General features: G+C 36.3%; 1 protein-coding gene and 1 pseudogene across 19 annotated transcripts; both read left to right on the top strand.

Annotated features, from left to right (window-relative positions):
- The first annotated feature begins 54,974 nt into the window (after positions 1 to 54,974).
- Positions 54,975 to 137,629, top strand: C2CD5 (C2 calcium dependent domain containing 5). 19 transcript variants are annotated; one of them, XM_036865199.1, is made up of 30 exons: positions 54,975 to 55,155; positions 55,280 to 55,398; positions 65,696 to 65,782; positions 67,498 to 67,669; positions 68,946 to 69,041; positions 71,319 to 71,474; positions 72,350 to 72,548; positions 77,557 to 77,708; positions 80,615 to 80,806; positions 82,446 to 82,531; positions 83,139 to 83,171; positions 88,715 to 88,823; positions 91,546 to 91,611; positions 100,693 to 100,807; positions 103,860 to 103,955; positions 106,742 to 106,933; positions 110,494 to 110,680; positions 113,767 to 113,931; positions 115,510 to 115,650; positions 117,565 to 117,628; positions 118,397 to 118,458; positions 118,669 to 118,767; positions 119,239 to 119,328; positions 120,124 to 120,211; positions 121,189 to 121,275; positions 130,211 to 130,261; positions 131,146 to 131,247; positions 132,580 to 132,770; positions 135,455 to 135,601; positions 136,300 to 137,611. In XM_036865199.1, the coding sequence occupies exons 2-30, from the start codon at positions 55,309 to 55,311 to the stop codon at positions 136,429 to 136,431; spliced, it is 3,447 nt and encodes a 1,148-aa protein (XP_036721094.1). In that variant the 5' UTR covers positions 54,975 to 55,155; positions 55,280 to 55,308; the 3' UTR covers positions 136,432 to 137,611. The 19 variants fall into 19 exon arrangements, with proteins under 19 accessions (XP_036721094.1, XP_036721098.1, XP_036721097.1 ...); XM_036865203.1 differs by lacking the exons at positions 77,557 to 77,708; positions 80,615 to 80,806 and adding an exon at positions 76,445 to 76,569; XM_036865202.1 differs by lacking the exon at positions 80,615 to 80,806 and having other exon boundaries at positions 136,300 to 137,610.
- LOC118901946 lies at positions 69,126 to 70,236 on the top strand (annotated as a pseudogene).
- Positions 137,630 to 144,179: the final 6,550 nt, after the last annotated feature.

Genomic DNA, 144,179 nt, shown 5'->3' with positions numbered 1-144,179 from the left:
GTGTGTGTAACTATCGCTGCTTCAAATGTGGTGCAGTTAGGGTTGCAATGGCTTCATCTGAACTTTGTTTTGTGACTCATTTCTCATAACAAGGAACTTTCAACTTGGCACATACTCAAATATGTGCACGGAAATAATTCTTCAAAGAAATAAACATGGTGACACAGTGATGAATTTAAAAAACATTCTATTAAAAAAGCTAATTTAATATTATTTTGTGCAGATTCTTATATATGGTTGTATATCTTTTAGATTCTAACTAAAAGTGACATTGGTATTAATATGGCTATTATCTCAGTTTTACAAGTCTGGCTAAAGGTATCTTCATTCTGTTGACTTGGGTAACGTGTCTAATGTAAATATAAAATTTTCTCAAATAAAGGAGAAATATTTTCGAAGTAGTACTAAGTGAAAACCAAGCTTAGCAACAATCTAGACATTTATTCCTGTCTTGTTCACCTTTTGTTTTTCTGTCAAAAAAAAAACAAAAAAAAACCCCTGAATTAATTATTTTACAATTTAAGAGTACTTAAACTGAGCTGCAATTAAAGGATTTTCCTTCTTTTTGGTACATAACTGTGTTTTCCGCACATAGATGGGTATCTTGAACAAGGAAAGTAATAGTTCCACTGAACTGAGTGCAAATCAGACTTTTATAGGATTGTTATTAATTTATAATGCCATTAAAATAAAGACAAAAGAATAATACTCTTTTAATGAGTATGTGGATAAACATAACCAGAACATCTAGGCTGATTATATCTGTGCTCCCTGGGAGCTAAAGTAATAACGGTAGTTACTAACATAGAACTAACATTTATTGACCATTACTCCATGCCAACCAGTGGTCTGTACACTTTGTGAATATCATTAACCTTCACAAACACTATGAAAGAGAACCATGATGAGACATGGGTTCTGAGGGGAACAGGTGTAGGACAAGAAAGGGAATAAAGTTTTGGACAGAGAGGTTAGTCATAAACTTAGCAGGAGAGCTCAGTTTTAGGTGGACTAGGTTTCAATTCTGTTTCTGTGCATCTGTCCTAGTGAAATGTTCAATAATAAAGAAGCAGTGAGGCTTCCCTGGTGGCATAGTGGTTAGGAATCTGCCTGCCAATGCAGGGGACACGGATTCGAGCCCTGGTCTGGGAAGATCCCACATGCCACGGAGCAACTAAGCCCGTGAGCCACAACTACTGAGCCTGCGCGTCTGGAGCCTGTGCTCCACAATGGGAGAGACCGCGGCAGTGAGAGGCCCGCGCACCGCGATGAAGAGCGGCCCCCGCTCACCGCAACTGGAGAAAGCCCTCGCACAGAAACGAAGACCCAACACAGCCAAAAATAAATAAATAAATAAATTTATTAAAAAAAAAAAAAGAAAGAAGCAGTGAGAACCAATATATTCATCATAGTGGTTTTTAAATAGTAGAAAAATAGAAATAATATCAATCCAACTGTAGAATAATGATGCATTAACCACAGTATATTCATTGGATAGAACCTTATGCTGTCATCAAAAAGATGTTTCAAATAATGTGTACCAGTATAGAAAAATGTTTGTTGATAAAGGGAAACACTCTCAAAGAAATATAGTTCAAGTAGCCAAATATTTTTTAAGGAATTCTAATAATTTACTTGCCTCTCCTCTAAAATTGTTAATAACTTCCCTTTGATACACCCCAGTAACACTTCCTATATCTCTTTTTCTCTCCTTTTCAATTTGCTGTAAACCCATATTACTCTGGAGCCTCTTATTTACAAGCCACACTCCAATACACTTCCCCTTTTCTCAACTGTTTTGCGTTTCTGTTCATGCCTCTTTGTCACCTTTTTGTTTTTGTTTTTGTTTTTGATTTTGGCTGCATTGGGTCTTGTTGCTGCTTGCGGGCTTTCTCTAGTTGCGGCGAGTGGGGGCTACACTTCGTTGCGGTGTGCAGCCTTCTCATTGCGGTGGCTTCTCTTGTTGCGGAGCACAGGCTCTAGGTGAGTGGGCTTCAGTAGTTGTGGCACGAGGGCTCAGTAGTTATGGCTTGCGGGCTCTAGAGCGCAGGCTCAGCAGTTGTGGTGCACGGGCTTAGTTGCTCTGCAGCATGTGGGATCTTCCTAGACCAGGGCTCAAACCCGTGTCCCCTGCATTGGCAGGCATATTCCCAACCACTGCACCACCAGGGAAGTCCTTGTCACTTATTTTAAAATTACCCTACATCAATTAGCTTTTCTCTTCTTCCCACCCCTTACTAATCTTGAACTGTGCATCTCAAAAGTCCATCAATCCAGCCTGGCAGAGTGACCTTTTCTCTGGAGGAAAAGAAGGGGGGCTAGGACAAAACAAAACAAAACAAAAACAAAGTCAGCATTTTCTTTTTTAGCAGAGGGAGTGTCATTTCCACATTAAGAATTTTTTTTATCCTGTTCAATTATGAACATGCTAACAGAATTTAAGATATCAAATATTGAAACTTGTTATCAAGTTCCAAATATTGAAACTTGGTATTCAAGTATGATTATCAAACTGTTTTTTTTTTGTTTAAATGTATCAACTGATAAATACTTGCACCAGAAATCCATCGTATAAGCCTTTATCAACATTGGGTATTTTACTTCTTTGTCTCTTTTTCATGTGAAACTAAGAAAAATTATTTTAAAATACTGATAAATACAGTTACAAGAATAGTAACATAAATGGAAGAACTAAAATATAAAGCACTAGAAAGTTCTCCCGGCCAGAAGGGCAAGGATTTTGTGGTACAAATGAAAACTTTTATTGAAACTATGTCCTAGGAGCCTGCCAATCCCTTGCCTAGTCACATAAGTATGATTTACATACATCCTAGGTACACTGAGGGGTCAGAGTGCTGAGAAGTAGCCAGTTGTTAATAGGGAATATGTCAAGAGGAAGTAAAACAGAAGTAGGGGCTTAAAAATACTTTAAATGGCTTCCTTGTTTTTGATTTTTTTAAAAATTTCCATTTCTAAACATAATTGATATCACTAGAGCCCTGCTGCTCTCTTTGATTAAATGAGAAAAGATTAATTGCTGCACTTGGCACCACACTAGATACTTCCTGTAATATCCTGTTTTCTGTTAACTACTTAATCAATAATTCAATTAAAACTCAGTAGAATTGTAAGTAGGTGGGATGAAGTCTCATGAGGTCTTGGATTTACTTTAAAATACTTCAGTCATAAAAAGAAAGAAAAGGAGGGTGGACAAAGCCAGGATGGCTAATACTGGTAAGTTTTAAAATCTCTGTGTTGCATATATTAGGGTTCATTATACTAGCTGCTCCACCTTTGTGAGTGTCTGTAATTTTTCATAATATTAAAATCAGTAGTTACATTGAAAGCAATTTCAAGCTCTTAGCGTTAAAGAATAAGATTTCACCTTCTATCGATGAAGATTTTTTTGATTTATGCAGAATAGCATTGAAAATTTCTTATATCTGAAAATGTTGTAACCATCCAAGGATGAGAAAACAACCACGTATACCATAAATATCAGATTTAAGATATTTTGACATTAACAGTAACACCAATGCATTTCTTATTACAAGTGAAAAATCAAACTGCTCCTTGATTCCAAGATTCTTCACTAGCTCTCTCCCACTTCCCACATCACCCCTCTTCTTGCTCTAGTACCTCTGGAAATTTAGCTCTCAATTATTTTTTACACCATACCTCTACTTTCTTAGGAAAATCACCTGTGTATAAAATAGTGTTGCTTGTATTTTAAAATTAAAGGAAATTAACTTAGAGCAGTTACAGTGGACAAAGCAAGAGGTATTTAAATCCATACCGCCTGTCCACAGCCACTGATTTCCTCATCCTAAACCCTGACTTAATTCCAACCTTGCTTCCTTATCTGAATAGTTCTGAATAGTTCTCAGTCTTGATTTCCCCCGCAAGTCCCATTTTTGCCTTGAAATCTCACCAAGCATCTCCTTTCACAGAGATGTGTTTCTGCCTCCAAATTACTATCACATTTACCACTTAGGTTCATACTGTTCTCTATTGTTACATTTAAGTACCTGAACTGAAATGGAACTTTTCTGAGAGCAGTGACTGCTTTCTAGGTCTCTCTGAACTCTCAAGGGGCTGAATGTGATGTTTTATACATAGGCTGAACATTAGACTAAAACTCTGCTTTGGTCAGAACACATGCGTTCTTCCCTTACCCCTCTTTGGTTCCTTTTAGCTTAGTAACCGGCACGGACAATCGAATGTGAATCTTAGGGCTGTTATTGGTTTACCTAGCAACCAGGAGGGTTCCCAAGGATACAAACTCTGAAGACATACCCTTTTGATATGGTAATGAATGAAACAAAGGAGGTAGTCCTAAAACAGAGTACAGTTCCAACAAATTGGAATCACATGTCAATATTAGAACTACTGTATAATGAACCGTGGCTTTCTGGTCACAGGAGGAGCCATTATTGCCCTCTCTATAATCAAACATTTTATTTCAGTCACATCAAGCAAACATCTCTAACATTTTAAAAATGAAATAATGAGGACATATAGAGGAGTACCAAGAACGATATTACAACCAACCATGTTCACATAAGCCAGATTTAGCAAACATTAGCACTTAGCCATTTTTCCTAAGAAATAAAAATTATTGAGTTGAAGCCCTCTTACCTGGTTTTCTTCCCTCTTTCCCCGGAAGAACAGCTCTCCTGAAGTTGAAATGTATATTCTTCTTATACATGTTTTTATATTTTTTAGCGTATGTACATATCCATTATATACTATGTAGTATTATTCTGCATGTTTACAAATGCACAAATGTTACACAAATATTATATAATACATTGTACCCTGCAAACTGCTTTTTCATTAAAAATTATGCACGGGTTTCCCCCGCTGTCTGAAAGTTTATAGAGCGTTCCTGTGAAACCTTTCCTAAGTCAAAATTCTGTAAAGCGAAGAAGCAGTTTCCTTAGGACACATCCTGCTAACGGGATACACAAAATAAGTCGAGATAAAGCACGATACTCACACAGTTCAAAGCTATGACGGCTTGATGCTGAGTGTAATTCCCAGGGAAGGAGCTTGGCGTGCCATTCTCACTGCTCTGGCGCACACTGCCTCTATAATCGTTGGCTGCAAAACAAATGCTGAAGGCGATTTTCACTTTTTGCCATTTTCCTAAAGGTAAAAGTCCTCTTTGGATTTCATTAGATTAGCGTAAACGCATGCTAACGTAGGTCTTTGGTGAAAGGGAAGTGGCATAAAGCAAACGTTTGGAAAGCGGGGCATACCTGTATTTGAGATTGATGCCTGCAGATCTATTTAATAGATTCGTTTTAATTGCTGCATAGGATTCCATAGAGTGAATAACATACAGTTTGCTTACTTATCGAAACGCATTTATATTATTTCCAATTTTTTGGAAATTATACCAAAAGAAGCCACAGTGAATAACTTTTACATGAGGACATGTGTGAGAATCCCTTTAGTGTATATATTTGAACATGAAAAAAATGTTAATATGATAAATTGTTACAGATTTTCTGGGGTTGAACCATGCTTATATTCATGGAATAAACCTTATTTGGGCATAACATTTTTTCGATTACTAGATTAGAAACACATTTTCTTTATGATCTTTGGCTCTAGTTCATATGTGAGGTTTGTCTAGATGTTATTTTCTTGTAGAACACTTAATTAATTTTGGTACCAAGGTTACACATTTTACACAGTTAAAATGATTTGGGGACTTCCCTGGTGGTGCAGTGGTTAAGAATCCGCCTGCCAATGCTGGGGACATGGGTTCGAGCCCTGGTCTAGGAAGATCCCACATGTTGCGCAGCAACTAAGCCCACGCACCACAACTACTGAGCCTGCGCTCTAGAGCCTGTTAGCCACAACTACTGAGCCCTCAAGCCACAACTACTGAAGCCCACTCACCTAGAGGCCATGCTCCGTAACAAGAGAAGCCACCGCAATGAGAAGCCCGTGCACCACAACAAAGAGTAGCCCCCACTTGCCGCAACTAGAGAAAGCCCTCTTGCAGCAACGAAGATGCAATGCAGCCAAAAATAAATAAATTAATTAATTAATTTAAAAAAATGATTTGGGCAACTTCCCTTCTATCACTATTTCTAAAACAGTTTGATTACAACAGAACTTATTTCACATTTTAAAATCACTGGAGTATCTTTGTTTTGTTGATATGTTTTGAATACTTTCTCAATAAATACTGGGAAGTTAGCTTTTCCAGAACATTATCCATTTAACAATATTTTTATATTTATTGATGAGGTGATTCACAATATTTTTCTTATAGTTTTAACAGTCTAAACTGTATCTATAGTTATATTCTCTTTTCATCCAAATATTATTTATTTATGGTTTCTATTTTTTACTTTTGCTAGAGGCATACTATTTTATTAATTTCTTCAAAGAATAAGGCCTTCTCCATTTACTTATTGTCTCTTTTTCTCATTATTTTCTACTCATTATTATTTCTATTTTCTTGTCATTGCTTATTATTCTTTTTGTAAGTATTCCATGTGTGCTTAAAAATATACATTTCCCTGATTATTGTGTGTAGGTCTATTAAAAAATGAATCAAACTCGTTCACATTGTATTACTCAAATGTTCTATAGCCTTTAGAATTACATTGTTTGATTCATCAGTTTCCAATAGCATTGACAGTTTTTCTTGAAATGTATTGCTAGGAATACATATAACCAATATCTTCATTATTATACTTATCATGTGTCCAATTCTTTCTTATGATGCAGCATTCATTTGTAACAGTATTAAATTTTTGCCTTAAGTTTTTGTCTGCTGTTAATATTTCTGTATCAACTGTCTTTTGCATAGTATTTCCTTGCTTAACTTTTCCTTGTTTAACTTTTCCATCATTTTATTTCAGCCTTTCATGTGTTTTGTTATCAGTATATCTTTTATAAGCAGCATATAACTTTATTTCTATGAATTTCTATTTTGAAATTATTTTGGACTTGCAAAAAGTTGAAAATCTAGTACAAAGAATTTTTATATACCCTTCACAAAACCCTCAGCTGTTTACATTTTGAAAAAATCACAATACAATTATCAAAATCAGAGCTTTAACCCTGACACAATACTACTAACTAAGCAGTAGAATTTATTTAAATTTTGCCAATTACCCACTGTCATTTTTAAGCCCAGGATCAATCTAGAACATTAACTTTCTGTAGTTCCGAAAATTTTTCAGTTTTTCTGGTATTTCATCACCTTGACACTTTTGAGGAGTACTGTACAGTTGTTTCATAGAATGTTCTCAATTTGCATCTCATTTTTCCTCATGATGACATTCAGGTTATGTATTTTTGACAAGAATACAACATAAGTGATGTTTTGTCCATCTCAGTGCATCCTATCAGGAAGTGCATAATATTGATATCTCACTAGTGATGTTGATTGTAACTAGGTTAAGATAATGTCTGCTAGCTTTCTCCACTGTAAAATTTCTATTTTTCCTTTTGTAATTAATATGTGTCTTACGGAAAGATACTCTAAGACTGTAAATATCCTGTTTCTCAACATACATTTGCCTACATCCATCGATGACACTTGTCTAAAACAATTATTACCACGGTGTTTGCCACATGGTTATTTTCTATTTGCACTATTCTTTCTACATTTGTTAATTAAAGTTCTCCTGTAAAGAAGAGCTTTCCCTCTCCACTTGTGGAATAAGAAGAAAGGTATTTGTTCTTTGTCCCCAGTTCCTGGCACAGCGCACCTAAAACCCCTGGAATTTCCTGAGTGATAAGGGTGTTGTGAGAGTCTTTTGTTCTAATACACTGAGTTATGGCAGGCCCATAGATGACAGCTGGTCCTCAGAAAGACCAAACTTTGATTAGAAGCTTGGAATGTTCAGCCCCACCCATCACTAACCTCAGGTGAGACAAGAGGGGCTAAAGACTGAGTTAGTCACCAGTGGCCAAAATCATGCCTACACAGTGAAACTTCCATTAAATCTCCCAAATGACAGGGCCCAGGGAGCTCCCAAGTTGGTGAATATATCCACGTGCCAGGAGGGTGGCGCATCCCAGCTCCACAGTCTCCTGAGTTCAGGACCCCTCTGGACCTTGTCTTATGTACTTCTTCATCTAGCTACTTATTTGTATCCTTTATAATAAACTATAATAGTAAGTATAGCAATTTCTTGAGTTCTGCAAGTTGTTCTAGCAAATTATTGAAACTGAAAGAAGGTTTGAAGGAACTGACTTTGTGGCCAAATTGGACAGAACTGTGGATGACCTGGGTATAACTTGGGACTGACATCTGCAGTGAGGGCAGTCTTGTGGGACTGAGCCCTTAAATCTGAGGAGTCTAGTATTAGTACTAGGTAGTTACTGTCCAAATTGAATTGTTGAATTGTAGCCACCTGGCTGATGTTGTAGAGTTGGACAAGTGATGATGGGAAAGACACCGTGTATGTGCCATCATTGTGGATTTGTATTTTATTTTAAAGGTTATAATTAGTAGTGTGCTGGAGCCAATTTATACTGGCTCAGAAGAGCCATTGGTTAACTTCTATGGAATTTGTCTGCTGGTTGTTAAATACAATTACACACACACATAGTACACAAATGGTAGCATTTTTACGTACTATTTTGACCTTGACTTTTCATTAATGATATATCTTGGAGATTGTTCTATGTTAACAGAACTTTTTATTTTTACAGATACATTGAATTCCTTTTTTACTTTTAAGATGATCTAAGTTTGCTTTCATTATGGTTGGTCTATGTGTAGATTATTTTATTTTATAATATTTTATTTTGGACTTTGGTATACTCCCTGATTTTCAAGATTTATGGCTTTCTTTAAGTCTGGAGTATCTTATTTATTATCTCTTCAAATACTAGTTCCCACCACGCCATCTCTTTTTTTGAAACTCCTCTTATTGCTTACTTATTATGCCATTTAATCACATAGATATCAAAATTGCAGAAATATCATTTCAGTTAGTAGCAAAACCTATGCCCTGTGTTTTTCTTAAGGTAAGCTTTTGTTAAAATTTAAAAAAAAGACACCCCAACATACAGTGGCTTTAAAATGTCATTATTTAGTGCTCTCATATGTAAAAACCCTGGGGTGATTGGGCCACGTTTTCTGGCCCGTTCTGCTCCACAAGTCATTAAATGAACCTGTTTCCCTCATCCTGCATCTCCACCATTGCCTAGGGTGAGAGCTCTTAATCATTTTTGTGCCGTGTACTCCTTTGGCACTCTATTCAAGAGTATGGACTTTCTCTCAGAATAATGCTTTTTGTTTTTGTTCGTTTGTTTTCTTTTGTTTTTTATTTCTTGGCCAGACGCAAGGCACACAGGATCTTAGTTCCTCAACCAGGGATCGAACCTGCACCCCCTGCAGTGGAGGCGTGGAGTCTTAACCACTGGACCTCCAGGGAAGTCCCAGAATAATGTTTTTTAGAGTGTAAAATGAAATACACTTGGATTAAAAGGAAACCAATTATACTGGATTACAGTTAACAAAATAGTATCCTAAATTGTGATACAATAAAACATACTTTTCTTCTTTTTTTTTTTTTTTTGGCTACGCAGCTTGCAGGATCTTAGTTTCCCAACCAGGGATTGAACACAGGTCCTCAGCAGTGAAAGCACAGAGCCCTAATCCCCGGACCACCAGGAAATTTCCAAAAACATATACTTGTTAATTCATTAACCCAACATAATCAATGGGTCTAATCACAACCATAACTCTGAAGTAGGACTGAGTTATGATATTTAAATGCTATTTAGAGAAATCTGAAAAAATGATAATGTGATATGAAAATATTCTTTTGGGTGGCAAATTCATAGGAATCAATATCACACTGTGGTGTGTGGTCTATACTCATAATTGAAAATATTAATTTTAGCTAATGGCTAGTTAAGACAAGGATGTAATATCTTCCCATTCATGTTCATGAACCTAAGATTAAGAACCCCTGCTCTAGGGTGTCTCTTTGGCTTGAAGCTGAGTCCTAGGCAGCTCAGTGTTGTCACTTACAGAAAGGGGAATAGTACGAATAAGTAAGTGCACACTCAGTGTTTTAAAGTTCTACTCTGGAAGTGGCATATATTACTTCTGCTCAAAAGGACTTAGTCAGTGGCCACAGTTAGCTACAACAGAAGGTAGGAAATGTCTTCAGCTGGGTAGCTGCAGGTCCAAATATAACTACGCTACACGAATTTTAGTAAGCAACTAGCAATCTCCTCCATGCTCTTGTAAGAAAAAATAGTTTCTACAAATTTTTACTTATAGAACAGATAAATGAGAAAGTGGGTTTAGCTGATCATTTCTTTGATGCATAAACTTCATAAGTATTTTTGTATATTTTAGTTAGATGAAGTATAGTTTCACATCGCAAACCTATAGCAAATAACCTAAGTTAGGGTAGAACCAGGGAATTAGCTCACCACAAAGTTGTGAATTAGGTAAGATTTATTTCAGTCATGAGAACATTCTCATTCTTATCCATTTTTTTCAAATACCCTCTCCACTTCTCTCCCATTTTATGAATCTCGTCTTTCAATCTTAATTTCTGATATTTTATTTTGAAAATTTTCAAACATACAGAAAAGTTGAAAACATAGTGCGAATGAATACCTGTATACCCTCCATTAGATTCAATAATTGTTAATTGTTAATATTTGCCTTATCCTTCTTTCTTTATTTAATATTATATATATATATATATTATATATATATTTTTTCTAAACAAATTGAATGTTAGTCACAGATGTCTGGGAGGAAGAAATTTTCCTCTGCCCTTCTAAGTTCTTCTGCCTGGTCCAAGAATTAAATTGCCATGGGACAGATTAACAGGAGAAAATCAAACTAAAATTTAATAGCATGCATAAATGGGAGAGACCCAGGAAAACTGAGTAACTCACAAAAATGGCTGAAATCCTCACCTGAAATCCCATTTTCAGCTAAAGATGAAAGAAGATGTTGGGGGTAGTGGTTTGGGACTTCAAAGAGGAGGAAGGCAACTGACATGGAGATGGAAAGGCAAATGCTCCAGGTTGCAGGTTGGGTGCAGGTGTACTCTATGTGTTTCTACAGCAGCTACCCAGGTCAAATCACCAAAGCACAAGAAGACAAGACAAACTATGAGCACACATAAAGCATGTGCTCACATAATTTCCTATCATATTATATTCTGTTGGCCAAAGCAAATCACATGGCCAAGCTCCAAATCAGTGGAGCAGGAAAATAGAGTCCACTCCAAGTTAGAAGAGGGGTAGAGTGAATATTTGTGAAACATTTATTTTATCTATTACACCAAGATTTCCAGGAATATAGACACAGAAGAGGGTAGAAAGGATAGGTTTCAAAGGGCAGGACACAGAGAAGCTTAGCTCTGGCCACGATTGGTGTCGGGGAGGGGGAAATTTACCCCCTACCCTTCTTGGGCTCTAGTGGCTGAGCCCAATTTAAGAGTAAAATTGACAAAAGTCAGATTAACAGGAGTAAAAGGAACAAATGTTAATTCACAGAGGTCTCATAGAAATGTGACCTAAGAAGTGGACAGAGGAGGCAGCTTTTATACTTTTTAGACAAAGAAACAGTAAAACTGTGAGGAATTGACAAGACAAAGAAACTTAGGCTTGGGGTGCTTAATTGGTGAAGAATCTAAATAGAGTTTAGTCTTGGGGTAATTAATTAAATAAGTAACAAGGTTTTCAATTATATCTCAATAGAACTGGAGTAATTTAAAAAAGGAAAAAAAGTAGTAACAAGGTCGGTTTATAGAGGCTTTTCAGCCTAAATTTCCTACCTCTGGCGATAAGGGTGTCCTCCTCCAGAGGCAGGGAATGCACCTTGCACATGAGACATTTATTTCTTGCTTGACAGAAAGGAGGGTCAGGGTTTCCCTCTTTCATTAGCAGTTTCTTAAGAAACTTTAATTGAAAATAATCAATATGCCATTGAGACATATTTTGGGACAGCCTACTCTGGGTCCCAACATTGGAGATGGAAAAGGAGAAACAGCTCCCCAGACACCAAATATCAAGAATTAATGTGGAGGACCTATGATGTTGCATATGATGATAATAGTGATGAAATGATGATGATGCTACAGGTATCACAGAAAAATCATAGACACTGATGCTGGGGAGAGAGAGGAAGAATCCAGAAATAAGAGGGAAAAAATAAAATTTTATTTTTGATTGAATATGATGAATTATAGCTATTTGTGTGAGCTGCTTAGCCTTTATGATTCACAATCCTTATGTACAATAACTATCACAAACATCATTGAATATGTTAAATTGTGTTATTTTAGTTATAGTAGAAAATTTATAGAATGAGTATTTATATTTTTTTAGCATGCAATCTGATTTTTTGCTCATAATTAGAGGTATGCATGATCTAAACTAGGATAGAAACTAAGAGAATAGAAATTGTAAAATATATTTTAAACTATTTAACATAAACTAAGATAGTCAATAATTGGTTTAGGCTTAAAGGAGATGGAAGAATGTAAGATACTTATGTACACAAGCCTATGTGACTTCTTGAATAGTACAGTCAACAAAAGCAAGTAAGTTGTGACGGTTTTGAGAGATAATCTCCAAAAATGACTGCCAGCAATTCCTGTCTATCCTGTACAACACATGCTGGCTGTTCCTCTCATTCAGACCGCCTTATGACTTGTTTTGACCAATGAAATATGGCAAAAGGTATATTGTACAGTTTTACCGGGCAGTTATGGGCCTTTCACCAAGGAGTGATCTTGAACTTTTCAGCCCTAGCTGAGCTCCCAGCTGGCTGTAGCTATAAGGGTAACCCTAGTCAACACCAGGTTGGCAGAGTTACCATTCAGCTGAACCCAGCGGAGTCACAGAATCATGAGAAATGATAGTTATTGTTTTAAGGCATTAAGTTTTGGGATAGTTTGGTACTCAGTAATAGATAACTCAAAGAGAAATTGGTACTGGGCCTGGAGTCCAGTCACAACAAAAACCTTAAAATACACAGCATTGGCTTTGGGATTGGGTGGTGGGCAGAGAAGGGAAGGATGCAAGGAGACTCTTGGGGGAGGCTGGAGAATCAGGGAAGAAGCTGTCAATAAAGGCTGGAGAAATTGCAAGAATAACACTTCGTGGAGACTGGAGAGGCAATGAGGAAATTACTATTGGGGACTAGGAAAGAGGAAGTCAAAGTACGTGGTGGCAGAACAATTAGCAAACCTGATAGCTGTAGTAACTTGGAAGAGAAAAAGTACTCAGTGAACCTATAAGTTTCTTTATGGAGTTTTCCAGGCAGAACGTTGAAAGTGCCAATTGGTTTCTACTGGCAACAACATATGATAAGGTATTACAAGAGAAAAGTGAGAGTTAAAAAAGGGGATTGTTCCGTTTTCAAGCAGAATTTAGAGGACATATAAAGGGCCCAGGATGGTCTTTCCACCAAGCAAAAAATTCTCAAAGCTAAGAAATATCCTCAGAGCAAAGTTAAAATTCAGAGTTCTGCCAGTAAAACACAGTCAAGAGCAAGTCAAGGGTGCAGCTGTAAGACCCTTTGTTAAGACCTCAGAATGATTAAGGAAGTGTCTTGTGGATCCTAAGAGTTACACAGAAGGGCTTCTAAGAATCATAAGGGCATCTGACCATGGCAGCCTAATATGCCCCAAATAGAAACACATGCCCCAAAATTCTAATGGTAGAAGGCAGGCTACGAGAATGACTTACGGAAAAGGAATGATAACATAGGTGAAGCAAAGATTCCACAGAGGCTAAACCAAGAATCAATTAGACAATGAATTTGGAAAACTCCCAGGGATCAGAACTGGGACCCATCCATGGGGTCTGAGGACTGGGTCACAAGCTGATTTCAGATTGCTATGGACCAGTGACTTACATGTATCTTTCATTTCCTTTTTTAGAACATGAGTTCCTCTTGCAGTTATCTTATCCTTTTCTCACCAATGTATACTGGTATGTTGGGGAGTAGAGAGTGGGGATGGGTAGACAGGTATTTTTAACTCACAGATCTCCAGGTAAAGAGGAAATGAACCCGAGGAATCTCATCCACATCTCTACCACAAAGAGATGACAAGATCTTGGACTTTATGCTAGCAGCATAATGGGATGAGATTTGGGGGAGAGGGAGAGATGAATGTATTTTGCATATGGATAAAAGGTAAATTGTGTTGCTGGAGGATAGACTGTGGTAGATTGTTTCTCAAGACAGCTATCTTAAGAAACAACTGAGCCCACAATTCCTCCCATCTCTGCATGTGCATGTTACTTCACCAATCCAAAGGTAGATTCTAATTTCCCTCCCCCAGAATTTGGGCTGGATTGTAATTTACATGGACCTATAGAATGTATTAGAAGTGAGGTTCTAAGTTATTAGAGAAATGCAGATCAAAAGCACAATGAGGTGTCACCTCACACCTGTCAGAATGGCCATCATAAAAAAGTCTACAAATAATAAATGCTGGAGAGGATGTGGAGAAAAGGGAACCCTCCTGCACTGTTGGTGGGTATGTAAATTGGTGCAGCCACTGTGGAAAACAGTATGGAGTTTCCTTTAAAAACTAAAAATAGGACTACCATATGATCTAGCAATTCCACTCCTGGGTATATATCCAGAAAAAACAAAAACACTAATTCAAAAAGATACATGTACAGCAGCGCTATTTAAAATAGCCAAGACATGGAAGCAACCCAAGTGTCCATCAACAGACGATTGGTTTAAGAAGATGTGGAATATATATACAATGAAATACTACTCATTCATAAAAAAGAATGAAATAATGCCATTTTCAGCAACATGGATGGACCTAAAGAACATACTAAGTGAAGTAAGTCAGCGAAAGACAAATATATGATATCACTTATATGTGGAATCTAAAAAATAATACAAATGAATCTATATACAAAACAGAAACAGACTCACAGACATAGAAAACAAACTTGTGGTTACCAAAGGGGAAAGAGAGGGAGAGGAAGGATAAATTGGGAGTATAGGATTAACAGATACAAACTACTATACATAAAATAGATAAGCAATACTCATTTACTTTGTAGCACAGGGAATTATACTCAATATCTTGTAATAAACTATAAAGGAAAATAATCTGAAATATATATATATATATATATATAATTGAATCACTTTACTGTATACCTGAAACTAACACAATATTGTAATTCAAATATACTTCAAAAAAAAAAAGAACTGAGATTCTAGAACATCCAAGCACAGGTGGCCTTAAGAGGTTTCTACTTTTAAATTATAGCACAGATATGGATTTTAGGCCTCAAATCTCTGCTCTTTGTCCTTTGTATGTTTTTTATTGTCATTATTATTGTGACAAGCCAAAGTTGAGCACTTGTTCTTGTGTTCAGTATTGTTTTTGGGCCTTTGAGACTACCGTCATGAATACATTGGTGTAGACTTAATCACTCAATGTCCCTTTTTAATGTAATCATTTAACTACCACACACATAGCTATTTCAGTAAACCCCTCTATCTGAGAAATATGGTTAAGTGGTTATGGTCTTAAGGTAAGAGTAATGAATATCTGCTACTGTTTTCTTCCCAGAATCTACCCTATTCAACTGGCAACAGTATCTGAAATTTTCTTAGGGGAAATGAATCCTTTATAAATCAGCAGTGTGGTTACTGTGGGACGTGACCCTGCCCAGGTTTGATGCATCACACTTTCCCTGGTTCTGAGGTTGGTGCATGAACCGGATCAGGCAAATTAGTCAACGTATTGGAACCCTTTAAAAAGAGAAGCTATTTGTCTCAGAGTTACTGCTGGTAGGATTTAAACTTAGAGCTGCTGAATGCCACTTTTATTACCACATGTGTGGAAAGTCTGCATGAAAGTGAATCCTGGAGGGAATAGAGCCAAACCGAGGGATGGAGGGAAGCAGAATCCTGATAGCATCATCTGAGTCTTGGAATCTAGCCATGCTTGGGCTTTTCAGTTATGTGTATCAGTCAGTAACAATCCTTTTTCTTGATACATTATTAGTTCTTGATTATTATTTTCATTGTTATATATTATATCATTATTAAGTCTTAATAAATAAAAATTGTTCTTCAGCCTATTTTTTTGGGTTTTTTTGAGTTTTTTAATTGAAGTATAGTTGATTTACAATGTTGTGTTAGTTTCAGGTGCACAGCAAAGTGAGAGAGATATATATATATAGGTTATTACAAAATGTTGAGTATAGTTCCCTGTGCTGCACTGTTAAGTCCTTGTTAGTTATCTAGTTTATGTATAGTAGTGTGTATATGTTCCAGCCTATTTGAATTGAGTTGTAATTAATGACTGAAGAAGTCTGACTACAACTTGTTTGCAGAGCAGAGGTAGAGTCACAGATGTGGAGGGCAAACTTGTGGTTGCTAGTGGGGAGGGGCGGGGAAGGGGCAGTGGGGGGAGATGGATTGGGAGATTGGGATTGACATATACATACTACTGTATGTAAGGGTAGATAACTAATAGGGACCTGCTGTGTAGCTCAGGGAGCCCTTCTCAATACTCTATAATGACCTGTATGGGAGGGGAATGTAGAGAAGAGTAGATATATGTGTATGTGTGACCAATTCACTTTGCTGTACAGTAGAAACTAACACAACATTGTGGATGAACTATACTCCAATAAAAATTAAAAAAAAAAAAGAAAAGAAAGGAAAAGAAGCCTAATACAATGGCATATAAAATCATCGATTCTAGAACTTGGAATTTCAGATCATTCTGATCTTACCCCAGCGTCTTTCCAAACTGAATATTGGCTAAGACTGGGCCATACTAATGAAAAACACTTTCTCCTTATCTAGAAGTGAGTTGTAACAACCAGTGCAATTATGCTGTTCCATCCACATTCATGCTTATCCCACAGTTCCTGCACAATATTTTTTTCATGGAGAATGTTGTAGTATAATAGAGGAAATAAACAGAGCATTCTCAAGTGACCGGTTTATTCATTTTAGGAGAGAGTATGTATAACGAAATGCAGTTTTGCTCAGAAAGAAAAAGGGTCCTCTCTGCTATTGTCAAACTTGTTTTTATAAACTCCTATCTTACATTTTATTTTGGTTTATCAGTCTTGAGTACTTTATTGTCAGGTCTTCATTGGTAAACCCCTTCCCTATGACAGTACAATGTGTACTCAATTTTGGAGCATGGAAAATACATGTACTTGTTTTGGACCTGTAGTTTGGATATATAATTGACAGCTTTGTGCTTTGGTGTTTCAAAAATTTTAAGGCTATAATGAGGAGTCACATTTACAATCATCAATATATTCTCTACAATGAATATGCTCCCTTAATTAAATCATGATGCTGGAAAAACACACACACAAACACACACATACATACAAAGAGGCTTCTACTTTTTTGGGATCCAGCAGCAATATAAATAAGCTTGGGCTAGACCACTGAATAGTGAGAGACCATGGACTTCAAAAGAAAAGCCCTGGCTTCCAGTGCTCCCTGCTAAGGCCCCAGACTTATAAGGGAAGTCGTCTTGGGTATTTCCATCCAGCTTAGCTCTTAGATGCATAAACGACCTCAGCTGGCACTATATGAAACAGAGATAAACCATTGCCACTGAGCCCTGCTTAAACTGCAGAATCATGAACAAATAAGTGATCGTTTTTAAAAGCCACTGAATTATTGGACTGATTTGTTATGCAACAATAAATAACTAAAACAGGGTGCCTAAGAACATTTTTGGGGATGGTGGAACACATTTAGGGAAACAATGGTTTAATAATTAGGGATTCAAAGATGTTGAATTTGAGATCAGAGTGGGATATATAAACAGAAATGTTCTGCTGTCAAATTTATAACACCTTAAAGAAGAATAAAACAGGATTATATATTTATAAAATAATTTAAGTATTGATTGGTTTAACAACTATTTACTGATATCTATTATGTTCCAGGCATTCTGCTAGGGGTTGAAAGACCATGTAAATGTTTCAAGATGTCTTAAGTTAACTTAGCCAGTTAGCAATTTTGAGAATATTTTTGTATGTATTTGTAGCTTCTAGCAAAGGTAGACAGGTCTACTTCTCTATTCTCTCTCCATTCCCAACAGCCTTGATATCAGTAGTATCTTACAAGAAAGATAAGCCATAGGCCAAATTCTGACAGATGTACTAAGATTTATTAGAATATCATTTTAATATATATAAAAATTATGGCCCTTCCATGATGAGAAAGCAGAATTCTATTTAAGAAAAGCATATTAAAGTGATGAAGGGAACCAAAATTACAGTATTAATATTTTCATGGTAGGTTTGAGAATAAGTTGTTTGTCATTGGTATATTTTAATGTTTTATGTTTTGCTGCTTTGAGGAGTATGGCATATTTAATATTTTACAGATTATCTTTATGATTCCAATATAAAAATTTCATTGATTTATGTTTGCAGTTTCAAGTTGAAAGGCATAAGACAAAGTTATTAGGCTTTATAAATAGCATTATAACTTTTAAAATAACTTAAGATTCAATATAAATACATATACATATTTAATTTTCTAGATTTAGGAGTTATTTAAATACTTGGGGAGTTTTGCCGATCGGACAATTGAACTATTTAACTAAAACTATAAATGTGACCAAATATTAATCAAAAGCCTCTTAAAAGTAATTGTTAAATTTTTTCAGGTTTATAAATTAATAATTTGGTAAGTGAAATTAAAAGCTTAAGAACAAATAAGCTTTTTAACTTATAACTTTAATAAATCAAACATTAATTTTAATAACCTCAAGTAATCTTTTGGAGTCATTGTCAAGGACACCAAAATATTCTCATTGACATAATGTAGATCGAGAGTTCATCAATGTTAGGTGCAGTTTTTGTTGAAAAGGAATAAATGCTACCATGTATGTGTTGTCTTTTGCTTTGTTTTTCTATTTGTTTAATGGCTAAAATTTACGTTTCTAAAATTTAGTTGGAATGTTTAAGTATTTCAAGTAATAAACTGCTAAGAAAGGGATTTTTATTTTCTTTTTTGAGTACTACACTGTGAGGAGCAGAATTGTTTAAAAATGGCCCAGAGAATTCACTGCAGTTTTCCCAGACAAAAAACAGCTATCTCCCAGGGGGTGGGGCTGCCTTTGACCTCAGCTATCCACCAGCTGGTGGCTTCTTCTACCTAGCAGGAGGGTTACAATTTTCCATGGGTCGAAAGATCTCCAGAAAGGGTTGGATCTAGGATTTGTGGGGCCTGAAGTTTACAGTCTCTTTTTGCTAACTTTCATTTTTATTTCCCCAGTAAATCTTACTCCTTAACCGTATCACGTGACACTGTGGAATTCACTTTGACCCTCTTCTTAAGTTCTGCTGTTTGTGTGCTGATTCAGTGCTATTACTTTACATCTCTTTCACATGCAGCAATGGAAGAAATTAATTTGAAATTTTATCCTGCTCAAATACAAAGGAAGTGTAAGATACAGCCCTGCAGTCACAATTACGTGCAAGTGGAATGTAAGAAAGCTTAGAAAGACACTTGAAATAATTAAATTAGAAAGTGTCATTCCTATGAGCAAATTACAACAGATGTGAAAAATGTTTTAGGAATAAAAGTGGATATTGCTGTAAATTATGTGTTTTTGCACTATACAACCTTTTTCATCTATGCGGTTAACGTGCCTTTTTTAGTAAATACAAGATCTTCAAGAGAAAACCTATCTTGAAAGAAAAAAAGCCTATCTTCAAGAAAAAAACATCTAAGTATATGGGCTTTGGTTTCTGCACATGCTCCTGAGTGATAAGTAGTTTTAGAAAGAAGACTCTAGAGATTGGGGTTTTGGTCCTGGCTCTGCTCTGCCTTTTTCCTGCCATGTGACTTCACTTGAGATCTCAGGTGAAGCAGAGATCATACAGCTTACTCTGCCAACCTGACAAAGTTGTTTTGCCGTTTAGCCAAGTGGACGTGAAAGGATCTTTAAAGTTCAGAAGAGAGGTGCTATTGTACTCATCACTTAGTCATTGCTCCATAATCATGAGCACACAGCCTGCCCCGTGCCTGGAATACACTGCTCTCCCCTCTTGCGTATTGGAAGGGCACTTCCCCTTTAAGTCCATGTTCAAGAGCTATCACCTCCTAGAGCTTTCATGTGGGTGTTCAACTTCATCTGAAGTCTTCTTTAGTCTGAAAGCATTCACTGATCATAGGATTATTTAGCTCATACTTTTTGTTATTTCCTTGAATTATTGTTTTTGTTTTTTTTTTAAATTTGGCCACGCTGTGTGGCTTGTGGGATATTAGTTCTCGTACCAGGGATTGAACCGGCACCCTCGGCAGTGAAAGTGCGGAGTCCTAACCACTGGACGGCCAGGGAATTTCCAACTGTATTTTTCTAATGGAGTGTAGTGTTACGTATTGAAGGTAGGAAGCATACAGTATTCAACTTCACAGGCTGAGCGGATGTCTACCTATTTTTTGCTAGGCAATGTGGATATTCTAAGGTGAACATTCTTCCTATTTCTAGGAGTATCATAATGCAGTAGTAGAGATGAGACATTTTGCTTATTAAATATTCATATTTATTACCACTGAACACTATAAAATCATTAACATCTAGATGGTATCTGAAGCCCTAGGAGTAAAGGAGCTTGATCTGAAAAGATTTTAGAGAGAAGAGAGCCTAGGGGAGAGCCTCAGAGATTCAATATCTAAGAGATCAGGAGAGGATACTGAGAGTCCAGGGAAGGCTGTGAGCCTAAAACTGCTCTTTCAAAAAGTCTATTTTTAAAAAACGAACACCGGAAAAAAAAAATTACTCAGTGTCATAAGTCATGAGGGAAATACAAATTAAAACCACAGTAAGACACCGCTCCCCATCCGCTAGAGTGGTTAAAATTTATTTTTTTATTTTGATCTGCGTTGGGTCTTCGTTGCTGCCCACGGGCTTTCTCTAGTTGCGGTGAGCGCGGGCTACTCTTCGTTGCGGTGTGTGGGCTTCTCATTGCAGTGGCTTCTCTTGTTGCGGAGCACGGGCTCTAGGCACGCAGGCTTCAGTAGTTGTGGCTCACAGGCTCTAGAGCGCACGCTCAGTAGTTGTGGCGCACGGATTTAGTTGCTCCGCAGCATGTGGGATTTTCCGGGACCAGGGATCAAGCCTGTGTCCCTTGCATTGGCAGGCGGATTCTTAACCACTGCGCCACCAGGGAAGTCCCTCTTGTGTGGTTTTAATTTGTATTTTCCTAGTGATTAATGATATTGAACTTCTTTTCATGGACTTATTTGACACCTCTAGGTCTTCTTGTGAAGTATGCATTTGCACACAATTATGAATATTAGTATACAAAACCAATTTTTGCTCCACAGATTTCTTAATTTGTTAGGATCATTGTTTTTACCGTGATGCTGTGATTCATCAGGATTTTGTATTTGAAAAACCTTTGCAAAAATTAAGTTTCAATGCTGATATCTTTAAATGGAATTTACAGTAACCTTCACAATCATGTTAGACGTCTAGATGTTTCACCTTAAACAGAATGACTTTCAAAAACTTAATTTTGATCGCATGAATTGTATTAAACAGTTATTGAAACGAACTGATTTTTTAATTTGAAGCATCTGATAACACTGACATAGAAACAGGCACCATTTAACTATTTGCAAAGCTCTTATTCTGCTAATGGAGTCAACACATTAACAGCTCTTGCTCCACTTGTCATAAGAGCACAAGAAAATGTTCAATAAAAGATGAGTGAAATTAATGGAAACAGTCATTTGACCTAATGCATCACAAAGTGATATGTTAATGGGTTTTCTACACCTGCACATGTTAAATTTTTGGTCTTTGGGCATAGTCTTTTTAAAATAAGTACTTACTTTTCAAGTATAAACCAATGCTTCTTCCATTGATTTGTGTCTTCTGGATTTTTAGCAGTCATTTAGTAGTTATTACTGTTGTCCCCCTGGTAGATATAAATAGTGGCAAATATATTGTGCAAGTAACACTTCTATCATCAATGTTCTTAAGAAATGGGAACACAGTACTTAATTTTTCATTAAACATGCATGTTATGGGTTGAATTGTGTTGTTTTCCTTAAAATTCATATATGTTGACATCCTAATTCCCTGTATGACTGTATTGGAGATAAGGCCTTTATGGAGCTATAAGATCATGAGACCAATGAGATCATAAGGGTGGGGCTCTGATCCAGTAGGATTAGTGTCCTTATAAGAAGAAATGCCAGAGAGCATGCTTACTTTCTCTTCAACATGTGAGGACACAATGAGAAGGTAGCTGTCACCAAAGAGCTCTCACCAGAACCCAGTTATGTTGGCACCCTGATCTTGGACTTCTAGTCTCCAGAATTGTGAAAAAAATAAATTTCTGTTAAGTTGCCCCATCTATAGTATTTTGTTAAGATTGCCCAAGCTAATACAGATAGGAGGACAGTAGAAGGTTTTGAGACAAGGAGTGACATAATCTGACCTTTTACAGGGACTATTCTGGCTGCTATGTTGAGAAAACCTAGACAACCATAGGTAGCTAAGGGAAGAAAAAGGAAGACCAGTTAGAAATGTGGTGGAATAATACAAATGAGATATGATATCATTGAACCACTTGGATAGTAGCTAGCAGATGGTGAGAAATGGTAAGAATCTGGTTTCTGAAGCTACAAAGTGTGCTGACAAATTAAATGTGATGTACAAAAGAAAGAGGGAATCAAGGATGGCTCAAAAATTTTTTGCCTGAGCAAGTGGGCAGATGATGAGAACAATTAATGAGATAGGGAAGAATGCAAGCAGTAATTTAGGGGAAGACTTACTAGTAAGATCAGGAATTCTATCTGAGAATGTTAAGTTTGAAATACCTATACACATCCAATCTGCAGGAGAATGATTCAGGCTGTAGACATAAATTTAAGAGTTGTGAGCATTTAAATAATTTTTAAAGTCATGATGTAACATAGAAGAACAAATCTGACTCCATATTGAATCTATTGCTTGAGTTCTAACCCTTGTGCTCTGTTACCTGTGCTTGTCATGCTGGCTCTGCACCTTTTGTAAAAGAATGTTGCCTATAGCCTGAAATATGCAGGATAGCCTATCCTTAAGGCTCTGACCTTGAAAGGTATAACAATTTTTCATATAGATATAAAAAGTTGCAGAACAGAGAATAATATTTGCCTTGTTGGAGGTTTGTAAGAACATTGTGACCAGACCTATGTGGACAACTGCAAAAACAAAGGATTCCAGCACCAAGAAGTTTGCAACAACCAACCACACTTCTTCCTGTTTTAGTATAAAAGAAGGCTGAATTCTAACTCGGGTAAGATGGTTCTTTGAGACATTAATCCGCCATCTTCTCGTTCTGCAGGGTTTCCGAATAAAGTCGCTATTCCTTGTCCCAACAACTAGTCTCTCAATTTATTGGCCTATCGTGTGGCAAGCAGTATGAGCTTAGACTTGGTAACTCTTCAACCAAAACAACATAATTCCAAAGGATTGAGTAAGAAGCAGAAATCAGAATCCAGCTGGCTCCTATTAAACTAGACAAACTAGACCAGGAATGGGAAAACTTTTTCTATAAAAGTCCAGATAGTTAATATTTTAGGATTTGCAGGCCATATGGTCTCTGTCACAAAAATGCAACTCTTCCTTTGTAGGGGAAAGCTGCCATAAACAGTATGAAAGTGAATGAGCATGGCTATGTTCCAATAAATTTGTATTTACAAAAATAGGCAGTGGGCTGAATTTGGCTCATAGGCCATAGTTTGTGGACTTCTGGACCTCTAAACTGGACAGTAAAGAGATTTTTAAAAGTGTAAAACAATGTCAGTTTTCTCACTAATTTGTTTTGAAGAATACAGTTTTGTTTCATTTTTTTTTTCATTAAAAACATGCCCTTGTACACTGTTGATGGGAATGTAAATTGGTGCAGTCACTACGGAAAACAGTATGATGTGATCCAGCAATACCACTTCTGGGTATTTACCTGAAGAAAATGAAAACATTAACTTGAAGGCCAATGTACCACCATGTTCATTGCCACATTATCTATAATAGCCAAGACAAGGAAACAACCTAAGTGTCCACTGACAGATAAATGAATAATGAAGATGTGATACACACACAGACACACACACACACACACACACACACACACACACACACACACACACACACACACACACTGGAATATTATTCAGCCATAAAAAAGAAGAAAATCTTTCCAATATGAACGGCCCTTGAGGGCATTATGTTAAGTGAAATAAGTCAGATAAAGAAAGACAAATGCTATATAATCTCACATATATATGGAATCTTAAAAAAAAAAAGAGCTCATAGATGCAGAGAATAGATTGATGGTTGCCAGAGGCAGGGGGTGGAGGTTGGTGAAATGAGTGAAGGGGGGAAAGGTACAAACCTCTAGTCGTAAAATACATGTCATGGGGATGTAACGTACAGCATGGTAACTATAGTTAATAATACAGTATTGCATATTTCAAAGTTGCTAAGGCAGTAGATTCTTAAAAGTTCTTATCACAAGAAAAGAATTCTTGTAACTATGTGAGGTTACATACCTAGTAACTAAACTTATTGTGGTGATCGTTTTGCAATATATACAAATATTAAATGATTATGTTGTACACCTGAAACTAATAAATGTCAATTATACCTCAATAAAAATTTTTAATAAAAATAATTTTTAAGTATTTATGTTAACATGTAATGGGTTTTTAATTATCATTTTTAAATGAATTAATAGATTTTCTAAGTCTCGGCTTTAATTTTTAATGGAGTAAATATTAATAGATATAAGCCACGTAACCAAAAGCTCTTTGAGGTTCTCAATAATTTCGAAGAGTATAAAGGGAGTCCACAGTGTTTGACTAAAGTACTGGTTTAGAAGTTGGGGCCTTGAGTAGGAACCAGAAAATGGGACCAAAGAGGACCAGCTCATGAGGAAAGGGGAAAACCAGAAATGTGAAGTCCTGGAAGCCAAGTGAAGAAATTGTTTCAAGGAGGAGGGTGAGGGTAATTGTGCCAACTGATTGTCAAAATTCTAATGATAAGGACCCAATAGACAAGGAATTGTGGAGTTTCAAGGGAAAGGAGGGCCAATTATTTGTGGTAGAACACTGAAGAAGAAGAAGAAGGTGATGGCATCCAGAGCACTGGTTGAAGAATTTGCCTTAAATGAGTGAAAAGTCCCCACTTCTACAGAAACAAGAGGTAGTAAATGAAGGATGAGGGCAACTACTGGCAAATTTGTAGATGCAGGAGCAGGAAACTGAGGGAGTGCCAATCGAAGGGCTTCTATTTTCACCGAGAGGTTAGAAGTGAGATATCTTTTAGGATGAGAGTGTGATGTGTTTGGAGGCTTAGAGAGTGGTAAAAGTGAAAGGTGAGAAGAGAGCTGACTAGAGAAATGAGAAGGCTAAGCAGGTAATGTTGAGTTTCCACGCGGGGTTAGAGATATGAATGCATCATCTAATTCACCAATTGATGTAATTGATGGATTTTCGCTAGCAAATATTTAACAGCTCTGGTGTTGGGACAGAGAAGACAGACAACAGAATGGCTGCACCAGTGATAGGTAAACTTTTTCTGTAAAGAGCCTGATAGTACATATTTTAGGAGTTTGGGTCATATGGTCTCCGTCACAGCTATTCAACTCTGTCTTTGTATTGTGAAATCTGTCATAGACAATATATAAATGAATAAGCATTTTTGTGTTCCAATAAAACTATTTATGGACACTAAAATTTGAATTTAATATAGGTTTCTTTAGTATTTATTTATTTAAACTGGTTAAAAAAAATTTTTTTTTTTTTGCCACACCATGTGGCATGTGGGATCTTAGTTCCCTGACCAGGGATCGAACCTGCACCCCCTGCAGTGGAAGCACGGAGTCTGAACCACTGGACCACCAGTGAAGTCCCTAAATTAGTTTTTATATATTGCAAACTATTATTCTTCTTTTGATTTTTTTCAACTGCTTTAAACTGTACAAGTAAATATTAGCTTGTGGGCCATACAAAAACAGGCAACAAGTGGATTTGGTCTGTAGGGACCAGAGTTTGTGAGCCTCTACACTAGACAATGTGACAGATTAGAAAAAAGTTGTACCCTTGAAGAAGAACTGCCCCAGAACTTTGAGTAGAGCCGGGGTTGGCTACCATTTGTAGGGTGCACTTGTACAGTACACAAATGCACCTATGTATGTGATGGTGCTCACAGAGTTAGAGTCTATCCAGTGACATGACAACAGGAAACAAAGCATGGGAATTGAGGATATCAGTACAACAATGGCTGAAGTGATGTGTCACTGCAGTGTAAGCTGGATAGGAATGGAAGTGAAGGTGGAAAGGGGCTGATAGACACCCAGGCAAGTGGGTCAAGGGCCCTTAAGTCTTGATGAACCCAAGGAACTGATGTAGTAGGAATGGTGAAAGAAGAGTTGGAAGGAAGATGAAAGTCCTAGAGTGGTGTGTTCGAGTTCAAGATTTTAGAGTGAAAGCTTTTCACCTAATAACAGGATGTATGTGGCTCATCCAGGGGTCAAAGTCTGTGATGAGAAAGAAGGAATGACCAAGTTGTCAATAAGTGAATGTACAAACAAAGGTTAGAGGTTGCTACAGCTGATGACGTGAGCCATAAAGGAATAGTGAGGGTGAAAGTGTAATGATCTGAAAATGGTTCAGAGCCAGAGAGAAATCCATCAGTTGCTCTATCGTATGCCTGATAGTCCCTGATCGTCTCCCTTCCAAAAATTAGCTCCCAACTTTTTGTTCCAACATCCCAAGGAATTAAGTCCTCCGAGATCCATTTCTTTCCTCCCCAAGAATTGGTCTGGCAGAAAAACAGCAGTGAAGAAACTTAGAGGCTAAAAGGTGAGGGAGTGGGAAAGCTGGGTAACATTTTTTGCTTCATTATATTCATATATTTCAATTCCTACTGGTGCTCCAGCTGAAAGTATCAGAGGCTTCTTAAACTAAGTATATGCCCAAACAGAATTTAATTTTCTCCTTGACACAGTCTCCCAGCTCCACCTACCTAAAATTTGCCTCCCCTTGAGTATACTCTATTAGTGAAAGGCATCACCAACCCTCCCCTGCCACAGCTCCTTCCTTGGTCCTCCTTAATCCCCAACTGTGTTGAGATCCATTGCTACTCTTCTGCTTCAGGCTCTCATCATCTCTTACCTGGATGATGACAACATCCTTTCAATGATCTCCCTAATGACTCTGCCTTTATTTAAAATTTTCATATATTGTTCATCATGGATTTTTTGCATTGTTTTTGATTTTTGAAAATATTGCATTAAAATATCATTGATCAAAAAATATATATATCATTGATCTTGTTGACTGAGTTTTGGGGGGCCTCCTTAAATGGTGCACACAAAGCAAGTGCTTCACTCACTTCACCCTTGTCCCAGCCCTACTTAGTATCTCTGTTCTTGTCTCCCACAATCTGTTTTCCATTTAGCGAGGGCAGCCAACTAAAATACATATGTAATCATGTCACATTTCTGCTTAAAGTTCTTCAAAGGATTCCTCTCAGGCTAATTCGACAAGACCTCAGTAAGCTCAGTCTTTTTCCAATTCCCGCTTACTATTTTAGCCTCTTTTCTAGATTTCCTCCTCCTCCTTTTCGCATCATCACGATGGCTAACATTATGTCTCAGTACAGAATGAACAAGTTGTTCTTAAAGCTTTCTATGTATTATCTCACTCTATATGATGAAGTAGGGTAAATACTATTATATTATATTATTTATTTATATATTATATTGTACCCAAAGACACTGAGCTATAAACTTCCACACCTCCCTTCCTCTAGGTTTTTTTAAGCCTTTTCCACATGTTTCCACTGCCTGGAAGGCTCTCCAATCTCCTTTTATGGTTACTTCCTGTGGTAGACTAAATAATGGCCTCCCAAAGACATCCACAGCTCAACCCCCAGAACCTGTTACTTGACATGGCAAAAGACACTCTGAGGGGCTTCCCTGGTGGTGCAGTGGTTAAGAATCTGCCTGCTGGGCTTCCCTGGTGGCGTAGTGGTTAAGAATCCGCCTGCCAATGCAGGGGACATGGGTTCGATCCCTGGTCCGGGAAGATCCCACATGCCGCGGAGCAACTAAGCCCGTGCGCCACAACTACTGAGCCTGCGCTCTAGAGCCTGCAAGCCACAACTACTGAGCCTGTGTGCCGCAACTACTGAAGCCCACGCGCCTAGAGCCCGTGCTCCTCAACAAGAGAAGCCACCGCAATGAGAAGCCCGCGCACCGCAATGAAGAGTAGCCCCCGCTCGCCGCAACTAGAGAAAGCCTGCATGCAGCAACGAAGACCCAATGCAGCCAAAAATAAATAAATAAATTTATAAAAAAAAAAAAAGGAATCTGCCTGCCAATACAGGGGACACGGGTTCAACCCCTGGTCCGGGAAGATCCCACATGCCGTGGAGCAACTAAGCCCGTGCGCCACAACTACTGAACCTGCGCTCTAGAGCCCGTGAGCCAAAACTAATGAGCCCACGTGCCACAACTACTGAAGCCCACGCGCCCAGAGCCCGTGCTCTGTGACAAGACAAGCCACTGCAATGAGAAGCCCATGCACCGCAACAAAGAGTAGCCCCTGCTCGCCACAACTAGAGAATGCCTGCACGCAGCAAGAGAGCCAATGCAGCCAAAAATAAATAAATAAAATAAATTAAAAAAGAAAAGAAAGGAAAAGAAAAGACACTCTGAGGATGTGACTATATTAAGAATTTTGAGGTGGGGAAATTATCCTGGATTATCTGGGTGGCTCCAATGGAATCACAAAAACCCTTACAAGAAGGAGGCAGGAGGATCAGAGTGGGAGAGAATGTGACATAGAAGTAGAGGTCAAAGTGATGCCGTTGCTAGAAGGGGGACGTGAGCCAAGCAATGCAGGTGGGCTACAGATATAGGAAAGGACAAGGAACCAATTCTCCCCTAGAGCATCCAGAAGGAATACAGCCCTGCTGACCCCTTGACTTTGGACCTCCAATGTCCAGAACTGCAAGATAATAAAATCATGGGTTTTGAAAACTGAGATGTAATTGACATAGAACATTGTATTAGTTTCAGGTGCACAATAAAGAAGATGTGGTATATTTATACAATGGACTATTATTCAGCCATTAAAAAGAAGGAAATAATGCCATTTGTAAAAACATGGATGCATCTAGAGATTATCATATTAAGTGAAGCAAGTCAGAAAGAGGAAGACATATCATATGATACTACTTGTATGTGGAATCTAAAAAAAGTGATACAAATGAAATTATATACAAAACACAAATAGACCCACAGACATAGAAAACAAACTTATGGTTACCAAAGGGGAAAGTGGGAGAGGGATAAATTAGGAATTTGGGATTAACATATACACACTACTATATGTAAAATAGATAACCAATAAGGACCTACTGCAGAGCACAGGGAATTCCACTCAATATTTTGTAATAACCTTTAAAGGAAAAGGATCTTAAAAAGAATAGACATATATGTATAACTGAACCACTTTGCTGTACACCAAAAACTAACACAACATTGTAAATCAACTATACTCCAGTAAAAAAAAAAAAAAAAAATATATATATATATATATATAATGATTCAATATTTCTATATAATGCAAAATGATCCACAATAAGTCTAGTTAACATCCATCACCACAGGTTACGATCTTTTTTCTTGTGATGAGAACTTTTAAGATTTATTTTCTTAACAATTTCCAAATATGCAATACAGTATCATTAACTATTGTTGCCATGCTGTACAAATGTGTATGGTTTTAAGGTACTAAGTTTGTGGCAACTTGTTACAGCAGCAATAGGAAACACTTCCACAGGGAAGCCTTTTTTGTTGCCCCCAAACTGAATTAGATGTTCCTCCTCAATGTTCTCTCCCCTCCCTGGCCCTGCCGTCCTCATAGTACTTGCCTTGCTGCATTGCATTTCTGGGCTAGGAGTATAGGGGAGCAAGGCTTGCTAACCACAAATGTCTCTTTGGCATGAAAACCATCAAGGCCCACAAGACTCAGGAAGAAACTTTGACCTTCCCCCAACTGCCTAAAAGAATTAGATAGAGAACCTGTTTCAGGAAGGGAGCTATCATCATAGATAACTATGGTATGAACTAGTTGTGTAGACAGAGAGGAACGTAGCAAAGTCTGTTTGTTAAAATTTCTCTCTGGGTCTCATTGTCTCTGCATGACCCAGCAAACATTTGTTTACCAAACATTTGCTTTTCCATCTCCGTGTCAATTGCCTTCCTCCACTTTGAGGTCCCAAACCACTCCGCACAACATCGTCTTTTGTCTTTAGCTAAAGATGACATTTCAGGTGAGGGTTTCAGCCATTTGGGTGGGTTACTCTGTTTTCCTGGGTTTCACCCTCATATACATGTTATTAAACTTTTGTTTGATTTTTCTCCTGTTAATCTGTCTCATGTCAACTTAATTCTTGGACCAGTGAGAAGAACCTAGAAGAGTAGATGAAAATTTTCTTCCTCCCCCACAGGGGACCATCTCTAACTCTAGACTGTAGATTCCTTCAAAAGAGATCATGCCACTCCTTTGTATCCCCAGAGCCTAACTTACAGATACAAAACTGCAGCTCAAGGGATTTGTTGAGTGAATGAATGAATGTGACTTCTCAATCAAAGAGGGCTGAGATTACGTGTCAACTGAAATAAAAACACGCACCACTGGATAAACAACAAGGTCCTACTGTATAGCACAGGGAACTATGTTCAATATCCTGTGATAAAACATAATGGAAAAGAATATGGAATATATGTATGTATATATGTATGTATATGTATATATGTATAACTGAATCACTTTGCTGTACAGCAGAAATTAACACAACATTGTAAATCAACTATACTTCAAGAAAATAAAATAAAATAAAACATAAAAATTGTGAGTTAAGCTTTATTTGGGGAACTTACTGAAGACAATAGCCTGGGAGACAGCCTCTCAGATAGCTAAACTGAAGCAAAGTATTCTTCACCCAAAGTGAAGAACCAGATAAGAGCTCAATGAGAGATGAACAAAAGCTCTATGTAGGCTCTTCCTCAGCTCAAGTCATCTGAGTTTCTAGATTTCACAGAGTGGGTAAATTATCTATTCATGCTTTGGAATTTGTGCATTGTTTAGAAGATTAGAAATCCAAAGATTTCCCAAAGTTTCCTTTATCTTATGCAGAGAACCAGGATTTTTAAGCAAAACCATTGTGACTTTTGTGACCACGTGATAGAGAACGATATAAAAAAAAGTGTAAAGCACCGAAAGAGCAAGGTACCTATTTTCTCCTAGATACTGTTTCTGTGGTTTCAGTTACCATCACCATGTGATGAGCCCATAAATGTATTCTTCTCTGTGGATAGGCTACACTCAAGGCGAGAAGAGAAGAGAGCTGAAATGAGCCTTTGATTCAGTTAATTATGATTGCTACTGTAAAAAGTATTTAAAAGAACTATTAAGTTTTAGCTTGTTACTTAATGAAACATCTAAACAAAAGCATCATATTCTAACATTGACATCAATCTCTAACTTATTTAATTTGACCCCAAGCAAAAATTTTCCAGGCAAGTTCCAGATGCTGTTCACCAGCTATTTTCTCCTCACATCTTCGTTATTAAATCCTCATGCCTCATTACTCCAAGCCTGTAATAATTGAGGTCATTGACGAAGGTGCCCTCACTCTGCTAATCCCCGCTTATTTTTTCCCAAGTTGCTAATCTTCAGGGAATATCTCAAACCATCATTTCTATTTCTGAGTCGAAAAACAAAAAGTGGAGAAAGATATGGATGACAAGGACTCTTGGAACATTAGACTTTAACGTGGGCCGTGTGACAATCTCTCCTTTACCTGGAAAGAGATAGATTTGATACACTGTCATTGGAAATTCAAGGTGCCCCAAAGCTAGGATTATTTTATTCTCAATACATAACTTTTAAAAACTAAAACAAGATCTAAGGAAAGAGTATGAAGGATGTTTTTGTCTTTGTATCTTTCTCTTTGTTATGAGAATTTTTGTGTACATGTGTTGAGGAGGGGGAAATTTCCCCCTCTACCGTTTTTGCATTCTTGTGGCTGGACTAATAATAAAATTGACATAAGACTGGTTAATAGGAGAAAAGGAAACAAAATTTAATTCATGCGTATGGCGGACCCATAGAAATGGGACCTAAGAAGTGACCAAAGGAGGTAGTTTTTATATTTTTTGGACAAAGAAACAATAAATTTGTGAGGAATTGACTGGACAAAGAAACTTAGGTTTGGGGTACCCAATTAGTTATCTAAACAGAATTTGGGCTGGGGGTAGTAAATTAAAGAAGTTGCCAGGTTTGTTTATACAGGCTTCTCAGCCCCAATTCCCTGTCTCTGGTGATAAGGGTGTCCTTCTGCCTCCAGATGAAAAAAGGGCACCTTTCACATAAGCCATTTATTTCCTGCTTTCAGGGAGACAGAGAGGAGGGTCAGAGTGGCCCTATTGCATTGGTTGTTTCTTTTTTTTTTTTTAATTAATTAATTTATTTATTTATTTTTGGCTGTGTTGGGTCTTCGTTTCTGTGTGAGGGCTTTCTCTAGTTGTGGCGAGCGGGGGCCACTCTTCATCGCGGTGCGCGGGCCTCTCACTATCGTGGCCTCTCTTGTTGCGGAGCACAGGCTCCAGACGCACAGGCTCAGTAGTTGTGGCTCATGGGCCCAGCCGCTCCACGGCATGTGGGATCCTCCCAGACCAGGGCTCGAACCTGTGTCCCCTGCATTGGCACGCGGATTCTCAACCACTGCACCACCAGGGAAGCCCCTGGCTGTTTCTTAAGTAACTTTAATTCAAAATAAGCAATATGCCATTGAGGTACATTTTGGGGCGGCCTACTCTGAACCCCAACACATGTAATGCTTCAGTTAAAAGAAGCCTACCTTTCAAGGCCCTAAATATAAAAAAATAAAATGTTTTAATTTGGTGTCACTTTAGGCATCAAGGTCACTTTACAAGGAAAGAGGTAACTAGATCATGACAATGGGTCCTGACCGTAGATGGACTTTTCAAACTTTGGAGACAATTAAGGCAAGAAATTTCAGCAGCAGGTAGCTTTTGCCCTACTGGAATTCTGCCTGAGACTACCATGTTAGAGCTAATCTAACCCGCCACAGGATGGCAGGCCATCTCAGGAGACCTGAGACCTGTCGCTGACAGCCAGTGCCAAACTGCCCGTCTTAAGGCCATATTCCCCCCCTGGCCAACCTATATGCAGCTACATGAGTGGGCCCAGCAAAACTGACAGAGGAGCCATCCAACCAACCCCCAGAACTGGCATAAGAAATTCTTGTTGTTAAGTCACCAAGTTTTGGGGTGGTCAAAACAGATTGGAACAGTTGAGGAAGACATCATGAAACTCAACTAAAAAAAACAACAGGCCCCAAATGGAGTCATTTATGCTAAGTCCACATCACCAAACCAAGACTTAATACCTAACCTAATTGCTATCTCAACCCCCTCAGAATGTGACCTTTAACCAGTCAACCCGGAATTGCCTGTCAGCACTAATCGAGGTAATTTGCCCAATAGGTACTTTCTTTCCCCTTAGGAAGGTGACCCTGCCTGAAACTGCAGTCTTTGTTAATAATTTTCTGATTCTGACCCCCTTTTTGCCTTTAATAACCTTTCCTTTTCTGTAACTCAAGGGAGCTCCTATCTATTTGCTAGGTGGGTGCTGGCTGATTCCGAACTGTTTAATAAAGCCAATTTGATCCTTAAATTGACTCCACTGAATTTTTGTTGTTTAACAACATGTACAAAACTAGACTCAATTTTCTTGACTTTCAGAGTCCACTTTTTCTAGTAATAGTGCCTTCATTTCTATTCCATTGTGTCTTGAAACAGAGGCATGATTTTTCCTTCATTTTCTTTATTTCCCTCTCTAATGTACAGTGTGTAAGTCTCATCAATTCTTCCTTAATAATTTCCTTCTCCATTTTCCCTTCTTTTAACACTGTTACCATGTTTATGTTAATTTAATAACTAAAGCACAGCAATGATTCTTTGTTTTTGATCTTTAGCAGTTCAGTTTATCCTGAATCCTCATGGAGCTGTCATTGTAGTAAAATATTGCTCTAATTATGCTTCTTTCCTCCAAAAAATCCTTAAATGGCTTCCTTTGCTAACACAACACCGTTCTTGCTCCTTCGCTTTATTGATTGAATCACCTCCCTCCCAATTCTGGTTGCCATGTGTAGCTCTGGGCATAACCTATCTTTCTTCCAAGTGATCACTTTTCTCCAAAACCCCCAATTCCGGCCCAATAACACTAGCTATTATTTCTACACTATTCCATAAGCATTCTTTCTTCAATACTTTTGCTCTTCCCTGACCATTCTCAGATTCTTTTTTAACTCCTTTAATATTTTGTCCAAACCATGCAATTAACACCCACTATATAGTCATTTATTATAGTTACATTTTTCATATGTAATAAATGTTCTATCCACACACTTAAACTGCAAACTTCTGGAGATCAAGGTGCATACCTCAGACCTTGTATAAGGATAAAGTGTTGTCAGGGTAAAGAGTGATCAGTAAAGAGTGACTGATACTGAAGGAAGCAGTCAGATTTGGGTAGGTGGGCAGAGAAAGGGCATTCGAGAGGAACAAGAGGAACAAGAGAAAATGCACTGCTTGTTCCAGAGACTGGAAATATGATATCAAATAAAGGGTCAATTTAATTCCTTAACAACAACAACAAAAGCAGGGCTCAGCTATTCTTCTTCCCCTTGCTTACTTTTCTCCAAGGCACAAGGGTGGTCATTTTTGCGTCAGGACTTTTGCACTTTTACACTTGTTGTGGAAAATATAATCACCAAAATAGAATTTTAAAATTACTTTGTTGTTTGCAAGAGCCGTGTTACAGGAAGGAAAGAGGGGGAGGGTTCACGAACTGTAGGCAAATTACGACCGTACCCCAGTTCCTTAGCATATAAAATTACAGGATCTATTTTATCCAACCCGCCCCCGCCCCCGCCATCCCCCAGAGTTGCCTTGTGGTTAGCAGGGGGGAAATGCCTCCTACACCCAGCAGGGTGGAGGAAGGGAGGGCCCTGTAGTCAAAAGTTCCTGAGAGCTCTTTAAAACGGACACTGTTTGCATACATTTGCGGGTTTTTTTAATTTTCAAAAAATTTAAAAATTTTTGGCCACGCTGTGCACCATGAGGGATCCTAGTTCCCCAACCAGGGATCCAACCCATGCCCCCTGCAGTGGAAGGGCAGGGTCCTAACTGCTGGACCTCCAGGGAAGTCCCTATCTGCATATATTCGAGAGGGTCACACAGTTGGTCCAGTAAAACACTCAGGAACCACCATTTACAGAAGCCCTTAACTTCTCTAACAACTGATACATAGTGCTGTAACCATTCAACAAACTCATTTATTCAACAAATATTCTCTGAGTACTAGAGAATATTTGAGATAAACACTGTTCTAGAGGAAACATGTCTCACAATAAACAATATACAAAAATCATATACGCAGAAGTTTTATGAAAGAGTAGGGAAATATACATACCATGAGAATACTGACCAAAAGAAAGCTGGTCTAGCAATATTAATATAAATGAAATACACTTTCATGCAAAAAAATATTACTAGCAGTTCACTTTGTAATGTTGAAATGATCATCAGGAAGGCATAACAATTTTATCTCTGTATCCTCTGAAAAACAGCCTCAATACGTATAAAGCAAAAAAGTTGACCGAACTGTAATGTAAAATAAATAAATCCACAATCTTAATAGATTATTGGGGAGAAGCTAATTTCTTTACCATCCCTTCTCTCCCTACATCTTGGCATTGCGTATTCCTCTCCTTTTTACCTGATATTATCTTCTTAGAGAGCTAGTTTCAAGTTATTCTATTTAAAATAATGCCTCCCTATTATTTTTTTCATTGAGTTATTATATAATTTAGGCAGTAAATATGGTCTATTTTTGCTTCTTTCCAATAGAATACATTTGATCACATTTTTTTTTAATACAGCAGGTTCTTAATAGTCATCCATTTTATACACATCAGTGTATACATGTCAATCCCAATCTCCCAATTCATCACTTCACCACCCCTAACCCCCTGCGGCTTTCCCCCCTTGGTGTCCATACATTTGTTCTCTACATCCGTGTCTCAATTTCTGCCCTGCAAACCGGTTCATCTGTACCATTTTTCTAGGTTCCACGTATATGCGTTAATATACGATATTTGTTTTTCTCTTTCTGACTTACCTCACTCTGTATGACAGTCTCTAGGTCCATCCACATCTCAACAAATGACCCAATTTCGTTCCTTTTTATGGCTGAGTGATATTCCATTGTATATAAGTACCACATCTTCTTTATCCATTCATCTGTCGACGGGCATTTAGGTTGCTTCCATGACCTGGCTGTTGTAAATAGTGCTGCAATGAACACTGGGGGGCATGTGTCTATTGGAATTGTGGTTTTCTCTGGGTATATGCCCAGTAGTGGGATTGCTGGGTCATATATATGGTAATTCTATTTTTAGTTTTTTAAGGAACCTCCATACTGTTCTCCATAGTGGCTGTATCAATTTACATTCCCACCAACAGTGCAGGAGGGCTCCCTTTTCTCCATACCCTCCCCAGCATTTGTTGTTTGTATATTTTCTGATGAAGCCCATTCTAGCTGGTGTGAGGTGATACCTCATTGTAGTTTTTTTTTTTTTAATTTATTTATTTTTATTTATGGCTGTGTTGGGTCTTCGTTTCTGTGCGAGGGCTTTCTCTAGTTGTGGCAAGCGGGGGCCACTCTTCATCGTGGTGCGCGGGCCTCTCACTATCGTGGCCTCTCTCGTTGTGGAGCACAGGCTCCAGACGCGCAGGCTCAGCAATTGTGGCTCACGGGCCCAGCTGCTCTGTGGCATGTGGGATCTTCCCAGACCAGGGCTCGAACCCGTGTCCCCTGCATTGGCAGGCAGATTCTCAACCACTGCGCCACCAGGGAAGCCCTCATTGTAGTTTTGATTTGCATTTCTCTAATAATTAGTGATGTTGAGCAGCTTTTCATGTGCTTCTTGGCCATCTGTATGTCTTCTTTGGAGAAATATCTATTTAGGTCTTCTGCCCATTTTTGGATTGGGTTGTTTGTTTTTTTAATATCGAGCTGCATGAGCTGTTTATACACTTTGGAGATTAATCCTTTGTCTGTTGATTCGTTTGCAAATATTTTCTCCCATTCTGAGGGTTGTCTTTTCGTCTTGTTTATGGTTTCCTTTGTTATGCAAAAACTTTGAAGTTTCATTAGGTCCCATTTGTTTATTTTTGTTTTTATTTCCATTACTCTAGGAGGTGCATCTAAAAAGATCTTGCTGTGATTTATGTCAAAGGGTGTTCTTCCTATGTTTTCCTCTAAGACTTTTATAGCGTCCTGTCTTACGTTTAGGTCTCTAATCCATTTTGAGTTTATTTTTGTGTATGGTGTTAGGGAATGTTCTAATTTCATTCTTTTACACGTAGCTGTCCAGTTTTCCCAGCACCACTTATTGAAGAGACTGCCTTTTCTCCATTGCATATCCTTGCCTCCTTTGTCATAGAAGAGTTGACCATAGGTGCACGGGTTTACCTCTGGGCTTTCTATCGTGTTCCATTGATCTATGTTTCTGTTTTTGTGCCACTACCATATTGTCTTGATTACTGTAGCTTTGTAGTATAGTTTGAAGTCAGGGAATCTGATTCCTCTGGCTCCGTTTTTTTCCCTCAAGACTGCTTTGGCTATTTGGGGTCTTTTGGGTCTCCATACAAATTTTAAGATTTTTTGTTCTAGTTCTGTAAAAAATGCCATTGGTAATTTGATAGGAATTGCATTGAATCTGTGGATTGCTTTGGGTAGTATAGTCATTTTCACAATGTTGATTCTTCCAATCCAAGAACATGGTATATCTCTCCAACTGTTTGTTTTGTCTTTGATTTCTTTCATCAGCATGTTATAGTTTTCTGAGTACAGGTCTTTTACCTCTTTAGGTAGGCTTATTCCTAGGTATTTTATTCTTTTTGTTGCAATGGTAAAGGCAGTGTTTCCTTAATCTCTCTTTCAGAGTTTTCATCATTAGTGTATAGGAATGCAAGTGATTTCTGTGCATTAATTTTGTATCCTGCAACTTTACCAAATTCATTGATTAGCTCTAGTAGTTTCCTGGTGGCATCTTTAGGATTCTCTATGTATAGTATCATGTCATCTGCAAACAGTGATAGTTTTACTTCTTCTTTTCCAATTTGTATTCCTTTTCTTTCTTTTTCTTCTCTAATTGCCGAGGCTAGGACTTCCAAAACTATGCTGAATAATAGCAGTGAGAGTGGACATCCTTGTCTCATTCCTGATCTTAGAGGAAATGCTTTCAGTTTTTCACCATTCAGAATGATGTTTGCTGTGGGTTTGTCATATATGGGCTTGATTATGTTGAGGTAGGTTCCCTCTATGCCCACTTTCTGGAGAGTTTTTACCATAAATGGGTGTTGAATTTTGTCAAAAGCTTTTTCTGCATCTAGTGAGATGATCATATGGTTTTTATTCTTCAGTTTGTTAATATGGTGTATCACATTGATTGATTTGTGTATATTGAAGAATCCTTGCATCCCTGGGATAAACCCCACTTGATCATGGTGTATGATCCTTTTAATGTGCTCTTGGATTCTGTTTGCTAGTATTTTGTTGAGGATTTTTGCATCTATGTTCATCAGTGATATTGGCCTGTAGTTTTCTTTCTTTGTGACATCTTTGTCTGGGTTTGGTATCAGGGTGATGGTGGCCTCATAGAATGAGTTTGGGAGTGTTCCATCCTCTGCAATTTTTTGGAAGAGTTTGAGAAGGATGGGTGTTAGCTCTTCTCTAAATGTTTGATAGAATTCACCTGTGAAGCCATCTGGTCCTGGACTTTTGTTTGTTGGAAGATTTTTAGTCACAGTTTCAATTTCATTACTTGTGATTGGTCTGCTCATATTTTCTATTTCTTCCTGGTTCAGTCTTGGAAGGATGTACCTTTGTAAGAATTTGTCCATTTCTTCCAGGTTGCCCATTTTATTGGCATAGAGTTGCTTGTAGTAGTCTCTTAGGATGCTTTGTATTTCTGCAGTGTCTGTTGTAACTTCTCCTTTTTCATTTCTAATTTTATTGATTTGAGTCCTCTCCCTGTTTTTCTTGATGAGTCTGGCTAATGGTTTATCAATTTTGTTTATCTTCTCAAGAACAAGCTTTTAGTTTTATTGATCTTGCTATTGTTTCTTTGTTTGTATTTCATTTATTTCTGCTCTGATCTTTATGATTTCTTTCCTTCTGCTAACTTTGGGTTTTGTTTGTTCTTCTTTCTCTAGTTCCTTTAGGTGTAAGGTTAGATTATATATTTGAGATTCTTCTTGTTTCTTGAGGTAGGCTTGTATAACTATAAACTTCCCTCTTAGAACTGCTTTTGCTGCATCCCACAGGTTTTGGATCATCGTGTTTTCATTGTCATTTGTCTCTAGGTATTTTTTGATTTCCTCTTTGATTTCTTCAGTGATCTCTTGATTATTTAGTAACGTAGTGTTTAGCCTCCATGTGTTTGTCTTTTTTACGTTTTTTTCCCTGTAATTCATTCCTAATCTCATAGCTTTGTGGTCAGAAAAGATGCTTGATATGATTTCAATTTTCTTAAATTTACTGAGGCTTGATTTGTGACCCAGGATGTGATCTATCCTGGAGAATGTTCCATGCGCACTTGAGAAGAAAGTGTAATCTGCTGTTTTTGGATAGAATGTCCTATAAATATCAATTAAATCTATCTGGTCTATTGTGTCATTTAAAGCTTCTGTTTCCTTGTTTATTTTCATTTTGGATGATCTGTCCATTGGTGTTAGTGAGGTGTTAAAGTCTCCTACTATTATTGTGTTACTGTCGATTTCCTCTTTTACAGCTGTTAGCAGTTGCCTTATGTATTGAGGTGCTCCTATGTTAGGTGCATATGTATTTATAATTGTTATATCTTCTCCTTGGATTGATCCCTTGATCATTATGTAGTGTCCTTCCTTTTCTCTTGTAACATTCTTTATTTTAAAGTCTATTTTATCTGATATGAGTATTGCTACTCCAGCTTTCTTTTGATTTCCATTTGCATGGAATATCGTTTTCCATCCCCTCACTTTCAGCCTGAATGTGTCCCTAGGTCTGAAGTGGGTCTCTTGTAGACAGCATATATATGGGTCTTGTTTTTGTATCCATTCAGCAAGCCTGTGTCTTTTGGTTGGAGCATTTAATCCATTCATGTTTAAGGTAATTATCAATGTGTATGTTCCTCTTACCATTTTCTTAATTGTTTTGGGTTTGTTTATGTAGGTCCTTTTCTTCTCTTGTGTTTCCCACTTAGAGAAGTTCCTTTAGCATTTGTTGTAGAGCTGGTTTGGTGGTGCTGAATTCTCTTAGCTTTTGCTTGTCTGTAAAGCTTTTGACTTCTCCATCGAATCTGAATGAGATCCTTGCCCGGTAGAGTAATCTTGATTGTAGGTTCTTCCCTTTCCTCACTTTAAGTATATCATGCCACTCCCTTCTGGCTTGTAGAGTTTCTGCTGAGAAATGAGCTGTTAACCTTATGGGAGTTCCTTGTATGTTATTTGTCGTTTTTCCCTTGCTGCTTTCAATAATTTTTCTTTGTCTTTAATTTTTGCTAATTTGATTACTATGTGTCTTGGTGTGTTTCTCTTGGGTTTATCCTGTATGAGATTCTCTGCACTTCCTGGACTTGGGTGGCTATTTCCTTTCCCATGTTAGGGAAGTTTTCGACTATAATCTCTTCAAATATTTTCTCTGGTCCTTTCTCTCTCTCTTTTCCTTCTGGGACCCCTATAATGCGAATGTTGTTGCATTTAATGTTGTCCCAGAAGTCTCTTAGGCTGTGTTCATTTCTTTTCATTCTTTTTTCTTTATTTTGTTCCGCAGCAGTGAATTCCGCCATTCTGTCTTCCAGGTTACTTATCCGTTCTTCTGCCTCAGTTATTCTGCTATGGATTCCTTCTAGTGTAGTTTTCATTTCAGTTATTGTATTGTTCATCTCTGTTTGTTTGTTCTTTAATTCTTCTAGGCCTTTGTTAAACATTTCTTGCATCTTCTCAATCTTTGCCTCCATTCTTTTTCCGAGGTCCTGGATCATCTTCACTATCATTATTCTGAATTCTTTTTCTGGAAGGTTGCCTATCTCCACTTCATTTAGTTGTTTTTCTGGGGTTTTATCTTGTTCCTTCATCTGGTACATAGCCCTCTGCCTTTTCATCTTTATCTTTCTGTGAATGTGGTTTTTGTTCCACAGGCTGCAGGACTGTAGTTCTTCTTGCCTCTGCTGTCTGTCCTCTCGTGGATGAGGCTATCTAAGAGGCATGTACAGGTTTCCTGATGGGAGGGACTGGTGGTGGGTAGAGCTGACTGTTGCTCTGGTGGGCAGAGCTCAGTACAACTTTAATCTGCTTGACGGCTGATGGGTGGGGCTGGGTTCCCTCCCTGTTGGTTGTTTGGCCTGAGTCAACCCAACACTGGAGCCTACCTGAGCTCTTTGGTGGGGCTGATGGCAGACTCTGGGAGGGCTCATGCCAAGGAGTACTTCCCAGAACTTCTGCTGCCAGTGTCCTTGTCCCCACGGTGAAACAGAGCCACCCCCCACCTCTGCAGGAGACCCTCCAACACTAGCAGGCAGGTCTGGTTCAATCTCCCCTGGATTCACTGCTCCTTCCCCTGGGTCCCAATGCGCACACTACTTTGTGTGTGCCCTCCAAGGGTGGAGTCTCTGTTTCTCCCAGTCCTGTCAAAGTCCTGCAATCAAATCCCACTAGGCTTCAAAGTCTGATTCTCTAGGAATTCCTCCTCCCGTTGCCGGACCCCCAGGTTGGGAAGCCTGACGTGGGGCTCAGAACTGTCACTCCAGTGGGTGGACTTCTGTGGTATAAGTGTTCTCCAGTTTGTGAGTGACCCACCCAGCAGTTATGGGATTTGATGTTGCTGTGATTGCGCCCCTCCTACTGTCTCATTGTGGCTTCTCCTTTGTCTTTGTATGTGGGGTATCTTTTTTGGTGAGTTCCAGTGTCTTCCTGTCGATGATTGTCCAGCAGCTAGCTTTGATTCTGGTGTTCTCACAAGAGGGAGTGAAAGCAGGGCCTTCCTCTCCACCCCTCCCTATTATTCTTTATTGTGTATATACTTGTCTGAGTTTACAGAATTCATTTACTTACTTATTAATTTCTCCTCTACTGAAGTGTATCCCATGAGGGCAAAGATATGTTTGTCATTCACCATGAAATCCCTGGTTCCCTGAATGGTTTCTGCCACATAAAAATATTTGCTGAATAAATGAATAAATAAACAACAGTTAACAATTGTTGGATACTTCTGTGTTCTAGCAACTTTAAATGTGTTATTTTAATTCTCCCGACAATCCTTAATTTTACAGAAATCCTTAATTCTCACAGAGTGAGTAATTTACTCAGTCTCACACAGTTAGTAAATGACAGAGTTACTATTTTTTTTTTAATTAAAAAAAAATATTTATTTATTTATTTATTGGTTGTGTTGGTCTTCGTTGCAGTGCACGGGCTTCTCACTGAGGTGGCTTGTCTTGTTGCAGAGCACGGGCTCTAGGTGCGTGAGCTCCAGTAATTGTGGCACGCGGGCTCAGTAGTTGTGGTTCGCGGGCTCTAGAGTGCAAGCTCAGTAGTTGTGGCACATAGGCTTAGTTGTTCCACAGCATGTGGGATCTTCCTGAACCAGGGCTCGAACCCGTGTCCCTTGCATTGGTAGGTAGATTCTTAACCACTGCGCCACCAGGGAAGTCCCAGAGTTAAGATTTGAATCCAGGGATATTGTCTTCTTGCAAGTCCTTGGCAGTCCATTGAACTTGGGAATCCACCAAAAGCTCTTCTTACAGAGGGGTACAACAGTTTATTCAGTCAATAAAAATGTGTTGAATTGCCTACTGTGCGTAATGTGCCAGATATGCAATGATGAGGCAGAAATGGACAGTGTTTGATTTCTCAGGGCTTATGAAGTATTAGGGCAAAGTCTTTAAACAACTACTTGCATAATTAATTATTTAGTTACAATTATTTCAGTATCAGAAGTGGTAACTTAAAGTACTATGACACTACACCACAGGAGACAGTAACCTAATCTGGGAATTCAGGGAAGGTTTCTCTGAGGAAGTGACATTTAGAGTGAAACTGATTCCTACTCATCTTTCAGATTTCAACCTAGATGTCATGAGCACCCCAGACACAGGATGATAATTCATGGTAGAAGAAACTTTAAAAGAAAACTTTTATTATTTTTATGTATTTCTTGTAAGGGCAAAAAAATTTCTCTTCTAGGTTCTTTGGCTGGTCTAATAATTAAGACAGAATAACAGGAGAAAAACACATTTAAATACATATGTACAGGAGCCCCTCAGAGACAATGAGACTCAAAGGAGGTCAGGAAATTGAGGCTTATATACCATCCTGAGCTGAGGAGAAGGGGGTAGGGGTCTGGGGCTTCAAAGGGGAGGAAGACAAGTCACAGGAAGAGAAGGGTGGATGTTTGGTAATCAGGTATTTGCCCCACCATGAAGGTAAATCTTTCAGATAGAAAAGTTATCTCTGGTAATAGCTCTCTCTCTGGGCCAGGCCCCCTATCTAAATTCTTTTAGACAGTTGAGAGAGAGAGAAAAATTTTTCTTGAATCTGTTGGGTCTTGAATGCCTTCAGCTCAGAATAATACACATATGCAAAGGGACATATTTTGGGGTGGTGTATTCTGCTTCCCTTCACTCCAAAATACCAAGAGTTAAAATAGCTATGACACTGTTATTATGCCTAAGAAACTTGATAATATTATCAAATTTCTGGTCAAAATTAAAATTTTCCTGATTGTTTCAGGATGTTCTTGCAGTTGATTTGTTAACATAAGGATCCAATTAAGATTCATACACTACATTTGGTAGAATTGCTTCTTAAATCCTTTAAAGTATATAACATTTTGTCACCTTTTTTTTTTTAAACAATATGTTTGTTGGAGAAATTGTTCTATAGACTTGCCCTTAATTTCAGATTTTCCTGATTGCAGCCCCATGATGTTGTTTAACATGTTTCTTTGTCCCCTGTATTTTCTGTAAAACTGGTAATTAGGTATAGAGATTTGATCAGATTCAGGTTCAATTTCTTTTGGCAGGAATACTTCATTGCTGTTGTACACATGGTATCAAATCAGGAGACATATAAGCCTAATTGTCTCTCCTCTTGTGATGTCAGGAGCCATTGATCACCATTGCATAAATCCAGGATTTCATTAGGGTTTGCAGTCTGGTAATATTTTTGTTGTTGTTTTTTAACTTTTTAAAATTGAAGTATAGTTGATGTAAAATACTGTATGTTACATGTGTACAATGTAGTGATTCACAATTTTTAAAGTTATACTCCATTTATAGTTATTATAAAATATTGGCTATATTCCCCATGTTTTGGAATATATCCCTGTAGATTACTTTATACCTAGTAGTGTGTACCTCTTAATCCCCTACCCTTATATTGTTCTTCCCCCCTTTCCTTTCCCCACTGGTAACCACCAGTTTGTTCTCTATATCTGTGAGTCTGCTTCTTTTTGGTTATATTCACTAGTTTGTTGTATTTTTTAGATTCCACATATAAGAGAGTATTTGTATTTGTATAATACAATATTTGTATTTCTCTGTTTGACTTATTTCACTTAGCACAATGCCCTCCAAGTCCATCCATGTTGCTGCAAATGGCAAAATTTCATTCTTTTTTATGGCTGCATAGTTTTCCATTGTGTATATATATGTATGTATGTATACATATACACACACACACACACACACACACACACCACATCTTTTTTTTTTTTTAATTTTATTTATTTATTTATTTATGGCTGTGTTGGGTCTTCGTTTCTGTGCGAGGGCTTTCTCTAGTTGTGGCAAGCGGTGACCACTCTTCATCGCAGTGCGCGGGCCTCTCACTATCGCGGCCTCTCTTGTTGCGGAGCACAGGCTCCAGACGCGCAGGCTCAGCAATTGTGGCTCACGGGCCCAGCCGCACCGCGGCATGTGGGATCTTCCTGGACCAGGGCTCGAACCCGTGTCCCCTGCATTGGCAGGCAGACTCTCAACCACTGCGCCAACAGGGAAGCCCACACCACATCTTCTTTATCCATGCATCTGTTGGACACTTAGATTGCTTCCATATCTTGGCAATTGTAAATATTGTTATGAACATTGGGGTGCATGTATCTTTTCAAATTAGAGTTTTTGTTTTTTTCTGGTATATACCCAAGAGTGGAATTGCTGGGTCATATTGACAGTTCAGTTTTTAGTTTTTTGAGAAACCTCCATACTGTTTTTCACAGTGGCTACACCAATTTATTGATACATTCCCACCAACAGTGTACAAGGCTTCCCTTTCTCCACTACCTCACCTACATTTGTTATTTGTGTTCTGTTTGTTGATACACATTCTGACAGGTGTGAGGTGATATCTCATTGTGTTTTTTTTTTAATTGAAATATAGTTGATTTACAATGTTGTATTAGTTTCTGGTGTTCAGCAAAGTGATTCATATATAGTTTATATATATATATAAACTATAATGGAAAAGAATATATACATATAAAGAATATAAAGAATATATATATAAAGAATATATATATATGTATGTTCTTTTCCATTATAGTTTATTACAAGACATTGAATATAGTTCCCTGTGCTATACAGTGCAGACTGGTAATATTTTAATATTACTATTCTGTCTTCAATTATGAACTGGAATACATCTATATAGAGAAACTTTCCCTTATAAACTATTCCCTCAGGTTATACTGAGGTGCAGTTCTTCTAGGAAAGGCAAGATAAATGCTTCATTCATTCTTTGTTTAGTTTCTGTCTTCAGAATAATGTGTTGGTTTCCTAGCATTCTCCAAAGGGAACAATGAGGCTTTTTATTCTATTGTTGTAAATATCACTATGACTTTTACAAATTTGAAATGTTCCAATAAAAGTATACATACATTGATGTGGTCCAAGAATAAATGTATGTATATTACATACATGTATACAACACCAATATTATTACCAACAATTTGATCACAGAAAACAGATTAAGATTTCTTTGCAGTTATTTTTGTCCTTAGGATACTTCTCAGTAGGGATATATAGATAAATTCTTATGTTGTAAAGACATTTGGAATAATTTTTTTCTATGCGATTAATCTGCCATCTTTCTACATAATTAGGTTTATTTATTTTATTTTGATTTCAATTATTGTTTAAATTTTACTTTGCTTTAAACTTACATATTTCCAAAGTCTATGCTACAAAACAAAGTACTTTTGTGAAAAGATTAGCTTCTTTCCTATCTCACACACCCTGTCTTCTCTATCCCCTCATGGCTAACTATTTTTATTAGTTTTCACTTATTCTTCGTTTAAAAATAATATATGTGAATACATTTCTCTATATTATTATTCCTCCCCTTCCTTAGATAAAAGACACCTGGTGTTTTATTTTTTTTCCTAAACATGTTTGTTTTCTAAACATGCTTGTTTTTCACGCTTAGCCGGTATATCCCGGCAATTACTCCACAGTAGTATACAGTTACTGTCTTTATTCATTTTACAGTTGTGTGCTATTTAAATATGCAAAATAACATAGTAGTTTATTCAGCCTGTCTTTTCATGATGGGCATATATGTTGTTCTTAGTCTTTTGCTGTTACAAAGAGTGCTATCATTTATAGCCTTGTGCATTCAACTTTCTGTGTTTTTGTTAGTGTTTCTTTGGGATAGGTTTCTGGAAGTGAGAGTTTTGAGTCAACACAAATCCATTTGTACTTGTCCTGAATATCACCACGTTCTCCTCCATGTGGGTTATGTAATTTTGCATTCCCACCAGCAATGTATGGTAATATCTGTTTCCCCAAAGCCTTGCCAACAGAGTATGTTGTCAAGCTTGTGGGTTTTTCTCCACCTGATATGCAAGAAATGGCAACTCATAATGGTATTAATTTGCATCTTTTTTTTATTATGAGTAGCTTTCTATATGGTCAAGGATCATGTGATTTTTTTTTCTGTGAACCATCTGTTTCTGTTTCTTAATCATTTTTCAAAAGCTCTTTTAGACGTTCTTTATACATCAGGGATAGTGCTCCTTCGTGATACAAGTTCCAACTATTATTATGTGAGGAACATGTACAATTTTTCCTTTTCCACACAGCTATTCAGTTATCCCAACATCAGTCATTAAGAAATGGAACATGGCATTGTTTTGCAGCTGAAAGGGTACCAATGTAGTTGGAATAGGTCAGTGGGAGAGTCATGAAAATAAAGCTAATAAAGTTGGCAAGGGGTAGATTATACAAAAATTTTCAGTACAGATTAGAAATTTTCATTTTTATCTTGGTAGCAGTAGATAGACACTGAGGAGTAGTATATGTCAGGGGGTGTTTGAGCAAGCTTCCCTTGGCTGGGGGTGGTGGCAGTGGGTCAATTTCTTTACCCAAGTTGGAGGCAAGACAAGCCACAGAGGTTAAGTAGTAGCAAAGGTCCCAAGGTATGTAGCTGAATTTATACTTGGAATATTTATTCAAATCTCAACATCCTTAGTATTAAAAGACATGTAGTTGACTTTTCTTGTTCCAATATGGTTCCCATAGGTATTGCTAAAATTTCAACTGGCCGCATCTGAATTGCAGTAGCTGTCTGCATGGATGGTGCCTGTAATGTGTGAAGCTACTCCTTCCTGTGGGAAGCAGCTCAACCTACAGCAGGTCTAGAAATCCCTTATGCAACTGTCTGGAACAGACTGCATAGGCATCGTATCACAGTGGGCTGTACAGGGACACCAGCCATAGATTCGGCTCACTTCTGTTCTTCCCGTCAATTGCAGTAATTACTAACTGCCCCACTTGTTAGCACCCCTCCTCTAAATAGTCCACAGTGAGTTCAGCTTGGAAGCTGAATCTTGCTCAAGACTCATTTAGTAAATATATATCTCTAGCTTTACTTTTCAAGGTACATTGGATACATTATTGGACAGCCCCTCTAACAAAACGAAAATATTGGAAGTTAACAAAGGGGTTGGGAAATTATGTATCAGTGTAATCCAGTCAATGTTACAGTCAGTGTCTTTGTGAAGATAATGGCCTATAGCAGCGGTCCCCAACCTTTTTGGCACCAGGGACCGGTTTCGTGGAAGACAGTTTTTCCACGGACAGAGGGTGGCGGGGTGGTATGGTTCAGGCGGTAATGCGAGCGATGGGGAGCGATGGGGAGCGATTGGGAGCGGCATATGAAGCTTCGCTCGCTGGCCTGCCGCTCACCTCCCGCTGTGCGGCCCGGTTCCTAACAGGCCTTGGACTGGTACTGGTCTGCAGCCCGGGGGTTGGGGACGCCTGGCCTATAGTATCCTAAAAACTCTCTTAGTGCCACCTAACTGGCAAAGGAAAAATCATGTAAATATAGTGTTGAGTTAAAACTTTTAAGGGTCAGGTTTATAACTTGCAATGAACTGAGGTGAATTGGGATCTACTTCAGTTTGTATATACTGAAATGAAAAAATTCATTTGAAAAACAATCCCCTTGAAATGGAGCAATCTAGCACTAGGTGATAGGTTAACACAGGTGGAGAATCATGGTTTGACTTTAAACAAACCCAACAAGGCAAAAATTGAATACAAAACCCACTTCTGACTGATGCCCTTCTCTTTAAGTTCTGAACATTTTTACTTTCTTATGAAGAAAAGCGTCTGACAAGAATTAAGGGGCGTCACCTGGTCTTTGGCAAAAAATTCCCCTAAAATAGAGTGATGCAAATATATTCACCATTTAAAAGCATCACTTTGGCTGCTTCACGGTGAATGGATTAGAGGAAAGCCAAGAGTGGAAGTGGGATACCAGTCATCCAGGTGATGAACAATGGGGGAAAGTAGATGGATTTGAGAGATGTTTAGGAGTTATAAACCATAGGACTTGGTGATTCACTGGATGTCAAGGGTAAGGAAGAGGAAGAGTCAAAGGTAATTGTCAACTGTGGCTAGACTTTTCCAGATAGACCTTAAATACACATAAATGGAAAATCTCTCAGCTTTGCAGTACAGACACTAATAAAGGGAGCTTGTCCTGGTGCCGGCACGATAAGAAAGTCAAGGCCTTTAGCCTGCTTATTACACTTGGGTGACATGGCTCACTGAGTGCATTGTTGGTTACTGACACAAAGCAATGTGTTCCACTTTAATAATCTAACAATCTGGAGAACATCTTACTCAATGTGGTGAGGATGCCCACCATCCACTGGGCTTGGCTTTATGAGATTCAAGGAAACCAATGGGAAGATGAGCCTACCTAGCTGCCTATTTGGCTCATTTTTATCCTTTATGCAGCTGATTTGCTGCTTTAGAAGTAAATCAGGGGCTTCCCTGGTGGCACAGTGGTTGAGAATCTGCCTGCTAATGCAGAGGACACGGGTTCGAGCCCTGGTCTGGTAAGACCCCACATGCCGCGGAGCAACTGGGCCCGTGAGCCACAACTACTGAGCCTGCGCGTCTGGAGCCTGTGCTCTGCAACAAGAGAGGCCGCGATAGTGAAGAGGCCCGCGCACCGCGATGAAGAGTGGCCCCCGCTTGCCACAACTAGAGAAAGCCCTCGCACAGAAACGAAGACCCAACACAGCCAAAAATAATTATAAAAATAAATAAATAAAAGATGACTATTAAAAAAAAGAAGTAAATCACTGCAAAAGTAACTGAACCGAGTTCAAGTTGTCATTTGTATCTACCCTCAATCTTAAACCAGTGAGTCTCTGGCTTGAGCACTTGACTAGGCATCTGGTTACGCTACCGTTTGAGATGGGGACCATAGTGGAGGAGAACTGGGCTTTTTATTTTGCTGCTGTTGTTGTAACTGCTGTTGCTGCAGCTGTGTGAGAAGTAAAGAAAATAAATTCCATTTTGGATATGTTGACTCTAAGGTCGCTTTGATATTCCAAATGGAAATAGGAACTAGGCAGTTGTATATATGGGTCCAGATCCCAGAAGAAAGTTGTGGGCTAAAGATAAAAATGTGAGAATCCTTAGCCAAACAGATAGAAATGGAAATTATGAACATGAATGAGATCACCTAGGGAGAGAGTATAGTCAGAAGCGGAGCAAGAACGGGACTCTGAGAGAAACACGTTATTTGTCAAGGACAGAGAGTAGGCTGGGAAGACAGATGTATATAGCAGAATAGGTAAGAGAAGCTTGGGAGACTGTTTCAAGGGGAACGTGACCAACTGTCAAATGCTATTGAGAGTCATGTAAAATGCAAACTGTCCACTGGATTTAGCGAGCAAAGTTTATTGATGGCCTTAAGTGAAAGCTGTTTTGGTATAGCGGTGGTAGCTAAAGCCAGATAGAAATAATTTTAGGAGTGCCTGGGAGGTGAAGAGAGGACACCAAATAGAGACACCCTTGAGAAGCTGAACTTTGAGGGGGTAGAGAGAGATTAACAGGTTTTAGGAAGCCAGGAAAGAAGAGAGAGCGAAGTAGTAATAGTATATGTGTTAAATGTTATCTAAACTTAATTCCACAAACATTTGTTGATCACATGAGGGGCACAGGGCAGGGAACTGAGAATTGCGAGATGAGAGAGTAGAAAGCAGTCCTTCCCCTCAAGGTGCTCAAAGTTGAATAGGGGAGAGACAACTAAATAATTATGTATAAGGACAGTGCAATAACACATGTGCTAGACACAGTGGTAGCATAGTATGTTTATTATGGAGAACAGGGAAGACATTTGAAGTCACGTTTAAACTGAGTTATGAATTCTTAAGTGTTTTCTCGGATGACTATGAGAAAGGTATTCCAGGCAGAGAGAAAAGCATCATTTACTGGAAAACTGCATACAGCCTTTAAAGAATATGGGTTCTTGGAATGGCATTGTCTAGATATAAATCCTGCCTCCAAAATTACCAGCTCTGTGACTTTGGGTAATGACCATACCTTTGCCAAGCCTCAACTTCCTCATCTATAAAATGAAAGCTGATAATTCCTATGTCAGATTTTTAGGGAGGCATAAAAGCTGAGATGCACCGAATTCAGCAGCTGGTACACAGTAAATGTTCAATATACATTAGCTCTTGTTATTACTGTAGGATCTAAAATGCAAGAAGTGTGGCAAGGTATGAAGCTAAAGAAGGTAATCAGGAACCAGATCATGATGGATTTGTCAGGAAATTCAGCATTGTGCCCAGCACTAATGAAAAGAAACTGGTGCAATTATTAGAAGACAAACTGAAGTCAGGCTTAATTCCACCAAAAAAAAAAAAAATCTTCAGGAAGCATCTTAATTATAATCTCCTGTTGATGAAGCCTAAGGCAACAGCTATGTAGGAGTACCTCTCAGGCTACTAATTAGGAGGCTGAACTGCTAACCTCTAACTGTGCAATTTGCAATTTTTTTTTTTTTTTTACATTACAACATCTTGTAACACAATGCGTTATTTTCCATTAAGATTGTTGCTAAACTTCAGTTTTCTAATTCTTCTCTTTATATTTTTTGGTATTTAAAAAGAAAAACTGGTAGTATGGCAACGCTTTGATTTCAGTAAAAAAAGCTCTTTCACCTCTACCACCAAAACAAAACAAAACACACTAGGATTAGCTGATCATGTACTATAGCTGACCTTGAGAGTATGGTAAGGGCATTTTTTAAGGGTAGAGTTAGACTCCATAAAAAAACTGCAGGTAGATCTAAGGAAATTTGCATTGCATGTGGTCTCTATCCTTTTGTCATAGTTTGGATGGATAAAGGTTTCTCTAGTCCAAAAAGTCAGTGGTTTCTCTTTTAGATTTTTATTTTGAGGTAGTTCAACTTCTCACTTATGTAAGCAATATTCCTTCTGTAGAAGAAATTTTTGCTTTAAAAAGATAATTCTGGGTCACCACTGCCTAGAGTACTTAATTTAACCTGTTGAGTAATTTCTTTTTTATTGAGGTAAGATCGGTATGTAACATTACATTAATTTCAGGTGTACGATATAATAATTTGATATATGTATACACCACAAAGTGATCAACACAGTAAGTCTAGTTACCACCCATACAATTGACCACTTTCACCCATTTTGCCCACCCCCAACTGTCTTCTTCTCTGGTAACCACCAATCTTTTCTCTGTATCTATGAGTTTAGTTTTGTTTTGTCTGTTCATTTGTTTTCTTCTTTAGATTCCACATATAAGTGAAATCATACGGTATTTGTCTTTCTCTGACTTATTTCACTTATCATGATACCCTCAAGTTCCATCCATGTTGTCACAAATGGCAAGATTTCCTTGTTTTTCTTTATGGCTAAGTAGTATTCCACTGTATATACATACACCACATCTTCTTTATCCATTCATCTATCAAGGGACACTTAGGTTGCTTCCATATCTTGGCTATTTTGTAAATAATGTTGCAATTCAAATGCATACATCTTTTCAAATTAGTGATTTTGTGTTCAGCAAATACCAACAAGTGGAAGAGCTGGACCATATAGTAGTTCTATTTTTAATTTTTTGAGGAACTTCCATAATGTTTTCCATAGTGGCTGCACCAATTTACACACCCACCAACAATGTACAAGTGTTCTCTTTTCTCCACATCCTTTCCAACATTTGTTAAACTTTCTTTTTGATAGTAGTCATCCTAATGGGTGTAAGTTGATATCTCATTGCAGTTTTGATTTGCATTTCCATGATAATTAGTGATGCTGAACATCTTTTCATGTGCCTGTTGGCCATCTGTATGGCTTCTCTAGAAAAATGTCTATTTAGATCCTCAGCCCATTTTAAAATCAGATTGTTTGATTTTTTGCTACTGAGTTGTTTTAATTCTTTATACATTTTGGGTATTAACTCCTTATCAGATATATGATTTGTATCCCCATTCAGTAAGTTGTCTTTTAATTTTGTTGATGGTTTCCTTTGCTATGCAGAAGCTTTTAAGTTTGATGTAGTCCCACTTATTTTTGCTTTGGTTACCTTTGCTTTTGGAGTCAGTCCAAAATTTCAATGCCAAGACCAATGTCAAGGATCTTACTGCCTATGTTTTCTTCTAGGAGTTTTATGGTTTCAGGTTTTACATTCAAGTCTTTAATCCATTTTGAGTTAATTTTTGCCTATGGTATAAGATAGTAGTCTAGTTTCATTCTTTTGCATGTAGCTATCCAGTTTCCCATTGTATATTCTTGGCTCCCTTGTTGTTATTTAATTGACCATATATTTGTGGGTCTATTTCTGGGTTCCCTATTCTGTTCCACTTATCTGTGTGCCTATTTTTCTGACAATATCATACTGTTTTGATACTATAGCTTTGCAGTATAGTTTGAAATCATGGACTGTGATACCTCCAGTTTTGTTCTTCTTTCTCAGGATTGCTTTGGCCATTTGTGATCTTCTGTGGTTTCATACAAATTTTAGTATTGTTTGTTCTAGTCCTCGAAAAATGGCATTGTAAGTTTTGATAGGGATTGCATTGAATCTGTAGAAAGCTTTGGGTAATATGGACATTTCAACAATATTAATTCTTCCAATCCATGAGCATGGAATATTTTTCAATATTTTGTGTCTTATTTCTTTCACCAATGTCTTATAGTTTTCAGTATACAAGTCTTTCACCTTGTATTAATTTATTCCTAGGTATTTTATTCTTTTTGATACAATTATAAATGGGATTGTTTTCTTAATTTCTCCTTCTGATAGTTGGTTATTAGTTTAAAGAAAGCAACAGGTTTCTATACATTGATTTTGTATCCTGCAACTATAGTGAATTCATTTATTAGTTCTAACTATTTTTCTGTGGAGTCTTTCTTTATACAGTATCATGTCATCTGTAAATAGCGACAGTTTTACTTCTTTCCTTCCAATTAGGATGCCTTTATTTTTGAGTATTTTTAAAGTTAAAAATATCATCCTGATATCTTCATTTGGGAATTTTCCACTCCTGATGAATCCAGTGGTATAATCTTTTTACTGGAATGGTTAATGCTGATTTTAGTATTTGATATGGCATGTATTGGTATTGCTACTTTTGATGCATGGTATGGAGTGATTTGTGTTACCTCCTGCGTGTGTGTGTTTCAACTTCCCTAATTTTTTTCTGATGGTCTGAGCTTATAAATTAGGCCTCATTTTAGCATGTTGATGTATATATACAATTGGGTCGATTCTTCAAGATGTTTAATCAAGCTTATCTGGTCCAATTAGTCGAACACAATTTCCTATGGTAGGAGTCCTGAACTACTGCCAGCATTGTAGATCTTATCTTTAGGTTTGCAGATGTTTAATAACCACATTGAGATGATCTAAGAGTGCCGGGCAATTTCTTTCAAGCAGTGGCTTTGGACTTCGAAATTTTTTGCTTTTTTTTCCCCCCCAAGATCTACCTTAACATCTGTCACCTAGTACACGTGTACATGACTGAACAGAGTGTTAACTGCAGAATAATTACGCGACTATCCGAGAGGTTCCTTAAATTTTTCACTCTGTTTCAGATATAAGAAAAACTGTTCCCTTTCCAGGTGGAAACCAGTTAAGCTGATTTCACGAACTACTAGTGGGTCGTTAAAGGCAGACTGAAATCGCTCCTCTAGCAGTCTCCGCTGCTGCTCCTTCTGTCCCAGCCTTTTGGAAATGCATTGCATAAGTTACCGAGCCGCAGCTGCACTTCGTTCCTAGAGGGTGGGCCGGTTTTCTTCCCGGGAAGCAGCAGGGCGCCGACCTACAGCCCCAGGCTCGGTGGATGATGCGGGGCTCGACCCGTTTCCCTGCCTACCAGCTTCCTCGAAGTCCGTCCCGCCTCCTTCATCTGCTCTCGGCGAATTTAGTGCCTCCCCTGAGAAGTGGGCCGAGCGCCGAGCGATCGATGCCTCCTCCCCGCCCTGGGAGCCGCCATTTTGGGGGGAGGAGAAACACTCGTAGGGGTGGCTGCGGCTCAATGGGATGTTGACTGGCTTCTTCTCTTGCCAGCGCTGTGGAGCCGGGTCAGAAGCCTCCACCGGGGCCGCTCCTCCGGCTGCCTCTCCGGAATGAGGCCTCAGTTCCCGCGCAGGACGGCTCCCTTTTTCTTCCGAGAGTAAGTGGCGGCCGGCGGCGCGGCGCGCCCCCGCGCGCCCTCCGCTGTCAGTTACCCCGCGCGGCCCCGTCCCTCCCCCGCCCCGCTGGGCGCTCGGCGCAGACTCGCTTGTTTATTTCTGCAGGAGCCCAAGGAGAGGCCGAAGCCGAGACGATGCCTGGGAAGCTGAAGGTGAAAATCGTGGCCGGGCGCCATTTGCCGGTGATGGACCGAGCTAGTGACCTGACTGATGCCTTCGTGGAGGTTGGTGCAAGGTCCTGCCCCTCCAAACACAGGGAGCGCCGAGCCCTGTGAAGGATCTTAGCCACCTCGCCCGCAGCCTCTCAGCCCATTCCCCTGTCGACCGCCCTGCTGGGTGCCGTGCTTGTCCAGCCCTCCCTGGAGGGCTGCCTGCCGAGACTGCAGCCCATGTGACGGGGGCAACTGCTCGCAGGCGTCCGCGGCGCGCTCTGCCGCGCGGGGAGGCTTTTACTGCTCTGCCTGCAGGGTGACCCTGATGTCAGGACTCCTCTAACAGGCCACCTGCCAGTCAGGGCATCCCGAGGTGTGACCACGCGGCCACTGAAACACACACACACAGACACACAGACACACACACACACACACACACCCGTCTTTGGTGGGGGGAGGGTAGCTAGCTTTTAATGCTACGGTGATGGAGATGATGTTTAAGAAGGTAGATACGGTCCGTTATGGGCACTGGGGGAGCTGCAAGGCGATCTCCTCTTTAACATATTATTTTCTGAATCATCAGTGTAAGTTCTAAGACCCAAGTGCAACACTTTTCTTCTCTCGTATAGACTGGTAGGTCGAGGAGCTGTTTCAGGGTAATTTAGTGCCTTGTGGTAGGAAGCCAATTAAGTGCCATGGATTTAAATTGCAAAATTGCTTTTTAAATCTAATGATTAGTTTAAAACTCATGCTAATTAGCACAGGCCCCGGAAAGTAATAATCCAGAGAAAGAAGCCAAGTAAGATTGTAATAAAAATTGTCACGGTGAGCCAGAGCATTAGAACGATAATCGTTTGGGCTATTAATGCTTAGAGTTGATAGATACATGATAATATACAGCCTGATTCCATATCAATATAAAATACTGTTGATGTTCCCTAAAGATTCTCTGACCTAATCAGACATTGCCATTGCAGTTCTCAAGCTCAACTTCATTTTTATGTGAGAAACAGTTACTGGGTGTGTTCTTGGGCCAGATGATAGGTCATGGGGATACACAGATTGCCAAAGCCTAGTCTTTGCTTTCTGGTATCGCAGAGACTGACCCACACAATTTAGGTTAATAAATAATAGCTAATACGTAGTGAGTCTCATTATTGCCAGGTCTGTGCTAAGTTTTTTTTCAATTCTTAGTCCTTATAACAGTCCTGCTATTGTATTATTTTCCCATATTGTAATTGAAGTACCTGAAAGACACAAGTTTTTTGTTTGTTTTTTTTTAAATTTTGTCATCAAGTTACCCAAGAGGTACAGTGGGTACACAGAAGACTTTTTTTGTTTTATTTAAAATTAATTAATTAATTAATTTATTTTTGGCTGTGTTGGGTCTTTGTTTTTGTGCGAGGGCTTTCTCCAGTTGCGGCAAGCGGGGGCCACTCTTCATCGCGGTGCGCGGGCCTCTCACTATCGCGGCCTCTCCCATTGCGGAGCACAGGCTCCAGACGCGCAGGCTCAGTAGTTGTGGCTCACGGGCCCAGTTGCTCCGCGGCATGTGGGATCCTCCCAGACCAGGGCTCAAACCCGTGTCCCCTGCATTGGCAGGCAGACTCTCAACCACTGCGCCACCAGGGAAGCCCCTGTTTGTTTGTTTTAATATCACATGGACTTTTGTTTCCAAGCAGTATATACATGTAATCAATCAAAACATATCTGAAAGGAACCATGAAACCTGAGAACTGCTATGGGGACTTGCTGGTACATAGGAACCTAGCAAATTCAGGAACCACGGGAAAATGTTTTGAGATAACATTTGCGTTGTCAACCTCTATTGACTGTTTTCACAATTAAAGATATTTTATAACTTAAAAAAAAAGCCTAGGAACAGTAAATAATTTGCCCAAGGTGCCTTAACCTTGTAAATCTCCAAAGCCTAGTGGTCTGTTAATCCACAGTGCAAATACTGCCTCTCCAGGCAAGATGATGAGTGTTTCTGCAGACTGTGGAAGCTTAATTCTGTCTCTGAAGGTTTAGGGAGGCTTCCTAAAAAAAGTGACATTTGAACTGGGCCTTGTAGGGTACCCAGGATTTTACCAAGCAGAGGGAACATCAGAGGCACAGAGTGGGATACACGGTGTGTTAGGAAACCATCTTAGTTTGGGATGTGTCTGGAGTCAAAGTGGATGTGTGCGTAGTGGAGGCTGTGAGGGATAAGGCTGGGAAGGTAGGTTGGCGCCAGCGCCCTTTTCTGTGTTTTTTGTAAATAGAGGGTAAACGGGGGAAGTTCTTCAAGCAGAAATGAAGTAAGATCATGTTTGGATTAGGTTGTTTCTTTGTAGAATGACTTGAATGGTGATGTTATCGATGGACTGGATAGATGAGAGATGAGGCAAGGAGATCAGTTAAGAAGGTGGTAAAATTACCCAGACAATATGTGCACGTTTAGAATGGCAGTGGGAATGGATTAAAGGGGAAAGATTTGAGGGACATTTCTTAGGTAAAATTCTCAGGCCTTGGTAACAAATGGCTTTTGCTGGTGAGGGAGGGGTTGGATTCAAGGGTGACTCATTAATTCCTTCTTCAACAAATAGTTACTGAGTGTCTGCTCTTTGCCAAGCCCCATGCTAGTCACCGATCTAGCTGATGCATATGTGATGGTGAACAAAATAGACTTGGTTCCTGTTTTTACGGAGTTTATATTTTGGTGGGAGAGCCAGACATTAAAAAGTAAAGAAAGAGTACATTTATTTATTTATATTTTTATTTTTTATTTATTGGCTGTGTTGGGTCTTCGTTGCTGTGCGCGGGCTTTCTCTAGTTGTGGCGAGCGGGGGCTACTCTTCATCGTGGTGCACGGGCTTCTCATTGCAGTGGCTTCTCTTGTTGCGGAGCATGGGCTCTAGGGAGCGCGGGCTTCACTATCAGTAGTTGTGGCTCGTGGGCTCTATAGAGTGCAGGGCTCAGCAGTTGTGGTGCACGGGCTTAGTCGCTCCGCAGCACCTGGGATCTTCCTGGACCAGGGATCGAACCCGTTTCCCCTGCATTGGCAGGCGGATTCTTAACCACTGCGCCACCAGGGAAGTCCCAAGAGTACATTTATAATTACAAGTTGTGATGAGTGCCATGAAAGAAAACGACAGAAAGAGAATCTCAGGAACTTTAGGTTGAATTATCAGGGGAGGCCTCCGAGGAAGTGCCAGTTAGGCAGAGACCTGTGGACGAGAAGGAGCTAGCTGCTCAGAGTGTGTTTTTGTGTGTGTGTGTGTGTGTGTGTCTGTCTGTCTGTCTGTCTGTCTGTCTGTCTGTGGAGGGGAGGGGCCGGGCAAAAGAGACTGGAGGATAGGAGAGTCTCAGCAGAGGGAAGATCCTGAGGGTTTGCTTTGTTTTAGGAAGTGAAGGAAGATGTGTGTGCTGGCATGTAGTAAGTGAAGGGGAGAGTGCTGTAAGGTAACGTTGGAGAGTTAATCAGGGAGCCAGTTGTGCAGGATCCTAGAGGCCATGACTGAAGGTTGGATTTTATTCTCAGTTCAGAGGGAAGAAGCACTTGTTGAGATGAGCACTCTTGTTGCTGTTTGGAGAATGGACTGCAGAGGGGAAAGAGCTGAAGCAGGCAACTACTTAGGAGATTCCATTATAGTTCAAAAAAGAGGCAGTGAGGGTCAAGGTGATGGTTTTGCTAGTAGAAGTGGATGGATTCCAGATATCCTTGAAGATAGACAGTAGAGGATTTGTTGGTAGACTGGAGTAGGGATCAGGGAAAGGGAGACTGAAAGGTGATTCCTAGCTTTCTGGAGTCACTGGGGCAATTTTCTCAGTCTCCATAGGGTTGAGGGAGATTGAGTGGGTTGAGAATCAGCTTCCATTTGGGCATGTTAAATTTGAGATGTCTTTGGTTCCTTTAATTGGAGTTGTCAAGGAGAAAGTTGGATTTGTGAGTATGGTGTTTCGAAGAGAGGTATGAGTTAAAAATAAGCTCACACAGGCCAGTGCTTCTCAACTCTGTGAGACCCGGTCCTGCCTTTATATAGTAGGTATTTTGAAATCTTCCCTCTACTATCTTGGCATGATATCTATAGCTAATATAACCTATCTATGCCCACAGTTTAAAAAAAATCAATATAATGCTCTAACTGTAATATGATAGAGAAATAAAAGTATTTTTTAATGTGTTTCAATATGGAAGTGCTTGTTAATGACCACAGAAGACATGAAGTAATCAGGTTGCGCCCATGATATTTACTGAGCCTTTGTATATATCAGATACTATACTGGCTGTTGTACAGCATGCTGGGGATAGAGCAGTGAGCAAAATGAAAGTTTCTGTAGTCACGGAACTTAGGTTCTAGTGGGAGGAAGGAGTTAATCAAAAAAATAGTTAAGTAAGAGATAAAGTATGCTAGATTGTGAGAAGCTTCCCATGTGGAGAAAATAAAGCAGAATTCAGGATAGGAAGTACCTCACCTCCATGTAAAATCACGTGAACATGACTGCTCCTCTCACAGAGTGAGACAGTTGTGTAGTTTTGGCATCTCAGATGGGCCTTCACTGCCATTGGTTATCTGATTTCCCAAAATACACTATAGTCAACTCATGGGAAAGAGAGTTGTCCATTAATTTTCACAGTGGTTGCATTTCTTGACAGTTAAAGTGTATTAAAACCCATCATAATATTCTATCTATAAACCTGAGTTAGGGTCTAGGTAGGTTTTTCGCCCATGTGGCTATCTGGTGTGGATATTTGAAAGTCATGACATGAGACAAGTCTTCATTGTTGGGGACTGTCTCTTGAATTGCAGGACAGCATCTCTGGCCTTCCTTACTAAATACTATTATTTGTCCCAAAAATGAAATTTTTGAAATTTAGAAATTATTCGTTCCTAAATTTGCAAAGTTTCTTTAGAAGTTGGTTCTGTCCCTTTTGCAAACCATTGACTTAGGGGAGAGAAGAGGGAGCGAGAAGAGGGATGGATCCTTGAATGAACATGACATTAAGAATTTATTAGAGGTGGAGGACTAGGGGAAGGAAACTGAGATTGTTAGCCAGTGGGTGGGAGAAAAATCTAGAAAGTAATGTCTCAGAAGGCAAGAGAGGAAGTTTCTAGAAAGAGGAAGTCCTCAACTGTCAAATGGCACTGAGAGGTCAAGTAAGGGGACAGAGAAATCACTGGATTGGACAACATAAGGATGTTAAGGGTCCTGGCTTGAGGAGTGACAAGGGCGGAAGCCCATACTGTAGTGATTTAGAGGGTTAAAGTACACGGGAGTAAGGAAGTAGGAGAGGCATGAATAGGCAATTGTTTCAGGAAATATGGCTGTGAAGGGAGAGGAGAAATAGTGTGGTATTTGGGGGGAGTATGCAGCTTTTAGTACTTAAAAAAAAATAAGTTGGAAGATATTAGAACATACTTGTGTGCTAGTAGGAATAACCCAGCAGAAAGGGAAAGATTAATGCAGGAAAAAGGGGATAATGAAGGATTACAATATAATAAAGGGATAAATTTTGTGATATGGACTCTAAGTACCATATAAGCTCATAGGAAAGGGACATAATGAAGCCCGAGCTGGTGATGAGAAATCTTTGTGCTGGGCTTGAAAGGTGGTGCCATTTCCATAGGCAGAGAGGAAAAGGGGGCATTTTTTGGATGAAGAGGATAAACGATAAAAGCAAAAGGAGGGAATATAGCACATGTAATTGAAGGGAGGGTTCTTGTTAAATAGAAGTGGGAAATAAAATTTGGCTGGGTAGAGAGGATGCTGATTACTAAGTGGTCTGAAAACGATGGGGAGAAGTCTGTACAGCAGATGCTCTCTTAACCAGTTTCTGCTAACTGCCTCGTTACAGTGCCCAGTGCTCTGCATTTCTGCCGTAAACACATTCTTGAATACCCCATACGGTTAGATTATACTCCATTGTGCCTGCTTCTCCCATCAGTTGGCTGATATGCTTTACTAAGAGGCAGTTGCGTTTATTCCCTAACCTATTTATGCCAACACTATTTGTTATTGTTATTTATTTAAATCTTATACAAATCAGTGAAATAAGTGGGATAATGAAGTTGATAATGCTGTGTAAAGCATTATGGATACAGTTGCTAAAAATTGCTCTTGAATTAGATGAAGATTGTAAAGAATCTAGGATTCTCTATCCATAGTTATTTTACCAGTGATTTTAAGTTTTACCACATTTTAAAGAAACCCAGACTGGCAAACACAGATGATATGTTATGAGTGTGGTTTATGCAAAAAAGATGACACAGAACTGTCAACAGTGGACCCTTACTCAAAGAAGAGGCTTCAGTCTTACGATAAAAGATAGAGGAATGAATATTTATTTATATGTTTTATTTGAAAATGTTTACTGTTTGTATCATTTTTAATGATTATCTGATCTAACCAGATTATTTGATTGAGTAATCAGATATTGGTCCTGATTGCGTTGGGGTTGAGGGAATTTCTACTATACATGATGTGAGGAGTTTAGGAAGCCAGTGAAGACCAAGTAGTACTTAAGGATGATTATTGTGGGAATCTCCAGGATGAACAGGATGGGATTCTGTACAAGGGGAGTATTAATCAAAATATATCCCAATATTAATGTGCATGTTATAAACTGTTCCGCTAAACTACATTATCATTTTGTTTATCCAGGAGCCTTTGAGGGAACAGGGATAGGAAAAGAAATTAATATTTAATGAGCATTTTCTACCAGACATTTTGCTAAGTCTCTACATACATTATCCTGTTTAATGCTTACAGCAACTCCCCTTTTCAGAGGAGGAAGCAGCTTTAAATAACAGGTTAAATAACTTTCTCAAGGTAATATAGCTAATGAGTGGGGAAAGAGAATGTGTTTACCTTACTAGGGAATCTTGTTAAAATCCCTGATGTTCTTTAAATTGTAAGGCATTCATTTAATTGCTGAATAATAAAATCTCCTTCCAATTAAATAAGGCCAAATGAACTCTGATTCTTCTTTAGTAGAAGGGGAATCACCACAATGTTGGCAGAACATGCACTCTAGCCTTTTTCTTCTTCTAAAATCTTGTCTTTTGCTTGTTTGTTTAGTATAGTGTGGGGACTGTCAGATTTTTATTATATCTAGAACGGACAGTTGACCAAAAAAAAAAAAAAAAAATCACAGTATAGCACTACATTATAATGGGACAAAACTGAAGAGGGCTCTGAAATCATAGCTTAAGAAATGATACGCTGCTTTTGGCAATTGAGCCAAAATCCTTAAGTACATTTGGCTTTTGAATGGTTTTGAATGCTTTTATGAATCCTAACGACATTTTACTTCAAATAAAGCAGTATTTAGGTAAATTAAACGATAAGTATTTCTTTGATATTTTGAATATTGAAATGTAATGAAAACTAGATAAGTAAATGAGCAGATTTCTTCCCAGGTTTCTTTTTCCTTGTTTCATTTCTTTAACATTTGTGATTTAAAAGTAAAAAAAAAAAAAATTATGCAAGTAATACAGTTGGCCCTTCGTATCCCTGGGTTCCACTTCCTCGGATTCAACCAACTGCAGGTAGGAAATATTTGGAAAAAAATTCCAGAAAGTTCCAAAAAGCAAAACTGGAATTTGTTGTGTGTGGCCGCTATTTACGTAGTATTCACATGGAATTTACAACTGTTTACATAGCATTTACATTGTGTTAGGTACTGAAGAGATGATTTAAAGTGTATGGGGGGTTGTGCATAGGTTATGTGCAGGTACTGTGCCATTTTATATGAGGGACTTGAGCATCCACAGATTTGGGTATCTGTGGGGTGGGGGGGTGGGTGGGAGGAGTCCTGGAACCAATACCCGTGGGTACTGAGGGATGACTGTACATGAATAGCTCCTGTTAGAAAAGATTCAAATACTCATGTAAAACTTGAAAGCCCCTTACTTCTTACTTACAACACTATACTGTGTTGTCTACACCCTTATCAGTCCCTTCTTCAGAGATAATTGCTGTCACTTCTTTGGCATGTATTCATCTACTCCTTCTCCCCTGCTTTAAAAAAAACAAAAAACTTTTACATATCATATTTTTGAAAACAAATGTAATCATACTTTTTATATTCTACTACTTGGTTTTTTCAGTTATTATGCCATTGACATCGTCCCCTGACAGTACATGTAATCAACTCCATTCTTTAGTAGGGAGCATGTGATTTATTTAGTCATCTTCTTGTTGTCACTAGGTTTTTGTGTATCTTTTGGGAAGGGGCCATATGTGAATGTACTTCAGGATAAATTCCCGGCAGTGAATCCAGAATTTTATAACTGAATCAAAACAGTTTTTGCCATTTGAATTTTATTTTAATTTTTGATGTTTTTGAATTTTAAATAATCCATTTAAAAAATAGGTAATATATGTGCATGGCTCCAAATTCAAAAGGTACAGGATGAGTCAGCCTCTCATCGCCTTTCCTTTAACCGATCTGTCTTGTTTCGTTTAGTGGCCGCTGTTAACATTTGTTGTATATCCTTCCAGAAATAATCTGTGCATATGTAGGCATATATCATATGCCTTATAACGTTTTGTCGTTTCTTTCCCTCCACAACGAATGCCGTACACACTGCCCTGCAGTAGAGGGATGTATCTTGGACACTGTTCCATCCATCCTAGTGCACGGAGACCTGCTTCCATCTTCTGTATAGCACTGCATTGTGTGGCTTTCCCATACTTAATTTAGCCAGTTCCTGATTGATGGACTTCTAGGTTATTTCCAATCTTTTGCTACTGTAATGCTGCTTATATATGTCATTGTGCACCTATGTATGAACATAAAGGGTGTAGGCACTTAAAATTTTGATAAGTGTTGTCAGACTGCACTTTGTGAAGATTGTTCTAATTTGCATTCACAGCAACAGAGTATGAGAGTGCCTCATTCACACTGTGTTTTCAAACTTTTTGATCTTTGCCAACCTGAGTAGTAAAAATGTCGGTTTAGTTTGATTTCTCTTAGTATGAATGAGGTTTTCAGCTCTTGATATACTTAAAAGACATCTATATTTCCATTTCTTTGAATTTCCTTTGTTTGGTTGGTTTGTTGATCTTTTTCTTATTGCTTTGTAGGAACTTGTTAGAAATTGAAGAAATTAGCTGTTTGTGACATATTTGGCAAATCCTTTTTCTCAGTTTCTTATTTATCTTTGACTTTATCGTATTCCTTACCATGCAGGAACTCATTATTTTTACGTAATTTCTTAAACCTTTTCAACCCTCTGACCAAACTGCCTAAGTACCAAATGGTTGGTATCATTCCTTGATAATTCAAATTGCATGATAAAATAACTAGAAAAATGTACAGAAGATAATAACTATAGGTTTGGGTATTTTGCTTTTAGAACATTTTCTGGACTGATTAAACATTAATATCTACAAGTATTATAATACCAATTGTAGGGTTGTAGGTCAAGAAGGAAAGGAGATTTCATAGATTATCTGATTGAACCAGCATTTCCTAAGTGTCTACAACATGCAAAACTCTTTACTGGGTATCGGGATAAACCTGTAGTGAATTTTGAGGTTAGAAAAGATACTTCATGGTGATAACTGATAGAATTAGGGAAGAGCTTAGAGAGATCAAATTTAGGAAAGGTGAGACAATCTAGGAAGTAGTTTCTTAACTGTTTTGCTCTTAAGCTTCCTGACCGCTTCTCAAGTCCAGCCTGAGGTTTCACAATCTCCATTCTTTCTTAGAAGCAAGTCCCAGGGATTTAGCCTCCTTTCTGCCTTCTTCCTTTTTTTCTTATTTACGTTTGCATTTTGATTTAGTGTCTGCCAAGACTGGCTATGAAAAGGTAGTCTCCCCATTCCAACCCCTTTTATTGTCCCTGAAGATAGAAACATAAAACCCTTAATGACCATAGTTTATTGCTGATCACTGTGTATGCACAGGTAAGGATTTAAAAAGTAACAAATACTGAGGAAGTGAGAAAATATGAGGATATGTTACTAAGTTCTTATAATAATGGGCTGTAGTTCTGGATTCCCTTGATGAGATGGTAAGAGTCAGCTGTCCTTTCTACCTTCTGATTATATTTTGCTGGTCCTCCACCCTTAAGACTTTCCCCTTTTGTCTGAGCTCCTGTTTAGTGAAGGCCATGTGATTACTTTCTCCACGCTGACATAATGGTCTGATTTTAATTTCCCTGTAGAGCTAGTCAAGCAGAACAGTGGGTGATCTCTTGTTGCAGGTGTAGTTTATAAACTTGCTTGGACCCATCCATACTTTCTTTCGTTTTGTCTCAGGGGACAGTTGTCTTTTTTCCCCTGCATGGTTAATCCTCCTGTTGTTTAGCTGATGTTAAATTTTAATTTTATTCACTTTTTTAATATTTTTATTTGAACTGTTCTTACTTGTTTTTAGGTAAAATTTGGTAATACCACCTTTAAAACAGATGTGTATCTCAAGTCCCTCAACCCTCAGTGGAACTCAGAATGGTTTAAATTTGAGGTAAGTTTTTAAATGTCAGCATTTTTGCATGTGTATTTTTGAGGTGACCCTTTTTTCCCAGGAATGATTGGACTACGTTTTATTTCAGGTATAGTAGTTTTCCTACACCATAAAAATATTTCCTAAGAATATTGAGTTTTCAAAAAATTATGTTACAGTTCAGAAAATATCGTATATGAATAGGAGAACCCAGATTAAAAAGGTATTATATTATTATATAGTAATTTTCTCTGGATTTTAGCATATACCAAAAATCACTTAAGAATAATGTACAGATTAAACATTTTTTTGAATTGTGATAAAAATACATATCATAAATATTGCCATTTTAGCCTTTTTTTTTTTTTTTAATTTATTTATTTTTATTTTATTTTATTTTTATGGCTGTGTTGGGTCTTCGTTTCTGTGCGAGGGCTTTCTCTAGTTGTGGCAAGCGGGGACCACTCTTCATCGCGGTGCGCGGGCCTCTCACCGTCGCGGCCTCTCCTGTTGCGGAGCACAGGCTCCAGACGCGCAGGCTCAGTAATTGTGGCTCACGGGCCCAGCTGCTCCGCGGCACGTGGGATCCTCCCAGACCCGGGCTCGAACCCGTGTCCCCTGCATTGGCAGGCAGATTCTCAACCACTGCACCACCAGGGAAGCCCAGCCATTTTTAAGTGTACAATACAGTAGCATTAATTGCATTCACATGCATACAATGTTGTGCAACCATCACCACTATTTCCAAAATTTTTTCATCACTCCAAAGAGAAAATATTCATTCAGCAACGACTCCCCATGCCCTCCTCTCTCCAGCCTCTTGTAACCTCTAATCTACTTTCTGACTCTGAATTTGCCTATATAAGCATTTAATATAAGTAGAATCATAAGTATTTGTCCTCTGGTGTATGGCGTCTTTCACTTAGCATAATGTTTTCAAGGTTCATCCATGTTGTGTAGCATGTATCAGAATTTCATTCCTTTTTATGGCCGAATAATATTCCATTGTATGAATATACCATATTTTGTTTATCTATCTGTTGATGCACACTTGGGTTTGTTTCTGCCTTTTGGCTGTGGTGAATAATGCTGCAGTGAACATTGGTGTACCAGTATCTGTTTGACTCCCTGTTTTCAGTTCTTTTGGGTCTATACCTAGAAGTGGAATGGCTGAGTCACATGGTAATTTCTGTGTTTAGCTTTTTAAGGAACTGCCAAACTTTTCCACAGTGGTTGCACCATCTTACATTCCTACCAGCATCTATGAGAGTTTTGGTTTTTCCATATCCTTGTCAATACTTGTTATTTTATTTTATTTTTTAAAAAAATGTAACCCATCCTAGTAGGTCTGAAGTGGTATTCACAGTATAATTTTAATGTGCATTTTTATTATGAATGAGGTGAGTTTGACTTCCTATGGCTAAGGACCATCTGCATTCTTTTACTTTGAACTGTCTCATATTTAAACCACCTGAAGAAGGTATTTAGGTTTCGGAGGTTGACTTCACCAGACTTGATGACCAGTTTAATACAAAGAATGTAGATGTGAGGTGTTATCTAATCGGTTTTGATTTGCATTTCCCTAATGACTAATCTCTCTACCTTTGCTTAGAGATAAATCTGTAAGATTTTTTTTCCTGGAAATAAGTAATCTTTTACATTTGGTATATGTATACATTTATGGTAGTGAAGATTTTTAAATTATAAGATTTAATTTTTAAGATATACTTTTTTAGGTGGATGATGAAGATTTACAAGATGAACCTCTCCAGATCACAGTTCTTGACCATGATACATATAGTGCAAATGATGCCATTGGTAAAGTGTACATTGACATTGATCCTTTACTCTACAGTGAGGCTGCAACGGTCATCTCAGGATGGTTTCCAATTTATGATACCATTCATGGTAAGCAGTTCATTTTAAGAAAATAAGTCACAGTCTTTTAATTTATCCTTAAAGACTTTTGTGCTGTGCCTGGTATTTTTAAAATACGTATCTTCCAAAGATGTCTTCTCTTTTAGTAGACATGTGGTGGTGTGTATTGTTGGTAGGATTGTAACTTTTCTGACCATAATTTGAAATAATGCCTGCGAAATCTGTACAATATAGTAAGCAAATGCATCATTTGAAAATCATCTAATATTGCTACTGTGTTTCTAAAACACATTTTAAAATGAATAATCTTGAAACTTTTCTGCTTAGAAATTCTTGAAAGGAAAGAAAATTCTTCAAAGGCTTTTCGTTGCCTAAAGCAAAGTTCTCAAAGTATGGTCTGGGGACATCTGTGGGTCCATGAGATACTTTCACAGGCTCTGTGAAGTGAGATGAGAACTGTTTTCAGGACAATACTTATATGTCATTTGCCATTTTTAGTCTCACTTTCTTACAAGTTGTGCAATGGAGTTTTCAGAGGTTTTATGATGTATGATGTTACCACACATTGAATGTAGAGCAGAAATTAGAATCTAACTATTTCATTAAGCTACACACTATAGAGATTGGCAAAAATGTAATGTAATGCCACTCTTATCACTAAAATATTTTTGTTTTTCAAATTAGTTATTTTTATAAAAAATGTTTATTTTGACATAAATCGATTTACTACTACTTTAAATGAAGTAATAAGTAAATATTTGTCTAAATTCTCAATTTAAATTTATAATATGGTAAATATTGAAGGTTTTGACCCACATAGAGAAAGACTCTTTGAGATCAATAATTTTTGAGATTGTAGAGGGGTCCTGCAATCAAAAAGTCTGGGAACCACTAGCCTAAAAATACGTCATCTCTTTAAAATGGCAGATGGACCATTATGGGCATAAGGAACTGGCAGATGCTTCTGCCTACAGTCTTGCATTTTTCTGTCTATTTTACATTTTTGACCTGGCAATTCCATTGATAGTAGTTTAGTATAAGAAGATAAGATGTTTGATGAGATTTATGTGTATTGTGACATTATTCATATTCTCTATTATTTATTGATGTTTAAAATGGTAAAATAAATTGGAAAACAGGATTTACTTAAATAAATTAGAGCATCTATAGAATGAAAATAATTAGGAAACAAAGTTAGCATTGCTGTTATGATATGTTATTTTTAAATCATTAGTTATTTGCCTGATTATTTAATTATACTTTATTTTCTTAAGGTAGAAACTTGTTTTTCCTTTTGAAATTATAGGTATCCGTGGGGAAATCAATGTAGTTGTCAAAGTAGACCTCTTCAATGATTTAAATCGATTTAGGCAGTCGTCATGTGGAGTCAAATTCTTTTGCAGTAAGTAAAAATATTTTATTACTCATTTGACAGGAAATTTAATAATTGTTAAATGGGAAATCAAATTAATGTTTCAGAAGTCTAATGGAAAACCTATTATACCTTGGTCTTAATGCCAAAGAGAAAATTGCGAATTTTTCAGAAGTAATTACTGTAGCTCTGGGAACTGTTCATCTGATTTTAAAGTAAATGATATCTAATTTTTCACAAGTTCATAGAAAGATTTTTTTAGAAAAATCCAGTGGGGCATGTGTGTGCATGCGGTCATCATGACAGTGACACTGTGGCCCACAGGGAGGCTGCCTCTGGCTGTTCCCCACATGCCCCCTTCTCGAGTCTCTGTGCCAGCCTCTGCCCGCAAGAGCGTGATGAGAAGGAATCCCATTAATCATTGCTGGTTACAGTCACTTAACTCCAGTAGAAAGAGGAACAGGTGAAGATTTTGGGACCTTTTTCAGAATTTTTAAAGAAGAATCCATATATTAATGAGACAGTATTTACATAAACCTTATGTTTAGTGATATTGGGTCTGAGGTGGAGAATTGATTGTTAAAGCACTACGTAAGATTACAGCTCTGAAGTACTTAAGAATGACTAGAAACAAGATTGAAAATAAAGGTGGAATTTTTTTTCCTGCAATGCAACAAATAATTCATCCTTAGAGAAATTAGATATGGGAATGCAAAGTGTACATTTGTAGGTGAACTGTGCATTTGCTACAGTCCTAACTCAAAACCCAACAATGAAGGGAATAAACCCAAACGGACCTATACAGAAAGAGTCCACAATTCATTTAGGCCACATGTTGAAAGAAAATCACTGCATTGTTAAACTAGGTATGTGTCTGCATAATATAAAACATTGTGATGTGAAACAGGTGATACACTGTATCTGAACAGTAGCCTATGCTACTTTGATGTCAGCCGGTTGTCAGAGGTTAGCGACAACATAGAGGGAGAGGACTTGTCACACTTTCTCAGCCAATGAAAACAAATCCCATTAATGTCTACATTGGGGAAACAAATTTGATGAGGCTACACGTGTGGCGTATTCAGACTTCATTCAAATGGGCTCTTCAAAACCAGGCAATACAGACGTGGAGCCATTTGTGGTGGATGGACGTGTATATCTTACAGAAGTCTCAAATGGCTTTAAAAAGCAGAATTATTTAAAAAACATAATTACTGAACAGTAATTTATAGAGAAGATTGCAAGCTACTCATCTAATGTAGGTTTTACTCTTGTACCAGTAGGTCAACAAAAGGTTAAAATAATTTTCACGTATTTGTCTTACTTTATAAAGGTTAATATTTTATTGCCTATTACATTTCTTTCAAAAGTCAGAACAAATTACTTTTGTCAAGTGTGTAAAAGATCTGACTATAATTAAGCTTTGAATAACTGTCAAAAAAAGAAAAAGCCAGTGGCATTTTATGCTGGTATAGGATGCTGAAAGATAGGAGTGGAGCACTAGAGGCGGCACTGTGGTCCTGTCCACAGTGACATAAGCATCTACAGGTATGGAGCCCTGCGGATGCCATGAAATATGGGTCACAATTCAACAGAGCTGGGCAATTCATAGCCAGCCTGGACTAATAGGGTTGAAAACTCCTAGGTAGTTGAGTTAGTTTCAAGGCATGAATATAGTTTGGTATAGATGTTCTCACATTCTCCCCTTTTTAATAAATCCAGTGACGTTTGTTGTTCTATGTATTGAATGAGTCTGTTAAGTAGTACAGTGACTACTGAACCAATTGGCCTTATAACCATGGATTATTAGAAACTACAGGCCTGTATGACTTCTCAGATTATGTCAGAAAGGTAATGGTTTGGTTTTTAAGGCTGCAGTAAGTGGTGTGCAGAACTTTTTCAAAGGGTTTCCAATAATTAGAGTGTTTTGGTATTCATTATCTGCTTTCTGATTTTTTATGTAATATCAGCTAGCTCACTTTAATTTTGACTTTTTTACACTTTGTATTGAACGCTATTTAAGATGGTCTGTAGCTGTTTTCTAAATTATAAAAATACAGTTTATATCTACTATGCTTGCTTGAGAAAGACAAGAGGCCTCATGAAGGAAAATGATTATTTCTAAGAATAAAGTGGAACTTAGAAGACTGTTTGATTGAAAGTATTATTATGATTGCATTGAGGTTATCACAGTAAAAGATGTTCTTGTACTATGCATCCAAAAGGTGAGAACTTAGTTGTACATTTTTAAAAAGTTAAATTTAGCCTTGTGATAAATAGAAGCATAATAGATAATTTTTTTAACAGCGACATCTATTCCAAAGTGCTATAGAGCTGTAATAATTCACGGATTTGTAGAAGAACTTGTGGTCAACGAAGACCCAGAATATCAATGGATTGATCGAATTCGCACACCAAGGGCATCAAATGAGGCCAGACAGAGACTCATTTCTTTAATGTCAGGTATTTAAAAAATAATAATAATAACTTCATGGCTGATTGACTTAATCCTCCAAAATTCTTCACTTCCTTTTGACATGCTACTAAAACTTTACAATGAAGACTATGAATTGTTAACTGACTGATTCCCTATCCCTGGTCCTGTCCTCCTGAACACATGTTCATGCATCAGATGGCACGCATTGCCATCTTATAACAAGACGAAATCTGAATCAGAAGCTTATAGTTACTTCTTAACTAAGTAGTAAAAGGAAATTGTGCTTATGAAGTGGCATAGTGGAAAGTGCCCTGAACAAGGAGGTAGGACACTGAGTTCTAGTTTTCCTCCTTGGAGTGTGTATTTGTAGTCAGAGCTTAGGTAATCTCTCTAAGGTGTTTTGTTTAAATGTTGCCTTTTCATAGTCCTTCTCTGACAACTTGTACCTCCTTTTACCCCTACTCCCCTGCCACTCTTACCCCATTACTTTATTTTCCTTTGAAGAACTTATTTCCATCTAAAGTTTGTATTTATTATGTACGTATGCGTGAGTGTATATGTACACTCACGCATACATACATACACACCCACACACTCTCACACAGATATATCAGATAATAAATATGTTATATTTATATTTAATAAGTACAAATGTTATATTTATAATAAATATATGTATTTAAATAGAAAATAGAAATATTTATACTTATATTAACATGTTAATTATATTTAATATTTATAAATACATAAAAATGTTATATTTATATTTAACATAATGTTACACTTAATATATTAAATAATCTATGATTTTCTGGACTCTTTCCTCTTACCACCATGTCCAGCTTTGTATTATGCAACATGCAGATAAGAGGCCGACTGTGTTTTCTTCCTTTTTTCGTAGGTGAACTGCAGAGGAAGATTGGCTTGAAAGTACTTGAAATGAGAGGAAATGCAGTTGTTGGGTACTTACAGTGTTTTGATCTGGAAGGCGAATCTGGGTTAGTGGTACGAGCCATAGGAACAGCGTGTACACTGGATAAATTAAGTAGCCCAGCAGCATTCCTTCCTGCATGTAATTCCCCGTCCAAAGAAATGAAGGAGTAAGTATGAATCGATGAATTGTTCTTATGGAGCTTTTTATCTTTTGCCTACATATTTTCATTTGATTTGAAACATTTTAGTAGAATTGTTCAACATACATTTTTTCCTGCAGCAGTTTTCTTATCAGAGATGACTATCAAAATTTGAAGCTTAAAACTATTTAGATATACCTAATATTTTATTTATACTGTCATGAAATTCAAATTAAGTAATGTAAAATTAAACTTGTTCCACATCTTTAGACACTGTATATCTAAAGCACAAAACGAATGTTTATGCATTCTGAAGAATTTTACTTGTTGTCTGGGGAATGCTTAATACCCTATATCTGATAATCCGATTGTGCCAATTATTCGCAACACAGTATAGAAAGCAGGAAAGATTGACCTTTGCAGGGGTCTCAAACTCCAGTGTCTACAGAGGCCAAGCAGTTTATATAAATAAAACAGTTGGGTATAATGGAGAATACTGGGGACTGCATAAAACAGATGTTGGCAAACTTTTTCTGTGAAAGGCCAGATAGTTAATATTTCAAGCACTGGCCATATAGTTTTTATGTTTGTTAACCAAAAAAAGAAAAAACGAGTTTGCCGATCTTGATCTAAAGGAATTTAAACTCTTAACACTTTTTTAAAAAGTATTTGTGATCCAACAGAACACTTCTGTTGGCTCCATTTGGCTAATGTGTCATAATTTGTGCCTAAGGCAGAGATTCTCAACATGGTGGTGGTGGTGCTATCAACAAAGAATGCTTGAAATGAAAATTTTCTGTCATAATGCCTGGGGTGAGGGGGATGATTCTTTTGGGGACCAGAAATGCTGACTGTCCCGCACAGCTAGGGACAACTCTGTACAACAGAGACTTGTTCCATACTAAATGCCAATAGCACTTCCATTGAGAACCATTGCTCTAGAGATTCTTCTAGATCAAGGGTCAACAAACTTTTTTGGTAAATGACCAGAATGGAAATAGCAAGGACTCAACTCTGCAGATGTTGCATGAAAGCAGCCGTCAATAGTATGCAAATGAATGAGTGTGTCTTTGTTCCAATAAAACTTACTTATTTTTGAAACAGATGGCAGGATGGATTTGGCCTGTACTGTATAGTATGCTGACCTCTGTCTTTTGTCATCAGGAGGTCAGAGTTCTGTAGTCAGAAAACCCAAAATGGTTCCCATTTCAGCAGTAGTCAAGAGAGGTTGCCTAGAAAGCAATCACAATTTGTTTTTTCAAACAGTCTATGTAAAAGTGAGATTCTTTATCTCAACTTTTTCTTTTTGTTTAATTATTCCTTTCTGCTGGCCTTTAGTTATTTGGGTTAAATTTTAGTCATGAGAGGGAGCACAGTATTACATACATTGCCTAATTTTATTTGGAAATACATTGATAAGTGAAATAATTGTTTTAAATGATTTATTGAGTGAATTTGCTTTATCTTCCATTTAAAATCTGTCTTAAAAAAGATATGAACTGCTTTCTGCTACAGGTGAAGTCAGATTGCAGGTATAACTTTTTGAGGGATTTAGATTTTTTTTCTCTTTCCGTAGCAAATTTAAGTAAAGACCTGGGTCCCTCTTCCTTCTGCCACCCTCCAGCTTTATCTGTACTGCCTGAAGGGGCCTGGCCTTTGCAACTGTGATGTTTGAAGTTTTCCTCTTTTCACTGAATTACTTAGTGGAAAGAAAGCTGCAGTACCTGTTGGTCCCTTAAAGTGATATATGGATGGTAGGGGAATACATTTCGCCTTCATTCAGGAAGAGCTCCATTAATGTAAATCTGAGCTTGTCTGAGTTTTCTTTTTCTAATTTTGTAGCCATTTGCCTTAAATTGTCAGCTATTCACACCATGAAGAATTTAAGTGGCTTCATTAAGATTTTCTAATGGCATCTTACTGCATAAGTCATGTTATTTAAAAAAACAAAAACAAAAACCTCAGGCTGCTTTATTTCAACCAGCTTCTTTGTATTTTTGTTAATGAATCAATTCGGGCGCTAGTTTAAAATTGTTTTATGAGTCACCTGATTATAATTATTTTGGTATTTAATTTTAACATTGTTGATTCTAGACAGGGATTTGATAAAGGTAGTTTGGATTATGTTCTTGCCTGAATAGATTTAACGTTAGAAATACCACTAGGGTATTCTTGTAAGGCAACCTTTCATGCAAGGAGAGTGATATGAATTAGGACTCAAAGAATACATTATGGTGACGCTCTCTCCATTGTGCTTGGATTTTAATTTGATGTCATAATTTGAACATTTAATGATGTTCATTTTATTTTACTTTTATTAATGGTGTGTTCTGCTCCATCAGTTTGTGTTTTCCTTTTAGGTATTTAGTGTATTACGGAGTATAAAGCTCTTTGGTGTTTCCTAGCTGAACTATCTTGATGGTAGAAAGTGCATTTAAATATGGTTTATTGATTCTCTACTTTAAAAAAAAAGTACTTTCTAGGAGACATTAGTCATAGTTTCTCCTCTGTACGGCACTGATTCTTAGACTTTTTAACTCCATTAGTCACTTACTTCAACAGAGAAAGAAAAAACAAAAATAAAACCTCACCCAGTTGCTTGTGTAGAAATTGGTCACCAATGAGATATTTGATTTTTATCAAACACTTTAAAAATTTAAATTAGCAACAAAAGCAGAAACATATGTCCTATAGTAAAAGCAGTGATATTTTCAGAAAGTAGATGGTCTTTAAAAGACCATTATTGCCAGTTAACGAAAACTCATGTTTGGATCTTGATAAATTGTGATTATTGGGAATGTTCACTGGGCAGCGGAAAAGGAAAAAAGGCCAGGAAAAGTTGGGCTCTCGATTACTTTTAATTTGAATTCTAAAATATGGGAGTATGGTAGTTTTTCAGAGTGTAGTCACTTAATTCATTTCCCCTCATTGTGTGTAAGGGAAGGCATTGCACAATGAAATAGTTGCTAATATGAAGTCCAGGATTCTTAATTATATAATATACCTTTTTTTCCCCATCCACTATAACTATGCTCTTTCAGCTGAATTTCTTTGTGAAAATTTTAAGTGCTGTAGATGAATATATATCTGTGTATCTGGTCTAAGTATCCTTTACACGTGCATAGATGTGATCTATTGCAGGATATTAGTTGATATCTTAACACAATTTCAATTTAGAATGTAGTTTAACTAAATTCTGTTTAAGTTTAATAATCTATTCTGTTTGAAAGCTACATAAAAGTCATTATATTGCTTAATGTTTTTTTTTTTTTAAAGTGGTGTCCCTTTGCTTTGTTTTGTCCCCAGTGTAACATGGTTTTAAGCTATATACTTGGGGTGCTGAAATATGGAATAATTGGATCTACTCATTCATTCAATTCACTCATTTCTCTTTATGCTGTCATTTTTCATATTCTTATGTAACTCTGTCTTGATATGCTAGACAGAAACAGTTCTGTTAGTTAAACTTCCTTTGTAGAAAAATATAATTAATTATATCAGCAGTTATTCATATCTCACTCTCAAAGTAGTATAAGAACATCATATTTGGCTTTTCATTTTTATGTGTGTTTTCTTCCTGAAATATTGTTTAGTAAGCTCTGTGGTGATCAAAATAATAGCAAACATTTTAAAGTAACTGAAAATCCAAATTTTAATCTTTTTCTTATTTAATTCCACTGGCAGTTCTGCTTGCGATTTTTCTTATTCACATTCCTAATTTGTTAATCTGATTCTTTGTAACTATTTCTTAACAAATTAATATTTAGCTCTTTTTTATCTCAACTTGTTTTGTGCATGCTAGGGATTAAAAAATAATTCCTCTACCCTAACTAAAAGCTCCTTTGAAATTATTTTAACATAACTTTGCTATCTCTTGTATGTATTGTTTTCTTTTCTTCCACTTTGACCACAAATTCCCTCAGGTCTCCGCTGGTTCATCCTCCAAGCCATGGATGCCGCTCGACTCACAACAGCCCAATTCACACTGCTACTGGCTCACGACTTACTCAGAACTTCTCTGTGTCTGTTCCCACTCTCATCTATACTGGTACGAGACTGCTCAGACTCCAGAGCTGGGGAAGCAGGCCACGGGCAGAGTGGCTGCAGAGGGCAGGCAGGCAGGTAGCGTAGGCAGGTACCACGAGTCTTTGCTTCCTCCTTTTCTCACTCGTAGTCCAGCGGCACTGAAGAAATCCTGTATTTAGCCGCCGCAGAGGCTCTAACTACATGGAAGTGAAAGTGTTCTTCCAGCTTCCAAAGTCTCTTCCATAGATCCTCTAAGAACCCTATCTTGTATATGTATACTGTGAGTTTTTAGGAGAATCCTCCAGTATGTGTTTTTGCCATTATTTCTGCAGTTGGTTAGAAATAAAATTGATGATTGGACTCTAAGTGAAATAGCTGCCAAAGCTTCTGATTTGCTTATTTTCTTTATATACAAAACTTGTTACAGTAGGGTCTGTTTCATTCTGTGGAAGAGAGCTGTTGGAAAACAGGTAAGCGACTCTTCTGCATAAAATGCAATGTTTCTGTGTAGCCTATATTGATTTTCCACTCTGCTGTGTTTTTAGCTGTGGCACTCTTGATGCTATAGGATAAGGAAACATGTTTTTCTTTTCAAGATACCTGTGTGTGCAAATATAAAAAATATTGTGAATATTTACACACACCATTTGCAGTCATCATTTTTTCTTTTGTAATTTAAAAAAGCATTGTTTGTTTGAAAATATTTTTATTCATGTATTTATTCTTTTTGTTTATTTCTTTTAATGTTTTTTTACCCCCTTAGTCTGCCATTTCATGCTTTTTGGCTTTTTTACTTGGCTTATTAACTGTTTCAATGCAGATAATTACTTATCTGGAGAATGATGAATGGTTAAACAGCAATTGGATGTCTTTGGCCTCATACCCAGCTCCACACTTAAGAAATGACTGCTGGCCCTGCCCCAGTACTTTCCTGGTGTTTAGATCATGCTGCCTCCGTCAAGTCCTGTGGCACATGATTACTTAATATTTCTCCACCTTCTTCTGGCAGGATTCCCTTCAATGAAGATCCCAATCCCAACACTCACTCATCAGGACCCTCAACCCCTCTGAAAAACCAAACTTATTCCTTTTCACCTTCCAAGTCCTACAGTCGACAGTCCTCTTCTTCTGACACAGATTTGAGTTTGACACCCAAAACTGGTAAGGCACTTCCACTCACTTTTTCTCTTTTTCTTTTTTTCCCAGATTTGTTTATGTTCCTTACTAGCTTTCCATCCAAGCCTTTCTTCCTGTTTTTGGCATTTAAGTTAAAAGATAATGTGAATACTGATCATTTTCAGTTACTACAATTAAAATGTGAAAATTTTGTGTAGTTCAGAAGTTATCCTGTTCAGAGAGTGACATTTTGTTGATTTAATCATAGTGTAGATAAGAAGGCCAGGGTTTATTTTTGCATGTAGTCATTTTCCATTTCATGCTCAAATTAAGAGGAATAACATCGTAAAGCATTTGGATAGAAAGTAACACTAGTAGCTTGCAATCCAATTCCTCATGCAGTATAAGCATTTTTGAATTCATTGTTTCTATTTTGGAATTTAATTCTAAGATTTTATTATGAAAAAAATCTTATAGCTGATATGGTTATTTTGGAGTACATATATCTGTTTATTAGCTTATTATTTAAAATATTTGGTTTTGCTAGTCTTACTCTGTAGGTTAGAAAATAGCATTTTTGCTTTACTTATTCTTGCATATTTGCCAGTGTATGAAATTTATAATTTTTCCCTCTCCTATCTGTATTTTGTTAATCTCTGAGTTTTTGTGAATATGTTTTATGATAAAAACTGATTAAAAAATCAAATTAGTTTCTTACTCCTTAAAATAGAATTAGCTTATTTAAATCATTGAATTATTATTCTTAAGAAAAATAAAAAATAAATAAAACATTTAAAAGTTAATAGTTTGCAATTTTTGCAAATAGCATTTTTGTCTGGGAGTTTCCTTGCCAGATTGATGAAAACATTTTGCCTAGTTTATTTGCATTATTTTTAATTTATCATCTTTAATAACTTTATTTTTGTGTTAGACAAGAGATTTAGAAAATGACCCCAGATTTTATGAAAACAATGAAAAGAACCAGCACTACTTCCAAAGTAAAGAAAGGGCATTTTAAAAAATCCTATAGACATAATACCTATTTTTATAAATATAGTCACAAAATGTAAAGAAGATAATTATTAACACCTAATTCTTTGAAAATACTTGCTTTATTTTTACATGTATAATTATAAATAACAACTTAAAATAATGTGATATTTGATAGTAATGGATGCTTTGGAATATGGCATCTTCACCGTATTTCTGTCATAAAAACTGAACCATTGAAATTGTAGTGAAGTGGGTTTTTTTGTTTTGTTTTGTTTTTAAATAAAGACTGAGATTCTGGCCTTGTAATTCATAACAATGAAAACAATAAAGACCTAGGATAGCATTTGAAGAGTAAGTTTTCTTAAAATATTTTTGAGGCTTTGTCCACTGGTTGTTTATTTGTGTATTCCAGGTCACTTTTCAGTATTTCTTATCTTACTTTTTTTTGCCATACTACAGACACATTTTGAAAGTATTTCCTTGGTCTTTCTGTTTCTTTTTTTTCATTCTCCAGAAAAGCCAAGTCTAAAGAAGATTGCCAAGTAATAAATTAACTGAACGAGACTTCTCTTCCCTTAGCTTTCTAGTAGGCAATCAATTGTACTATCAATGAAAACTTTTTTGCATTTTATTTTCTAGCTCCAAATTTTTAGTTTTTAAAAATTAACTTACAAAAGAGGTATTATTCTCATGTATTTCAATATTTATAAGCTGTTGCTAAATTAATCATTTTGTTTTCCTATAACTATTCAGTACCTCAGTTGCATATTTATAGGATATTAACAGTTTTTAGTTGTTTGGCCTTATCATGGGTCCCAAAAAAATCTTTGAATACTCCTGAGGAGCATTCCTATTTCTCATGGAGATTTAAAGTGGCAAAATTATGAATGTTCTAAAATTTCTAGAGCTGTAGTTCAGCATGTATTTCATGATAGATTAGTTGTTTATGATTGATTTATTATAGGTAAATTAGAGAGCCAAAAAGAGAACGGAATAAAGTTAATAAAACTTAGACTGAGAAAGTTGTTTTTCTGTTTGTAGTTAAAGCTCTCACCCACCTTCGGATGGGTCTTCAGATGGGTTTTTTAAAAATTTCATATTGATTTAAATATTTTTGTAGAGTCTAATTTTTGACATTTTACAAGGTTTTATTTTCATTTTTTTTTTTTCAAGTATTCAACTAGTAGGAGTGGAATTTTAGAATGCTGGTGTTAGGATATTGATGTGACACCTGACTCAAGCCAGTTTTTACTTTTTTTGGTCAGGCTTTTTGCCATGTATGTTTTTTGTGATCCAGAGGGTATTTCTTTGGCTCTTAGGTGCTCAAATCTTTGTAAATATAAACAGTACTGTGATAGGACTTGTGTATTTAAAATTTTAGAGGAAAAAGAAAATCATTAATGTACATCTCAAAGATGGACAGAAAAAAGTTAATATTTTATTTATTTAAACTTAATAATGGCGACTATCTGCTTAATGTGGTAGCAAGTGTTGATTTTTTTTGAATGGGTATTCAAATACTCATAAGTGGTATGTTTTAGTTAATAACATTTGAAGAACTATACTTTGACCACTTTAAATAAGTTTTTATATTTGAGACAACAAATTTCTGGCTTTAAAAAATGTGGTACATTTTAGCTTTACACAGTCTTAAGCAAAAAATGGCAGGAAAGTCAGCTAAAAGTAATTAGAATGGCATAAAATCCTATGTTAGTGATTTAAAAAATTTTAATGAGGGCAGAGTTTGTAAAGGTTTTGTTGGGTTTTAGACTCTGCCTTTTATTTATATTATGTTGAATAGATGATCTTGCTGATGACTTCATATGCTTACTTGATTTGTGTATGCATTTTACAGTTCATTTCTACTGTTATGTTTTGCTTCATCATTGCTTTCCTTATCCTGCATTTTCTGGTCATCTTCTGAACCTGCAACTTTTCTCTGCTACTTTCCTCCACAGCACCTTACCCACAGGGGGCTAGGATTTACCTGTGTCCCAGCTCCCCCTCTCTCTCTTGTGGTTCCCTTCATCTTAAAAAGTCCTGTCTTCTCCTCTCGGAATCTAGCCTTCCCCCTCATCCTTCTAGCCTTGTCAGCCCAGTTCTGAGGAAAAGTGTTTCTTTCAGTGAAGAGCTGTTCCTGGCTGCTTCTGGTAGGATCATATTATGTCAGCTTTTTAATCCCTTTATTTTAAATCATCTTTGAAAAAAATTAATTATTTCATACCATATAGAAGTATTGGGTGTTTTACACAGGATGTACTTCTTATTTTTCTTATTGGCAGAGTTTAATGGTTAGAATTATTATGAGGACATGATTGAGGATTACTTGATGGATAATTATGAATATTCTGCTAAAAGAATTTTATGTATTAAAAAATTATGTGTCTAAGGACACATAGATCTGCATATTTCCAATAATTATTGGATTCTCATTACCAGAGTTTCTGTTTTAGATGCTTTACTTTCTTTCCCTTCACACCAACTCCATTCATGTTGGACCTATACCATCATGTTGCTAAACCATATGGTTACATTAGTAAATTATTCTGTTTGAATCAGTTTAAGTCTCATTTTGGTGGTATTCTTTCATTTTCCTTTTTTTTCTGTCCATTGCATTAATTTTCAAGTTATTCTGCTCTATTTTCTGATATTTCATTTATCTCTACAAAATTACGTTTTATTTTATGGCTTTCAATATGCTTCATATAAAGATCTTAGTTTCATTTCTGTGTTTAGTATTGTATAGTCTCTAAAAATTATGTTTAGGTTACTACAAGAAAAATACATTTCTTTTTTATTTTTAAAGAACAGAATGGGACTATACACATGCTAACTTTTGTTTCCTTATCCAAGAACAGCTAAAAATATAAAAGTAAATTAGTTCCTTTTTTAAGTCATCGTAGTAAATCTGCCTGCATGTATCTTCAGTTTTAAAAGGTGGGACTAAACTATTAACTCTAGTTTGTAGAGTACTGGCTTCTCACCTGTCCCCTGCTTTCTATAATTCTTTGACCATAATTGGTCTATTAGTATTATCAAAAGAATAAACTAAGATAGGGAAAGAAATTTAAAATTAAGCCTTTAAAAAAATACATCTAAGAGCTTGGGAAATGTAATTCTTTCATCCATGACTGTGTACATTTGTGAGGTGTCTATTATATGTCTCTGGTTTTTTAAAAAAACTATGTTAATTTTTGCAAACAAGTGTTGAAAACTATGATATGAATATTAATACTGTTTTGTCATGAATGTTATGTTTAGGAATGGGAAATTATCAGAAAATAGATTGACTGTATTTCAAAATTGCCTGAAATTCATGCTCTTTAGAGAATTTTGGAATATTTTAAATAAGCCCAATTAGTGCTTTTTCTCTCTGTATATTTACTTTTAAACAAACATTTAATTTTCTCATTTCTTTTAGTACTCTTAAATTGTTAGCATGGTATAAATAATTGGTATTATATTGATTATTTTTTATTAGAAGATTCAACTTTTAAAATTGAATATTATATAAAAATTTATCACCTTAATATAATTTTATAAATGATTTTTAGAACAAATTAAGTCCAAAGCTTGCTGTGATCAGTAGGACTTTGGCATCTTGCTTCTAAAGAAAACTTTGTGAATAAAAAAAGTAAAATATGTGCTTAGTTGCCATCACAAATACTTTAAATGTTTGGATTGTTTTTAACAGATTTTGACTCATGATATTTATGAAGATGAATGCAATTAAACTGTCTGTTTCTCTAGTTGTTTTTTGGTTGTTATTTATGTACTGATGTTCTGTAGGAATGGGAAGTGGTAGTGCTGGAAAAGAAGGGGGGCCCTTTAAAGCTCTTTTAAGACAACAGACTCAGTCAGCTTTGGAACAGAGGGTAAGAGTCACTCAACATTCTTTATTCTTACACTGTTAATATGATTTTATTATCATGCTTCCATGTACTTATAACTTATTTTTATAAACTAGTTTTGGTCATGTATCTATAATACTATAATTTCAATCCAAAATATATTTAAGGTATCAGAGTAATTCATTTATGAATAATTACTTTTAATTTGGAATAATTCTATAAATATTTTTGTTTTGTCTTCCAATATTATATTAGAAATAATCTATTTGGAAATATCCATTGAATGATGAAATCATTTCTGATTTTATATTAAAGTTATAATATGTAAAGGAAAATAGGTAATTTTCTAGAAAAAATTTTATTGATGTTATATTAAAAATAATTCTTTAGTATATTAATATATTTATTTTCTGAGATGATTTTTATCACTGGCCAATGTCTTTGGGGTTAAGAAATGCAGATTCCATATTTCTACAGATTAACATAGATAATGTGGTTGTTCAGTATGTGAATACATCACTTTTAATTACTATAAATTTGTTTTATTAAATATGTTGTATGGAACAATGAATAGTTAAAGTTTTGGGATGATTTTCTCTTTTTATTTTTTTGTATAAACTTCATTGCTAAGGGAGGATCACCTCATAGGTTCTGTAGAAGGCGGGTATGTTTCTGAACCTGTGTGAGAGCCTATTTCGTGTATCGGTAGCTTTTGTAGTTTTAATCTTGATCATTTAAATTTTATTTAAGCTGTTAACAAATGTTGCCAGCTTTTTTTCTTTTCATAATGCAAAGTTTTTTTTTTTAATTTAATAGCACTATGAGGCTCATTTTTTTTTTCTGCTTAACTAATACAGTGCATGATTTTATATGTCATGTCAATTATTTTAAGGCATAGTTCCATAGCTTTCATTATGTCTGATTTGGAAGTTATAAGCGTTTACAGAATTTTCTTTTACATGTTCCATTTTATACTAGCATTAAATTAAAAAAAGATGAAACATAGTGAATGCCTGTAAAAGGATATATTTTATAAACCAAAGGTATTTCTTTTCTAGAGGTTGACTTTTGAGAAGAGTGTTTTTCAGATCCTATTATTATAAATAGTACAATAAGTAATTTTTTTAGACTTTCTTTCCTGGTGCTGAAAGTATGTGTACGCACTGTTTGCCTTTTAGACGAGGCTGGAGATAGCAGAGCTGAACAAACAGAGCGATGGGGCTTTAGCAATACCTAGTTCTTTGCCTTATGCTCTGTCAGGCAGCAGTTGCCTTTCAGCTACTCTCACATCTTGCAGGCATACCAACTACTGCCATCAAGTAGCCCACCTAAACATTCAGACTGTGCATTGAAACCAAACATAGACTAACAACATGGGGAAGAGGGTCAGATAAAGGTGTGTGTGCCACTTACAGTTTTTAGGCCAGAGAGCTCTTACCGCCTCCCCACTCCCAGTTTTACACTCTCTCGAGTCCCGTACACTAGGAATATTTCCTGTAATCTAATTACCATTCTAGAAATCACAGGAACAGAAAAACTTGAGTTGCCTTGACATTTGCTATAATGAGATTCTGCTTGTATGTTAAGCCCATGACTTTACTCTCTGTACTAAGAAGTTTGAAGAGCACCTAGCTTTAAAAGAAAAATAATACTAATCAATGAAAATTGTTTTGGATTTAGTTTGGATAATATTTATGTTTTCAAATATGCTTTCAAAAATTCTTAAAATTTTGGACACATTAACACATTGGGCCTACATTACTAGATAATCCTCGTGGCATTAACAGCAAAGGTGTGGAGAACTACAGTTTTCACTTACAACTTTATAAAACCTCAGTTGGCAATATATTTACGTTACCGAACCTTGCAGTGGCAGTTACTTGAATCCGTGAGCCTCCCTCTCTACCCTGTGTACGTAATAAATAGAAAAAGCATTATCTTGTTTGGCTTTCCCACTTACCTGTGGTTGCCATTAGTATGGGAAAAATATGTACAGAAGTATGAAGAATTCTCCCTGTATGTGTACAGATATGCCTTAACTCTGCCAAGTTGAACACTCGATCAAGTTGAACCCATGATCTACTTATCATTTTATATATTCATTTTAAAATACTCATTTCTACCCCTTGCTACCTTTAATAAATTATATGACTTTTTTTTTCTTATGGAAAAGAGAAGCTTTATTTGTCCATCATCTTTTATTTTATGAGTTATTCAAGTAGCAGTTCTCAAAAATAAAAGCGTTATTATTTTTTTTCCTCTCACAAAAGCATTAAAAAATAAGTTGACAAGATCTTGGTAATAGGTATCAGATTATTGGGAGATGAGAAATAGAGATAAAACTTTTACTTAGATTTAGGTTCTGCCTATGAACTATTTGCTGTAAAGCAAATAGATTTATTTTTTCAATATGATTTTTTTTTTCACTTGTAAGAAAAATGAAGTTACTTTTTGATTCCGGGATGTATATTTTTCTTCAATAAAGAAACCTAATTGACTTAGTTTAACCTAGTATTTCCCAAATATATTTTACCATGGAGTCTTCCATTTAAAGAAAGAAACTTTCTTTAACTTTGGGAAACTTAGATATAAAGCAAAGTCTTTTGACAAATTATCTTTTTAGAAGTGGGGATAAAATTATATAATAAATCATAGTAGGAACCTGGCATGGAGTTTTATATCTAGAAAGTTTACTCTGGTGTCTTGAGATAATAAAAAGAATCTCTGATTTCAAAACAAATTGCTTAAATATCTTCTAAGAAAAATCCTATTTAAATCTTAAAAAAAAAATCCATTTTTTGTTCTCAGAATTTTCAACTAGCCTGTCTTTGAGCACATGCTATTAAATGATTTATGCTGCATGTACTTGGCTTATGTCAAAGTATCAACATATGAAGTCTTATCTAGGCTCCACAGGGCAAGATTTTTTTTTTTAATGTATTTATTTATTTATTTATTTATTTATTTATTTTTGGCTGTGTTGGGTCTTCGTTGCTGCACACGGGCTTTCTCTAGTTGCAGTGAGCGGGGGCTACTCTTGGTTGCGGTGCGTGGGCTTATCATTGCGATGGCTTCTCTTGTTGCGGAGCATGGGCTCTAGGCACGCGGGCTTCAGTAGTTGTGGCACGCAGGCTCAGTAGTTGTGGCTCGCGGGCTCTAGAGCACAGGCTCAGTAGTTGTGGCGCAGGGGCTTAGTTGCTCTGTGGCATGTGGGATCTTCCCGGACCAGGACTCGAACCCGTGTCCCTTGCATTGGCAGGCGGATTCTTAACCACTGCGCTACCAGGGAAGTCCAGGATATTTTTAATATAAGGGCTTTCCAGAGAAAATGTCTTCTGTAGTACCTGGCATTCCCATCTGGACATTGAAAGCAGGGTGTGCTTGGGCTGATCTTAAGGAAGCTGTCCTTTTCAGTGAAAGAGAACCTATAGATTCATCAGGTATAGTAACAGACTAGAGATTAAAATCAATTCTTTAACTCAGTGTTTTAACCAGAAATGGCAAGAAGCCAGGTGATAAAATCTGTGGTTCAGAGAGAACCTAGGCCCTCTTCATCTCAGTTTTTGACCTGAAACACGGAGATGATAGTACCTCCGTCTCAGGGTGTGGGAAAGATTGTGAAGCATAGTTTTAAGCTACTGTGCATAGGACTGGCACGCTCTAAGTGCTCCATAGTAGTCACTGGTGATGGTAGTGGGAGGATAGGTATTTAACAGTCAGCTGAGATACTGGCAGTAGCCCTTATGAGAGAATTGTCTGAAGATGCTAGTTTAGGTTGATTAACGATGCCATTTTAATTGTAGGTTAAATTTTGTGTGTTAAACTGAGGGGGTGTGCTGGATGAACTGGGGACAGTTAGGACAGAGTTTAAGTTGGAAGGGTGGGTCTCCGCCTCTTTGGGCAGCCATTCCCCTACATTTTCTGCTGTGACCGGCTCTAGAGTGATGCTTTCCGTCCTGTCCCTTTATCCCATCTTCTGAAATCTGGGGAGGAGAGTCAAAGAATCCTGAATAGAGAAATCATTTAGGTTCATTTTTTTCATACTTATCTGAAATCTTATATGCAGATGGTTTCCAGCATGGAATTTACCTAACTTATTTCTCAATTTTCGGTGGAAGTACTGTTTTCCATTTAGCTTACAAAATTTTCATTTTCAGTGTCTCTTACCCAGAATATTTAAAATGTTAAGTATCAAGATTAAGTGTAAAGTGCTTTTTTATACTTGGCCACAGTAGTTTGAGGAAATTTAAAAACCTCCGTATTCTTAAAATTGAAAAATCTTAAAGATCTAACTTATTAGGTAAAATACTAAAGTTTCCAGTAACATAAGCTTACCTGTACATTTCTCATTTAAAACTTATATTTTAAAAAATTTAGATGGAAATAAGGAGCTATCTTGAGTAACCATTTTATAATACTTTTAAGTAAAATTCTCCTCCCGTCGTCTCCCTTCTCTTCCTTTTCCTCTTCCTATCAGCTGGGCCAAACCTGTCCACTTCCATTGACTGTTTTTTTACTCCTTTTTTATATAGCCTAGGTTTTTCTTGCCCTTGTTCAAGATTACTTTTAAATTCTAATGAATTTATTTCTAAATATGTATGTGTGTATATGTATACACACACATGCACACACACATTTTTTAATACTGTATCTCATGGGTTATTGAGGTGTGCAGGACTGTTTGCCTCTGTGGTAAATGGCTCCAAGTTGCTATGCTGTGTGAATTATGCTTTGGCCAGTTCGTATTCTCCATGCTTTAAGCAGCCAGTCAGTAATCTTGCTGTGTTTAATGTGCCTGCTTCTAGTAGTATTCTGTATCTCTTTATCTCCCAGCTTTTATTTGCTGCATTTAATCTGCTGTGGGTCCAGAAAAAAAGATACCAATAGATTTTAGAATATGTTCCTAACATTATACATTTATAATTACCGTATATCATCGTATGAATATGGTCTGTGGGGATCTCTTATGAATGAAGTACCTGAAGTTTAGTACTTGGAACTGTAACGGTTGTTTTGACTGTTGAGAGCCCTGATTTGCTTATTATCCAGTTCTCAGTTACGTTCTGAATAGCTGAGGCTACTGATAAGTGACTTCTGGTTAAGTGAGCTGCAGTAATCTTGCAGCTAGACAGGTTGGATATTAAGTTTCCCTTACTTGCATCCAATTTGTGCAACGTGAGAGGCTTCTGTATTTGGGCAACCACAGGAACTCCCCTTTCTTTCTGGGTGTTGTTTCAATGAATTTCCTTTCTCTGCTTTACCATTTCTCTCTTGCATGCTTCTCTTTGTCTCTAAATTGACAAGTTTGATATCCTTGAGAGAGAAGGGGAGAATAAAGCCTAAAAGAACTTGTAGAATTTTATTGCCCCCCTTGCTGTCATCTGCATACCTCTCCCCTTTCTTAATACACATTTATGTTTTTACATTTTTTTCCTGCTGCCCCCATGTTGATAGAGTAAATAATCTCACACAGTGATTCTCTGCCCACCTGAACTTGACATTGGCTCTTCTCTTCACCTTTCTATGTAGCTCTTAACCTGCTCTGCTCATCTGTCTCCTCCTCCCTGAGTCCCCCATTCTTTTCCATCTCCTGCCCCAGACCTTCAGAGTCTTTACCAGTGGCCCGGGATAGGGTATGTGTGTTGAGGGAGAGTCTACGCCCACTGAGAAGTAGATGTGGGGTAGCGGGGCAGGCAGGTCGTCGTCGTCCGTCGTCGTCGTCCCCCCCCCCCCCCCCCCCCCCCCGTCTCATTGCCACTTTGCATCAGAATAGGAGATTGAGAGGAAGGAAGAGTGTGTTCAAATATCCTTTTTGGTTTTTTTGGGCCACGCCATGCGGCTTGTGGGATCTTAGTTCCCTGACGAGGGATTGAACCCGGGCCCTCAGCAGTGAGAGTGAGGAGTCCTAACCACTGGACCGCCACGGAAGTCCCGTGTTCAAATATCTTAATTTGGAACTCTGAGAACGTTTTTTTTCTCATTTAGAATTCATAAAAAGAGTGTTCGGACTTTGTATAACATACGTGGGAAAATGGATTCGGAACTCTAACATCCAAGAAAACTTTTAATTACAAAGCATCTGTAATGCATAATTGGTAGCCTTTTGTAAGGGCTAGAATTCATTTCCTTATGACAAGCTTTTTAACAAGCACATTTTTTGTACTTCACACATGGTCAGTTGTTTTCTTCCCCCGTTCTTTCTACTAGGAATTTCCATTTTTTACCTTGACGGCGTTTCCTCCTGGATTCCTCGTGCATGTCGGGGGAGTTGTTAGTGCACGCTCTGTGAAGCTTTTGGATCGTATCCACAATCCTGGTATGTTCTTTAGAAGTTTGTTTTCGATGTTTCATTTACTTACATTGTGATTATTAACATTGATATTTATAATTTTTTTTTTGATTTTTATAATTTTTAAGCCAAATCTATCCAGAAAGAAAAATGACAAAGAAAGTATGAACTGACGCACGTTGCTCTAAAATATTTGCAGTAATCTTAATTAAAAATAATTAAACTAAGTAGAAGTATATATTTTAGTTACTTTTGTATACAGAACAAATCTTGATTCATCTTTGGCCAAGGTGTAGCACTTTGAGGGAATCCTTAAGTCACTTTTGAGTCAGCTATTTTCTTTGACCCATGCAGATAACAAATTTTACAATTTGATCATTGTGGCCATTAGCTTAAGATGTTAATTCTTTTCACTAGCAATAACTCTTTATGGATTTTGAGTAATTTCCTTATTCATAAAAGAAGTATTCTTTTAAAATGTAATTGTAAACATTGTGTAGAGTACCTAAGAGTTTAAAAAAGGCAACTATTCTCTTTGGGTCCTTGGTTTCTTTTATGTAGCTATTTGTTCCATATAAGTGAACAAGAGAAAATAATAGCTCACTTCTTTAAAACATGGGGTCTTGATTATAAAAGAGAAGAGGCATGGAAGTCCTAGTAATTTCAAGCCCTTGGATTAAAAATGCTTTGATGATTTTTCTAAACCTAAAATAAGCATGATAAGTATGGTAGGAACTTTCCTATGTAATCTGTTCTCGCATCTCTCATTGACTAGATGCCCAATAACTTGCTCAAATCACTTATTATTTTGATGACATACCTTAAACCTGAAGTTATATTAATATTCTTACTTGGCACATATACAGATATGTTTTTGAAAATTTTAAATTGTCACTTCCAGTAACCTCTTCCTGGGGCTCGTACCGACAGCTATATAAAAGAGAAAAATGCTTTGAAATTATTGTATGCAAAACACAAATAGTAATTTTGAGGATACAGAGCATTACCATTCTTTTAGATTTTTAAGAAATTTAATCTGTGTCCCATGGTTTGATGTCATTTGAGTTAAGCAGAATGGAATTTTTCTAGACCCTGAACAGGATTTCAGAAAAGCAAGACTAGCTAGGATTATTTAACTCTAAAGCTGAGCAAATACATCTTTTAAGCACCAGCCTTCTCTTTTTCTTCTCTGGTTTATTTTTTTTTTCCCTGTTCCTTACTTTTTGGGTCAATCTAAGATCTTATCTTCATGTAGTATTTGCATATTCTGCAATAATTAAAAGGCACGTTTAGACTGAGGCCAGTTTACTGGATTGAGTGACCTTGAGGACTATGCCAAGTTTCATATCTATGTGTTTAGGAACTTGAATTATTTGGAAAGTGCAGGGAAATACTGAGTTAATACTTGACATTAACTGGGTGACCCAAGGCCAGTTACCTGTGTTTCTTTGGACCCTTGACTCAAATATTTTGATAGATGGCACCCACCCATGGATCTAATAGCTCCAAAAATTCAGGAATATATTCAGTGGTTGGTGTTTATTGATGTCTTCTGTTTATTGAAAACATTTTGATGTCATCGTTGCTTCCACGTACTCTGAGTAAGCTGTAGAGTCTGGGAGAACAAATGAAGGTTACTTAACTAAGTTTAAGTAGAGAGCCATATTTTACATGGCATTACTTAAAAACAACAACAACTGCTTTTGGGGGTTTTCCATACTTGCCAGTTTATTCTAGCTGTGTAAGAAATGTAAGAATCCAGACCCAGGGAAGAAAGCACAAATCTTCCTTATTACAGAATATGTTTTGTGTACTGTAACTACAGCTCATCCATTCTCTTCCTTTCCTTCTCTCTCAGAATATTTTTTCAATTCACATGGAGAAATTCTCAGTTACTAATGTTTTATTTCCCAGAAGATTGTGGGCATATATATATATAAATACTTTAATGTTATATAAGTTGTATTTCAGCTTTGTTTTATTTTCAGTTAAACACAAATCAATTACATAGTCTAATGGTCGAGTTATTATATTATTTTGATATAGTTATCACATTCTTTGGATTGTTTTTTTTGTATGTGTAGTATGCATTACAAAGGAACATTTGCTTAACATTTTCTTAATCTCCAGGCCCCTTAAATAATTATTTATGAAAAAATTTTAATTTTAAAAAGAGCTGAATGTTAAAACAAAACAAAACTCAGTTAGCATCTACCATAATGATGATGTATTAATTTTATGACACTGAGTTACTCTGCCGAGAGAAAATTATGATGGGTGAGGTGCATGTGCTAATGTTAAAAGTGCTGTATTGGACTCTCAGATGAATCTTGCAGCTATTTTTTGACTAGTGAATATGGGAAATTTTCTTTTCACACTGAGTGTAAAAGGAAAAGTCTTATTTTAAAATCACAACCACCTACTAACTCTATGGGTTGTTATTTTGGAGTTATTTCTTTTAGAACTGCCTCTTTTTAAATATTAAGCAAACAGGGTCATACAATAAGGGAAAGAATGGGGTGGTTTTGAAAAGGTAATTATCTTTAATCAGACTTTAGTTAATGTTAGATTATGATAGCATGTTCCTTCTTCTCTATCTATTTCTACTTCTTATTAACTCTGCTGTCTGTGTCTTTCTAGTTCCTGTCAAGTGGTGTTGTCAATTGTGTTCTTATTTGTAGTGTTTTTTGGTTTTTTCCTACTATTCTGCACCTAAAACTGATCTACTAATTTGCTGTTTTGAACTCAGCCTTTGTCGGAATTATGGGTAACACAAGATCTTACAAACTGCTAGACTGGAATAGTTTCAATTCAGGTATTTTAATGGTCATTCAGTACTACATATGCTGACAAAAATTATGGCAGCTCAGTGAAGTTTTTAGAAATGTTCTAGATTAAATAGGCTTAATGTCAATTCAGTTATACAGATACATTTTGCAATACATATGTGATAACTTTTGTAATCTCCATGGAAATGGCAAACATAAATATGTGTTAACTAAAATGAATTAATCAAAACCATAGAAATACCATAAATTATGAATGACTTCTATTAGGTGATTAACTTTCAGAATGATAATTTTAAATTATATTTATTACATTTTGGACAGTTTTTTCATATCAGGTAAATGACACTGGCATTAGCTTTGTGATTAAGGAAATATTAGTTGCTAAATATATATTATAAGTATTCAATGACTAGCTTAATAATCGTAAAGTATATTTAAACTTCAATTGAGATTTGATTATAATATATTTAGTGTTCTATAAATATTATAAAAGTATAACTTAGCATTTTTATTTATAATTCTAGAGTGTTCCAAAATTTGGTAAGTAAGAGCAGATTTTGGGGGGATTAACAGCTTTCATAAGCTTTCCTCCTTCCTCTTCGACATGAGAATACATTTTTTCTTTTTAAGTAATTTTACATATGAATATAGTTTGTAGCTTTTAAAGAAACTAAACTAAGATAGCTTTACAGCTGATGATGTGGTTTAGAGTCAAAGCCAATTTTTCTTTTTGATAAAAGCATGTTCTCTTAATATAAATATCTACATTTTTATGTTATTTCTATTTTAGATTTAAATTAAATAATAGAGCCATTTTGATTTAGTATCAGAAACTGGTATTTTCCTGTAGAACTTTTTCAGTTAATTGTGTCAGAAAGTACATCTATTTACAGAAAAACAAAAACAGAAACACCAGGAGGCTTAGCATTTGAGATAATATCCCATAATCTTTTCAATATTGTAAACTTTTTTTGTTCTTAGGGGTCCAGGATGTAAGTTCTGATGTAAGTAGTGCATGTTTGACTATGAAGTAACTCATGTTCATCATGTAGATTTACCTAAAGTCAGTCTAGTACACAGTCTGATCAAGTCCAACCTTTGCAGATTTAGACCGACATCAATTGGTAAACCTTTGGGGAAATTACCTCTATTTCCTATCCAAGTTTTTGCCAGCATGTTATCACATTGATTAGAATTAATCATTTGTAATGTCATGCTTTATACTTGATTTTTAGTGAGAAATTAAAAATACCCTGCTGGATTCATTTAATAAAAATAAGAATATATTTTAAAAACATAGGCAGATCAGGGTAGTGGGCAGAGAAAAAGGCTAATTACATAAGAACAGGACATTGAGGGCATCAATCATTAATAGTTTAAGGAGGCTGAAACCTTGTGAGGGCAAAGATGTTTAGAATGAGAGATGTATTAAATGATAGAACAGTTTTGGAAAAGTGGAAAAGGCAAAAGTTAAATCTTGTAGACATAATAAAGACTTTGTCCCATGTAAGCAGAATTACAGAATTTGGCAAGGAAAAACATGGTTGAGGAAGCAGTATATCTTGCCATCATTTAAAATAAAGTCCAGTAGTAAATATATGAAAGAAAAGGTGGATATGTTATAGCATATTAAAAGATGACGCTTTTAGTTTAATGTGCTCATAGTTGTATGCTTTGGATTGAGGTGTTAGAATCTTTTGATTCTAATTGAGGTGTTAGAATATTTTGATAATAGTTGGCACATATTCAGAAACCAGGTTTTTTCGGATACTAGTTTCAGAAAAATAACTTGATAATTCTGAAAAAAAGTGATTTATTTGGTAAATATATTCAAATCATTTATATATTTTTCTCCATCATTAGGGAATATTTAGCCACTCCTGTCCTGTATTACCATAGAAAATCAAGAATTGACCACATCAGTAAGAAAAGTAGTTGTTGATACAGTTTCTATTAATGCTAGAAACTGTTCATCAATATTGTATTTTCTGGACTCTCTGAATACCAGGTGTTAGATGCCTTCCAAGAGAAAAAAGAAGGGAACACATGGTAGTCAAACATACTTACTAATTATTAGACATTCCTATTTCAAAAACATTAAAATGTGGAAAGATATAGGAAAACATTTTATATCATACAATAGTATTTCATGAAATACGATATATCATGCACACATTTATTAGAACTTGTTTTGTGCCATGCAGTTCACTAGATAATAGGTGTGCAAAGGTGCCAGTCCTCCTATTTTCAGAAAGCTCATATTCTGGGAGGATAGAAGAATATGTAAATGGCTTACTGTGTGCTATGGAGTGACACAAGATACAGAGTTAAAGAGGAAGGCAGGATTAACTCTATGTGGCAGGGAAGCTTATAGAGGTGGTAATTCTTGAGCTCAGTGTTGGATGGTATATGGGAGATTCACGCAGATTTATATTTCAGACAGTGTATTTGGAGCCATGTTAATACATTCTTTGAATGTAGTTCTGAAACTTCAAGCATTTGCAAAACAGTATCCTAGCCATTACTCATTCGATGATGTTTATTACATAGCTACTTCATACTTATTTTAAGTTTTTTGCCATTAATACAGAATGTCTTGGTTAGTTTACCTTTTTTTTTTTCCTGCCCCCTTTTCTCCTGCTTTGTTGTCTTAGTTTGTGTTAACTACAAGTGATAGAAAATATTTTTATAGAGCAGGAAGAAGGGAACTCAGTATCTGAGAATTTATTTAAAAATTATTACCTTTTCTTACCTTGTTTCTTATTTTTTTGGCCTGGTAACAGACTTTGAGAAAGACAAGATGAATCTTGCTGCTAGGAAGGAGGATGTAACATTTGCAGATCTGTATGTGACACGCCTGGAACAGGAGGTGCATAGGAATAAGACAGGGTAGCCCATGGCCACATTTGCATTAACTCATTGACTAGAGGTTGGAGAATGGGTTTAAAAGCAGCAAGACTAGAGACAGGGAGCCCAGTTAGTAGATGCAGTGGTACTGGCCAGATAAGTGACCTAGGATTTGGTGGTAATGGGAGAGCTAAAGGTTTATAGCGCACTTACTATGTACTACATACTCTTCTAAGTGCTTTATGGTAGTAAGTCATTTAATCCTCAAAACACAACCCTGACATAGGCATTATTCCTATTTTGTAGATGAGCAATATGAAACGTAGAAGTTTCCCCAAAGTAAAATAGAAAGTGACTGAGCCACAGTTTCAACCTGACTACTTTGGCTTCAGGACTTACACTCGTAACCATAAATTCACGAACTATTTATAATGTAAAATCCACAGGATTTCATGATTAGTAGGATGTGGTGAGTGAAACAGGCTCTTGGCAACTTTCAGCTGAGAGAGAAAGATAGATGATGGTTATTCCACATGTCTACAAGTCTGACATTCCAGGGGGCATGTGGAAACTCAAGTCTATTTGAAAGTTCAGTTGTAAACTTTTAAGAGTAAATTTTCATAGCCCTAGCTTATTGTTTCTCAGATGGCTATGATCTTTTTTTTTCTTCTGAGTTTACCACTAAAAGTATTTCTGAATAGCTCACACATACATGTTTCTTAATTAGTAATAGTCTCAGTGAGTTGAGGAAAATTTGTTATTCTTTCTTGTGTAGGATGCATGTCAGCTTAGATAATTTTTTCAGGAAGTGACAAGAGGAAATATAAAGTAGTTATATAATGTGGTTTGAAAAGTACTAGTTTGAAATAGCTTATAAACTTAGACAATATTTTTAAGAGTGTTTTTAAGTCCTGAGTTAGTAAAACAAGGTGTTTGAAACTAAGTAACTTTCCTCTTGTTTCTGAGAATATTCTAAAAAGTTTTCTTTTTTTTTAAGTTTTAGACAGATTGTAGATTTTAAGACATATTAGACTGAAGATTTTCTCAGTCTTATAGTAAATGAACTTTGACTAGTGATAATACAAGCTCTAGATTAGTGGTCTGAATTTAGAAAATATTACTCTTTTTTGTTAGTTTTTAGAACTGTAGTTGTTTAGAAATTTCACTTTATTTTGGGGACAAAAATTAATAGTTAAAACCTAAGAAAAGTATAGTTACTGCTTTAAAAATATTTAATTTTAACAAAATATGTCAGCTGATATATAAGGAAATATTTATAGAATATACATATCAGTCTGATCATGCAGATATTTCTTCAGTGGTTGTTTGTGGAGTGCCCACCATGTCTTGAGCCCAGTGCTGGGGAGTGGGAACACCAGTGTTCATCCAGTGTAAATCCTCATCCTTTTTACATACCTGGTCTAGGCTTTTTCTTATATTATTTTGCTCTGTGTGTGTGTGTGTGTGTGTGTGTGTGTGTGTGTGTGCCTGTGTTAGTTAAATGAAGATAGGCTTTCTTGGAACTTGAATTCTGCTGATGATCTCAGCAATTATTATTTTTCTACGTCTGAGAGACACTCATGAGCAGCTGTGCGAACTAAGCCTAAAGTAGTTAAGCAGCTTTTGGTTTTCAGTATTTTAATAAGGTTTTCAGGAAATAGATATATAGAGTTCAAGAAGACATAAATATAGCATGTGTGATATGTGAGCTTTTCTTTATAATGTGACATATAACTGTAATACATAATTTTCTCTCTATACATAATGTAACGATATTCATTACTTTTCATTCTTTACTATCTGTCTGTTAAAAAAAAAATCAGATGGGTAATCTCCTTAAGTGTGAAATTTCACTCTTTTCATATATATGCATATGTAATGTGTAACTGGATATTCCGTTACATTATTATAATGTAACATGTAAATGTAATATATCATTCTCTCTCTGTATAAAATAATGTAACTGATCGCCAGTTACATTATATATAAAGAGTGAAATTTCACAATCAAGGAGTAGATTACGTATTTGACTTTTTTTTTTTTTACAAATAGTTAAGACTCCAGTTTGATGCAACGTGGATTGTATCCCAGCCACCATCCTAACGTTCTAAATTACTATGTCTTGAAGTTTGCTCTGACTTTGCACATCACTTCTTCTATAATGAGACTCTTCTTTTTAGTCTGTACTGAATCACCACCCAGTTTAAGGTTGTATACTCCCTTGAACCTGCACTCTCTAATTTCTATTTCATTAGGGGAAATATATCTTCTTCAAAAGGTTGTTTTGGGTTGGAATATTCATTTCAGGTATTTGAGAATGTAGCTTTTTGTGCTGTCCATTAACAAGATACACTATCATTGTACTGAAAATCCTACCTAACACTTCATCTTCTTTTGCTTATTTAAAAATTAGATTGAGTAACTATCCATTTCCTGTTTTTCTTTCAACTAGATTAAAAGATTCCGAAGGACAGAGTTATTCTCTTCTAGAGCTATGTAAAAATAGAACTAAATTGAACACTTTAGGTAGTCAGCGTTTCTTAGTTGCAAGTGTGTAATTGCCTAAAATCTCAAAGGGATTCAGTTTTATAAAAGCATGTTATGTTGAGTTGTTCACTTCTTTACTTTTTGAGATGTAAACTATTACTGTCATTTTAGGAATCTTTACCAGTGTCACCTGTACTTCAAAAACAAGATAAAATGCTAAAACGATGGCAAGATATCAAGCTATGGCCATGCTCTAGACAAGTAACAGTAGTAAAATGAATTGACTGTGGTGTCAACCCAGGCGTGAAGACATTACCCCTAAAAAAGGCATCAGTGAGGTATTGCTCTAGAGCTCAGTTCATGCCTACAATTAAAAGGATATAGTAAAAGATTTGTGATATTAGCAATGAAGAGTTTTGACCCTTAGAAGAAAAACATAAAATAGTATGAAATATAGTTTGAATAAATAAATAACTTTTAGTATCTCCTAAAGTGATCATCTTTTTATAATTATAAATAATTCTATAGATTATTGGGAGGAGCATGGTATTTAAAGTGAAAATATTTTTTTCTTGACATCTCTGAAATGTTTATTTGCAACCCTCGCATCTCAGCTGTATATCCTTCAAGTGACCAGATTGTATCGTTTCATATATGGCATGTATAGTTGCCAGTAAATTTTTAAGCCAGATTCTTTGTTTTGCCTTTTATATAAGTATGGTAAATCCTTAGTTTTTACTTTTGTAGGGTGAATAAAACACTTCAAATTCACTAGTGTGTTTCCTGTAAGAAATGTAATTAGCTATTTCTAAGCTTTAAAAATTCCATTAATAGGGATTAAATACTATGATATTTCTGAATTTTCAGTGGTAATAAGTTAGGCTGAGTTATGATTACCACTTGAATTTTCTCTGGCTCATCTCTGGCATTAAGTATAAAATAGGCTTTGAAGATAAATTTAATTTTTCTGTAATATTAAATAAATTGATTTATCCTAATTTTATCTTAATTAACCCCTAAATTTAATAGCCAAAAAGTTCCTTTGACTTCTTGCTTACAGTTGTAGGTAATTATTGTTAATCCAATTACTAGTTTGTGATTAAGTGCTCCCTACTGTATGCTTGCCTTGCTTTCACCTAGAATCTAGGGCCATTACTTTCTGTAACCATTTCAGTGAGCTGCCATAGTTTTCAGTCTGTACTGTCACCTGATCCAAGCATGCGCCAAAACATCCACTGTTTCTGGCTCTTGTCTGCTGAATCTGCTTTGCAAAACCCTTCGTTCTTTGAGCTTTTGCTTTAGCCAAAAACCAAATTTAAGAAATTCTTTGGAGTGTGGACATATGCCATTTGCTTCCTTAGCCCCCCTGTTCTGTAACTCTTTAGCTTTTATTAAGCTTGTAAATACTTTATTAAGTACAACAGTGGCATCCCCATGTGTAATTGTGTGGCTCATGTGTCAAAATAAAGGCTGCTTGTGAACTTGTCAGAAGAGCATGAATGCTCTACTTGCGCTGCATTCAGCATTTTTTCTTGTTTGTTTTTTTTTGTTTTGTTTTTTTTAAATCAGCCACTTATTCTTTCATAGTGTTTGGTTTAATTATCTGATTATTTTATGTATTATACCAAGGTAAGTTCGATGTAAATAAACTTTGTATTCTATGTGGTTACATGTATCTCATAGTAATTATTAGTACATATTTTTCCATTTAGGCATGCTGGCCTTTCTAAATAAATAGATCTTGAACTTAAAATAAGTAACTTCCTCCATTTTTCATTAATTTAAACAACAATATTGTGGATTACTTCCTGTAAAATTCATTTTTAAAACAGAAAAGCTACCATGTATTACTTGCAGCAAGATGTAGGCAAACCTAATGTGAGAAATCTAAAAACGTAGTATACGATTATTTGGTTTAGCAAGTAATATTGTAAACTTCCAGAATGATTTAAAAAGTAAATAGCACGTTCTACTGTTAAATTTTAGAAAAATTAGACTTTTTATTTTACATAGTTTTTCAGGAAAATAATTATTTTCTAAACTGAGATGTATTTCTCTTATTTGTGATATCTATTTTCAAAGAATCATAAGTACTTTGATAGATTGAGCAACTACTTGAATAATAGTTCGTCTTACGATATAAAATTTCCCTATTAGGAAAGGATGATGTTAAATAGATATCCAAATTGGTCTGGAAACATGTATGTCCTAAAAAGAATGGATTTGAAAGTATATTTGTGCTGTTGACGTCTCCATGTCATTTAGGAATATGAAGAAGTTCTTTAACATAGTAGTGTATGTGCAAAACAGGGCCACCTAATTGTCTCACACATTTCTTAATTCATAATATTGATTGCTAACACCATATTGTAGTATTTTCTGTTTCTTTTCCTTCTTTATTTTATCTCGTACTCTGATCTTTTCCTGAGTTTCCTGGAGTTTGCATTTCTTTCTTTTCTTCTGAAAGAAAGTTTTAGGGTAGCTCTGTATTGGATCCAAAACTTTAAATCAAGAACTGGCTGGCATCATTTGTAGTTCTGGCTCTTATCTCCTCATTTCTCCCCTTTGCTGATCTCCTCCCTGCGGAGGAGATCATAGGAATGTGAGCTATACCAAGCCTTTTAACCTTTCTTTACTTTGCTGTCTTCAGTATTTCACTAGTGAGTATGATTCTACTTATTCTACTTATTTTGAAAAATGTATTTGAAAACTGCATAAGTACTGAAATTCAAGAAAGAAGGCTTTTGGATGGTTTGATTTTCAGTCTTAATAGTGCCTTTTATGTGGAAAATTTACAGTAAGAACTTAGCATATTATTTAGAGTTGTTTTTTCTATTCCAAATTGTTCCCAAACGGAATTGCCACAAAAAGAAACAAATTAGGATATGCTGATTACAGACCGTTTCTGTTTTTAACATCTTTGCACTTAAAAAGTTACTATATATGCAGCTGCTGTTCACCAGTAGCTAAATGCAAGTGATTAGGAAGTATGTGTGACAGATGCTCCATCTATAATGCTCCATTACAAGCAATATTGGACTCCTCTATGGTAATAAAATGCAATTCTGTGATTCTAAAGCATTTTCTTAATGACAGAGCCATTTATGGAGTTACAGTGTTCTATCTGAAATTTGTCCTTATATACATTAACCAGATTCTTTGTATTAATCTTTCAAATGTATTTGCTTTCCTTATTTTGCATTGGCCAGTCCCTTTATTTCTTGCCACTTTGCTTCAGGACCCACATCTCTTTAGAAGAATGGTTACAGATGGCTTTCTGCTTTTTAACATTGACAAATCTTTGCCTTGGAAAGAACCCAGGATATAGCGCATTATAAAAAATAGGTACCAGGAAATGAAATCAGAATTTAAGTTAAATTTATGGATATGACTCATAAGGTATCCACTCAGTGAGGTGAGACATAGGATGTCCTTTTAGGTTAAGATTGGAATCTGGAAACTCTGGGTCTACCTTTCAAGTTGTATCTAATAAAATACATCCCTATAGATGTCCCTTAAAGTAATAAAGCAGATAGAACTAGGTGGTTTATCTTCTAGCAATCGAGTTTAAAATGTTAAACTTTTTGAGAAGTAGCATTAAATTAAAATGTTAATAAGCTTTTTGAGAAGTAGCATTTTAAAGATGTGAAGTTTTAAAAACTGTTGTAGAATAGTACTTCTTTGCCTTCCAGAGTATGCTTATTTTAAACATTTCTTGTTCAAATAGACAATGTGCTATTGAGTAGTGAACTGATTTAAAATTTATTTTTCAGATGAACCAGAAACTCGAGATGCGTGGTGGGCAGAAATCAGACAAGAAATAAAATCACATGCCAAAGCATTAGGCTGTCATGCTGTAGTGGGCTACAGTGAATCAACTAGCATTTGGTAAATGAAAACAACTTGATTTTCTAGATGCTGTAAGTTACAGATTGTCATCTGAAAGGGGGAAAGCTTTATGCAGATACAGGGAAAAGAAGAATAGTGGAGTGGTCCAGGAGCATGGGCTTTTTTAGAGTACATCACACCGAGGTTCATATGCCATTTTTACTACTTAATTAATGTGAAACTTTGGGAAAGTTACTCTACTCCTGTGAGCCTCAGTTTGCACACTGAAGTGGAGATAATAACTGCCTATCAGTTAAGGTTATTGAGGGATTAAATGAGAATATAATACTGGCACATAGCAAGTATTAACTCTAGGCCTACTTTACTCCAGTTTGTGACTCCACTAACTCCTCTGGGATTTTGGAACCCTTGATCTATTGTAAATGAACTTGCCATGTGTCTTTAAAGTTCATTGTAAACTCTTTCTGCCTTCTTTTACTAACTGTAACTTAACTTTCTCCTGCCAACAAATCATCCTTTCTAACTCTACCCAGTTAGGAAGGGACTTCCATACTCTTAGTTCTCAATCCACTTTTCTCCTACCTTTCATTTGGAGAGCCTCTCCTCCTTTAAAGTCCATGCCATTCCACAGTTCAGAATTTTCTGCCTCCAAAACTTTCTTCTGCCTTGTTCATTACTGCTTGGCCCATCTCCTCCAGTTAAACAAGGTTATCTCCCTTCTAACAGCCTGGCATTGTACTTTCTCATTCTCGAATCCTCTATCCCCACGTGACTTTCAGCCTTATTTTGGACCTCACTGTGGCTTGAAACTGCTTCTCTTTAAAAATTTGAAACCATAAAATTTCCCTCTTGGATCACAACTTAATATTTTTCCACCCATCCCATTTGCTCATTTACACCTAGTTTGTTTTGACCCTTATCCTAACCAAGAGTTTTCCCAGTTCCTTACATAGGTTCTGACTTTACTTGCTATCTGCCATCCTTGAACCCTACTTTCCACTCGTTCAGAAGTTTGTAGTGGATATCTCATCTAGAAACTGTTTGACCTTCTGCTGTCTTATTTTTCCACCTTGTGTTGGATAATTCTTACTGCTAGCTATTACCTGGATAACTCTCTTGTGGTGGTGGCGATCATTTTTGTTGGAGAAAAAATGATTAGACTGTAGTAAATGAGGATGTTACAGAGCCATGCTATTTCATCTTCTGAGGACCCTTTCTTTTCCTTTGCAGACCACGTATTATACCCTTGAACTGCTGTATTCCCATAGTAGCTGTTCTACTTTTGTTAAACTACTAACTTTGTTATGCTTATCCTGCCTTACTCCCCAGTAGGTAGTCTTGCTTATTCATGGATTTCGTGTCATGCACTCTCCGGTCTTAGGGATATGGTTTTAAAAGACATAGTTCTTGCCGCCAGATTCACATTCTCCTGGAGAATTATGACAAGTATAATATATTTTATGATAGAGACATCCTAGGATGCTTTAGGATCTCAGAAGGCTGGAGGTTAGAAGTAGGATTGGAAGAAAGTGTTAATGAAGTAACTGAAGCTTGAACTGAATCTTGGGAGATGAGCATGAGTTATATCAATGAAGAGAAAAGGCATAGGGAGGGTCTTCAAGGCGAAAAGACTAGCATGTGGAGAAGGCCAGAGGTGTAGATCAGTGGCTGGAGATAAATCACAGTTGCAGGAGCCTATAGAAATGGGTTCAATTAATCATTAGAAGTTTGTGTTCACCTGATACAAACTTCTCTTTTCCCTCTAGACCTCAAAATATCTTTGTCTTTAAATCCTGTCTTTACTAGTTTTTTCTGTTCTAACCCATCCTACTTACTATTATTGGATTCAGTTCCCTGAAACGCATACCTTGAAATGCACGCCTGCTCTTGTAGCTCCTTGATTTGGCGCCTTCTGTGGCTCCCTGTTACTTTTTCTGATGTTCTCAGTGCCCACTTAAACATTGTAAGCCTGGCCTCTTACAGATCAAGTGACCATTTCTTTTATATCCTTTCTTCTGGTCCATTTACTCTTTGTTTCCAGCATTTCGTCCCTAGGCTGCTACTTTTCTCATTAGCTTTGGGTGATCTCATTCAATAATTATGTTGATTGTTTAATTTTTTTTCAAGCTGGGTGGTATGTAATCAAAGAGTTTCAAAGAATTCTTTTGAAAATCAGTTTTTATCATACATATAATGATGTAGCATAAGCTCTGTTTAGTTTATTTTGTATTTTATTTGTTTCAGATATCTTTTTATTATTAAGTTTGAATTAAGCTATAACAATATAGATATTTACATAGTTGTGCTTTTAGAATAATTTTAATAAAATTCAGTATACACTTAAAAGAGTATTTTAATACAGTTTGATGGGTTATTACTGGATTCAGCAATATAGTTTATTACTACCTTTATTTTGAAGCATTCCAGCTTTATTCTTTATCAGCTTTACCATATTTTAAAGGAGTCACACTGCTATATTTAAAATAAAATGCCTTTCCATGAAAAAATAAAAAAATAAAAAACAAACAAAAAACAAATAAAATGAATCAATTGTCATTAATATTATGCTTTATCTTTTACAATTTTTTTTTTTTTTAAATTTATTTATTTATTTTTGGCTGTGTTGGGTCTTCGTTTCTGTGGGAGGGCTTTCTCTAGTTGCGGCAAGTGGGGGCCACTCTTCATCGCGGTGCGTGGGCCTCTCACTATCGCGGTCTCTCTTGTTGCGGAGCACAGACGCGCAGGCTCAGTAGTTGTGGCTCACGGGCCCAGTTGCTCCGCGGCATGTGGGATCTTCCCAGACCAGGGCTCGAACCCGTGTCCCCTGCATTGGCAGGCAGATTCTCAACCACTGTGCCACCAGGGAAGCCCCTACAATTTTTAAATAAGAAAGAATTCTTATCTTTTCCATTTTAACAACATTACTTCTGTTTTCTATTCTAGGTTTAGGAGGTAATCCTGTGATATTAATATTTAGTAGAGTCTAACTTTAAATTTAAATTGTCACCCTTGTAATCACTTTGATATTTAACATTTTCCAAAGTTAGATTCCCTGAAAATGTTAACTTGTTTATGTTTTTTTCTTTTGTAGTGAAGAGGTCTGTATTTTATCTGCATCCGGCACAGCAGCTGTACTGAACCCTAGATTTCTGCAGGATGGCACCGTGGAGGGCTGTTTGGAACAGAGGTTGTCATGACAGCCTGGCTTATTTTCCTTAAGGGCAGAGAAGGGAGAGGTTGACTTTCTTCCTCTCAGAGCTGGGCTAGTCCTTCTCTATGAGGGTGGGTTACAGGCGTGCAGTTTTGAAATCAGGACCAGGCACTTTACTGATTTTTACTTAATCCGTAGCAACAAAGAAGTGTTGGGTTCTGCACTGTATGACACATCATTATTTCTCATATCTTGATAAATGACACATATGATTACCAATCGAAGGATTTCAAGTATACATTTTTTTGTTTGCTACAGTGTAGAAATAATTTATTTTATTTGAGTTTTCTCTTCCTTTCCTTTCTCTTACCTCCAAAACAGGAAAAGGTCATGAAACAATTTTCATAAAATTCTTAATTTACAAAACAATCAAAACACTATGTTATCGGAAAATTACGTATAAAAGCTTCAATTATGTTATAAAAGCTTCATGAAATATAACTTTAATATATGTGAAAGAGAAAGTAAAAATGAAAGCATTAGGTAAAATGAGATTACTTTTTGTTTTATTTGATTATTGGTCCCTTTAATCTGTTAGCTTCCATAAATGTCATAAGTATTTTCCATAAGACGATGAAGTTATCAAATATATATACAAAAAACTATTAGTTTGGTACCAGAGTTTTCCCAAATAATATAAATTTTAAATACACCTTGCCCTACACTATGCATATTTATTTTCCCCCAGTATTAATGTATTAGTGTATATTAAGGAAGAAAGCAAAAAAAATTCTGTATGTGATCAAATTTAGTATAAATTTGCAAGTCTCTGTATAGCAAAGAAAGATATGCTAGCTCTGGTAGGCACACAGAAGACCTTGGTCAGTTTCTTCTTTTGTCAGTATTAAAAATGAATCTTGACCATAATATATTTCTGAGCATTAAAAGTCATGGTAAATAGGAAAGTGGAGGTGGAACATTTTGAAGTATATTGAGCAATTGGAATATTCCTTTGAGAAAACTGACTTTGCCATTGAGTTGTCCCAGTGCTGTCATATAGTTCTCACCTGTGGCAATAGATTCCATTCTTCACTAGATAGAAGCCTAATTAAACAAACAACCTTTCCCATCCGGCTTGGTTGTTTCGGTATTGTGGCTTGGATGGACACAGTGAGCTCTCTTGAACGGCAGTCTGATGCAACAGATACCATCCCTATTTGTAAAAGAGGAAAATGTCTTTTTCTTTCTGCTATGAAATTATTAGTGCTTACTAGAGAAAATTTGAAAAATGTAGGAGAGTAGAAGGAAGAAAAAAATTCCCTAGGGTATGAGTATTCAAAGATAATGCCTTTTGTACATTTCATATTTCAAATGCTTTCATAAATTTTAGCACTTTTATTTTTTATGCCTTATGATGTTACACCACTTATGTTCAAATTTCTGTGAGGTGTTTAGTTAAAAATTGCCCCAGTTTTCATCTTTCTGTGTCCCCTTTTAACACATGGGCTTTGGATTCAAACAAACTGGCATAAAAATCTGAGGTCTGCTACTTAGTACTTAGTGTGACTGAGCAAGTTACTTAGTATCTCAGCTTGGTTTCAGGCCAAGTGGAACTAGTTTTTGTTGCCCTCTGTTGGGTGTTATATTACAGGGGGTGAGTATTTAGCTATAGTTTTCTTACTTAATCTTCAAAAAAACAAAAAAGACCCTTTCTAGGTAGATATTGTTGTTGCAGTTTTATAGAGGAGGCTCTGAGAGGTTAAATGACTTGCTCAGCGTCACACAGCTCTGCCCAGATCTGTCTGATTCCCCTGTTACTTCTAATAGGCGAGAATGCCATCTCAACAATAAAAGAATAATATCTGGGAGAAACTTAATTTGATTTAGAGGGTTATTGTGAAAATTCAGTGAAATAATGTATACAAAGAATCTACAGAAAGCCTGACTCCTGGTAGGTGTTGTATGAGTTTTCTTTTCCCTTTTTAATGTGTCTACCTGCCAAATTTCAACTTTTAAAGGGTTGCTTTCGATGAAAGGGATTTGAGAACCCACATCTTACCAGAGCCATAGAAGATGTGGCTGTGTGAAAGCTGGGATTTCTCCATGGAGCTTCCCTCTGTTTCCCTTCCTGTTCTCCTCATTTCCTCATATTTAATGACTGAATAAATACTTAATCATTCTAAAATGATTTCATAAACAGCACAGTACAACAGACATTTTACAATGAATGGGGAGGTTGTGGGTTGTTCATTTGTGCTTTATGTATGATGGATATTCATTTCTGAAGCACGGGTGTTTTGGTTTTGCAGAAATGCTAAAACAGACATCATAAATTAGAAACTTTAGAGTATGCCTAGCTTTAACTTACATTTTTTCCTCTTAAATAGATTTGTTTTTAACCATAGATTTTTTTCAAATTGTTAGGTTGGTTAAAAAGTTTTTTTTCTTAGGAATTATTTTGTGATTTTATTTGTGTTATCTTTGTCACACAGTAGAAAAATGTCATGCTTATTGTCTAGCCATTTGTTTTTATGTTGTATCCCAAAGGAAAAACCATTGGAATGATAGTGGTTTTTGTCAGGTGATAAGTCATCAGACATAAGAATTGATGCAAAATGACTCTACTTGTATAAGCCTCTTCTTTCATAGCACAGTGCATGGTTCTGATTTCCTGGTCATTTCTTATCAGTCATAGTGGTACTTACTATGGTCGAAGTTGTGGTGTAGTTTGTATACTAGTACTGGATATGTAATATATGTTTTTGAAAAAATGCATAGAATTTTCAAGAATACCTTTTTTTTTCTTAATGTATTCTTAATAGGCTAGAAGAAAATTTGCCTGCAGGCTGTGGATTTTGCCATATACCATATGATGAACTGAATATGCCATTTCCAGCTCATCTCACATATTGCTATAACTGCAGGAAACAAAAAGTTCCCGATGTTCTCTTTACAACTATAGACCTCCCAATGGATGCAGCAGTTATTGGAAAAGGTTGTCTCATTCAAGCAAGGTATGTTTGTGAAGACGGTATTTGGGGTCCTTGGAGGAGTATAGGGTATGGAGTCAAATAGACGTATTTTCAAATATCTGCTCATTCCTACCTGTGTGATCCTGGGCAGGCTTGGCAATTCTATCTGAACCTCTTACTTTACTGTATGGAAAATATGGAGGAAAAATATCCTCTTTATGAAACTCAGATAAGTTTATATGCAAAAGCAGTTTTAAACATTGAAATTCTGTACAAATGTGTATTATTATGAGGATTATTAATTAACCTGTTGCAGGCTGGGGGTGTGACTCAGTATGCTTTAATGACATTAAATATCTAATACATTGTGGAAATTGACTTTTTCGTCTTCTTAAGAACAGTGCTATGTGGTGTTTCCTTTACAACTTCAGTTAGCTGTTAAGAGTTCCTTTTAAAGTGTACTGGAATAGGAAATGCTAAATTGTGGTTGGCACACAGGAAACAGCTGCAGCTATCTAGGTCACCAACAACTGCCAGGCTACCAAATCCATTGAGCATTTCTGTCCTCATTTTACTTAACATCTCAGCAATAATCACACACTTGATCATTTTCTCCTTCTTGAAACTTTTGACTTCACAATGCCACACCTCCTCCTTTTTCCTACCTTTATGTATAGTCTTCAGTCTCCTTGTTGATTCCTCCTCATTTCTTGTTCCTTGAGAGCCGTGAGTTTGGACCCCCTTTCAAAGCTTTCTCCCTAGTTGAACTCATCAACTCCTATAAGTCTGTATGCTCTCTGTAAGTCTAGGACTCCCAAATTTATAGCTCTAGTCCAGAACTTTCTTCTGAGTTTCAGACCCATATACTTTCCTGTCTGCTTTACACATCATTTCCTTAGGCATCTCATACTTGTTCCAAATTGAACTGCTGATTTTCTCCATTTCTTTCATATTGGTCTTTTCTGTTTTAATAAGTGATACTTGCTCTATCCAGTTCTTTCTTCCAGATATGGTATTCTACCTCCCCATATCAAAGTTATTACAAAGGCATGTTACATCTTCTTCTAAAGTATGTTTCTAATCCATTTACTTTTGCTTTCATTCCCTGTTGCATCTTAGACCTTCCATTTAGGATTGTTTTTCTTTTGCTTGAGTTATCTCCTTGAGTATTTTTTTTGGTGGATCTGCTGGTGGTGAACTGTCTATTTTTACTTGTCTGAAAATGAGTCTATTTTATCTTTAAAAGATATTTGGGGCTGGCAGTTATTTTCTTTAAGCACACTGAAGATACCCTTCCACTGCCTTCTGGCTTTCATTGCGACTGTTGAGAAATAACCTATTAGACTAAATGTTGTTCCTTTGAACTTTGTCTATTTTTTCCCCTCAGGCTGTGTGTGAGCTATTTTATTTGTCTTTGGTTTTCTGCAGTTTCCCTATGAAGTGTTAGGTATGGAGTTCTCTTTATCCTAATTGTTATACCTTGGGCTTCTTGGATCTGTAGATTGGTGTCTTTCATGAATTTAAAAAAAATTTTAGGTTAGTTCTGTGTTTCATCTGTTCTCTCTTCTTGATACTCCAATTAAAAGTATGTTAGACTTTCTCACTGCCTCCTCTATGTCTGTTATTTTCTTGTCTTATGTTTTTTAATCTTTTTGTTTCTTTATGTTATATTTTGGATATTTTCTTATTTATCTTTCAATTCTTTAATTTTCTCTTCAGCTGTCTTTAATATGCTATTACACCTAATAATTGGGTTTTAAAATTTTTGATAATCTATTTTTATTCCCAGAAGTTTTATTTTGTTCTTTTTCAAGTATATCATATACTATAGTCTGTGATTGATTCTGTAACTGATGATTTTAATATCTAAAATCTTTTTTTGCCTGTTGTTTCTGCTGGTTATTGTTCATTGTGTTTTACTTGCTTTGACTCGCAGAAAGTTGCAAAAATTGTATAGAGTCCTGTGTACCCTTCAACTAGCTTCCCCCATTGGTGACATCTCATACAGCTGTAGTATAGTATCAACTAGGAAATTGACATTGTTATAATACTGTTAACTATGCTACAGACCTTATTCCGTTTTACACTTTTTTAAACTTGCATTCATTTGTGTATATATGTATAGGTCTATGCAGTTTTATCCCACAAATAGATTTGTGAAAACCACCACCGCAGTCAAGATACAGAACTGTCCCACCACCACAAAAGAATTTCCTTATGCTACCTCCTTATGTTTGTACCCTGCATTGCTCCTTGCCCTGGTCCTGTGATGCTTTTAGGAAGATTTTTAAAGATACAGTTTATTCAGTTTTTTTTTTTTCTGTTTTAGGTAAGAGGGGATTAGTCTTCATCAGCAGTTCTCAGAGTGTGGTACCTAGACCAATAGCGTCACCATCTTTGGGGGACCGTATAGAAATGCAAATTCTCAGGTCACGTGCCAGACCTGTTGAATCGGAAACTCTGGGGATGGTAATTGTTTTTTAACAAGCCCTCCAGATGGTTCTGATGCAAGGCAGAGTTTGAGAACTATTGGCCTAAATAGGCTGGCTTGCCAGTTTGGGGATCTTTCCTTCATCTTCACAGCTACCTTTTTTAGTCCAAGCTCTCATTGTCTCTTACCTAAATTTAAGCCTCTTGTCTGCCATCCCCACATCAGTTCTCTTATCTTTACTCCATTCTCTGTGTAGCAGTATAAACGATGTCCTAAAATATACTTTGGATCGTGTTACTACTTAAAACCTATGTGGGGGTTCCCATTGCTGGCAGAATAAAATCAAACTCCTCACCATGACCTGAAGCCCCTAACATGCTCATGCCCATGCTTAACTGCACCCTCATCTGTGTTGCCCTCACTCTTGCTCACTTCACTTGACCTACAGTGGTCTCCTTTTGGTTCTTCTAATATGCCAGCTCCATTCTGTCATTGTCTTTTTCCAGCACTCCCAATTCCATCGTGCTTTTAAGATCCCAGTTCAGGTGTCATCTCTGCTGTGAGGCCTTATGTCGAGTTATTCTCACTTTTCTTCACCTGGTTTATTTTCTGCACAGACTGGATTCTTAAGCATTATCTGTGGTTGCCTTGTTTCTTTGTTTATTCCTACTCCCCTCCCCTCTGCCCCCACTGGAATATAAGCATGAACAGGGACTTGGTGTTTTATTCATTGATCAGTGCCTTTGTGTTTTATTCATTGATCAGTGCTCACCACCTAGAACAGTGCCTGGCACATGGTGTATACTCAAGTAGGCTTTGTATTCTTTTAATGAGTAAATTAAGTTTTTTCCTTTGCTATCCACCCATTATATGATCACAGGGAGTTATGAAATCTAAGATGCAAAATTATATTCTCTAGTGATTTTGATCAGTATTTATTTCATTTCTAGAGATTTTGAGATTTTTTTTCCTTTTTATTCAAATAGGACTTTTAGCAAAAGTATGTACAGTGAAAAAAATGGCAGAAAAGATTATTGATAAAACTTAAGAAGTCCGTTTGAAACAATTAAATGTTTTATCAAGCACACTTTTAGAAACTTTAAAAAAATTGGACATTTCTTAAGATTGTACCAAGAACACTCTCCACTGACTAAATTATTTTCCTTAACAGGTTGTGTCGCTTAAAAAAGAAGGCACAAGCAGAAGCAAATGCCACAGCTATCAGTAATCTGTTGCCATTTATGGAATATGAAGTGCATACTCAGCTAATGAATAAACTAAAACTCAAAGGAATGAACGCTTTATTTGGACTGAGAATTCAGATCTCAGTGGGTGAAAATATGTTGATGGGCTTAGCGGTGAGTTTCGATGTTTTGGTTTTGTTTTGTGATTCCTGTAGTTGTAGATTGTTTTATGTGATTCAAAGAGTCTTCTAAAAAGACTTATCTAAAGATCTGGCATTAAGGCTTTTAAGGCTTTAGGGACATTATAAGAAGTAAAGAAAAATCTAGTGATAGGCTTTCAAATGTTTTTATATTTATAAGAGTATTATTTGAAATTAAATTAATAAACTATTATATAAATTTTTTATATTTATACTATTATTATATTTTTGTATTCTGATCATAATTCCTATGGTCAGATTTCTAAGAATTGCCATGTATAGCTTGTTTTGTAAGTCGGCCACCACTGTTCTGAACTTTATTATTGTTTGTACATTGCTAAAACAGGGTTTCTCCTTCTTGGCACTGTTGACATTTGGGGCTGGATAACTCCGTTATATGGAGCTGTCTTGTTCATTGTAGGATGTTTAGCAGCATTGCTGGCCTCTGTCCACTAGATGCTAACAGCTTCCCCACAGTGTGACAACCAAAACTGTCCCCAGACGTTACCAGATGTCCTTTGGGGGACAAAATCACTCCTGAGTGGGGAGGACCACTGTGCTAAAAGAATCTTTAGTTTTAATGGAGAAAATCAATACATGAGAGAATGTGCACCAGTGCTCAGCAGTGCAATGTGCAATAAAATACGTGTGTTTCTGAAGCGCTAATAAATTGTGAGGCAGTGAAAAGCTCTTTATCTCAGCTTCATGTTCACCTTGGCTTATTAGAAAATAAGTTCCAACTAGAAAGTTACCAGTGGAGAAAGTGAGAACTGCCTTTTTAAGTAGCCTGAGACCCAGAGAACTAGATACCTGCAAAATATTTATGGAAATTCTCTCATATTCTCCACACTTTGCCAGCCAGAATTTTTGTCTGTGTCACCAGTACTTTTCAAATTGGAATTCTCTGTCATCTTTCTGAGACATGCATAGAAATTTAATTTTAAGAAATTTATGGGGGACTTCCGTGGTGCTTCAGTGGGTAAGACTCTGCACTCCCAATGCACGGGGCCCAGGTTTCAGCCCTGGTTGGGGAACTAGATCCCACATGTCACAACTAAGAAGTCAGCATGCCGCAACGAAGACCCAGTGCAGCCTAAATAAATAAATAAATAAATAAATAAATAAATAAATAAAAGAAATTTATGGAATTTGTTTTCTTTTTCTCAGTATGCATTTGTAGATAAAATGCCAAATTGTTTCCTGCTTCATCTGTTCTTTCTATAAAAGCAAATATGCAAATTTCTGTATGTAGGGGATAATTGTGTGTTGATGATTAATTAGGAAATCTCACTTTTTTAACAAGAGGAATTTGCAGTGATTAATAAAGGTAATCTGATTCATATTAAAATACTTGATATTTAGATTAACTTGGGGAAAAGAGTGTTCGTTATAATTCACCCATCTAAAAACTCACAGGCTTAGCGAGGGCATAACATAAATGTGTAGTCAGGCTGAATACAGAACTGTAGTTATTGGTGGGTGTCTTTGGAACTAAGAGCTTGGTTTAGATTCAGAAGTTTAAAGAACATTGTGCCAATTGTAGCAAACACTTGATGGTTGAGCCCCAGGAAACTAGTTTGTGACCCTGGTATAATTCTTCAGTGCCTGCCTCAAATACTGCCTTTTCTGATTCTTACTAATCTTTTCTTCCTGATCACTAGTGACACTCATTTATAACTGTTTGAGCTTTTGATCTTTGTGCTGTTTTAGCCTGTGCAGTTAAATCTCGAGGTCCCAAGAGTTGCCTCCATGATAGCTAATCCCCGACGAGTGCCTCCTGGGTGTCCGGCACTGGGCTGCTCCAGAAAGAATGTAATATTATCTTCACTTTAGAAGACGAGGACACGGACGCTGTGATAGGTTGAGACTTGTCCAAAGTGACATGGTTGTAGGTACCGGAACTCAGTTTCAAACCCAGGCCTGTCTAGTTCCGGAGTTTGTGTTCTCAGCCATTCTGGGCTGTTGCCTCATTAGTGAATGCAGTTAAAGTGTTAGAGATGGGGCACTATGGCGCAGAAGGTGTTCTGAGCTTGAGCATGAGACTGGGTGGTGAGTGCAGTCATGGACACATGAACAACCCAGGAGAAAGAGCTTCTGGGGATCAATTTCATCTGCTGCCCAGACTTCATCATAGAGTACTATACCCTTTCTAGGAAAGACTTTTACAAAATTGGCAATTGTGTAATAACAGTAACAACAACGACAAATCTAACAATTCAAAATACGCAAATATCCAGAGTTAAAAGAATTGTCTTCTCTTTTCTCCATTCCACTCCTTTGATGTTAACAATTTGATGTTTGTACTTTTATACATTTTTTTTTTTTTGCTTTGCTTTACTTACAGAAGCATTTTTAAACATAAATGCACATAGGTGTGTGTGTGTGTGTGTGTGTTTTATCTTGTTTTGTATTTCCCCTAATAGTTTTTCAGTACTAATGGCATGTAGTACTGTTACAAAGTCACAATTTAGTAGTTATTTAATTAAATATTTAAAATAAGTCTGTATCAAGTTTTCTCTCTTGGTGATTATGGAGGCAGAACGGTATAGTGGAAAGTTCTTGGTATTAGGAGTCGGAAACAGATTCAAGTCTCTTCCCCACATTTATTGACAGTGTGATCTTAAGTTTCCTATCCTTTCTGAACTCAGTTTCTTTACTTGCTTTGCATGTTTCCCTTTTACTTTTGCCACTTTAAATGTAAACTACTCATTCATGAAAAATTTACTTTTTAACAACTTTCAATCATATTTTTATAAGCTGTTTTTTTCAGTGCAGTTTTTTACAATCATAACAAAAAACTTTAAAGTCCAGTTGGGTATGCAGTGAAAAGTAAATCATCCTTTCACTGCTGTCCCTGACCTACCCACAGTTCTTGCTGGAAGTAACCAACCCCTGTTACCAGTTCTGATTTTTTGTGCCCTTCCACATATGTCCTATGCAAGCACTGGTGCTAATTATCTTTTTCCTCCAGGGCAAGGACCACATTCCTGAATATGAAAACTTAAGGACTATTATTCTTTAGATATTTTTTTCTGATTATTTCCCCATTATTTTTACCAGTCAGCCACAGGTGTGTATTTAGCAGCTTTACCAACGCCTGGTGGTATTCAGATTGCTGGGAAGACTCCTAATGATGGCTCGTACGAGCAGCATATATCTCATATGCAGAAGAAGATAAATGACACGATTGCTAAGAATAAAGAATTATATGAAATCAATCCTCCGGTAAGTGAAATAAATCTCCACTGTGAATATATAAGTTGCTATTTAGATTTTAGTATATTTTTAGGTTCTCTTAAAGATTTTTCCGCCACTGTCTAGATTTGCTCTCCTCATTGCTCATTCTTTCACCTCCCTTTACATCCATGCTCAAATGTCTTATTTTTTAGGGAGGCTGACTTTGACCACCCTATTTAAAAAATTAACTCTCCTGTCAGTTTTTGGTACTTCCTATCCTCCTTCTGTGTTTTATTGTTTTCTGTTTCTCTTATCTCTGTGTGTCTTTGTGTGTGAAATATGTTTTTGATTTTTGTCTATTACTTGATACGCCCAATAGAATGAAGCTCCATCAGGGCTGTATTCCTAATGGCTAGACCAGTTCCTCCTGGTAGTAACCACCTGATAAATACTTGTTGAATGACTAAAGAAATGGCTTAAAATGTTCTTTTTTAGTAAGAAGAAAGATTGCTTATCTGTGGTAGAAATGTTCAAGAATACAGAGTCTTCTCTTTCTCATTTTGTAGTCACTGTAATAGGTACCCTGTCAGATTTATCTAGGGCAGGTTAATGGGGAGTGTAAGTAAGATAAATGGATGCGAAGGTGCTGCAGAGGTAGCTGTGTTACGAAACTGTGGTTGCAGTTTTATGCAAGGTATGCCCTAGCAATGAACATTGAAAACATTTTTGAAAAACCTTTTTTTAAAATAATCCTTTTTTTTTTTTTAAAGGTAGTTCTGTTACACCAACAACAGGCTGTGCCTTTTACATTTGTGCTTACATACCCACATTCTCTTGATATTCCTTGTGGCCAGCAGATATTTAGAACCTCTGATTAGCTGTGATCTTTGGCTAAAAAATGGGTAAAAGCTTACTAACCCATATAAGATTGTAGCCTATACTGACCTCAAAAAGATCATTATTGTAACTATCAAAGTTTATTTAACTAAATAAGTTGCATAGCAAATACATGTATAATATGTGTATTATATAAATATACACATACATAGATACATATATCATATTCCTCATTTTACTATGTGAGGCTTCGAAAAGTTACCACTGCATAAGATATAAAAGATTAGAATCTTATTTGGGTACATAAATCTTTAATTCTTTATAGGTTATTAGGACTTTTAAATGCTGAGTAGAAAATACCTTCTGAGCTGGAAGGATCGCCAATTCCCTACTAATTGTAGTGTCCTCTTTGTACACTAGATGTCAGTGTTGCCTTGCTGTGTCTGTGACAGTTTCTGGATTAGTGTATGAAGGTTGCTATTATCAATTAAAGGAAATAGCTATGTACTCTATAAAAGGTTAATTAGTCATAAAGGTTATAATTAAATATGGACTATGAATACATTTTACATACTCCCCTTCCCCCCGGTAGTTTTCTGTTAATATAAAAATGTAAAACCAGACTGAAGCATACAAATATCAAATCATTATGTTGAACACCTGAAACTAATATGTTACATACATGTCAGTTGTACCTCAATAAAAAAAAAAAAACGACTGCAGTTTACAAAAAAACCCCAAAACAGAAAAAGACAGTCATATGATATAAAGCAATTATATTTCTTTTAGGAGATATCTGAAGAGATTATAGGATCACCCATTCCAGAACCTAGACAACGCTCAAGACTTTTGAGATCTCAATCAGAAAGCTCTGATGAAGTTACAGAATTGGACCTTTCACATGGGAAAAAAGATGCATTTGTTTTGGAGGTATTATTGCATTGGACTAATTTCTTAAAGATTTTGGAAGATAAGATATATATTTTTACAGTCAGGTCCTAAATTGATGTGATATTTTTATATCATTACAACTGTTAAAAATATCAAAAGAATATTTTATTATAGAAATTACAACAAACTTGGTAATATATCTTTTGTTTAAATAAAAGTTTAAAAAGTTTTGGAAAATTAGTTTTGGAAAAATTAGTGTTTGGGTTGAAATATAATTAAAATATTAAACTTTTGGAGCTTTTTTTGTAAACTTGGATTAATTTCAATAAGAAAGTTCTCTCTTTCACTTACTCTAATTATTACCTGCTTTATATGTCATAACATGTTACTATAATTATAACATTTTTACATGTAACACAATAATATAAGCACTGTGAATTCTGAGTGTAGTGTTTTTTTTACTGAATTCAGAGGGTGTAATTGAACTTTCATTGTAAAAACGCATCCAGAATGAACTAACTTTCTTGGAGAATAAATGTGACATGAAAGGTTTATGGAGCCTGTGCCCTCACAGATCTTCTTCCCATGCACTCCCCTGTAGAATGGTTAGCTTTGAAAGGATAGACGATCTTCCTTTGATATTGAAGGAAAGGAAAATAAATGAGGATACTTAGAAATGTTTTCTGGTAAGGTGCCAGTTGAGAGAAAAAATCAGATGCCTGGATCTCAGTAAAGCAGGAAGGTGACAGTAGAGTTGTATTGGGATGGGATTGGAGGTTTGAAGAGTCTAGAATAGTGCCCTTGAATGTGATCAGGATGTCAGCTGTGGGAGATGCTCAAGGCTTAACTGAGGTGAGAGTGTTACCTTGTAGAAAACTCAAACTATATGAATTTGTGCCTCTTTCTCATAATCTCTACAGTCTGAGAATGGAGAAAAAAAGTGGAGGTTGGTAAAAGGTTAAGGAGTAAAAAGTTCCAGGGTACAGTTTAGAGCAGTTGTACTCAAAGTGCCCTGTGATGGTGGCATCAGCAACACCTGGGAGCTTGTAAGAAATGCAAACTCTGGGGCCCCTACTTCAGACCTAGTAAATGAAAATTTCAAGGTGGGGCCCAGGAATCTGTTTAACAAACCCTCCAGATGAGGGTTATTTTCACTTTGATCCAGAGCATTTTTCATATTTTCTGATCCAGGGATCCTGGCTAAGTAGAGAACAGAAGTGCTTGGAGTATGGGCAGAAGAGGGCAAGGTGTAGATTCAGTAAGAGAGATGGGGGTTATAGTTGGAGAATGCTGGAGATCTGAGTGTAGAATGTTTTGGGGAATACCACAGTCGAGTTATGACCATGACTGTGAGTGGCTAAAGCAAAGTGGAAGTGAAAGTGGTTCTTGACATCTCGGGTGTAAGTCAGGACTTAGATCCCCAATGTACAGATGAATGTCAATATATGTCCAGTTGGATATGTTCATTACTTATAATCCACAACAGAATATTGTGATGTAGGAAAAATGGAATTTGTGCTTATTCTTTTAAGACATGCCTTTAAATTTATCCCTATGTAATTTTATTTTAAAGCAGTTCTGTATTTAGTCAGAAGATTTTTTTTAATTGCACTTTATTAATGTAAATAAATAGAGATAATGATTGCTTGTTATCTTTGTAAATCTTTTGAAACATGCCCCCATAAAGACTTGAGAAAAGACTCGTTTTTTTTAAACTCAATATACTTTATAATGTAAAATATTTCTTTTAGAAGTATTTGTAATTACTGTGGAAAAATTTATAGATAGTAGAAAAATTTTTGCAAGTTTTATATTTTAACTTAGGGAAAAATGGCCCTACTTCTCCTTGACTCTTATGTTTTCTATTTAATAAATAATAAAAACAATTTTTAAAAATTTGAAACAATTATATATTTACTACTTATGTGATAGGTTCAATCTTTTCATTTTCAGATCGATGACACAGATGCTATGGAAGACGTACATTCTCTACTCACTGATGTTCCGCCTCCTTCAGGTGAACAGAGAAAAATTACCTGGAGATGAGACTAGTTTTGCATATCAATATTTCGGTTCATAATTATTATAGCACTAACTTTATTTTAACGGCTTTATCAGTGTTACCTTCTGTCATGTTCTTTGCTGCTCCAAGATTGAAAACACATCGTTTAAAAATATTTACATTAGAACTTAGGTGAACTGATTTTTAATCCTTTTATGTTTATGCATTACAAAAAAACCATGATAATTTATTAACATGGTCTAAAGTTTCCCAGAGGTATAGAGTTTTAGAAAAAAAGAATGAATGGATCTTACAGTTAGAACTTCATGTAATAATTGAAAAATGTTATTCTTTTTTTTTTAAAAATTTATTTATTTATTATTCATTTTTGGCTGCATTGGGTCTTCGTTGCTGCATGTGGCTTTCTCTAGTTGCAGCGAGCAGGGGCTACTCTTTGTTGCAATGCGTGGGCTTCTCATTGCGGTGGCTTCTCTTGTTGCAGAGCTCGGGCTCTAGGCGCGCGGGCTTCAGTAGTTGTGGCACGTGGACTCAGTAGTTGTTGCTTGCGGGCTCTAAAGTGCAGGTTCAGTAGTTGTGGTGCACGGGCTTAGTTGCTCCACAGCATGTGGGATCTTCCCAGACCAGGGCTCGAACCCGTGTCCCCTGCATTGGCAGGCAGACTCTTAACCACTGCGTCATCAGGGAAGCCCGAAAAATGTTATTCTTTAACACAAAAATAAATGAAATGTTATCATATGTTTTACCTATAATTTATTTTGACAGGCTTTTATAGTTGTAATACAGAAATTATGCCTGGTATAAATAATTGGACATCTGAAATACAGGTAAACCTTTTATTCTTAATTTTAAGCAAATATAGCATATGTGATTTTAGCAAGTTTTTTCTTAATATATGTTTTCTTTTCAGCCTCTTTACTGCAATTAAAATCTTATCTTTTAAAAAAATACCACAGTAGTTATGATTGTTTATTTTCTGTTACAGTATTTAGTTCAGAATAATGAAATGACATGCCATTATATCTCCCCATATTTAGATGTTCACATCAGTAAGAGTAATCCGATTAAGCAGCCTTAATCTAACTAATCAAGCCCTCAATAAGAATTTTAATGATCTCTGTGAAAACTTGCTCAAGGTAGGAACCTTTTGACTAACTATACTTTAGCTAAAACTCCTCAGTATCATGAAATAAAAGAAGAAAAGTATTTATATTGTCTGGAATACTTTACACAGTTGTAGGTCGAATTATTTTTATTTACTTATCAATCTTAACCTGCCATCAAGTAAAATGCTAAAGATGTCCTCTCCATCTTAATATGCCACACTATAAAAGGAATATATTTTAAGTTATTTCATAGCGTTAAACTTCATAAAAATCTATATTTGTAAATTTAAAAAAACCCTTTTTTTTATGACTTAGAAATATGATTAAATCTTATTGTCTGCTTAGATATTAAAAATGTATTCTTAATGAAAGAATAGACGAAACAGAAGTGTTTTAATCTTCTCAGCTTTATTTGCCATAGTATAATGTACATTAAAAGATCAGTTTTTATAAATTTTTAAATTAAAAGAAATGATATTACTAATATTTTCTTTTGTGTAGAGCCTGTATTTTAAACTACGGTCTATGATCCCCTGCTGCCTTTGCCATGTAAATTTTACAGTATCTCTCCCTGAAGATGAATTAATTCAGGTAACTAAGGTTCAGTCTGTTATTAAAGAAGACTTATAACTTTGGTCTGTTTTAATATTATACATTTGCCATAATTAAAGAAGTATAAGCTGCTTTACTTCAAAATATATATATTTTTTTAATTAATTAATTTATTTATTTAGTTTTGGCTTGTTGGGTCTTTGTTTCTGTGCGAGGGCTTTCTCCAGTTGTGGCAAGCGGGGGCCACTCTTCATCGCGGTGCGCGGGCCTCTCACCATCGCGGCCTCTCTTGTTGCGGAGCACAGGCTCCAGACGCGCAGGCTCAGTAGTTGTGGCTCATGGGCCCAGTTGCTCCGCGGCATGTGGGATCTTCCCAGACCAGGGCTCGAACCCGTGTTCCCTGCATTGGCAGGCAGATTCTCAACCGCTGCGCCACCAGGGAAGCCCTACTTCAAAATATTTTTAAACGTACTAGTATGAGTCAGACCTTGTCTGTCTGTTTCACTTTTGTGAACTCTAGTTATCTGAAGGTGGACTTATATGTGTGATCCAGTGTATGTACACTAGAAGGTGTGCTTCTGTGCGACTTCTCCACACCCCATCTTTTAGAGAGGGTTTTTGAGCTCTTTCTGGAATACCTACGTTTAGGTGTACATGTTGGGCTTAGTTGTAGTCTGAATGTCTGAGTTTATGTGCAGTTCTGATTGAAAATCTTAACCAGGAAAGGCAAATTAGCCAGTTTGTATAAGTTGTTCCGTGGTACTGAAAAAGATTTATAAGAAGCTTATTTGGGGAATGATTATTTTGCTAATCATATTGTTTCTGTGATTCTAGGTTACAGTCACAGCAGTTGCAATAACTTTTGACAAAAATCAGGCTTTACAGACCACAAAAACACATGCTGAGAAGTCATTGCAAAGAGGTAAACCTATGGTAGATGGGAGCATAGTTCATGTTTGTCTGTGTTATAGTTCAGTGATAAAATATAGAGGATAGGTAGAATAAATAAATGACGTGTTTCTTGACAAGATACTGTCACTTTTTCTGTTTTCTTTATCAAGATAACTGTGTGGATAAGCATATGGCTGATGATATTTTTCACACATGAATACGTGGTTGGCTGCTATTTACATAGAAAATGCTGCTGTTTTTTAGAGTTAGCGTATAACATTAGTTCCGCAGTAATTTAGAGGCTTCTATCCTAGGAACTCTGGGGAGGTCCTCAAGGCATCTGAGAACCAACTGATGTAGCAAGCACCATGGGTTTTTCTCAGGAAAGGTCCCATAGTGTTCAGCAGATTCTCAGAGTTGTTCTTTATCCAGTAAAATTTAGGAAGTACCATGCTTAATATATTCCAAAGAAATGCAAAATCTTAGAAACCATTTGTGTGTTCTGAAAAAAAAGACAAGGGAAATAGTATACTTTCTAAAGTTTAATGACTTACTGGCTAAATAAATATTCATGATTAATCTAAAATTTTTTAAGTTGAATATATCCGACATCTATAGCATTGAATTAATGTCAGATAGATGTATTAAATGATTATATGTCCAGATATTTATCAAAAAAGATAGATAAAAACTGGTTTAAGTGTCATAGAACTAGTATAGTACAAAAAGTAGGATAATAATAATCGTTAGTGAGTGCTTATTCTTTGCCAGGCACTGTGCTAAGAGATTTATATACATTATCCTTTCTAAATCTCACAACAGCCCCACCAGAGAAGATAGCAACCACTCTCAATGTCTGCAGGTGAAGGACCCCCATGGGAGAAAGCAAGGACAAAACAACCAGAATTAATTGAGTTGGGGGGAAATTTATATGTTATCCCAGAGTAATTTTTTAAAAATTAGTAAGAGATCATTACTAATTAACTTGTGCTTTTCCTGCCTCTCAAGCCTCTACAGATAATGAAGAACTTCTGCAGTTTCCCCTCGAACTCTGTTCAGATGCACTTCCTTCTCATCCTTTTCCACCGGCTAAAGGTTGGTTAAGTAAGGGAAATGCAAGCACAAATACTAGTTTCTAGATCCTTTCACTTGCTTCTTCACTGTAGGTAATCTTAACTTAATTTTGAGATGGAGATTTATTCTTCATTTCCTCATTGTATGTTTCTTCATGTTCATAAAGGGGAGAGAGTAATGTTCCTTTTATTTTAATTTCTCAAGTAAACTCATCATAACTTATTAAGGTAATTTTTTGTATGATATTCCATTCTTGTAACTCAAATGTATTAAAGTTTTATTTTCAGAGATTTGGATTTCCCAAAACACTCACATATGGTATATTTTGATATTTATATTCTATCTGGTAAATTTTTTTCTAGCAACAGTAACCTTCTGCAAAAATTTTTAGATTTTCATAGACAAACAATACTTATTTTCTTCAGAAGCTATGTGGAAAGGTTTTGGGTGGAGGTTAGTACAAGTGAGAAAGGGATGAGCTTTCTGTCTTTTGGGTGTCTTGGTTATATTTGAGGAACATTTTTTCAAATGCAAAATGATTGTCCCCTAATTCAGTAGCAGTAGATCTACTTAGATCTGTACCATCTTTGGAGAAAAGTGGGAGGTGGTTTTTTCCATTTCTCTTCTGATTTCAGTGTAATTTTTATTATAAAAATTTCAGAATTACTGTACCTTATCTTGTAGCATTACATACACAATAAATGTAGTTTGTGTTTTTTCCTAAATTTTTTTTTCTGAGAAATGATGCATTTGTTATTTAAAACCAAATTGGCTTTTCTAATTTTTCCGTTTTATAATACAAGTGACATTATTTTATGGTTTCTACTTGTCAGTTACTTTATCTGATACCATATTAGTTATAATACAGCATAGTTTTATATTCACATTGCCTGTATATCAGTAGAGTCTTTACTAAATCAGTGCAAGGCCTGTGTAGATAAATAGATCTTGTCTCATATTTTGAGGCTGAAAAGAAGCTACTTTCAGATTCTGAACTTTCTAACATGGTAACTGTGGTTCTTTTTCCTTTTTGTCTAAATTAAAATTCTAATTTAGAACTCCATAGAGAATTTCTTGAAAGAATAGAGAGGAAAAATCAGATCCAAAGATAATCTGAGTTCAGATTTATAACTTAAACATAGCTTTCAGAACAAAAAGCAGAACAGTCTAGAATCTTCCTTGAACTGACTAGATAGGATTTTTTTTTAAACACCTACTATCTACAGAAACTTATATTTAACACAGGGTTAGTTCCAAACCACTTTTAGGTATCTCTTCATTTATCCTTACCCAGCAGTGGTGGTGAGGGGGAAACCAAAATCAAAAACCCAATCAGCAACAGCGAAAAAGTTTGATCAATTGCTAACCTATACAAATATTTATTTGTGTATTTGGGGTCCCTGTTAGCTCAACTTTACATGTTGTTAATAGCTACTGAATTCTGCAGAAGATTAGATTTAAACTCTGTAAATTGGCCATATCTATATTGATAACTTACAGTTTCTGCAATAGCTTTGAAAATATTTTCAAAGGTAATGAGAACTGGTGCTTTTTGAAGTCATTAGTATATTTTGCACAAATGGTACTCTGAACTTAAAAAACTAGGAAAGAAGAATTTGAGTAGAATAAGTCATATCTGAACAGTCCCTAAAATATTTGCAATTTATTTTAAGGAGCATAGAGAGGGGCCATAGGTGGAATAATAAACCAAGAGACCTGGCTTTTCTTCTCAGTTCTGCTACTGATAAAGTATGAGAGCTTGGGCCAGGTAACCTCTAATTAAGCCACTTAAGTCTTAGTTCCTCATTTGTAAAATGTGAAAGGATTAAGATTCTCTCTAGCCTTTAAAATTCTCTGATTTCTTGAGTTTCTATAGTTTATGGTTCTTCAATTATTAACATGTCCCTATTATTAAAAACATAAAAGCTAAATTATGCCTGAGGTCACACTGAGCTTCTGTTAATTAATTTTCCAAATAACTTCAAATCAGTTAAACCAATGATTTTTAAACTCTGTTCCTCCAAACCATAGAGTTTCTTCAGAGGTGCCTCATGACCTTCCAGGAGGCAAGGTGTGGGGGCTGAGAAGATAGGTCTCTAGACCCCCTACCTCTGAACTAGAGCAGCTTCAATGCACTACGCTTTATGTATCAGCTTTCTATATATGATTTTGTTGGAAGAAAGGGTTTCAAAAAGTTTGAAAATCACTGAATCAGATCATGCCACCCTTATCATCATCATCATCGTCACCATTGTCAGCTTCATAATGATCAATATCACATCTAATACTAATATATATAAAACTTTAATACTAAGTGCTTAACTATAAACCTATGTGCCTTTCCTTGAATGTTACATTTTAAAATCATCAATGAACACTAAAAAGTTTATCTGTTTATTTTTTTTTAAGTCGTGTAAATTGTGGCTTACGTTGCATGCTTATGTGTTGTCTTTGCTTCCTCATGTCTTTCCAGGAGAACATGGGCTATGATGTATATATTAGAAAAAGTCATCTCAAAGTATTTTGGAAAATTTGAGGATAGAATGGGTTTTGAAAAGGTCTGAAAAGTGTAATAATAGAGTGTTATATCATGAATGTAGTAATTGAACATTGTAACATGAAGGAAGGCTTTGAATAGAGAATAGAAATATCTGGGAAAAGTTAAGCTTAGCAGTTTAGAGGAAATAGGTGGGAGAGAGAAAGGTGAGGGTGAGGAATAAATGCTCAGAGAACTTCTCTACTTTCTTATCTGCAACTACAAGAGGTTTAAAAGTTAACTACTAATACTGATAAGTAAATAAATATATAGTTTTTATAGTTTTGTTAGGTCAGTTAGCTAAGCTGATCGAGATTTATCTTTTTTAATTCTGAAAATTTTGAATACTAATTTATTTTTCATGTTCTTATCACAAATGGGATAATTTATTAAAATTTTTTATTTCCTTTTATGTTGACAGAGTAGTCTCAAGAGCTATGCACAGTATGTTTATTAATACTTCCATCTTTTCACTTGTAGATAAACCTTTCCTTATCTTTTTGTGTTATTGAAAATGAGTGAATATTATGTGAAGAAAAGATGCTTCAATAACATGTTTCCTAATTGACAGTGTAGAGTAAGCTTGGGCCTGAATTGTCCATCCATGCTTAATTTTTTTCCTTCCATCTTTTGTTATATTAGTTATATATTTTGTTTCTCAAGGTAATAGAATAGTTTGATGTATGTCTCAAATTTGTGGTTGATTTGGTGTTACCTTGATGGTTATCGTGATTTTTCTGATTTGAAATATTAAAACGTGCTGAGCCTAAGTAATTTCTTAAAGGACATTATCATGTGAAGGTCATCAAAATTCTTTGATGACTACTATGAGGAACAGAGATGATGTGGCATCACCATAAATTACTTTTTTTTTAATATGAAACTGTGTTAAGAAAAAAGATGACTATAGCAAATTTTTTATACCACTTTCATAATGTTTTTTCCTCATCATTAATATCTACATGTCAGCTTTCTGAATATCTGTCATTTCACTCTGAAATGGTTTTTTAAGAGGCTTTAGAAATGATATATATGTTTATGAAATGAAGATGAAAAAAGATGGAGCAAATATAGTAAAAATAGGGAATCTGAGTGAATGTAATCTGGGTAAAATTTTTTAAAAATTCAATAAGATATTTCTCATGAACTGTAATTGATCTTAAAAATTTTATGCATGTAATTTTTTTTTTTTTTTACAAGAGATATATAGACTGACACCAAGCATTGTACATGGATGACCACAACAAAAGCAACAATGATTGCAATTACCAAACACGAAACACACTCATACTATGTCATAATATTGACATTCAGTCCAGTAATCCTCCACTGTAACAGCTCCTTTAGTTTGCAGTGAAAATTGATTTGTATATTCTTTGCCTCTGAGTCCTTGTGGGGTTTTTTGTTTTTTAATTCAGACAGAAAGTCACAAAAATTATACTCATCCTCATCAATTCACTCAGTCCCATGTAATTAATTTTTTTTTTCATCTTGATCTTTTGTTAGTACTTTTATGAGTTCATCAGTTTTTCATTAGAGTTCTGAAAATGCTTGTTCATTCAGTTCAGCAGTACAGTCAGTTACCAGAAACCTGTACTTGTCAGTACAGAAGAACAGAAGATTAAAACACTTCTGTTTCGTCTATTCTTTCATTAATGCATGTAATTTTTATAAAAGGTTGGCATGTTACTTTAGATACATGTCTAAAGACCTGAATCTCGAGATATTTGATACCATATTGTGGGACTTAAGAACTTATATTAGACAAATGTGTTTGAATTATATACCACTATAAATAGATCTCAAATACTTTATAAATCTAATCTATAATAGGATAATTGCTTTCATTAAAATTCTGAGAGTTTAAGGCTATAAAAGGGTTTAATTAAGTCAGTTTTAGTGTTTATATACTATTGGATGAAACTGTATAGAGGAGAAGCTTTTTATACCACCCTTGTTTCTGTGTTCATTTTGCTTTATGCTGGCGTGGTATCCTCATGTTCAGTGGCATTAGCTATAGCCTGGGAGAAGTTCTCTTTTCACTGAGCAGTTGCTGATGAATAAGGCAAATATAGGTCAAATTCTGGATTTCAGTAAAAAAGAAAACAAGTTTGCTTACACCCTCAATATATTATACTCCATAATTAAGTATACACATTTGAAGCTTTTTTCTTTATTTTTATGGTAGGCTATCAGAATTACTTTTTGTTAAACCAAATTTGATTTTAAAAGATAGTTTAATTTTTAAAACTTAAATGACTTGCCTCGCATTATTTTAAACTTGTATTAGAAATATAAATCTATAAGAACTACAAAAGTTAGCTTTTCCTTTTTCCTGCCAACTAATGGTTCTGAATTCTTACAAGTATATATAATTCTTTATACTAACTAAAAATGTCTTTATGTATTAAGAATTCATTGCATGTCTGTTTTCTCTCTTATTTTTTTAAGATATATTTTGTCACTGTGACCAAATGGTAGCAACTATAAAAAGTGCTAAAGTTCTTCATGTTATCCGTGGCCACAGCAATGAGTGAGGGGTCCTGAAAGGAGAAAAATGCTGAGGGGAAGGAGAATGAGAGGAAAACAGAAACTAAAGAGTGGAAAATGTGAAAACCTCATCCAAGAAGTGGGAAGGAAAGAAAGAGTTGATGGAGAAGTAGAGATAAGGAATCTTAGCTTCTCCAAGAGCTCGAGGGCAGTGAAATCCAGAGTCAGAGGAAGAGGGAGTGAAAAGCAAAGAAAATTGAATTGGGTTACTGACCCAAAACAAGGATTGTTTGGAAAAAAGGATACAAAGGATGGGAGTGAGAGGAAGAGTGAATGATGGGGATTGAAGAAGAAAAGCAAGTGAGTTAGGATGTTGTACACCCGAGGTTGGAAGCTTTAATGACTCAAATAGGGCAGCTAATTGTCTTTTGTCATCTACTGTATGTATTACCTGTGTATTACCTGTGTACCTTTGTAGTTGAATTTTTTTTTTTTTTTTTTACTAGTGGAATATCCAGATCGAAGCAATTTGTGTCTTTCTCTATGCCTTAGTAATTTTTAACTATAATATGGCAATTTCATTATCAATCCACCAATATTTAAAGACCATTATGGACCAGATTTATACTGAATGTTTATGTACATCATTTGTTTAACTCAGTCATTAAGCCAGATTTTATAGTTATAAGACATAGCTGATCAATGCATTATAGATTGATGGAAATGCTTAAAGGGACATAAAACCAAATTTTGATCATAATAATTTAAAACTAAGAATGGTTAAACAGGAAAATAAAGCATACAGTTTAAAGACTCCAGATGGCATATATTTTAATCTGCCAGAGAATCCTTTCAGAATTTGCAGGAGTTTTTTCAAATTTTGTAATTTGCTTAGGGTGACTGGAAAAGATTATCTCAAATACTTTTTAGTTATTCAAAGCAAAGGTGATCTGTAAATTTTAATGGTAGAAAGTAAGTTGTTAGAAGAGTAGTCATTGTAAAGCTTTATCATAGCTAACCCATACCTTTGTCATTGGTTATTTAGGAGAATGGAAGCATCTCAAACTTCGGAAGCACGGGCAGGTGTATAATTGAGGGAGGAGGAATTCTTGCCACATGTTTTTCCTGTTTTTCATCTATATGCTCATTTCCACTAATAAACTGCTTTAATCTAGGTTAATCCCCCTCCCCACTCCGCTAAGGCCTGTTAAAAATTGCTCAAGTGTAGTAAGAATAGTCAATCTGCATGTTCTGTTTGCCTCAGTAACTTTCTAGGGTTGTTTTTTGAGGGATAGTGGGATTATCAGTAACTGGTGACTTTTTAAAAAAGCAAAATTGTATTCAATGGGAAAGGAAATGGTAAGAGAAGTGGGCTGCTGGGTGGCTTGATGTAGACTATCTTTGCAGCTACAGTGTGGACCTCGCATACGAAGTATTTGTGTCAAACTCTTCCACAGAGATGTGCAAATAGCCAGAACTGGGTGCCAGCTCCTCAACAAAGCCCAAAGGACTTTTAATAAGATTTCTACCCCTGAGTATGAAATATGTTGTCTTTCTTTAAGTATTGGCTTAGAGATTGCATACGGATTTATTTATTCTTAAGCAGAATTACTGCTTTGTCAGTGAGCCAGACAGCTAATATCTGCAGTACCTTCTCTTTGGAAAAGGCTGTTATTACCTGGGAAGCCAAACTGTAATCAGAAGGAGCAGAGTGAGAGTCTGAGGTCATTAGATATTTGAGGTGTTCAAACCAGTCCGAGGTGCTGATGTCCAGTTGCTGCCAGGACCAGCTCCTCTTGGGCCTTTTCTCTGAGAGAAAAAATGAGCATCCTGGCAAGCATGTTAGGAGATGAACCTGCTCTCCTTCAGTGAGGTCAGAAATCTCGTCGCTCAGCCTTTCCCTCCACGTCTCTAATTTAAAAGTTTTGTTCTTTTCAAATTTTAATTCGAACACATTCATATTTGAGGGCAGGGAATAAATATTTTCCCTCACTTGTTTCTCCTCTACCTTTCGTAAAATTTTTTTTGGAAAAGTAGTAAGTGTACTTACTAAGTGTACATGGTGAAAAATTCAAATACTACAAAAAAAATCACATTGTCCAAAATAAAGCTTCCTTCTCCCTTCGTTTTCCTTCCCAAGAGGCAGATACTCTTAACAGCTTATTGTCTGTCTTTGCAAAGATACCCTATCCTTTTTTAAAAACAAATATTCTACTGATCATTGTATACCTTTGTTTTTTTCCACCTGACATATTTAGAGATGGGAACAGATACCTTCTACATGTTTAAGCTCTTTTCATGGGTACTTGTCATTAAATTATATACAGTTGCTACTAGAGAATTCCATATTACCAAGATAATATCAAGGTATAGGGGACAATTTTAGTAATTTTCACTTTTTCTTTTAGTTTCCTCCCCCTCCTTCCCATCCCCACATTTTAAAAACTTTCACAGAATACCTAATGCCGACTATATTTTCTGTGTCTATACTTACCGAGGCTATACTGCACAGGGCATACGAGAGCTCTGGGACCCTCCTGGGATGTATGAGCCTGGGGTGGGCTATTTAGTGTCCCAGCTTCTGCACTGGGTCTGTTTCCAGGCTGAGCTGTCCCTAGAGATCTGGTAAGCCTCTGAGTGTCAGTTCTGTTCTGGTCTTCCTCCTGTAGGCCCCATCGCTTCCTGGGCTTCCATTGCCCCTCAGGATCCTGAATCAGGAGGATGCTCCCTCTAGCACTACAGCCTGAGGGCCTGATGGTCAGGGCACGTCCAGCGTGATCTCCTCATAGTCATTTTGTGGACCTCCCCTCGTGATCCCTTTTACTGGACAGTTCTGTATTGTGAGAGGATTGTCAGCCACTGTACACTCTCCAGTATTAGCTTGTGGTCATTGCCTTAAAAATTGGGGGGGTGGGGTGGGTGCGGGAGATACTTCCATTGCACCCAGTTAGCAGAAACATTCTATACAAATCCAATTTTTGAAAAGTATAACTTTTGCTAATTTAAGAATATTACCAAAAGATCAACACATTAAGCAGAGACAAAAATATATATATTTACTTAGTTTATAATTTAAAAAAAGACTGGCTGACCCAAATTATTCTTAGTGTTTTTATGTGTTATTTCTATCTTGGCCACACTACATTCTCAGTTCTGAAATTCTCTGAAACAAAAATTCAAATAATGCTAGTGTGGATAGAGCCTGAACATTAGAAATAGATTATGAAGTTTTCTTTTTTTTATAGTACTGTTTAAATTTGTACAATGACTTAAATATCTATAGTGAAAATATAAACTATCAGGGAGAATGCAGGATCCTGCTTTTATGAGCTTACTGTAAAGGGGGTTCTAGTTTGGGATTCCTAGTTATTTCTGTGGAGAGCGGTCACCTTTTAGTTCCACAAAGTCTGGATAGCTCCAGAAGGAGCTGTTGAAAGCGAAGACCTTGAATGAAGGGGGCGGGTCAGGCTGAGATTTGTGTTTATCGGTGAGACATAGGTCATTGCCTTGTCTGTAATTTTTAATCTTACTGGCTCTTCCGCCACAAACATTTCCCTTCTGTTTTTCATTTCAGTTTTTCTTCCCAGTAGGTTGACCCTTTTCTCTGTTCAGTTTTCTCACGTCCTGCTTCCATCCCACTAACATTTGTTACTATGTTGATATTTTGTGTGTAGAGTTTCTGAAACTTTTTTTGTGTTATAGTAACAAGTAATCTTTCTTGGCATGGTATTTATTAATGGAGCTAGTTTTCATATATCAATAGAAACTGTGTTTTAAACCTAAATACTTCTATTTGGTTTACTTTTATAATGAAGCCATAAAGATTTCCTCCTATTCGTCTGGCTTTTAGAGAGTATTAACCAAGAGCAAAGAAGAGATACTGGCTTATATTTAGCACCCAAGCTAATGTTGTTCATATTGTCTTATTAGAACACCTGGAGAGTGCAAGTTCTAACTCAGGTATACCAGCTGCACAGAGAGGTGAGTTTGTCTAATTAAGCAAATAGTCTCCAAAGGTGTGAAATTCTAGTGTGGTGATTCATAAGCATACAGACATCAGAGAAATGCACTGGACGATGGAATAGACACCAAAATGCGGCTTTATTGTAGTTAGAATGTGTCTTACAAAATAGTAATTAAACGAATATTTACATTTTTAGCATTTTAATAGTGTTCCACTTTCTAAAAGTAAGGCTTTAGCTTTTTAACATTGTCTTTTAGCTCAGCAGTAGTAAAAGTTATTCTTTTTAAAATGAGAACTTGTTAGGCTCACACTTGCCCCTCACCCCATGTTATCAGAAGCTTTGTTGCCAAAATCAGATGTGGAAATAGAATATTGACAAAAATGACCCTTTGGCTTTCCTGTTACTATTGGTAGAAAGAAGATATTTTAATAAAAGATAAGTTAACTCGTGATTTTTTTTCATGTATTCTTCATTTGATTCTCATTATTTTGATTTTTGATTTCAGGGTAAAAATAGGGCAAGGAATTATTCACGAAGTTCTGATTGTAAATTAAAGCCCTGAATATAAACAGCTAAAACAGTGTGAAGTAAAAAGAATGGGAAATGAAGTTAGTTAAAACACAGCGTATGGTCCTTTCCCTGATCTCTCTGTTAGACCCGCTTCCATTCCCCCTAAGAGACCACACGGCTGTGACATCACCAAAGATGCTCAGCCAGCCGAGAACTTGGTTTTGGACAAATCAGTGTCTAAAGCTTGACTCTTTACTCTCTCTCTTACCTGACTTGAAAAGGACCACTTTTTCCCCTAAGTTACAGTTAAATTACGTCATCGGAAGGAGTGTTATGACGAGTAAGAGACGTCATCCATATTTTTTCTTTGTTTTCTGTCTGTGTTTTCAGCAACGTCAGTTGATTACAGTTCCTTTGCAGACAGATGCAGCAGCTGGATAGAGCTCATTAAACTGAAAGCTCAGACCATAAGGCGTGGATCAATTAAGACAAGTAGGCGGATGTTTCTACCATGTTACAATCTGAGAAGCATATCCTTGATTTCCCAGTGGTGAAGGCTAGACCTGACTACTCAGTAATAACATTGCCAATCAATCATGTATTGGAGTGTGAAAGCTGCAGACTCTAAAGGTCATTTAGCAAAAGCTATTGAAGGGCCTTTAGATTTTTTTAACTTTAACTGTAGGGTTGTGTTTTTAGTATTTTATTTTCATGAAGGTATTCTTGAAAGTATATAAATAGATATTATATCATCTAGCGTAAGGAAATGATGAGCTCTCTTATTGAAGAGACACTCTTCCAGGACCCAAGGTACTAGGTAGTGTACGGTATTTGTCAGTTTACTAAGAGCGATATCCAGAGTGATAAAAGAATGAGGTATTTCCAGAGAGAAAGTGGTCAACTCTTATCTCACTGCTAGACTCAGGATCAGTACTTACATGTTCTTTATCTATACTCCATGTGTTTTGGTAGACTTTGAGGTATTTGAGTGAAAGATTTTACATTAAAGGGAAGGAACTGTGTTTTAGAGAGAAGATCACAACATATGGAACCAGCCAGATCTGGTTTTGAATCCTAGTAGTGCCATTTTAATAGCTGTGTGACCTTGGGCAAGTGATTTAAGTTTTGTGAGCCTCAGTTTCCTCATGTGTAAAATGGAGATAATAACACCTACGTTGCTGGGTTGTTGTAAGGATTATATATATACATATATGTGTGTGTGTGTATATATATGTATATATATGTCTGGTTTATAGTAGTTATTTGATAAGTGGTAGCTATTATTTGTTATTTTATGAACAAACAACTTTTAGACAGCCAAGGTCATTTGTTGAATTTTTTAAATTACGAGTTTGATCGAGAAGGTTTGGAAAAGAAACCTACTACAACTAGTTAAGATATGGTTTATCTACAAGTTGACAATGATGAAGTCGTCTGAAAAAAAGATGGAAAAAAGTGCACTGGGAAATGTAACAACTTTCACACTCTCCTTGTAATAATTTGTTCCTACAGCAGATAATTTTTAATGCTCTACCGCTTTTTCTTCACTTTTATAACGATCATTGTGTGTGTAGCTCCACCTCATCAACATTTTCTTTTGCAGGAATGCCATTTTCCTTCCAAAAGATTCCATTCCAGCATTTCCTCTTATGTTTTTCTTTCTCTCTCTATTTTTAATTGCATGCAGTGCATGATAATTTCTTTCATGACATGGCTTAGCCTCACAGACAGCTGAATGTTGTCACCACTTATTTGGCAACCTTAGGGAATAATTGAGTCACCAGCATATGATCTTGATGCTTTCTCTTCTTTCTCCAATTTTAGCTGTGACAGTCGAAAAAGCAAGTCCAGTGGGTGAAGGAAATTTCCGGAATCGCTCTTCTCCACCTTGTGCAAATTCTACAGTTGGGGTGGTTAAGATGACACCTCTTTCCTTCATTCCTGGAGCAAAAATAACGAAATATCTTGGGATAATTAACATGTTTTTTATTCGGGAAACCACTTCTCTTCGTGAGGTAATTTTATAGTTGTTATTTCATTGTTTTTGTGCGTTTTCTGTGGTTGAAGATATTAGTATCAAAACCAGACAAGTTTCAAATTGGTTGTTTATTTGCCAGAAGTAACACACACACACACCCACACCCTTTTTTTCATAACCTGTCTGGATTGTCTCTAGCAGCTAGTATCATCGAAAGAGTTGTTTTGGGTTTAATCCCATTTGTTATTAGAAACTCCAGGTCCTTATCATGTGGTAACTAAAACAAATAAACGTATCCATGTTTGATTAGAGGTTTAAAACGGCCCTGAAAGAACAGCTTAGTCTTCTCAGTAGATATTTGCCTGAGATATATTTAAATAGCAATTTTTAAGGGTTTACATTTAGAAATAGTAAGGGATTGTATCATGGAGAGATGTCTTAGGGATTGTTTATGTCATTTAGCTCTATTGTTTTCTTCCTCTGAACAAGACTGAGGCTGCTTGTTTACCTCTCCTCTCGCCGTCAGTGTGTAAAAATGTTTGTTCAAGTTCTTACCTCACACTGGCTGGGTATCATTAAACTTTAATTTGTTTTTTAAGTAACAACAGTTCTAATCTTCTACTTGATGTAGTCAAAGTTAAGAATCAGAGTCAGCCTATTATATTTTGCATTACAGAGGAATTTAAACTCAAGAAAAGATTATATTTCTATTTGTCTTATGTTGTGGAGCAGGACTGCTAAGCATATTATTGTGAATGGGGAAATTTTTTAATTATTTAGGTGTGAAACCCAATAAACTCTTCAAAATTTACTTCAGCGGTAGTTTGTATTTTTAAAAAGTGTGTTCATTATAAACATGACTTAACTATGCTTTTTCCCCATTGCTTCACTAGCAGTGTTTCTATACTTTCTTGGAAATAACAGCTGCTTGTTAATTTTTGATATCATGCTCACCCTCCTGCACCTAGCACAGTGCCTGGTGCAGAGTAAACATAAATTGTTTTTGTGTAAATGAGGGAGTGACTGCTGACAGATTAACTAATTAGATAGATGTTTCCTTTAAGATAAATTACTTTTTAAAATCATATTCTAATTGTGTTGAGATGGGAAAGAAACTATCTTAAGATACTCTCAAAAACCTTTTAGTGTAGAATTAAAATAGGTGACACTTTTAAGTCCATTAAGTTTGACAAAGAAATTTGAGTGTGAGAAGCTGGCATAGATTGGTGAATTGACCTTTTCCGGTTGCTCTTACTAGCACATGGATATTGTACTATTGAATCCATAAAATGTTATTTCCTAAGTGCCTTCTCTACTGCTTAAGCAACCATACCCCAAAATGTTACTTCACAGTAGATTTCCTTTCAACAGAGATTTGTAGTATTAACTGTATGGTATAATATCCCAAATTTATTCATTGCTTGATGAATTATTTGCTTACAATTATATAATCTTCTAAAAATTACCCCTCTGTAGTCTCTGTTACTCTGCTCTCAGAATTTCTTGATTTGAGATGGAGGAGGAAAACTGATAAAAGTAAAAGAAAAAACTGTCCCAGGTGATGATTGAGTCAGAGGCAGGCTGACACAACTCACTTAATTCCTTAATTACAAAGAGAGATACCTGTACAAAACTTTATGTAGGAGCCTATGGCTTTTCAGAAAGATAAGACCTGGACTAATGGGTCTTCTAACAGTGTATTAAATTTTGCCCTTAACCTCCAGTTTAAAGTTGGAAATTTCTTCCTAGACTATAAATAACATCCAGTAAAATTTGTGGAAAACTTAGGTTGAAAAGCATTTTAAGCTCTCATTTAGCCTTTGGTGTCTGTTTTGTTTGTTTTTGAACACTGAAAAAGTTCCCCAAACTATTGGATTTCATTCCCTAACTAATATGTACGGACCACTTAGTACGTGCATCTGTTGAAGTAGGTGTTAACGTATGTAGTTGTGAGCACAGCAGAGTCAGTTCCTGACCTGATGGGATTTAGTCTAGTGGAACTCGGGCATGGTGGACAGTAAATAAATAATCATGTGATTAATAGGTAACTCCTAGTAATAGTAAGTCATATAAAGAAATACAACAGGGCCTGTCAGAGAATATAATGGGAGAACTTAATTTAGATCTGATAAGGAAGGTTTCTCTGAGGAAGTCACATGTAAACCAGGACCTGAAGAACTGAGTAAAAATTACCCTGGTGGAAAATTCGGTGTGGAACCTTTATGTGCAATGACCCCGAGGCAGGAAAAGATGTCAAACCTTTGAGAAAGTGAAGAAGACAAGTGCGACTGGAGCCTGGTTCATTTTCAGAATAGGAGATGCTGATAGCAGGGAAGTCTCATTGTTTATATTTACCATCAATTTATTTGAGTGATGTTGGGAACGACTTGATAGAGGGAGGTGCTGAAGATGGAGGGACAGTTAGAACTCTTGCTCTGCCATCTGTCCGCCAGCTCTGTGGTCCTGGCTCGTCATGGGCACGTCACAGATTCTCTGAGCTTCGGTTTCATCATCTGTAAAATGAAGATAGTAATCCCTGTCATAGACATGTGCTCAGTAAAGGTTTGTTCGTTCATGCAACAAATCCCATTATGGAGGGAATTAAAATGATTGTCCGTTATATTAAGATCACTTAAGATGCTTTAATATGTTTTCTTTGATGTTTGATGTACATTAGTTTACACATGTATCCAGTTTGGTTTTTTGCGCGTCATCATTTAGGAAGGAGGTGTCAGTGGTTTTCTCCATGCTTTTATTGCTGAAGTGTTTGCGATGGTGAGAGCTCACGTGGCTGCACTGGGAGGGAATGCTGTTGTCTCCTACATAATGAAGCAGTGTGTCTTCATGGAGAATCCAAATAAGAACCAGGTGAGATGGGGTTAAAAACCTCTGATGGCGGGAACCTGTGAATGTATCCATGGCCTTTTCACCTCCCACCCTCCCCTGAAAAAGAGAATTGCTCTTCAAAGCTCTTTGATTCTAGAGGCTTAAAACATGTTTTAATGAATATGTTGGTAACCATGGTCCTGCATAGGTCAGATGCTGTTTTCACATCCCCAGTGATTAGTTATTATTCTTAAATACCTCTGGAAGTTTTGCTCCTAAATTACTGTTTCCACCACCTTCTTGGTGGGTCTTTGGGATCCAATGATGGCTAACGGAGGACAGTTAAAGACGCCCTCTGGTTTGGAATGTGATGCTGTCTAGTTCTAACTGCCCTGCTGGTGAAGAGTACATCATGATGGGGCCACACTGTTTGTTTATTTCTGATAAGTAATATAATTCTGTTAATGGGGACAAGGGAATGTTGCTTAGGTTAAATCTTAGAATAAATTTCTTTTATCAGTTTGTTAATAACTCACTTACAATTGTTAAAGATCCCTTTAAAAACTTGAATAACTAGATTAATGAGTTTCTTTGTTTCCTGTGAATTGCCTTCTTATCCTTTGCTCATTTTTCTCTTGGGTTGTACGCTTTTTCAGCTCTACGGCACTGCCCCCAGGGTAGCAGAAGAGTATGAGCGTGTTGTTGAGTCTGTGACTGAACATGTCCTGTTGTTCTTATAGGCACAGTGTCTTATAAACGTAAGTGGTGATGCAGTGGTTTTTGTTCGTGAATCTGAATTAGAAGTGGTGTCAACTCAGCAACCTGCTGCCAACTGCCAGCCCTCATGTACTGGAGGAGAAGTTACAACCTGAAGTCAGTTAGAAAGAATGAGCTCCACTAAATGACATTCATGGGTCTCCTTTGTTTTGTCATTCATTTATCTTACTAGACATAAAAAATGAACTTGAGAGAATTGAGGAACAATTGATACATTCTGAGTATATTTGATTCATCTGGGATCACTTGGAGGCCTGAGAATTTTCAAATCTTGACATTTTATTTCGGCCAGCCTAGACAGACAGGCCCCGTGGAGCTTTGACCCCACCTCCCCACCCAGGAAGTTCAGATAAATTTCTCTGAGAACTGTAATAAAGATGGAAGCTATGTATAATTTATGTTGATTTTAATAAAATCATAATTTAGAAAATGAAATGGAAGATTATCAGGAAATTAGGATAGCTATCCTAGTGTAATTTAGAAAAACTAAGCAAGAAATGAACAAATTGTTAATGAGTAAGTAATCTGATTCGAGGAATGTATGGGGTAAATGGAGAAAAGTTTTCAGAAAGCTATTCGGGTTTCTGAATATGTTATTTTGATGAGGAATTTGGTAACAACTGAAAGGGAAAATTGCTTCAGCCGTCTTTGAAAAAGAAGTTAAAATTCTGCAACTTGTATCCATAATATGTCCTAACTACTGGAAAAGAAAAGTAATTTATCAGAGCCAGTGTCCTTCCATTGGAAGTTTAAATAAGGAAGGAGGAAAAAAACTACTATATAACTTCGTTTCTAGCCAAGTTTCAATTTGTGTTTAATTTGTCTGGAAGAGGCTTGGCTTCAGCTGGGAAGAAAAGGCCAGTGAATTTTGTTGAAGTAGTTAAAATATAATTGATCTAGAAGGAACATAAAATTATTTTCTAATAAAGTCATACTGTACTCCCACCAAATAACCAGAATTTTAGTAATATCTTAGGGATTTTTGATGGTGAGTTAGACTGTATTTGGCATAGAGTTTGGAAATGCAACTTGAATGTAAATATGCTGCAGAATGTTGAATATATAGATAGAAATACTTTTTTGTCAATGCCAAATACCTATTACAAATGAACCTTTAAAAGTACATTCCTCCTTTGCACAACAAAATTTCTTTATAAAACTCATGATTTTGCTCTTCCAGGATAACAACTGCCCTAAAGATTAGGAGTCATTTCCTTGTTATCACAGGTGTCAATATTTTTCTGTACTTTGTTTATAATTTTATTTTTTAAATAAAAAGTTTATAAACTGGAATATTCCTAAGTCTCTTTTTTTGCCTCTTTGATGTAGCACTGTCAGTGGTCAGAAATCACTTTCCATCTGATCATCTCCATTCATTTCTTTAGTCAACAATCATCTGTTGTGCGTCTACTATATGCAAGGCCCTGTTCTTAATTTGATGGAAAAAGTACATATGTAATTGTGCTACTCTCATTGCCTTTGGTAGGAAACCTACACTATTAAGTGAGAAAATGTGTGTAGCTTGGGATGAAGGTAGCTTCCCCAAGGAAATGATACTTAAGCTCAGTCTGGAAAAACAGGCAGGTCCCTGGAATTGACTGACTTGTTCATAGTTTTATTTATCCATCCATCCATCCATCCATCCATCCATCCATCCATCCATCCATCCATGCGGCAGCTATTTGGGGATTCCTGAGTATGTTTCTGAGTCCTTTCTTGGCAGGGGATTAATAATGTAATTATCACTAATTGAGTACCTGTTTCGTGCCATATCCTGTGCATATGCATTATTACTAATTCTTAAAACAAAACTAGCTGGGTGGCGTTATCTCCATTTTGGTCTGAATATTTGGATACTCAACAGAGGCACAGGCTGATTTCTAGAAAAGCTAGAGTTACAGAACTGAGGCTTGCTGTCTGCAGACCCAGGCTGTTTGCTCAGTGTTGATTACCTGTGAAGTACAGTCAGCCTATGCCAAGATCGGCTCCTTCCAGAAAAGCTGATGTTACCTGATGCCCCAAGAGTTGCTGCTGTTCCCTGTGTGTGGATTCCCTCAGAAACATCATTTTAGACGTGCTGGGACTTAATCTTTTGGAAATATTGAGGCCAGTTATGGGATTTAACGGCACACCTCATAGTATCTCTTTCGTTCTTTATTGCTGCTCCAAAGCTTAACTACACAATTTAACCAATACTTTGCTAGATTTGCTAAACTCACTGTCCCACTTCCTCCACCTCCTACTCTGCTGTAATCCATCACCATCTGGCTTCCATCACCTGATCTACCCCTAAATTTGAACATGCCAAGGATGCAAGTGTTGGATTTCAATATTGCAGCATCGGATAGCTGACAGGCTTCTTCATGCATACACATATAATTTTTCATAAATGCATAAATCGGATCATGTACATAATTTTTAAATAGAGTGGTTTTATTTTTTACCTTTTCACCTAGATTTCTCTTCCCCCATCTCATCCCTCCCAATCCATGTTAATAACCTAGTATGTATCCTTACATATTAAAGTATGCTAATGAGGTATAATTTACATTCAATAAAATTTGAGTGTACAAGTTTTGACAAATAGATTCAGTTGTGTAACCAAGATAAAGTACATTTCGTCCCTCGAAGAGCACACCCTGTTCCCTTTTGCAGTCAGTTCACTTCCCCTTCCATGTAAATAGGATCTTGTGCTTGGTAAATTTCACTTAGTATAATACTTTCTAGATATCTGCATCCCCATTTGGACAACATTTTTGGCTATTATGAATAAAACTTTTTAATTTAAGTTCACACTTTCCTGTGAAAATAGGATTTCTGTTCTATGGGGTTGACTTCTTCTTATTGATAATCTGCCATATGTGTGACAAAACTTCCCCTGATTTTGCTGTCCATCCATGTAGCTTATGGCAACTTTGATCATATCCAAACTTGTAATTTTATTATAGACAGTACGACTTTCCTTCCTTAGATTCCCTGAGTTAAGATGAGCTCCCCTCGAGTTTTTGGCTGTCTTGCAGGTTCTTCCAACTTGTCCTGAATTGCTTTCATCTTGCTGGCTGCCCATCAGACTTGCTACCTTCATTATTTGTTATTAGATAAATGCCATCACCACTTGACCAGTTTTAGCTTGAGTCAGACACCTGAGAGATTCAAAGCCCACAATCTTCCCACGATATCCCCCAGCCTCACTGAACGAGATGCAGAAAAATGTAGAAGCATGAAAATGTACGTTATGCGAAAGCAACATATTTATTGACAAACACTTTTGTAGCTTTTTCTTTTTTCAGGGGGAGGGTCTTTCAACGAGTACTTTGAGAATCTGATCTAAGCTCTGTACCTTGTCTCCAGAAAAATAAGCATACATGTAAAATTTTGCACACTACTTCAGGAGGTTTATCAAAACCCCTTCGTTGACCTCAAGTTAAATCTAGTATAGGCTGAATGGAGGGGAATAAGGAACCAGGCTGAAGGAAATATTAGGAAGGATTGGGTAAATCCTATCCTACAAAGTTTGACTTTTCTCCAGTAGAAAAGTCAAGACATTTTTAGGATTAGACTTTTAAACATTAAAAAATACATATTTATAGTAGGCAGAATAATGGCCCTCCTGCCACCCCCCTCAAAGCTGAATCTCCAGGGCCTGTGAATCTATTACCTTACATGACAAAAGGGACTTTGAAGTTAGGATCAAAGCTAAAGACCTTGAGATGGGGAAATTATCCAAGGTTATCTTCGAGGATCCTCGAATCTAATCAGTTGAATCCTTAAAAGTGGAAAGGAGGGGTAGAAGAGTAGGTCAGAGAGATTCGATGAGAGGTGAACTCAACCTGCTGGCTTTCAAGAAGGAAGAAGGGAGCTACAAACCAAGGAATGTGGGTGGCATCTGGATGCTGACAGCCAGCAAGGAAACGGGGTTCTCAGTTCTACAACTGCAAGGAGCTGAATTTTGCCAACAACTTAAATGGGTGAGGAAACGGATTCTCCCCTCGAGCCTCTAGAAAGGAACAGGGCCGAAGCCAACAGCTTGGTTTTAGCCTGGTGAGACCCACGTCAGACTTATGACCTGTGGAACTGTAAGATAAACTTAAGTCACTCAGTTTGTGACCATTTGTTATGGTAACAGTGGAAAACTAATACAAGTTCTCATAAGTTTAAACTGTAGAGATATAGTTCAAGTATCAAGTTACCATAGTTATGCCATTTATGGTAACATCTAATATGAAATGCTTCGCAGACTCAAAGTACAATTGTAACTTTTACTTTCCAATTAATTTTTTAATACACATCTGAATAATTAGCAGAAATCCATAATCTCCAGTCTTTGAAGTCATCGTCAATTCTAGGAGCTTGACACAGTCGCCCAGATATTCAATCAGCTTCCAGAACATCTTTGGTTTGCATTTGCTTCTCACTGCCACATGGTGTCGCTGTTGGAATGGGTTCCACATAGTAGAAGATGTTGGTCTTCTGCAGCAAGGGTGCCAAACCGGCCAAGACTTCCATACAGGTTTCCAGGATTCTTTAGCAGGTAATTTCCTCCATGCCTACTCCATTCGAGGAAGGCTGCCAAGTTTCAGTTCCTAGTGCTCAGCAGCCGTCAATTGAGTTGTGAGAGCTATAAATTCTAGATGTCAGGTTTTTTTTTAAAATATGTATTTTGCAAACATCTCCCCTCAGTCTGTGGCTTATTTTGTGTTCTTTAAACATTATCTTTTGAGGAAAAGAAATGTTTAATTTTGATGAAGTCTAATTCTTTTTTTTTCTTTTTTGGTTTGTGCTGTGTTCTATCTAAGAAATTTTTGCCTGATGAACCTCACAAACATTTTCTAGAAATTTCACAGTTTTTGGCTTTACATTTAGGTACATGATCATTTCAAGTTATGTTTTTATATGGTGTAAGGTAGGGGTCAAGGATTTATTCATTCATTCATTTGCTTGCATATGGATGTCCAATTGCTCCAGCAATGGACAATGTTGACTAGCTTTTCTACATTGGATTGACATGGCATCTTTGTTGAAAATTCATTTTTAGTATATACAAGTATAATTGATTTTTTACATTGATCTGGCATCCTACAGCCATGTATTGATTCTAGTAGATTTTCCCGTGTTTCTTTGGAGTTTTTATGTAGACAATCATTTTATGATTGTACATGGGGACAGTTTTATTTATTCCTTTGAATCTAAATAACTTATATTTATTTTTCTTGTTCCTTACTAAATTGTCCTTATTAATTATTACCTTATTAAATTATTAAGTAAATATAATGTAGAGTGATGAGTGGATATTCTAGCCTGTTCCAGACCTCAGGGGAAAGGCATTCACTATTAAGTATGATGTTATCTGTGGGTTTTTCCAACATGCTCTGAATTTTATCAAGTGCTTATTCTCCATCTACTGAGATGATCAGATGAATTTTCTTCTTCAGTTTGTGGATATGGTGAATTACACTTATTGATTTTCAAATGTTAAAACCAAATTTTCAAATGTTAAACAAAATGTTCCCTCCTTTTTTATTTTCCAGAAGTTTGTCTAAAATTGATGCTATTTTTTTTCCATAAATGTGTGATAGAATTTGCCTATGGAGCCATCTAAGTCTTGAGTTTTCTTTGTTTGAATATCTTTAACTATAAATTGATTTTATTGAATTTATTAATAGATATGGGGCTGTTCAGGTTATCTTTTTCTTCTTGTGTAAGCGTTGGTAGTTTGTGTCTAAGTAATTTGTTTTTTCTGATTTGTGGTTTATTGCTATAAAGTTATTAATACTAGCTCCTTATTTATCTTTGTAATATCTGTGGGAACTGTAGTGATGTATCCTCTTTAATTCCTGATATCGGTAATTTGCGTCTCCTCACTTCTTTTCTTGATAAACTTGGCTGGAAGTTTATCTCATTAATTGACTTTTTCAAAGAACCCGCTTTTGGTTTTACTGATTTTACTCTATTGTTTTTTCCTCTGTTGTCAATGCTATTTGACTCTGCTCTTATATTTATATTTCCTTCCTGACACTTGTTTTGGTTTAATTTGCTCTTATTTTTCTAGTTTCTTCTAAGGTGGAAGCTTAGATCATTGATTTGAGGCCTTTCTTCTTTTCTAATATATAAAAGTGAATGTGACACATTTCTCTATATACACTACTTTAAGAGGCTCCCCAAATTTTGATATGTTGTTTTCATTAAATTCAAAATATTTTACAATTTTCCATTTTACTTCCTCTTGGACTAATGGGTTATTTAAAAGAGTGTTGTTTAGGGATTTTTCCAGTTATATTTTTTGTGGTGATAACAAGATCTAGTCTCTTAGCAACTTTGAAGCTTGTAATACAGTATTGTTGACGATGCTGTGCATTAGAGCTCCAAGACTTACTTATCTACTATTTGCAAGTTTGTACCCTTAAACAACATCCCCCCAATGCCCACCCCATCTTCATCCCAGGCCCTGGTAACCACCATTCTGCTCTCTGTTTTTTACGAGTTTGGCTTTTTTATTTTTAAATATGTATTATTTATTTATTTATTTGATTTATTGATATAATTGACATGTAACCTTGTGTAACTTTAAGGTGTACAACATGTTGATTTGATACATTTATATATTGCAATAGGATTAGCACCATACTGTTAACTAACACCTCTATTTCAACATGTAATTACCATTTCTTTTTTGTGGTGGGAATAATTAAGATCTAGTCTCTTAGCAAGTGTTACATTTGCAGTACTACAGTATTGTTGTCGATAATCACTATACTATACAAGTTTGATTTTTTTAAGATTCCACATACTTTACAGTATTTATATTTGTCTTTTTTTGTCTGACTTATCTCACTTAGCATAATGTCCTCAAGGTCTGATTTTTTTATTTCATTTTATCTTCAATATTGACATATAAACGATGCCTCTTCTTAAAAAAAGTTTTGATGGTTGTTTAACCTTTTCAATATATACTTTTAATTTATCACAGTCAACCATCAAATAATAGTATAGTATTTCTTCCTTCAAATAAACTAGCATAATTACTTTGCGGTTTGAGAATATTCTCTGAATAATTGCAATCAATTTTACTTTTTTATTTCATTTTTCTTCCTTTAGGCTTTATCAGCTTCCTGGGGTGAATACTTAGCTTGTTTATTGTCATTCTTAGCTTCTCATAAGTGTATCTAAAGTTATAAATTCCCCTGCAATTGCTCTTTTATCATCCCACAAGTTTAATGCAGTATTCTTATTTTTAAATCTGAATATTTATAATTACCGTTATGATGTCTTCATCAGTCTATAAATTATTTAGAAGTGTATTTCTAGTTTCCAAATACATGTTTTTTTTGTTTTTTACTTTGTTGTTTTCTAATTAAGTTGCACTATGATAAAATACTGTGATCTCAAGGAAAAGTTCTTTGAAAATTGTTGAAAATTCCCTGGTTGTTTTTCTGTTCAGTTTGTGTAACTGTTTCGTATGCACTTGAAAAGAAAATTTATTTGTTACATGCAAGTTATGTATCTCTGTATCATCTATCTAACATCTATCATGGATCTATAAAATCAAGCTTGTTAATTATGTTATTAAATCTTCTACATCCTTACCACTATTTTTATCCACTTGACCTATCAATTTCTGAGAGAGGTGAATGTGACATATTGATTACATTGATGACCTTAAATAATGGCCTCTGGGTAACCATGCATTTAGTATATGACTTTGTGACTCCTACCATCAAGAGGTGGAATCTGTTTCTCCATATCTTGAGTTTGGGCTGGCCTCCTGCCTTGCACTGCCCAATAGGATAAAGCAGAAGTAATGATTTGCCTACACTGAGCCTAGATCACAGATGTATTATGTGCT

Source organism: Balaenoptera musculus, chromosome 10 (genome assembly GCF_009873245.2).
Source record: "Balaenoptera musculus isolate JJ_BM4_2016_0621 chromosome 10, mBalMus1.pri.v3, whole genome shotgun sequence".
Taxonomy (NCBI): domain Eukaryota; kingdom Metazoa; phylum Chordata; class Mammalia; order Artiodactyla; family Balaenopteridae; genus Balaenoptera; species Balaenoptera musculus.
This window is presented reverse-complemented; position numbering and strand designations above follow the sequence as displayed.

Coding starts and splice junctions, on each gene's coding strand:
- C2CD5 (XM_036865199.1), top strand. CDS start 55,309: ATGCCTGGGAAGCTGAAGGTGAAAATCGTGGCCGGGCGCCATTTGCCG. Junction 77,709..80,614: donor GAGTTTGACACCCAAAACTG/GTAAGGCACTTC, acceptor TTTCCTCCACAG/CACCTTACCCACAGGGGGCT. Junction 120,212..121,188: donor TGAGAAGTCATTGCAAAGAG/GTAAACCTATGG, acceptor CTGCCTCTCAAG/CCTCTACAGATAATGAAGAA.